The 123,001-nt window shown below is 41.3% G+C and overlaps 3 protein-coding genes and 1 pseudogene across 6 annotated transcripts; 2 read left to right on the forward strand and 2 right to left on the reverse strand.

Moving 5' to 3' along the window:
* The first annotated feature begins 16,875 nt into the window (after positions 1 to 16,875).
* RAG1 (recombination activating 1) lies at positions 16,876 to 24,257 on the forward strand. The gene is made up of 2 exons (XM_055549322.1): positions 16,876 to 17,280; positions 19,003 to 24,257. Exons 1-2 carry the CDS (start codon positions 17,233 to 17,235, stop codon positions 22,144 to 22,146), a joined length of 3,192 nt encoding a protein of 1,063 aa, XP_055405297.1. The 5' UTR covers positions 16,876 to 17,232; the 3' UTR covers positions 22,147 to 24,257.
* An 11,239-nt stretch (positions 24,258 to 35,496) lies between these two features.
* On the reverse strand, positions 35,497 to 37,957 carry RAG2 (recombination activating 2). Its single transcript, XM_055549324.1, has one exon. The coding sequence runs from the start codon at positions 37,696 to 37,698 to the stop codon at positions 36,115 to 36,117; it is 1,584 nt and encodes a 527-aa protein (XP_055405299.1). The 5' UTR covers positions 37,699 to 37,957; the 3' UTR covers positions 35,497 to 36,114.
* Positions 37,958 to 38,026: 69 nt separating this feature from the next.
* IFTAP (intraflagellar transport associated protein) lies at positions 38,027 to 103,177 on the forward strand. 4 transcript variants are annotated; one of them, XM_055549326.1, is made up of 9 exons: positions 38,097 to 38,163; positions 42,500 to 42,576; positions 43,167 to 43,224; positions 55,943 to 56,098; positions 80,796 to 80,950; positions 82,151 to 82,222; positions 83,588 to 83,654; positions 94,008 to 94,150; positions 102,934 to 103,177. In XM_055549326.1, the coding sequence occupies exons 4-9, from the start codon at positions 55,966 to 55,968 to the stop codon at positions 103,090 to 103,092; spliced, it is 729 nt and encodes a 242-aa protein (XP_055405301.1). In that variant the 5' UTR covers positions 38,097 to 38,163; positions 42,500 to 42,576; positions 43,167 to 43,224; positions 55,943 to 55,965; the 3' UTR covers positions 103,093 to 103,177. The 4 variants fall into 4 exon arrangements, with proteins under 4 accessions (XP_055405300.1, XP_055405301.1, XP_055405302.1 ...); XM_055549325.1 differs by lacking the exons at positions 42,500 to 42,576; positions 43,167 to 43,224 and having other exon boundaries at positions 38,027 to 38,163; XM_055549327.1 differs by lacking the exons at positions 38,097 to 38,163; positions 42,500 to 42,576; positions 43,167 to 43,224 and adding an exon at positions 61,017 to 61,181 and having other exon boundaries at positions 55,958 to 56,098.
* LOC129629395 (uncharacterized) lies at positions 67,844 to 67,968 on the reverse strand (annotated as a pseudogene).
* Positions 103,178 to 123,001: the final 19,824 nt, after the last annotated feature.

Below are 123,001 nucleotides of genomic sequence, written 5' to 3' on the forward strand. Positions count from 1 at the left end.
GCTTGGGATAGTAAACCATGCTGTCAACAGATGTGCTATCATCCAGGCTTTGTTCTTCAATTTATAGAACAGAGACAGAGTAGATTTAGCAGGATTTTTAAAGGCTCTAGGATTTTTGGAATGGTAAATAAGCACTTGCTTCAAATTCAAGTCACCAGCGACATTAACCCCTAACAAAAGGGAGCTCTGGTGCTTAAAGCCAAGTACTGAAGCTTTGGAGCCAAGCATTGAGTTTTCCTCTCTAGCTATGAAAGTTTCAGGTATCATCATCTTCCTCTACAAGGCTGTTTGTCTATCTTGAAAAGCTGTTGTTTAGTGTAGCCACCTTAATTATTTACTTTAGCTGCGTCTTCTGGACAACTTGCTGCAGCTTCTACATTAGCACTTTCTGCTTCACTTTGCACTTTTATGTTATGAAGATGGCTTCATTCCTTAAACCTCACCCATCAACCTGCGCTATTTCAAATTTTCCTTCTGCAGCTTTCTCACCTCTCAGCTTTCCGAGAATTGAGGAGAGTTAGGGTCTTGCTCTGGATGAGGCTTTGGCTTAAAAGGAAGTTGTGGTTGCTTTGATCTTCTATCCAGACCAGCAACACTTTCTCCAAATCAGCAGTAAGGCTGTTTTGTTTTGTGTGTTCACTGGAGTATCACCTTTCATTTTGGCCAACTGTTTCATATCAAAGGTCTAGTTTTTAGACCTATCTCAGCTCTTGTCATGCCTTCCTTACTAAGCTTAATCATTTCTAGTTTTTTATTTAGACTGAGAGACGTGTGACCCTTCCTTTCACTTGAACACTTAGAAGCCTTTCACTTGAACACTTAGAAGCCATTGCAGGGTTATTAATTGGCCTAATACAACCCTAATTGTTGTATCTCAGGGAATAAGGAGACCCAAGAATAGGGAGAGGAGTAGGAGAAGTGATGGTCAGAACACACACAGCATTTTTCAATTAAGTTCACTACCTCATTTGGGGATGGCTCATTGCAGCTCAAAAGCAATTATAGAAGTAACATCAAAGATCACTGATTGGGACTGGCCTGGAAGTCCCGGTTAGGACTCCGCGCTTCTGATGCAGGAGGGGCGAGTTCAATACCTGGTCAGGAAACTGATTACCGCATGCTACTCAGCCAAAAAAAAAAAAAAATCATAACAAATACAAAAAATCATGAGAACCACCAGATTGTGACAGGGACACAAAGTGAGTAAATGTTGCTGGCAAAATGGCACGGATTTGCTCAATGGAAGGTTACTACAAACCTTTGATTTGTAAACAAACATAGCATCTGTACAGGGCAATAAAGTGAAGCACAGTAAAAAGGAGATCTCCTTACAATAAAAACAATGCTAGCTTTCTCTCTGAACGTAAAGCTCTTCAATGCAAATGCAAAGAGAAATTGCTCTTACTTGATTCAGCAAGTTCTTTCTTATTTGATAGGGTAAGGAGGCAAATAGGGATAGGACTGTATACTCTGCAGGCTCCTTTTAGTCTCTTAGCATGAATTTAATATGGTAAAACAAACACACTGTCATTGAACTGAGAATAAATTTTATATGCCTCTGAAGCATTGGTCAGGCAAAAGAGGTTTTAGGGAGAGGCTTCTTGGGGTGTTCTTTAACCTGTCGTTTCTGCCTGACTTCCTGGCTAATGCATTGCTGCTTGCCTGAAATGGATTTTCATTTGTGCCTTTGGAATTAGCTTCTAGATACTTGGAACAGCTGCTTCTCTGTGCAGATTCTCTCGTTTCCTCTAGGCTCCAAAGCCTCTGTGCTTTGGATGATCCTGTTCATCAGGGCAGCCTCCCTTCCCAGCTCCAATTTGGAAGGTATACCTGAGGGTGTCAAGAAAGGGGTTTCAAGTCACTTCTCACTGAGCTTTCCCTGTTCTCACTTTTCCCCTTCTCTACTTCTTCCCTCTCCCCTTCTTGCCTGTTTTCCTTCCCAGGCTATTTTCTCTGCAAAAATTGAGAAGTGGATTGCAGCCCTGTTATGGACTGAATTATATCCATACCCCTACCCAGATTCATATGTTGAAGCCCTAACTGCCTGTGTGACTATATTTGGAGATAAGGCCTTTAAAGGGGTGATTAACATTAAGTTGTGGTCATTTCACATGCCAGCAAGGTCGCGCTCAAAATCCTTCAAACTAGGCTTCAGCAGTATTTGAACCAACAGCTTTGAGGTCTACAAGCTGGATGTTGAAGAGACAGAAGAACCAGAGATCAAATTGCCAATATTCATTGGATCATGGAGAAGGCAAGGGAGTTCCAGAAAAACATCTACTTTTGCTTCATGGACTACGCTAAAGTCTTCAACTGTGTAAATCACTACAAACTGTGGAACATTCTTTGCAGATGGGAGTACCAGACCACCTTACCTGTTTCCTGAGAAACGTGTATTTAGGTCAAGAAGCAACAGTTAGAACCAGACATGAAATTGACTGGTTCAATATTGGGAAAGAAGTACATCAAGGCTGTATATCGTCACCTGCTTATTTAACTTATATGCAGAGTACATCATGTGAAATGCTGGGCTAGGTGAAGCACAAGCTGGAATCAAGATTGCCTAGAGAAATATCAACAACCTCAGATATGCAGATGACACCACTCTAATGGCAGAGAGCTAAAGAACCTCTTGATGAGGGTGAAAGAAGAGAGTGAAAATTCAACATTGAATTTCAATGTTGAATTTCAACATTCAACATTGAAAATTTGAATTACCTCACTAAAATTAATGAGGTAATTAAAAGCTTGAAATTCAACATTCAAAAAACTAACATCATGGCATCTGGTCTCATCACTTCATGGCAAGTAGATGGGGAAAAAGTGAACAGTGACAGATTTTTTTTTCCTTGGGATCCAAAATCACTGCAGATAGTGACTGAAGTCATGAAATTAAAAGATGCTCCTTGGAAGAAAAGCAATAAAGAACCTAGACAGCATATGAAAAAGCAGAGACATCACTTTGCCAACAAAGGTCCATATGGTCTAAGCTATGGCTTTTCCCTTCTAGCTCAGATGGTAAAGAATCTGCCTGCAATTCAGAAGACCTGGGTTTGATCCCTGGGTCAGGAAGATCCCCTGGAGAAGGAAATGGCTACCCACTCCAGTATTCTTGCCTGGAGAATCCCATGGTCAGAGGAGCCTGATGGGCTACAGTTAATGGGATCACAAAGAGTTGGACACGACTGAGTGACTAACACACACCCCCCCACACACACACGTACAGATGTGAGAGTTGGATCATAAAGAAGATTGTGCACCAAAGAATTGATGCTTTCGAACTGTGGTGCTAGAGAAAACTCTTGAGAGTCCCTTGGACTGCAAGGAGACCAAACCAGTCAATCCTAAATGAAATCAACCCTGAATATTCGTTGGAAGGACTGATGCTGAAGCTGAAGGTCCAATGCTTTGGTCATCTGATGAAAGAGTTAACTCATTGGAAGAGACCCTGATGCTGGGAAAGATTGAAGTCAAAGGGAGAAGGGGGTGGCAGATAATGAGATGGTTAGATAGCACCACTGACTCAATGCACATGAATTTGAGCAAACTCTGGGAGACAGTGAAGGACAGAGGACCCCGGCATGCTGCAGTCCATGGAGTCACAAAGAGTCTGACATGACTTAGTGATTGAACAACTACACAGAGGTCATGGGGTCATGTGGATGGGCCCTAATCCAATAGGATGGGAGTCCTTTTCAGAAATAGAAGAGACAGCAGGAATCTGTAAGCATAGGGGAAAGACCATGTGAGGACCCAGCAGGAAGGCAGCCTCTAAGCCAAGCAGAGGGGCTCCAGGAGAAACCGATTCTGATGACACCTTGCTCTTGGGACTTCCAGCCTCCAGAACTGTCAGAAATCAATTTCTACTGGTTAAGTCCCCCAGTTTGTATTTTGTTATGTCAGCCCTAGCAAACGAATGCAACCCTATTTACCTGTCATTCTCCTAATCTATAGAGACTTCTGGGGATCTTGGCATAAGGCTAATTTTTATCACTTATATCTGGTCCTGCTGAAATTTTTCTCTCATCTGGGATGTTTTTATGGGCATCTTCAAGGGGGCATTGGAGAAGAAGGGTCTCCTTGGCCTTCCCTTAATCTCCTCTGACACTGTACATTTCTTATGGTCTCTAGCATGCAATTTAGAAGTTATGCCCTATCTGTTCCATTCATTAATAGCAACAGCTTTCATATCATCTGCCCAATTAACCTAGCTTGCAAGCAGCAGGTTATTAAATTCTGTTATCTCTGTCTAACACAATGCTCATGCTTAAAAATGCTGGAGATTTGGTCGATTGGTTTAAAACCTGGAATTGGATCCAGGGCACAGGGATCCTGTTTCCTCAGTTTAGATGGTGAAGGCAGATTCCAAGGGGACTGAGGGAACTAGGGCTTCTTCCAACAAATGTGAATATTTTGGAGTCCCGAGTCTGGTTTCCACATGAAGTGATGTGCTGGTCTGTTGTTTTCCTCAGGGACCTCCAGAAAGATGTAGACAAACAGCAGGTGAGGAGGAAGAGCCCCAGCAGAGCCGGCAGAGCGCTGTAAACAAGAGATGCTATATTAAGAAAGCTCTCCATCTGCAGCACTGCCTCAACCCTGCCCCCTACTGGGCGGATTCCTGAATTGACTTTCCACAGTCAGCTGCTTCGTGACAGGTGTGTCACGATTTTTAAGACACAAGTCGCAGTTGCTTAGAATTGGGAAGATTCTTAAATATCACATCCTTTGGTGTTCTGCAAAGTCTCATTGCGCAGCATGAAATGAGTTTAGGTAGCACATGAGATGACTTCAGGTGGAGACATTAGCTTCATGTGCAAGTTAACTGCAGAATTGCTTTTTCTGTTTTTTTTTTTTGTTTTTTTGTTTTTTTTTTTTCCAATCCTTCTAAATTTGTGAAGGAAAAAGTATCTATTTGGTAGATCTTTATACTCACTAACCTTCCTTTCTAACACAGAGAGAATTTTTTTTCCTACATTGTATTTCTGCTACAAACATTTGATAGCTTATAAAAATCCTTCTCTAAGTAAATTAATAAGTAAAGAAGGTGGCTTCCTTTAAAGACAAATATTAAACAAATTATAGTGCAGGTGGTATTTGGATGAGGCAAAAATCATGAATGTGGTCAGAGTGAAATTATGGAGATACTGCTATCCCATTCCCTCCCCTTTGCGTCTACAAATGGAGAAACCAAGGCCTCTTTGTAATGTTTCACCGAGAGGCTGAGTTGGGAGAGATGAGACAATTGAGTAGTGGCATCTGTTATGACTGGGGCTTCCCAGGTGGCGCTAGTGGTAAAGAACCCAGCTGCTGTTGCAAGAGACTTAAGAGACACAGGTTCGATCTCCGGGTCAGGAAGATCCCCTGGATGCGGGCATGATAACCCAGTCCAGTATTCATGTCTGGAGAATCCCATGGACAGAGGGGCCTAGGGGTCTACAGTCCACAGGGTCACAAAGAGACAGACATGACTAAAGCAACTTAGCACACATGCATGGATCTATTATGACTGCTGCTGCTGCTGCTAAGTCACTTCAGTCGTGTCCGGCTCTGTGTGATCCCATAGACGTCCGCCTACCAGGCTCCCCCGTCCCTGGGATTCTCCAGGCAAGAACACTGGAGTGGGTTGCCATTTCCTCCTCCAATACATGAAAGTGAAAAAGTGAAAGTGAAGTCGCTCAGTCGTGTCTGACTCTTAGCAACCCCATGGACTGCAGCCTACCAGGCTCCTCCATCCATGGGATTTTCCAGGCAAGAGTACTGGAGTGGGGTGCCATTGCCTTCTCCGCTATTATGACTAGGATGCCCCAAAGGAAGAAATGCTGCCCCAGAAGTAACCTGAGTTTGGCCTTGCATCTGCTTGGACCTTCATGATGGTAATGCCTGATACACAGGGAGGGGAAAGGAATATCCAAGATGAGAGACTGATCCCCGTTTTCTTAGTCTGTTTGGGCTGCCAGAACAAAATACCACAGACTGGGTGGCTTAAGCAGCAGAAACTAATATTCTCACAGGTCTGGAGGCTGGATGGTAGATATTAAGGAGCCCTCAGGTTGGTTTCTCCTGAGGCCTGTCTCTTTGGCTTGTAGACGGCCGTCTTCTCATTGCACCCTTACGTGGCCTTTCCTCTGTGCATGCATGTGTCCTTCTTCTCATAAGGACATCAGTCAGATTAGGTTAGGATTCACTCTACAAAATTTTTTAACATATAATTTTATTTATTTATTTTTGGCTGTGCTACGTCTTCGTGCTGTGTGAGGGCTGTCTCTAGTCGTGGCGAGCAGGGCCTATTCTTTGCTGTTGATGTGTGGGCTTCTCGGTCCAGTGGCTTCTCTTGTGAAGCATGGGCTCTGGCTTCCGTAGTTGCAGTTCCCGGGCTCTAGAGCTCAGTAGTCATGGCTCACGGGCTTAAGTTGCTCCTCCCCACGTGGGATCTTCCCGCACCAGGGATCGAACCTATGTCTCCTGCATTGGCAGGAGGATTCTTTACCACTGCGCCACCAGGGAAACCCAGGGATCACTCTGATACCTTACTTTAACTTAATTACTTCTTTTAAAACCCTATCTTGAAGTCTAGTCACATTTTGAGGTACTAGGGGTGAACATTTCAGCGCATTCACATTCACATTTCAATCTAAAGCCCACGTTTAGATTGACAGACACAAACCACAAGTTACTTCAACATTATACTATATTGTTATTGATTGCCACCTGGAGGAATAGCTTTGTTAGAAAAAGGGATTTGTGAGTCCAGGTGGCCAAAAGGCCCGGGAACCCAGGGGAGATTCCTGGAAACTTACAGCAATTTCTACGTAATGGTCTGTGGTCCATGAGAAACAGAGAAGCCACAAAGTCACTGAGGAAGTTTGAGCACTACTCTGATGTCATGCTACTGAGAACCTTTCTTTTTTTCTAGAATAACATATGTAATATGTACTTATTAGAGGTATTCATGGGTTTTGTTGTGGCTGGTAATTTTGGGGAATTGTGGGGGGCATTGGAGAGACTGGAAAAGTTGAGGGGATCCTGAGGAGAATGAAGGTAAATTCTTCTTTGACCGAAGTAAAGATCATGGCCAATCTCAATTCAAGCTGAATTCAGCTGGTCTCCCCTTATTTATCACAAAGCAAAGTTATGTTTTAGTTTTATTATTTAAAAATGTATGTTATTATTATTACTGGCTTCACTGCACACAGCTTGTGGGATCTTAGTTCCCTGACCAGGAATTAAACAACCCAAGGCAGTGGAAGCATGGAATCCTACCCACTGGACCTCCAGGGAATTCCCCAGAGTTATTTTTTAAAATTGACATGTGGATAAGAAAGAATAGAATCCAGACTTTCTAATAGAAACGTATATAATGAAATAAATAAATGAATAATAATAATAGTATCTTCAGATATAGAAATAAAGATACAATTTTTTTTTCTGTAACGATAGTGGTAAAGTGTGCTTTTATATGCATTTGAAAACAGTACTTTTTTGAGTAGGAGAAATGTCCCAGAAAAAAATTTAAAATAAGATATAGATTTAAATCACATAAAATTTCAACTTTTTAAATAAACATATTATAGACAAGTCAATGTCAGGTTTTTGTACAAATATAACTAGAAGCTGATTCTACCTATGTCTTTCCAAAAATCTATTCATAAGTTGAAAAACAATATAATTTTAATTAAAATTTATTAAAAACTTAGCAACTGTTCTCATTAGAGAAAAAGTTAAGCTGCATAGTAACTATATATAGACACACAGTTAAATTATAGTTAAATTCCCTTCATTTAAGAGTATTCCTTTCTCACGCTCCAAAAACAATTATAAAATTTTTGGAGCCCCCAAATTGTAGAGCTTAAGACAGATGCCCACTTTGGCTTTTTGTAAACATATCTGTGACTGTCCTGGAATTAGTCGTTTCAGGCCATTATGTTTATTCCAGGCTTGAGAAACTCATTCCTCAGACTTGAATTCTAACCCCTGGGCCCTTGGATAAAATTCATCCTACACTGATATTTGAACTCAGACCCTGTACAGCTGAATGAGATGAGGCAGAAAGAAATGCCTTTCTATGTTTGGGGTTGGAAGGTGGAACAGATGTCTCCAGTTTAGAAAGGATATCTAATAAAGTCTGAAACATTGGACGGCACTTCTCAGTCCTCAAACTCCCTCATGAAGACACGATCCTTAGGTCTTCACTTTCTTGAGGAAGGGGGAGAAGGCACTCATTAAATATTTTCTGGGACCAGTTAGCAGTAGCAAAGTAGGGAGTTCCATGTCAGACCTTTGACTTTGGTGGAAGACTAGAGTTAACTAGGTCAGAGGTCGTGAGCAAGTTACTTTGACCATCTCAACTTCTGATGTTGTTTCTTAGTCTATAGGAATTACGGGAGATTCCTACAGAGGCAGGAGATAGTGAAGGGGATGGGTAAGAAAGACGAAAGTCAGGATACAGGAAGAGAGAAGAGAATCAAACTTATTAACTGCTTCTGAACCAGTTCATGAACTTCCTGAGACTTTTCCTGATGGCTTTTTCTGGCTGCTCAATGATACAGCCTTTTTTTGCCCACACGATGGCACTAGTTGTTTAGAAAACAGCTTAGCTAATAATGCCAGAAAGCCCGCCAAGGCACTCCTGAATTTGTGGGGAATGAGCTGCAGCTGACGTTTATAGCAATTAATAATGCATTAGAAAATTTACTAACAGGGATAATCCACATTGAGTTAATTAGAAAGCAATTTCAAGACTGGGGAAGTGGGGGAGAAACGAGCGGGTGGGGTGCCGGCTCTCCACCACCAGCGCTGTGAGAGTCTGCGTTATCACTGAAGGCTCTAGTCTAGCAGTGGCCTGTTGTGGTTCTGCTTCATTGCCAACTGGAGTTCCTTTCCAGGCTAAGAGAAGCAAGAAGGCATCGGGGTGGGCAGGGGAGGGATGCTCCCTTTTCAATGTACTGCAAAGAATCTCTTCCTAGGACTCCAGAGACCCGTTTGTAATGCTATTTTTGCTACTAATTCTCATTCCCTCTATGACATTGAATAGGACACTTTACCTTTAGGGGACTGTTTCTCACTTTTAAGAGACATCCATTGGGTCAGATAACCTCTAAGTTCCCTTCCAGCTCTGGCATTCGATTCAGTGATGTTGGAAGACAAGAGTTTTGTGAGCTGGAGATACACAGATACATGCTTATATATGTAATCACAGTGTCGGTAAACAGCATCTGCTGGATTATGATAAGAGCAGAGAAGGCATTGTTCACACACTCAGACCACAGCTGCAGGAGTAGATTTTGATTGATATCAGCAACTTGAGCTCCTGGCAGTCTGGGAGGAAATTGCATTTGAAAAGGTCTTTTAAAAGGGCCTGCAGGGAGTCCAGGGGAATGAGTGGAGGCAACCTGCTAAGGAGGATTTGGGGCTTGGGTGGAGAGGCAGGTGAAGTGAGAGATAGTAGGCTGCCTGTGCACCATACGGAGCAGGGCCAGTGCTGGCCCCTTCGACGTTTCTAGGATTAACCACAGCTAGTCTCTCAGCCAGGAGGGCTCTACTCAGTGCTGGGACCTGCCTGGCCTTGAACTGTCTAAAGTCTAGTTTGCCTTTTTCATTCGTTTCCTCCTGCTAAACTTGGTCAAGACCTGTCGGGCATGTTTTATTTTTAATCTGCTTGGGACAACGTGGAAGTCTTGGCAGCTCTGACTTTGCTGTTTCATGATGGAAGATGGTTTGCTCCATGTGGGGGTCTGTCACATGGCAAAGACTTGAAATGGGAATAGCAGGTGGAATTTTAGTGGCCAGGAAAAGGGGGCATGGATTCATGGCTCAGCGTGTTTTCCTGGTGATCCAATGGAGGTGTCATCTCTCAGCAGAGAAGAGGGGACAGCTACAAGATTTCAACATGGATAGGAAAAAGAGGTCCCCAGGTGTGATGGGGAGGGACAGGAAAATATTGGAAATCCTCTCCCTGAAGAATCTGATGTATAAAAATCTAGATTTTCAAATATAAAAAATTAGAAGTGTTTCTTCACATGTACCCAATATCTTATTTTGCCTTGTTTTAAATTTTTAATATTTTATTTGTGTATCTTGATTTTTTCTATTTTAAAGGAGACATATGACTGATAAAAACTTAACACAGAAATCCTTGGCAAATATGATAAAAGATAAAGCTCTTGTGTAATCTGGTTTGTCTCTGGTCCCTATGGCCTGATGCATATTCTTTAATGAGTCTCTTTGAACATCTAATTTTCCTAAGAACAATTGAAAAGGATTCCATTTATGAATATATGATGTTAGAGAAATTTTCCAGCTCTGGTTTGGGGTTGAAGGATGACCCACTGACTCTGTTTGCCTTGGACTTTCAGGGCCGAACCCAGGAAAGGTCCAGGAGAGTGGAACAGAGGGGCCCTCCAGTGTTACATAACTTCTAAGTGGGTCTGTGGAATTGAAGCTGACCCTTGGAAGCTGGGACTTGCTGCTCTGTTCCAGTTCTGTGAGATATGGCTGTTTCCTTGGTTCCTTCAAGGTGAGGTAAGGTGAGGTGGCCCTCCCTTCCTCTTTCTGTGAGTCCAGTGGAGATGCAGGGTTTTACAGTGTGGGAGAGTGGAGGCGAAGGGAAACTTCCTCGGCATCAGCGATGCTCTGACTCCTCTTTACATGACCCCATAGTACAAAGAGGATATCAAGACCATAAGTCACATCCTGGAGGCCCTGCTTCCTGCTGATTTGAACTTGGGCTTCATTCTCCAAGAACTTCTCAGTTTCCACCCGCCCAGCCTCATGATGGCATTTGAAACTTGGGTATAAACACAGAAGCTCCTGCAAGACATAGGCCATCTCTCCCAATATTACTGCGATGGCTCCTGCTCGATCTTTATGAGCAGAAACTGTGTCCCCCAGGACTGTTGTGTGGTTGGACAGGCCTGAGTAAAAAACAATGGGGATATACAAGGAAGGGAGCTTCCCAGGTGGCTCAGTGGTAAAAAAACCTGCCTGATAAGCAGGAGACATGGGTTCGACCTCTGGGTTGGGAAGATCCCCAAGAGAAGGAAATGACAACCCACTCCAATATTCTTGTCTGGGAAATCTCATGGAAATCTCGTTGAGCCTGGCGGGCTACAATCCTTGGGGTTGCAAAAGGGTCAGATAAGACTGACTAAACAACAACAACAACATACTAGGAATGTCTTGGAAGACATGTCCTTCCTTGGAAGGAAAGTTATGACCAACCTAAACAGCATATTAAAAAGCAGAGACATTGCTTTGCCAACAAAGGTCCATCTAGTCAAGGCTATGGTTTTTCCAGTGGTCATGTATGTATGTGAGAGTTGGACTATAAAGAAAGCTGAGTTCTGAAGAATTGATGCTTTTGAACTGTGGTGTTGGGGAAGACTCTTGAGAGTCCCTTGGACAGCAAGGAGATCCAACCAGTCCATCCTAAAGGAGATCAGTCCTGGGTGTTCATTGGAAGGACTGATGCTGAAGGTGAAACTCCAATACTTTGGCCACCTGAAGGGAAGAGCTGACTCATTTGAAAAGACCCTGATGCTGGGAAAGATTGAGGGCAGGAGGAGAAGGGGACGACAGAGGATGAGATCGGCATCACCAGCTCGACGGACATGGGTTTGGGTGGACTCCGGGAGTTGGTGATGGACAGGGAGGCATGGCGTGCTGCAATTCATGGGGTTGCAAAGAGTCGGACACGACTGAGCGACTGAACTGAACTGAACTGAGGAATGTCTAGAGAGGGCAGCACAGCACAGGGAAATCCTCGCACCTGATGCTAACAGTTTTTGCTGAAGATGAGAACAAGGCCGCCCCTCACATATTAGCTGAGCACAGAGGTACTTGGTCTGAGAAATATAAAGGGGATTTGAAACAGAGACCTTGCTAGGTAGACTGAAGTTCGTTTTTGAGTCATCCTCACACTCTTGCTGCCGATGGCTCTCAGTATTCTCCTTTTACAGAATAGTGAAGTGGTTGAGAACATGCACTTTGAATCCCACTTCACTATTTAGTGGTGTGTGTCCATGGGTAAGCTTCTCCATTGGTTTAAACTTCTGTGGCTTCTCTTTAGAAAAAATAATATCGAATGCACAGCGTTGTGGTGACAAATAAGTGATAGTAAGTAAAGAAAAGCACTTGGAAGCCTGGCCTATTGCTCTGGATAACAGGGGGCTAATATAATCAATATTGGGATGTAGATGAGGAGATAGCATCTCATAAATCTTTTACTTGGATTTGAGTAATATAGCTAAGACCCAAAGCAATTGAAGGCACAGATCCTAGTCTGTTCCTTCAAAACTCTAGTAATGTAAATGTAGTGTTGTTTCAAGGAGCACAAACTTCCCTTACTGAGAACTGTCCAGGTAGGTCATTTCAAAATTATAATAAAAGTGATCACAGAGTTAGCATTTGATAAGTACCTATTCAGGGCAGATCTCTGGGCTTCCCAGGTGGCTCAGTGGTAAAGAATCTGCCTGTAGTGCAGGAGATGTGAGTTTGATCTCTGGGTTGGGAGGATCCCCTGGAGAAGGAAATGGCAAGCCACTCCAGTATTCTTGCCTGGGAAATCGAATGGACAGAGGAGCCTGTGGGCTACAGTCCATGGGGTTGCAGAGAGTTGGACACAACTTAGAGACTAAACAACAACAAGGGCAGATGCTGTTGCAAGTATTTTCCTATGATAACTCTCGCTGTATAAGCTCACTGACTATTTGAGGTATATGTATCTCCATCTTACAGATGAGGAAACTGAGGCACAGGTATAGAACCTTGGCAGAAGTCCAAAATTATGTTGACAAGATCACTTCCAACCAGTCTTGGGGAGTGACCTGGCGGCTCTGGCAGTGTTCCAGCACACACCAGAGTGTGGTTCTACACTCAGGTCCCCCAGCTAAGCTTCCTGAAGAACCAGGTGGCAGCTGGAGCTGGGGGCTCACGGGCTGTGATTGGCTACCATCACTTGTGGTTAGCCCTGTGTGGTGGGGGGAGGCTGGGAAAGGCAGTGGAGACTGATAAATAATGCAGCAGCCTGCCTGAAATACAGGAGAGCCCCCTCTGCCTTCTCTTTGGTATCAAGTGATATCAACTGAATTGCAGTCTTCCCAACACTTTGCCCAGGCAGCCCGCTGAGCAAGGTAACACTCATGCTTTTCATGCCTTGAGTCACAATATTTATTATATTTTTATGTTGCTAACTAGAAGTACTTGGGCTTTTTCCCTTGTGGGGAATGAGAAGAGGGATAGAGGGAAGCTGATGTATGTTTGGTTTTTCTCTCTAATGTGCTTAAAATAGGAAAGGAACAAGAGACCAAGTTGAGGAAGACACTGTAGGTTCATAGAGAAGATGCAAAATATCCGAATTACTGTAAATGAGGGCTGTAGGCAGAGGAAGGGCTTGGGGGAGTGTTTATTTATTTATTTGGCTGCAATGTGTGGCTTGTGGGGATCTTAGTTCCCTGACCCAGGGATCAAACATGTGCCCCCAGAAGTGGAAGCTCAGAGTCCTATCCAATGGACTGCCAGGAATTTCCCAAGTAGTGCCTATTGAAAGGATTTGCAAAGAGAATCAGCAGAACGAATGGAGTGAGACTCTTGGAAAAAGTACTGCGCTGATCCAGGCAAGAAAAATAATCAGGAGCAAACAAATTTCAGGGTTGGAGGAAATATGTACTTGCCCAGGTATTTGCCAAGAATTGCCAGGAATTTCCTGAGCTGCATCAGATTAAGTAGGAGACCAGTATATCCCAAAGCATGACCTGCAGGCCCCTAGTAGTAGTACCACTGAAATGCTTGTTTAAAAAATACAATTTCTGGACTCTGTCCCAGATGGAGAATCAGACTCTCTGGCACCTGATGATCTGCATCATTGTTTTAAAACACAAGCTCCCTAGAGATGCTGGCACATAGCAATTTTGAGAACTGCCACTGTAGAGACCCTACACAGAGGTTACGTTCATGAACAGGATTCCTGATCAGGGCTGTGACAGGGCACTTCTTTCTGAAGTAGTTCAAGCAAGAAGTTGCCTGGAGGAAGAGCAAGAATCCTCAGGTCATTTTGTAGATGCCTTGAGACATAAAAAGGCTTTTGATGCTGTCAGTTTTTTGATGTTGGTGTTTGGCAAAAAGCAGACAATAGTTATTTGTGGAGTGAATGAATAAATGAACGAATGAGTGCAACGGGTGTGACAACAAGGGGTCACGCTTGGGCACACAGTAGTCACTCAAGCATTGTGTGGGGGACCAAAGACGTTAAGAGGAGGGATTGTGGACCAAGTACTAACATGTACGTGTGTGCAGAGTAGGGGGCTGGGCTGGGAGTGGGGGCAGTGCTGCAGCTCTGCCTTCCGAATTAACTAATGATGCACTCACATGAATGACAGTTTCTGCCCCAGCCAAGTCACCTTAGACTGGCTGCCAAAGTGAATCCACACCCTGTAGGGAGAAGGACCGCTCCAGCTGTGATGGAAGGTCATAGCAATGCTGAGAGGGCAGAGCACGATGGGAACAGGGCTGAGCCAGCAACAACCACCCTGCCTTATAGAGTCTGATGCTGGTCCCACCACTGAGACCCTGTGTTAGAAGAGAGGAGATCAAGAGTTTGCAAGATTCCCAGGTGTCCAAAAAAAAAAAAAGACCACAGGATAACTCTTTCATGGTTCTAACTTCATGCTGTCTGCAAGTCCATATTTCAGTCCCCTTTCAACTTGTTTGGAATTCTCAGGTGGCTCAGTGGTAAAGAATCTGCCTGTCAACGCAGGAGATATGGGTTCGATCCTTGGGTTGGGAAGAGCCCCTGGAGAAGGAAATGGCAACCTGCTCCAGTATTCTTGCCTGAGAAATCCCATGGACAGAGGAGCCTGGCAGGCTACAGTCCACGGGGTCGCAAAGAGTTGGACACAGCTGAGCGACTGCGAATGCATACACAGGTTTACCAGAAAAGAAAAGCTAACAATGGTGGTCAGATTTGACACTTGGCCAAACTTTTCTGGGAGGAAATTTAGGAAGAAGTATGGGAAAATGAGGAAGGAGAAGAGGGTGTCAGAGGATGAGGTGGCTGGATGGCACCACCAATGCAATGAACATGAACTTGGGCAAACTCCGGGAGATGGTGAGGAACAGGGAGGCCTGCGTGCTGCAGCCCATGGGGTCACAAGAGTCAGACGCGACTGGGCCACTGGACAACAACAACAACAACAACAATGGGAAAATGACTATGGGTACATGGAAATCTAGCCTTAAAAATGTTTTTATCCTAAAGTGAATATATCACAAAAATTTAAAAAATAATACATATTTGTTGTGAAAAATTCTAATGATATAAAAATGAATTAAATAGAAAATTAGAGCTCTTACCGGTATCAATTCTATTTTCTTAAGAGTTGACATTGTGAAGGTTTCAGTGCATACCTACCCTTCCAGACTGTATATATTTTCAGATATATACAAATATGAACAAATATGCACGAATGAGGTCTTACTACACTTGCTATTGCTGTTCTTGTCTCTGCTTTGTCATGTGGGCATCATTTTATATCTTAATGTATACAGAAATTGCATATATGTATCAATGCATATAGAAAATTTTAATTTCTGTGCTGTTTTCCATTGTGTACCTGGTCCATAGTTTGTTTAATAATACTTGGTGATTATGCTGTTTTCTATTTTGCAAAGTAAGAAAAAAATTTTTAAACACATTTAAAATTTTTTTCTTTCTCTCTCTCCATATAAAATATCACTATGGGAATAACCTGTGGGAATGTTTTTATAGAATTTTCTAAAATCAGATTTATTTCACCAAAGATAATATATATTTCAACTTTTAAAAGACATTGCTGCATTTTCCACTAGAAATATTATACCAATTTATACTCCTCCCAAGAATGTATGAAGATACCTTCATTCCCTGTACCTTCATTAATGCTGATGAGCATCAGTCTCATGTTTTCAATCTTTGCTAATCAAATAGATAAATGATATCTGATTAGAACTAGTTATTAAAAGTTCTATCTTCTAAAAATAATAGATGCTTATTTCAGAGGCAGTAAAAATCCTCCATAAGGATAAAAAATATAAAACATCTATAGCTTTCACCTCGGAGAAGGCAATGGCACCCTACTCCAGTACTCTTGCCTGGAAAATCCCATGGACGGAGGAGCCTGGTAGGCTGCAGTCCATGGGGTCTCAGAGAGTCGGACACGACTGCGCGACTTCACTTTCCCTTTTCACGTTCATGCATTGGAGAAGGAAATGGCAACCCAGTCCAGTGTTCTTGCCTGGAGAATCCCAGGGACGGGGGAGCCTGGTGGGCTGCCGTCTATGGGGTCACACAGAGTTGGACACGACTGAAGCAACCTAGCAGCAGCAGCAGCAGCATAGCTCTCACCTGTGTGCATGCTAAGTTGCTTTACTTGTGTCCAGCTCTTTGTGACCGTATGGAATGTAGCCCTCCAGGCTCCTCTGTCCATGGGATTCTCCAGGCAAGAATGCTGGAGTGGGTTGCCAAACCCACCTCTAGGGGATCTTCCCAACCTAAGGATCAAAACTGCATCTCTTCTGTCTCCAGCATTGGCAGGCGGGTTCTTTACCACTAGCGCCACCTGGGGAAGCCTCATAGGTGCCACACATCACCACTATTAGCTTCTTGGTGTATGTTTACCAAAAAAAGAGAAGAATAACACATTTTCCCTACTCCATTCTTGCTTCTAGTTTGGATAAACTTGTAGCAGCTAAATAGAAAAACAATCTAATAAGTAAATTTGATTTGGATGTCAGTGGCTAATAATAGCGTGGTGATGGTACTTTTTCTGGGAGTACTTTCACAAATGTATTTCAGCTGATTCTGATAGACTATTTTAGGGTAGTGGGAGTCAAGGCGAGGTGTGGGTAGGGAGGGGAGACGGTTCTAGGGCTCCTTCTAACATGCCTTGACTTACTGATTGTGAAAGTTCAATATTTAACTTGAATAACTCTAGAGATGGTCATGCATGTTTTAAAAGAATTCAAAGTATTATCTTGGGATTCCAGAGAACTAGTGTGCTAGAAAAAGACAGGGAAGGGGAAGGCTAAAGAAATGAAAAAGACACTTGGGAATGAGTTCAAACCAAGGCGACAGAGGGGGCATGGGAAGGCCCCTGACCCTGACCCAGGACAGAATTTAGGAACATAATTGAACCGTATGCGACTTTGAGGTGTTGGTTGGGCTGCAGCTGAAATACTTCTGAGGTTAAGGAGGCCTTTGAAATGGTTTGGAACTGTTTGGTTCTCACACAGTCCTGCATACAGAACAAGGTAACAGGATTTCCTTTTCAACCCAGACTTGGAAGTTGGCTATTAGTTTTTACAAAAACATGAACCTCCGAAACATAATGCATGCGAGATGGAGCAGACTTCAGCGGTTTAAAGGGACGGCCTGACCGGAAACAGTCGGCAGCCATCAGGCAGCCCTGGCGGCTCCCCCTGCCCTCCCGCCCCCCACCGCCAACCCCACCTCTGGGCAAAGCGTGTTCCTCTGAGGGTTAGTCTCCATGACCATATGACTAGAAAAATATCAATTTGGTTAGTTAATTGAGGGGAAAATGTTATTTAATATAATCACCAAGTCAAGAGCATTAAACCAGAGACTTCCCTGGCAGTCCAAGTAATTAAGACTTTGCCTCCCATTGCAGAGGGTGTGGGCTGGATTCCTGATCAGGGAGCTAGGTTCCTGCATGCCTCACAGCACTGCACCTGCCCCCACCAAAAAAAAAAAGCCCAAAACATAAAACAGAAGCAATATTGTAGCAAATTAAACCAAGACTTTAAGAAAAAAGTGCATTAATCCAGCCAAATATGGGATATATAGATGACAGTTTGAATATACAGTTGCTGTTTTTTCCAGTTATGTGTACTAAAGAATTTTGAGAATATTGGGCTAATTGGGTCTAGAGATACTCAAATGGCATTTTAAGACTTTTTCTCTACAGCGCCATGATGGCTACACCACAACACAGATTTCTAGGGTTTCCTGAAATGTATAATTGCTAATGTTTTTCAAAGAAGAAAAATATTACTCCCACCTCTTCTCATTACAAACTATAGAGCTAATTAATGATCAGTGCGTGGTAATGACTTTCAGGATGGCCTGTGGAATTTTATCTGAAAAAACTCGAATTTTTCATCTTAAAAGTTCTTCAGAATCTTTGTATATGCACACTGTGGTTTGTTTCAGGTTTAGAGAGTTCTGTGGGGTTTGTTTCTAATGGAGACACAGCCTTTTAATTTACAGCAGCGTTCACTAATTAAAATTGTAAGCATAATTACTATCCATGATACTTATTATTAGCATGCATTCATAAAGCTCAAAATTCACTTCATCCTTTCAAGTACTGAGTAATTAGTTTCTTTGGATTTGTAGCTTTATCATCCTTTTATGTCCCGTTTGGAAGAAATAAACAATCAACCTCCTGGGAGACAGCTTTAAAAAGCTGGAAATACATTGTCCAGCTACTGCAAAGAGGCTGATACAATGCAGAAAATATGACTTTTCTTTGGTTTTAGTAGCCAGTTTTTTCTTGCATTTATTTGGCAAACAACTATTGAGCATGTAATGTGTACTAGGAACCTTGGGGATACAGAGGTAAATCGTTCAGAGATTTTTGTCCTCAGAGACCTTAAGGTTTTAGTAAAAGGGAAATAATATTGTATATATGGTATGTACATCAACTGTACCTCAATAAAAATAATAAACTAAAATATAAGGTTGTAGACATATATGTAAAATAAACTATGGTGGTGCACGTACTTACATACCTGGTTTAAATGACCATCTACACTGTAAGAACAGGGAATGACTCTATTCTCTGATATATGATCAGCACCTAACATAGTATATTAAAATAGGAGATTTAATAATTAACTTTCTGGATGACTTAATAAGTGAATAATTGAATGTACTAATCTGTATTCTTTCCAAGATGCATCAGTGGGATGTTGACATTTTTTCCTCATCTGACTTGTTTTTATTGTTCCCAGGTACCAGCCAGCATGGCTGTCTCTCTGCCACCTACCCTGGGACTCAGTTCTGCCCCAGATGAAATCCAGCATCCACATATTAAATTTTCAGAATGGAAATTTAAGCTGTTCAGGGTGAGATCCTTTGAAAAGGCCCCTGAAAATGCTGAAGCAGAAAAGCAAGATTCCTCCGAGGGGAAGCCCTCTCTAGAGCAATCTCCAGCAGCCCTGGACAAGGCTGGTGGTCTGAAGTCAGCCCTGACTCAACCGGCATTAAAGCCCCACCCAAAATTTCAGAAAAAATCCCATGATGATGGAAAAGCAAGAGACAAAGCAATCCACCAAGCCAACCTGAGACATCTCTGCCGCATCTGTGGGAATTCTCTCAAAGCTGATCAGCACCACAGGAGATATCCAGTCCATGGGCCCGTGGATGGCAAAACCCAAGTCCTCTTACGAAAGAAGGAAAAGAGGGCCACGTCCTGGCCAGACCTCATTGCCAAGGTCTTCCGGATCGACGTGAAGGCAGATGTGGACTCGATCCACCCCACTGAGTTCTGCCATAACTGCTGGAGCTTCATGCACAGGAAGTTCAGCAGTGCCCCGTGTGAGGTTTACTCCTCGAGGAATGCAACGATGGAGTGGCACCCCCACACACCATCCTGTGACATCTGTGATGCTGCCCGTCGAGGACTCAAGAGGAAGAGTCAGCCGCCAAACTCGCAGCTCAGCAAAAGACTCAGAACTGTGATCGACCGAGCGAGACAAGCCCGACGGTGCAAGAGAAGAACTCAGGACAGGATCAGCAGCAAGGAACTGATGAAGAAGATTGCCAACTGCAATAAGATACACCTCAGTACCAGGCTCCTGGCAGTGGACTTCCCAGCGCACTTTGTGAAATCTATATCCTGCCAGATTTGCGAACACATTCTGGCCGATCCCGTGGAGACCAACTGTAAGCACGTCTTTTGCAGGATCTGCATTCTCAGATGCCTCAAAGTCCTGGGCAGCTATTGTCCTTCTTGCCGGTATCCCTGCTTCCCCACTGATCTGGAGAGTCCGGTGAAGTCTTTTCTGAGCATCTTGAACTCCCTGATGGTGAAATGTCCAGCAGAGGAGTGCGATGAGGAGGTCAGCTTGGAAAAATACAATCACCATGTCTCAAGCCACAAGGAATCGAAAGAGACTTTTGTGCATATCAATAAAGGGGGCCGGCCCCGCCAGCATCTCCTGTCCCTGACCCGCCGGGCTCAGAAGCACCGGCTGAGGGAGCTCAAGATGCAGGTCAAGGCTTTTGCCGACAAAGAAGAAGGTGGAGATGTGAAGTCTGTGTGCCTGACCTTGTTCCTGCTGGCGCTGAGAGCGAGAAATGAGCACAGACAAGCGGATGAGCTGGAGGCCATCATGAAGGGACGTGGCTCCGGCCTGCAGCCGGCTGTCTGCTTAGCCATCCGCGTCAACACCTTCCTCAGCTGCAGCCAGTACCACAAGATGTACAGGACTGTGAAGGCCATCACCGGGAGGCAGATTTTCCAGCCTCTGCACTCCCTTCGGAGTGCTGAGAAAGTCCTTCTGCCAGGCTACCACCCCTTCGAGTGGCAGCCACCTCTGAAGAACGTGTCTTCCAGCACTGACGTGGGCATTATTGATGGACTGTCTGGACTGGCCTCCTCTGTGGACGATTACCCGGTGGACACCATCGCCAAGCGCTTTCGCTATGATGCAGCTTTGGTGTCCGCTCTGATGGACATGGAAGAAGACATTCTGGAGGGCATGAGAGCCCAAGAGCTTGACGACTACCTGAATGGCCCCTTCACCGTGGTGGTGAAGGAGTCTTGTGATGGGATGGGAGATGTGAGCGAGAAGCACGGCAGCGGACCGGCAGTTCCAGAAAAGGCGGTTCGGTTTTCTTTCACGGTCATGAAAATCAGCATTGCTCACGGGTCACAGAACGTGAAGGTGTTCGAGGAAGCCAAGCCTAACTCCGAGCTGTGCTGCAAGCCGCTGTGCCTCATGCTAGCCGATGAGTCTGACCACGAGACCCTGACGGCCATCCTGAGCCCTCTGATTGCCGAGAGGGAGGCCATGAAGAGCAGCGAATTAATGCTGGAGATGGGAGGCATCCTCCGGACTTTCAAATTCATCTTTAGGGGCACCGGCTACGATGAGAAACTGGTCCGCGAAGTGGAAGGTCTCGAGGCTTCCGGCTCAGTCTACATTTGCACCCTTTGTGATGCCACTCGCCTGGAGGCCTCTCAAAATCTGGTCTTCCATTCCATAACTAGAAGCCACGCTGAGAATCTGGAGCGCTATGAGGTCTGGCGTTCTAACCCCTACCATGAGACCGTGGAGGAACTGCGGGACCGGGTGAAGGGGGTCTCGGCCAAACCCTTCATTGAGACTGTCCCTTCCATAGATGCACTCCACTGCGACATCGGCAATGCGGCTGAGTTCTACAAGATCTTCCAGCTGGAGATCGGAGAGGTGTATAAGAACCCCAACGCCTCCAAAGAGGAAAGGAAAAGATGGCAGGCTACCCTGGACAAGCACCTCCGAAAGAAGATGAACCTGAAGCCTATCATGAGGATGAACGGCAACTTTGCCCGGAAGCTCATGACCAAAGAGACGGTTGAGGCAGTTTGTGAATTAATTCCCTCCCAGGAGAGGCACGAAGCCTTGAAGGAACTGATGGACCTTTATTTGAAGATGAAACCCGTCTGGCGATCCTCATGCCCTGCTAAAGAGTGCCCGGAATCCCTCTGCCAGTATAGCTTCAATTCACAGCGCTTTGCTGAGCTCCTCTCCACCAAGTTCAAGTATAGATATGAAGGCAAAATCACCAATTATTTTCACAAAACCTTGGCTCACGTCCCTGAAATTATTGAGAGGGATGGCTCCATTGGGGCATGGGCAAGCGAGGGAAATGAATCTGGCAACAAACTGTTCAGGCGTTTCCGGAAAATGAATGCCAGGCAGTCCAAGTACTACGAAATGGAAGACGTTTTGAAACATCACTGGTTGTATACCTCCAAATACCTGCAGAAGTTTATGAATGCTCATAATGCCCTGAAAGACTCGGGGTTTACCCTAAACTCGCAGGGAGGCTTAGGGGACTCGTTAGACCTAGAGGAATCCCCAGAATCCCAAGATTCAATGGAATTTTAAGCAGGGCAGCCGCTTATGAGTTGGTTTTGCAAATATGTTTTCCTCTGGGTGGCATGAGACCTTCTCCTGGTACCCTGCACTCCAGTGTGTGGGGCTTCACCACCCAGGCAGTGGTAGGTTGGAGAGGCCGCAGATGCCGAACCCATGTCAGGAATGGGTAACTGGTGAGCTGATTGCTTGAGCTGTTTAGGGAGTTCAGAAATGCAACAGAGGAAACCAGTTATTTGAAAGCTCAATAGCTGAGAGGAGGAGTAACTGCAGAGGAGCAGAGATGAACAAAGATAGGTATGTGTGTGACTGAGTAACGTGAAAATCAAGTCAGGGTTGCCAAAGAAGCCAGGGGAGAAATTTGACTTGTGGTCCCCATCCCCCCACCAAGTTACTCTAGTTTATATTGAGCTGTGTTTTTTATATCATTTTTGTAGAATTCTTGGTTTTATAAATTTCACATATTTTGGCTTATTCTACAAGATTCAAAACAGCTTTTCAGATATCTGTAGCAATAATATCTTCCTTGTGTATGGTACAGTGACCTTGACAAAGTGCTCTTGGTACATCCTGTCATTTGGTACACTTATGCAGAAATACCCTACATCCAGAATACTTTTGGAAAATCAGTCCTTTTCTGAATTTAAATGATGTCTCTTTTGTAATGGTTGGAGTTTAGGAGATCATCTGTACCATGGATTTTTCAATAACAAAGTTAGAAGAATAAAACTGTTAGCTGCAGTTAGTTATTAATTTTGTGGTAGTACATGTTTAGTTTGCTATCAGTAGCCAAGTATGATCTTTATTTTTATTTTTAACTAGATTCTTCAAATGATTGTCCATACAATCTCAAAGCCACATGGGCCTTTTTTATTTTGTTTTTACTTAAAAAAAATTATTTCTAATTGGAGGATAATTGCTTTGTAAAGTTGTGTTGGCTTCTGCCATATAGCAACATGAATCAGCCATAGGTATACACATGTCCCTCTTCTCTTGAACCTCCCTCTCACCTTCCAATCCACAGTGGTCTTTTAAATCTGGGTTTGTTTACTGTATAAAAACAGATTTAATGTCTTGCTGAAAATTTCTGCCAGGTTTTCTCCATATGAAACCTGGACCAATTTTACTAAATCTAGTTTTCATGGTGTCTTTCTGTCTACATTATGTTATTTTTTTTTTTTCTATTATGATCAGTTTAATTTCAGTGTATTAAGGTTTTTGTAGCAGGAAATTGTTGTACTTTTCTCACCTGCTAAGTTTAGAGGGAGGGCTTCCCAGATGGTGTCAATGGTAAAAAATCCGCCTGTCAATGCAGGAGATGAAAGAGAGATGGGTTCAATCACTGGGTTGGGAAGATCCCCTGAAGTAGAAAATGGCAACCCACTCTGGTATTCTTGCCCGGAAAATTCCATGGACAGTGGAGCCTAGTGGGCTATAGTCTGTGGGGTTGCAAAGAGTCAGACATGACTGAGCCACTGAGCACACGTGCACAAGTTTAGACGGAGCCTGCTCATGGTACAGTGGAAGAGTTAACATTTGTAGAGGTTTTTTTTTTTTTTTTTTGCCACTTTTAGAATATTTCCACATTCATCCACATTCATTTTGCCTCATTTTTCCTCACAACAACTCTGTGGGGTAGACATTGCTATGATTCTCATTTGTGGAGGGTTAAATGATTTGCCCAAATTTACGGGGATAGTAAATACCTGATCTGGAATTTGAACTCAAATCTTATGTCTTCAGATTCCATGTTGTTTCTGCCACAAAAACGAACCATTAATTTTTTTGAAATAAAGCAGTAACATAATTTGTTTAGAATCTACAACTCACCACTATAGTTCATAATCTTGAGATTGCATTCTTGGGAGCAGGGACGGGTGGGTTTTAAGTCCTTGGTGTGCTTAGGGCCTTTTGCTAGGAGGAAGAATTGTCAAAGTTCTCAAGAGCCCCCCCAAACCTCTGGTGGCTCCAGTTTCTGGAAACTCTTATCTGCATCCTTAGGAATTTGGGAATTGCCAATTGCTGGCAATTTAGAGCAGGCATGGGAGTTTATATGCTAGTGAGTCATAATGATATGTTAGTGTTAATTAGTTTTTTTTCTTCCTTTGATTTTATTGGCCTTAATTGCCACTCTTCACACACAGTATATCAAAGAGCTTTGTAATTTTGTTGTCAAATGTGCATCAGTGATATTATCCTAAATGGTATGCATTTGATGCTTTTATAGGGATTGAACCTGGTATTTTCCATTTAAACAATACAGCAGTTTTTTCTTGCTTTTTTTGTATAGAATATATAAATTACAAAGATACTTGTAATTTAGTTGTCAAAAACATATACATATTTTAATTTTATTTTTTCTAGAAAACGTTTATGTTTTACATTAGGTAAACTAATGGACTTTGAAGCCACCCCTTTCCTTCATCCCCTTTAATCCTTACAGCATGTCTCTGCCCTAATAAACAGCTAAATTCCTGTAATCTTCTTACTCCCTGAGGCATGCTTGCTCTGGTTTGTGGATTTTTTTTTCCCACTTCCTCTCTGTTACTCGATTGGTGGCAATGTAAACACTCTCCAATGTTAAATTCAACTTTTCTAGCATTGTAGGAATTCCTTTGAATGCGTGTGACTAACAGCATGATTTATAGGACAACCCTCCCAATAATCCCTTAATCAGATCACATTTTAATAAACCCCAGGAACATCTGGCTGCAGGAATTTCAATATGTAGAAATGCAGCCTATGGTTGTTTTTGTCCTCCTCACTGTTGAGTTTGTAATATCCTAGACCCTGGTTTTATATTCAAGTCTTATTTTTGACAGTGTCCATTGTAAATGCGGTCACATTCTCTAGGGAAATTCACCACACTGAACGGAGCATTTTTTTTTTTTTTCCTCTGAAGTATAGACTGAGACTTGAGAAGTGAAAAGCATCTTTTTTCCATGAAACCTGATTCTACAAGTTCTCCTGCCAACCCGCTGAGGTGCACTGCAGGGACCACTGATAATGGCTGATGAAAATGGATGAATAGTCGGTATGAGGTCAAAAAGCTCCTTGGGATTAATAAATATGTACCGAGAAGCAGGAACAGGAGCAAAAGATGTCTTTTCCTTCCAAGTGAATTAAAATTTAGTTTTGCCTCAATTTGTTATCACAAAATATAGATGAAGGTAAAGATTTTTTTTTTTTGGGTTGAGCTTTTGGAGGCAGAGTTTGTAAGCATCAGTGGTGGCTGTGAGAATGAATCATCACTTCGATGCAAATGATTTTTGATTGCGGATATGTCTGTGTCTTCAGTTATTGTATGAGAGGTGGTCTATTCTTTCGATGTTGAGAGATTTTGTGACTATATTTTGTCACTATTTGATTTTTTCCATTTAACTACAGTGACCTACATAAATATACCTCATTCATTTTTGGTGAGATTTTTCCTTTTGTGAAATTGCACTTCACTTTATTTTCATACACATAATCGTAAAGTTTGTTTAATGGCTTCTAAGACCTTTCTTCTTCTTTTTTTGTATTTGTTTTAGGAAAAGTTCAGGCACCAGGATGCAGTGGTTTTATTTGATGATTTGTTGTGGAGGAATTTCCATGTCAAATGTTTTTAATTAAAATATGTTTCAGCACTTAATTTTTATATTTTAATATTTCTATTCCTTATTAATATTATGGTTATAGTTAACAGTTGTGTGTTTAAGTAGTTGAAATAAAAGTTTAAAATTTGGAAACAGTGGGTATTGTGCTTTATATTCAAATAATAATATTGAGTACATTAAAAAAAATGAAATGACATTTTTCCTTGAGGGAGCTACAACATGAATTTGGTGCTTTTATAATAAAAAAGCAACAGAATAATGAATATAGTTTATACTAAAATAAGAAAGACAATTTGGTTCCAGGTACTTAAGGTAGATGTAGGATGTGAAATGAAAATTTAAATTCCTTTGACAATCATAAAAATATGATCCTTTGCCCATAAAATTCATGCATTCATACACTCAACATTTTGATCAGAGTGGTTGACTTGCCGGGGCCACACAGATAATGGCAGAAGCGAGCTAGCGCCCAGGTTCTCTTGCCCAGTCCTTTCCCGAGAAACAACAATGGCGACCGCAACAGTAATTATAGCTGCCACTGACCACACCGTGTGGCAAACACTTTGCCCATGGTTTCCTCATTGGGTTCTTTTGGAATCAGTACTACTATTTTCTTCACGTTACACGCGAGGTCACCGAAGCTTATCTCAGCCCGAAGTTGACAGGACTGCACCTTCACAATTTTCCCTCTAGTTCTGTCCACCTTACCTTCACACTAGTCTGTCGTTGCCACATCACCCGTGAAATTTCAAGCAACTTAGTGTCACCTTTGCTGGAGACTTCCCAGCTCACGCCTACTCAGAACAGAGATTTGGCCTGGCTAGTGAAAGGTGCTCAGTCGTGTCCGACTCTTTGTGACCCCATGGATTATACAGTCCCCATGGAATTCTCCAGGCCAGAATACTGGAGTGGGTAGCCTTTTCCTTCTCCAGGGGATCTTCCCAACCCAGGGATCAAACCCAGGTCTCCCACATTGCAGGTGCCTTCTTTACCAATTGAGCCACAAGGGAAGCCCTTGGCCTGGCTACTTCCATAAGTAGGGAGGGTACCAGGGTCTTTGGGGGTACATGCTGTTTACCTACAAGTACAAACATATTTCAATATTTAAAAACTTGGTATGTTTGGCCTGGCTACCTCCATGCAAACATACCAAGTTTTTAAATATTGAAATATGTTTGTACTTGTAGGTAAACAGCATGTACCCCAAAGACCCTGGTACCCTCCCTACTCCTGCAGCCCCAATCCATCTCCCAGGAAATCATATCCAGCGAGTAACAAGTTGACTGTGGGCACAGCAGGGGGCCTTAAGGACTGTTCCAGTGCTGCCATCTTTGATTGACTTTTAAAAAATCCTACTATCTTTATTTTGTACTATTTTTCCCCAGCTTTATTGAGGTATTATTGACACATAAAATTGTCTATATTTAAAGTGATGATTTGATATAAATGTTCATTGTAAAATATTTACCGCAATCAAGTTAATTAGCTCACCCAGTGCCTCACATACTTACCTTTTGTATATGTGTAGTTCAGTTCAGTCGCTCAGTTGTGTCCTACTCTTTCCCGCCCCAAGGACTGCAGCACACCAGGCCTCCCTGTCCATCACCAGCTCCCAGAGTTTACTCAAACCCATATCCATTGACTCGGTGATGCCATCCAGCCATCTCATCCTCTGTTGTCCCCTTCTCCTCCCGCCTTCAATCCTTCCCAGCATCAGGGTCTTTTCAAATGAGTCAGTTCACCGCATCAGGTGGCCAAAGTATTGGAGTTTCAGTTTCAGTATCAGTCCTTACAATGAATATTCAGGACTGATTTTCCTTAGGATGGACTGGTTGGATCTCCTTGCTGTCCAAGGGATTCTCAAGAGTCTTCTCCAGCACCACAGTTCAAAAACATCATTCTTCGGTACTCAGCTTTCTTTATAGTCCAACTCTCACATCCATACATGACTACTGGAAAAACCATAACCTTGGCTAGATGGGCCTTTGTTACCAAAGTAATGTCTCTGCTTTTTAGTATGCTTTCTAGGTTGGTTATAACTTTTCTTCTAAGGAGCATGTGTCTTAATTTCATGGCTGAAGTCACCATCTGCAGTGATTTTGGAGCCCTCTAAAATAAAGTCTCTCACTGTTTCTACTGTTTCCCCATCTATTTGTCATGAAATGATGGGACCAGATGCCATGATCTTAGTTTTCTGAATGTTGAATTTTAAGCCAACTTTTTCACTCTCCTCTTCCACTTTCACTAAGGGGCTCTTTAGTTCTTCACTTTCTGCCATAAGCGTGGTGTCATCTGCATATCCAAGGTTATTGATATTTCTCCTGGCAATCTTGATTCCAGCTTGTGCTTCATCCAGTCCAGCATTTCTGATGATGTACTCTGCATATAAGCTAGAACACTAAAGACTGAGTCTTTTAGCAATTTTCAAGTGTATGAGACAGTGCCATGTTGGTCATATAGTCACTCAGCTGTACAAGAGATCCTCACAACCTACTCATCTTACAACTGAAAGTTGGTACCCTTTGACCAAGGGTATTTGATATTACCCCTGCATTTGAAAATGAAGCCGCTTCTTATCCTTTAAGGCTTAGCTAAATTCTAGATATTTCTTGATATGCTTTGTAACTATTTCAGCCTATTTTAAAAGCTATTTATAGGATAACTTTTAGGAGCAGGCAATGTATACTTGGCACTGGAGACAGAGGGGTGAATTCAGACAGTTTCTGCTCACAAAGAACTGGTTAGAGGTAGACACTGAATCAACAGTAATTATATTAAATGCATGATTCCACAGTCTAGTGGGGGTTATGAATGAGAAGTACTAGGTGCAATTTCAAGTACAGTAAGACAAGGGGATTTAAATTTGGGAATCACTGAAACATCTAGGAAGAAGGAACCTTTAAGAGGATCCTGGTAGGATGAGTGGGGTGAGGGCAGGTGAGGAATGATAGACCAGGCCCAACATAACCTGTGGGAAGACCGGTGGGAGACTTGCCCACTTTTTAACCTTTAATAATTGGCCTCAGAACAGTCATGTATGGATGTGAGAGTTGGTCTGTGAAGAAGGCTGAGCACCGAAGAATTGATGCTTTTGAACTGTGGTGTTGGAGAAGACTCTTGAGAGCCCCTTGGACTGCAAGGAGATCCAACCAGTCCATCCTAAAGGAGATCAGTCCTGGGTGTTCATTTGTAGGACTGATGTTGAAGCTGAAACTTCAATACTTTGGCCACCTGATGCGAAGAGCTGACTCATTGGAAAAGACTCTGATGCTGGGAGGGATTGGGGGCAGGAGGACAAGGGGACGACAGAGGATGAAATGGCTGGATGGCATCACTGACTCGATGGACATGAGTCTGAGTGAACTCCGGGAGTTGGTGATGGACAGGGAGGCCTGGCATGCTGCGATTCATGGGGTTGCAAAGAGTCGGACACGACTGAGCGACTGAACTGAACTGAACTGAACAGAACAGTCATGGCACTTGTGGGTGTGTCATTTAGCTTGCTAATGTATTACAATGAGTGTATAACAAGGATCAAGGTCTACTGGAAGTGGAGTCTTCTGCCATCTTGGAGCTGGTTGGTTCTAACCAGTTTTTGTCATGTCCCATGACCATGCCATTCTTTTTAAAGGTTGTTCCCTGACCCCTTCCCTTTTGCTTCAACTGGAGATGTTTCAGAACTCAAGGAAGGTCTGTGTAGCAGAAGTCGACTGAGGGAGGGGCTGCTGAGTCCAGAGAATCAGGCAGAGGCCTCATCATTCAGGACCCTGTGGTTGGGTAAAGACTTTGAATCCTATCCCAAATGTAAATGGAAACCACTGAAGCGTTTGAGGCATGCAACCCATGCAAGCCAGGGGAGGGACGAGAGTGAAATGCGTTTGGAAGGTGTTAAATGTGAAGTGATTTGTCTAAGACTGAGAAGGGCTATGTACATAATTTTAAATGTTGCAGTAGCCACTTCAAACATCTTAGTGACACACTGCCTGCTAATTCTTTTGTCTTATTCCCTCAAGTGACTGTGGCTCTGTTTCCGGTTTAACAGAACTATGATAGTGCCCTTCATTATTACTTCAAGGTACTCGGGACTATTTAATCTGCATGTTTAAATGTATACTATGGCAGATATTCCAGATGTTCAAGCTGGTTTTAGAAAAGGCAGAGGAACCAGAGATCAAATTGCCAACATCCGCTGGATCATAGAGAAAGCAGGAGAGTTCCAGAAAAGCATCTATTTCCTCTTTATTGACTATGCCAAGGCCTTTGACTGTGCGGATCACAATAAACGGTGGAAAATTCTGAAAGAGATGGGAATACCGGACCACCTGACCTGCCTCTTGAGAAACCTGTATGCAGGTCAGGAAGCAACAGTTAGAACTGGACATGGAACAACAGACTGGTTCCAAATAGGAAAAGGAGTATGTCAAGGCTGTATATTGTCACCCTGCTTATTTAACTTATATGCAGAGTACATCATGAGAAATGCTGGGCTGGAAGAAGCACAAGCTGGAATCAAGATTGCAGGGAGAAATATCAATAACCTCAGATATGCAGATGACACCACCCTTATGGCAGAAAGTGAAGAAAAACTAAAGAACCTCTTGATGAAAGTGAAAGAGGAGAGTGAAAAAGTTGGCTTAAAGCTCAACATTCAGAAAACGAAGATCATGGCATCTGGTCCCATCACTTCATGGGAAATAGATGGGGAAACAGTGGAAACACTGTCAGACTATTTTTTTGGGCTCCAAAATCACTGCAGATGGTGACTTCAGCCATGAAATTAAAAGACGCTTACTCCTTGGAAGGAAAGTTATGACCAACCTAGACAGCATATTAAAAGCAGAGACATTACTTTGTCAACAAAGGTCCATCTAGCCAAGGCTATGGTTTTTCTAGTAGTCACATATGGATGTGAGAGTTGGACTATAAAGAAAGCTAAGTGCAGAAGAATTGCTGCTTTTGAACTGTGGTGTTGGAGAAGACTCTTGAGAGTCCCTTGGACTGCAAGGAGATCCAACCAGTCCATCCTAAAGGAGATCAGTCCTGGGTGTTCATTTGTAGGACTGATGTTGAAGCTGAAACTTCAATACTTTGGCCACCTGATGCGAAGAGCTGACTCATTGGAAAAGACCCTGATGCTGAGAAAGATTGAGGGCAGGAGGAGAAGGGGACGACAGAGGAGGAGATGGTTGGATGGCATCACCGACTCAATGGACATGGGTTTGGGTGGACTCCGGGAGTTGGTAAAGGACAGGGAGGCCTGGCATGCTGGGGTTCATGGGGTCACAAAGATTCGGATGCGACTGAGTGACTGAACTGAACTAAGCTGATGGCAGATATTGGGCTTCCCTGGTGGCTCGGTGGGTAAAGAATCCACCTGCAATGAAGTAGATGCAGGAGACTTGGGTTCAATTCCTGGGTTGGAAAGATCCCCTGGAGGAGGGCATGGCAACCCACTTCAGTATCCTTGCCTGGAGAATCCCATGAACAGAGGGGCCTGGGGGGTTGCAGTCCATAGGGTTGCAAAGACTGAAGCAACTGAGCATGCATGGCAGATACTGGCTTCATGCTGACCACATCCATTTCCCTTTTCTGGGCACACAGTTAAACTGTATTTCCCAGCCCCTTTGCATGTAGGTGAGGCTGTACTACTTGAGTTTTGTTTTTTTTTCTAACAGTGGAATGTCGGACGAAATGCTGTATCACTTGCAGGCTGAAACGTTTACAGGAGAGTGTGCCTTCTCAGTGTTCTTTCTTTTCCTTGTATCTGAAGTCTTGAAGATAAGATAAAGATGGCAGAGTTGCCAAATTGAAACAGCCTGATTCTCTGAGACCCATCTTGGAGGAAACCTACTCTGGTGAATAGCTTAATAAGGGAAACCTGCATTGAACTCTTCTTGAGTGGGAGAGCGACTTTGTGACAATTTACTGGTGTTTTGGAGTTTTTGTTACCGTAGCCAGTGTCACTTATCCTAAACCCATTTTCTTCTCATCTATGTAAATGTAAGCATCCAAGGGTCTGTTGGTTCCATTTATCCTTACATCTCTTGCTTATTATTATATACTAAGTTGAATATCAATTTATTCAGTTAGTGTAACTGATTCTATTTTACTTTCACTATTTATATCAGTATTAAGCTAGACAATGAGTAAGTCATTTTGGCTGCCCATACTGGAATGCAGAGGCAACTCCCTGAAGAATTGAATTCAATTCATTTCAATGAAAATTTAAGTGCCTACAGTATGCAAGGCATCATGCTAAATACTAGATATATAGACATGACAAAGTCTCCTATATCTTGGGTTGAACTGTGGACTTGGGAGAACAATACAAACTCCAGATAAGCTTGGGGAAGTCAAAAACAGAGAGAAGAAGCAACTCACTTTCCTAATAGAACCCGAAGTGAATATCTTCCTGGGGTGGTTTAGCCTGAGACAGCTGGGGAGAGGTTCTGTGACCCAGTAAAGGTGCGGGATCAGGAAGAGGTGCCCAGGAGCGGTACAGAGCATAGAGAAATCCTAGATGGTCTCGCTAAGAGAACTGTCGCCATGCTGGGAAGGGAAGGGACAGAAAAGATACAGATCCCCTCTTTATCATTTGAGCCCAGATGGACCTGAAAATGGCAGAGAGAGAGAGAGAGAGAAACTGTAGATGTCCTAATGCTTGTGGTTAAAGCTAAGGTGCCACCCACAAGTCAGGTGGGAATGTGAATGTTGTAGAAGCAGCTGGTGAGGAGGGATGATGACCCTAAATACCAAATGTTTCACCCTCCCTCACTCCCACTCCTGCACCTCAGCATTATATTTCTTCCTAGAAATTGGAGGAAAAGCTGGGTGAAGACAGAGAACTCTAAATTTATTAAACTAAATTTCCAATGCACTGTGAAAGGGATACATAGTATAATGTGAATTGATTTACAGAAAAATACAGTTTTATTTCTTGTATTTTTGAGTCTGTAAGCAGAGATTTGGGGTGATGGGGTCCAGAGGAGTTTTCCGGGAGGAGGAGCAGATATCTGAACTGGGATGTAAAGAGTGGAGAGGAATAAGCCAGATGGATTCGGGTATTGGCAGGAGTTATCAAGTGCAAGAGGGAAAGCGTACCCTGAGGAAGGAATGGGTTCCCCCAAAGCCCTGAGTACCTGTGAAGAAACAAGGAGGGGCTCACCACAATGTTATCAGTTCAGCATTTGAGGACATTGTGCATAAAGTGTGAAAGCATAAGCTCATTAGGTGAGATGTCCCCACACAGAGAATAGTAACACAGAGGTAAGCAGGAAGGAACAGCTCACATGATATGAATGAGGTTTTATGTGATTTTCTTGTACTGATGAAAAGCTGGGAGTCCCTGCCCTGGCCACCTCTCCATGCCCATGCCATTCCACGCTCCTCTTGTTTACTGTGTTCACCAGACTGATGCTGTTTCAGTTCCATAAACATGACAAGCTTCCTACCCTTTAGACTTACTACTCCTTTTCCACTATGCTTTCCACTTTCTTGATATATTGAACTTGGTTGTGTATTTTGTTCTTGTTTATATATATACGTATATGTGTGCCTATTTATATAGATATATAGATCCATGTGTAGATATCTGCATGGGGGTCTTAGTTGCAGCATGGGGATCTTTGTTAAGTCATGCAAGATCTTCCTAGTGGTGCTTGGGCTCCAAGGGCTTAGTTGCCCCATGGCATGTGGGATCTTAGTTCCTTGACCAGGGAATTGAATCCACATTCCCTGCATTCCAAGGTGAGTTCTTATGCAATAGACCATCTTTGTACTTGGAGAGGAGTAGAGTCCCTCAAAATAATCACCCTGGAAAGCCATGTACTTATTTATTGACATTATTCTGTGTAAACCGTTTGGGACTTACCCTTAAAATCTGTTTGTGAGGCATATCAGAAAACCCCCTTTGTTAGCTCAGACTTCACTTTTGGCCTAAAGTGACAATAATGCTGAAAATGACACCTTACTTGGCTTTGGATAACATTTGTCTGTTTCCAAAAACCAAATTCATCTCTGACTGTTGAGTATCTTCTAAAGAATGAAACATAGACTCTGAAAGTGATTGAAAAGTGAGTCTTAGAACTGTGTTAGGCAAAAGCATTATATCCTTGGGATAAGTGAGCACTCTTCTAATGTGGTTCATTTGAAAGTTTGCATATGCTTAGTAGAAAAGAAACTTTATTGTCTTCAAATCACATCTAGTAGACTCATTAGTGAGATGACTTAAAAAGACCTATTTTTACTCAAACTTACGGTAAGTAAAACCAAAGCACTTGCCCTCAGCTTACACACACACACATACGCACGAAAAGCAGCTTTAATTGAATCTCTCAGATTCTAATTGAATCTCTCAGATTATCGTATGTAATCTGCTTTCACTATGAAACAAATACGTGTAATTACTTTTTAGCCACTTGGTCATTGTAGACAAATAAAGATAAGAGAAGATTGTGGGAATAACTACAACGTGAGGGAAAAACATTTTGAATACCGTGGAGGCTATTTCAGCTCCCACTCATGTCATTTTCTACTGACAGATAAAAAAGAAATAAAAGTAGAGTGATCTTGAAAAAATTAAACAGTATAATTTTGCTGATAACTGGGTAACTACAAATGTTAATAATAGGAATAAATCAATGTAAACAGAAGACATTTTCATATTTTATCAGCTTTATTAGGTAATAGAAACAATAGAAAATCAAAACAATGGTACAGAAAATTATGCAAAAAGAATATTCATCAAGCAACATTACTGAAACAAAGTGAACATGCTTTAATTTTTTCAGATTTATTTCAGTATCTGAGGCATGAACTGTTAGCAGAACTTTTCAGCAGGATTTCATCTCCTGTATGGTTCATATTCCCCTAAATTTGGCAATAATACCTTACACATTGTGGACTCAGTGGAAACAAATGAATGAGAGGCTATGGTCTAAGCTCTTGGGCTAAAATGAAATACATCTCCAGAAAAATACTCCAGAGTGAAAGACATTTGTATCTAAGGTCATCTAGTTATCAATTGATGTGAAGCCTCAAAATTAACAGTTCTTTTAATTTCAATTCTAGCAAGTATCTAATTGAACCTGAGCAAGCTCACTGATTCTACAACTTTCACTGGCAGCAAACGCCATATACCAACTAGACTCATAGACACACATATATTTCTTTTTCCCTTTTAAAAATTATCTACATGTTGACTTTGTCAATCTCTAAACTTTTATTATTTGGGTAAATAATCAATATTACTTGTGGAAATAATCTCTCATGAGATCTATTTAGAGATTCTTATTGTACTCCGACTCTTCTCCCTGTTTCAGAGAGCTATCGTGGACTGAATTTTCATTAAATCTCTCAAAGACCTATTTCAATTGACTAGCTTACTTCATCATCTGTTAACCATATGACTGGGGAGGAGGGGAGGGGCGGGGGGAGGGTGGGGGTGGGGCGGAGGGGAGGGACGTGGGTGGGGGTGGGGGAGGAGTCTATGAAGAGAGTGCACGTGGATAGCTTGATAAAATGTAACAAACGATGTAGATTCATTTTGTCTTTCTTCATGTCAATGGAGATTATCTATTTTTTTTTTTTTTTCCATCTAGCTTCCCTGGTGGCTCAGACAGTAAAGAACCTGCTTGCAACACAGGAGACCTGAGTTTGATTTCTGGGTTGAGAAGATCCCCTGGAGGAGGGCATGGCAACCTACTGCAGTATTCTTGCCTGGAGAATTCCCATGGACAGATGAGTCTGGTGGGTTACAGTCCATGGGGTCCAAAGATTTGGGCACAACTGAGTGACTAAACACAACAACAGTCTATCTACCTACCTATCTCCTTATAGTTTTTTTCTGTATATGGGCATAGTCAAGTGGCCATCTTTGAGGTGTACAAAGAACATTCATGTGGGATACAGGTGATCCCAGTTTTAATTTCTGATCAATCACCAAATTGTTATAGTCCAGAAAATAATTCATTTAACTCCTTGGGGTGTTAGTTTCTTTACTGGTTAAATTTGTATTAACTCCTTGGTGGATTATTTGTTACCAAAAGTCCTATAAAGGATGTAAGCATACCTTGATTATTATTACTACTTCTGTGTTTAAGATTTCTTGAATAAAAATTCAGATCATAAATTCCATTGAACATAACTTTCAGTAAAATATTTTCAGAATACAGGTTATAGGTCCTGCATAGGTCTAAACACAATGACTGTATTCAGTATGGTATTATAAGCACTTTCCCCTGGTACTTTACTCATATAACTAAATGAAAACATTAGATATCTTCAATAAACAAAAATACAAAGATAAATTTTATCATTGTTATGATTCTTTAAAATAAGTTTAAAATTTTGATGCACTTGAATCTGAAAGGCTTTCATGGAACTAATCAAACAACCTTCTAAGAAAGGATTTCTTGGCAGGAGTAATAATTTTCCCAGAACCCTTTTTGTGGAGGGATCTCAGTGGAGGCTTTTTTAATGATTGAACTCTTTTGGGAGTTTGCAGTGCTCTTGCTATCTCCACATGCTCGTTACAGTAATATTTATTGCTTCCTTCTGATAGTTGGATGAGTGTGCGTTCTGCCAGATCCATACACTGGGCATGGACCCAATGTCCATCTCCATGAGAGCAATAGATCATGGCAGGCTTGTTGAGCTCAGTTGAATAAAATGGTACCCACGTATTGATATCCACATCACAAGTAGGGCAGCATGTAATCCAGTAGCCTGTCTCAGACTCATCTTCCTCATCATCTTCATTGTAGGTGTCAAATTCATCATCACCATCGAAACTGTTCGCTTCTGCGCTGAAGCAAAATTCTTCTGAGTCTTCGAAGGGAGTGGAGTCCCCTGGGTCATCTGTTGATGTCTGACTACTCGTCAAAGTTATCTGATCTTCGTTCACATCATCTTCAGCACATTTCAATGTATAGAAGTAAAATGCTTCTGAAACAGCCTGTTTATTGTCTCCTGGTATGCCGAGGAAAACAGTTCCATTTCCCATGTTGCTTCCAAACCATATCTTGCTGTGCTTAATATCTGGGGTCCAATCTGGGGTTTCCATATCATGAATGTCTATCTTGTTATCCTTGAAAGAGATGATGTTGCAGACCATTCTTTTTTGATTTTCAAGCTGATAGCCACCAACAATAACAAATTCATCATTGCTTATTTGAGTCAGGATTGCACTGGAGACAGAGATTCCTCCTGGCAAGACTGTGCACTCCAAAGCTGGGCTACCCAGGGGGAGATCAACCCTTATTCTGTACAGATTGGCAGGGCGGATGTTATTGGCAAGTGAATGGCCTCCTAAAATATAAACGGTATCATTTCTGGCAATGGAGACATGAAAAGATAGTCCATCTTGAAGTTCTGGAAGAATGTATGACGTAGAGCACCCAAATTCAAAATCCACCAAGAAGACATGGGGCAGGCAGTCAGCTACACTGTTCCATTTCTCTGTGGTTCTTTGGGCAGACGGTATGTATGACCGTCCTCCAAAGAGAACACCCATACTTTTCCCTCGACTATACACCACATCAATGGAATGACCATATCTGCCTTCAGGAACGTCTCCTACCAAGTCCTTCTCTGTGCAGCGAAAGGTAACTTTTTTGTTGTTCTTGCAAACAACAGACATCATATAAATCTTATCTGAAAGCTCATTGTTTGGTGTTTTTCCTCCATGGATGATGTACTGATGCTTTTCAGACTCCAAGTTGCCGCTGAATGTGCAAGTGGCCGGGTATCGAAGTGGAGGAAGGTAGCAGGAATCCTTAGAGAAAACTGCAGGCTTCAGTTTGAGATGATTATGCTTTACCTCAAAATGGAAAACTCCAGTGGGGCAAGACCTCTTGGGCCAGCCTTTTTGGCCAAAGAAGAAAACTTGCCCATCAAAATTCATTAATGAGAAGCCTGGTTGAATTAAGGCTATGCTATTACCGACTGTTACCATCTGTAGTGACATATTCTCTGATGGTGGATAGATCTTTTATCTGAAAGAATTACAAAAAAAATTTCAAACTTTCTTTACTTACTATATCTCTTCATATAAAATCATTATGTGTAGATTCCCTCACATGCAAAAAGCATGTTAAAAATAAAGAGTTGTCCCATAAGCTTGCAGTGGAAAAGCAAAAATTCAAGTGGCTAGACAAGCAAAGAGACACAGAACCTTTTTGCTTAAAACAATCGTAGCAGCTGGGAGCTGTTTTAGACATGGACTACCGTCCCTTAGATTTCTGGGAATTGTAGTCATTTTCCCTTAAAGATTCACCACTTGTCAGCAGAAAGAACTACATTTCCCAGGAATCCGTTCTCTGTGGGACGTGAGGCTCCAGTCGTTCTCCAGGAGACAAGTCTCGTTGAGTAAAGACGTCAAAAATGCGAAGTGACTAGCTGGGAGCCAAGACAGAAAACTAGGGAATGGGAGGTGAGAATGGCTGATGCACACCTAACATCCAGGTTATGGGAAAGTTGCGTACCAGGAGGGGCGTCAGGCTTCCCCCACCCGGGTGTTGTTGGAGCCTCTCCCGGGGACTCATTAACAGATGACCGGGTAGGGCGCACAGCTGCTTCTGGCCAGAGTGGGGTTGCCTGGAAACCGCAGCCTGAAGAGACTCCTGGCCGAGGTGTCCTCACGGACTCCTGCCGGGACGCTTTGGAGCTTGGACTCAAAATTGCACACGTGGGCATCCTTAGGTTGCTGGGGCGGGAGTTTGAAGGGGGCACCGAGAGTACAAAACTGTGACTGTTTTGCAGAACCAAAAGATTAATCTCTGAATACCCAGCGTGCTGGGGAGAATTTACCTGATAGTGATTTTTACCATTCCTGTATGTAGTCATGGAAATATGGTAATTAGACTTTACCGAATACCTTGCCAAAGGCTGTTTGTTTTCTCAGCTGCTCTTGCTTCGGTTTTAGACTTCTTTTAGGGAAGCAGAGAAGTTTTCCAGCACCTCTTCTCTCCCCGTCTCTTCCCCTCCCTCCCTTCCTCCCTCTTTGGATAAGAAAATGAGAGTTAGTGGCCATTATTTCAGATCCCTTTCCTGTTCCAGAACCTCGAAGTAATTCTTTAGTAATTCTGTTGTAAGCAAGCGTTAAGAAAAGAGGTACCAGAATTATACAGAAGGTAATATTTGTATGATTTTTAAAAAGAGATATTTATCAGATGAAGTAAGCTTGATTAATTAAAAAAAAATTATTACCTACCTTGAAGAGATAGCAGGAGCCTTTATGTGAAATACACTCCCTGTTTGCAGACCAAATTCCTAAATTAAAGGAAACAAAAAAGCACAGATTCCTTGACTTCTAAGAATAAACTGTTAATGTTTCAAAAACAGTGGCTACGAGGATGAACTCTGAAAGTTGACTCCCTGGATTCAAATCCTGGCTCTGTCACTTCCTGTGTTACCTTGGGCAAGTACTTTAACCTGCGTCTAGTTTCCTCATCTGTAAAATGATAATTTTACCTACCTCACTGGTTGATGTAAGTTGTGGACTAGTAAGTTAATACATGCAAAGCACTTAGAACAGGGCTTTGTACACTCTTAAGTCCTAGTTGTGATGATTATATTTGAACTTATAAAAAGTAAGGTTAATGCACAGTTAGCTGATTAGAAGGGTTTTAAGGTCTGGGAATCTGGTTAGTGGGTGTAGATTGATAATTTTTTAGACTGGTGAGAATTGAATAAACATATGCAACAGTGAGTCCTAAAGAAAATCAGTCCTGAGTATTCATTGGAAGGAATGATGCTGAAGCTGAAGCTCCAGTGCTTTGGGCACCTGATGTGAAGAACTGACTCATTGAAAAAGACCCTGATACTGAGAAAGATTGAAGGCAGGAGGAGAAGGGGACGACAGAGGATGAGATGGCTGGATGGCATCACCAACTCGATGGACATGGGTTTGAGAAAGCTCCGGGAGTTGGTGATGGACAGGGAGGCCTGGTGTGCTACAGTCCATGGGGTCACAAAGAGTCGGACATGACTGAATGACTGAACTGAACTGATGCAACAGAAGGGGCTTCCCAGGTGGCTCAGTGGTAAAGAATCTGCCTGGAATTCAGGAGACGTGGGTTTGATCCCTGGATTGAGAAGATCCACTGGAGGAGGAAATGGCAACCCACTCCATTATTCTTGCTTGGGGAATCCGTAGAGGATCCTGGTGGGCCTTTAGTCCACGGGGGCACAAAGAGCTGTACACGACGGTGCATGCATAGGACAGAGGTGTTGGTGGTGAGCTCAATTTAAGTAACAGGGAATATTTCATTCTTCTTTTTACCCTTCCACTAACTCCTGATTATGCAGACTCTAAAGTTAGATTGTCTGAGTCCAAATTTGGGCTGAAACACATATTTGCTATTTAACTCTTGGCCAAGTTTATTTCCTCTCTTTTCTTATCTGTGAAGTAGGGATAGTATTAGTATCTATTCATTGAGTTATTTTTGAGAGTAAATGGGATGACACACATAAATCACATAGGACATATGTGATTATATATGCTGGTACATAATAAGTATTGAATAAACATTAGCCTGCCAATGCAGGAGACGCAGGTTCGATCCCTGGGTCAGGAAGATCCCCTGGAGAAGGAAATGACAACCCACTCTGGCATTCTTGCCTGGAAAATTCCATGTACTGGTCCAGGAGCCTGGAGGGGCTACAGTCTGCTGCTGCTGCTGCTGGTAAGTCGCGTCAGTCATGTCCGACTCTGTGCGACCCCATAGATGGCAGCCCACCAGGCTCCCCCATCCCTGGGATTCTCCAGGCAAGAACACTGGAGTGCATTGCCATTTCCTTCTCCAATGCATGAAAGTGAAAAGTGAAAGTGAAGTCGCTCAGTCGTGTCCAACTCTTCGTGACCCCATGGACTGCAGTGCCCCAGGCTCCTCCGTCCATGGGATTTCCCAGGCAAGAGTACTGGAGTGGGGTGCCATTGCCTTCTCTGGGGCTACAGTCTATGGGGTTGCAAAGAGTTGGACAGGACTTAGTGACTGAGTGTAGCACACCACACAGCAAACATTATTTGATGCTATAATTTATTTTATTCCGCCTGCAAAGCTTCCTTGGGTCATTTGGAATCTATGGTCAGTCTAATGCAGTTTTGGTGGGGCCTTGAAGATCAGATCTAATTAATTGCTAATTATTCTCTTCTAGTTATTTTTAGCTTGGGAGATTCAAAGTGTGATATTTTAATAATCATCTTGTGGGTTATTAAAGCAAATGAGGAACTTGAATGAGAAGGATTATGCCTAAGGTTATGAAGCAAGCCTCTTTCTTCCTCAGACATGGTGGTTTGTAGGTGGTTTGTAGGTGGTTTGCTTATGAAATAACCTGGGCAAGTGTTTTATTTACTTGTGGCCTATCCAGGTATATGCGAGAGAAGGCATCTGTACAACTAAGAAAATGCTCTCCATCGGAACTAAAGGGAAATATTGTTGGCACTCAGTTTAGTAAAGGAAAACCAGCAGTGATTACAGTCAGCATGATGTGCACATGATTTTCAGAGGTGCCCGCTCTGGGGTTGAGGGAGCACCTGCACCAGCGCCTGCTTGTTGTAAACACCAGGGAAGACTGGGCTTCACCCAGTAATGACTGGGCTAGAAAGCTCGCTGTGCAGAGGTAATGGATCCCAGATCCCAAGGGGTGACCATACACCAAGAGTGCTTGCTTTTAAACAGAAAGTTTCACTGGAGCCTATTGGCTTCATTTTAAAGTTCATGGGGATTTTGAATTTTAAATTAATTTTTATTGGAGTATAATTCCTTTGCAACGTTGTATTAGTTTCTACTGTACAACAAAATGAATCAGCCACACATACACACATATCCCCTCCCTTTTGGACTTCCTTCTCGTTCAGGTCACCACGGTGCCTTAAGTAGAGTTCTCTGTGCTGTACAATGTTTTCTCATTAAAAAAAAACAAAACAGATTACTAACAAAAAATTGATAACAAATAAAGTTCATAAGGATTTTGACTTCTCATAAAGGAAAACATGGTTATTGTAGATCAAACAAACATTTTCTTAGACAAGACATGACGAATACTACCTCTTTGTGTAGCCTTTTTGGGTCCCCAAAGATTCCTGACCTGATTTCCCTTTGATGTCCTGCTCTTGGCTCACCCCATAATTACAGGGGCCTAAAAATAGTCGTAAAATTGATTACTGTTAAGATGAATTACCTCTTCTTGTAACACAAAGTATTTGTGTTTTTAATTTTTAGGTTACACATTTTAAACCATGGCCGGATGACTTATGTATTTAAAGAATGAACATTAACATTGAAAGTGTTTTCACTTTATTTTGCCATGTAGTTTAGATTTTGCAATTTTGCTTTACTAACTTAAATATGTCTTCACAGGAGTAGACTATGGTATATTTTCCACGGTTTCAATGTGACTCTATTTGTCCCATCTCAGTTTTAAAATGAGTTTTTAAAAGGTGATACTATAACTAAAATAATCTACTGAAGTGGTTCTCTTTAAATAGGCCAGATAAAAACAGGCAGGGTTTGAAAAAGAAGACACTTCTTCGATTGAAGGAACTTTCAAAGTCAACACATTAAAGATTCTTTTTAAAAGACAGAAATACGGGACCAATAAATTTATACAAGTTTCTCAACCCCATGCTAACATCCCTGAGCAGGGAGCTTTTCACTTATTCACTATGAAGCTAGGGCATAGTTGAGAATCAAAAGAGGACTAATGGTGTGAGGTCTGGGTTTGTAGTTTCCTGTGTTTGAACTGACTGTTTTTCTCTTCCAAAGAAAGCTACTGTACTCGGAAACATTAAATCTTACTGATCAGCGTGGCCCACGTTTTCCTGATTGCTCCAGAATAGCAGGTAACCTCATGTAACTGCAGTCTTTTCAGTGTGTGAATTAACCCTGTCTTGCACAGTTAATCAGGCTTGAGGCACACATTGATTTTTTTTTGCTGACAGTGGAGCCAGGACTGGGTCTTCCTTCTGACCCTTGTACCAGAGAAGCATTTATGCACTAAGATTAATATGTCAACTCGGATGTCACAGGAATAAAATCCTTGTTGCAGCCTGAGACCAGAAAGCCCCTTTCTCTCCAAATTCTACATCATCCCTTCCCTATCTGGACACCCAGTCCAACTGGAAGTAACATACTGCTGAAGGGGCATCTTTCCCTAAAAGTTGACAAGCGTAAGCTCCCAGGTTTTAGCTCCAGTAGAAATGAAGTTATTGGACCTACCTGAAGGCCAGGGGTCTGCTCAGCCCTCTCTCAATCTTTGCCGCTAAACCGGGTATTAAATGTCAGCACGTGGGGAAGATTCACTGACTGTTGGCTCTGACCGTGGCCTGCAGAAGGATGACGGTAAACAGAGCACGTATGTGTGCCTACAGATGTCCCAGTGAAAGCAGATCTAACGGGAGTAACTGACTGTGACTTTTTTTTTTTTCTTTAGATGGTTGAGGGAGATATCCACCAGGGTGTACCCTCAAGATTTAACTGTTTCCTTACTGGTGAGCAATGAAAACCTAATCTACTATTCATCTATAAAGGCAGAAAAAAAAAGCCCTGGTAGAAACCTGATTTATTCAAAACATTTTAGAAAAATGAATATAATTAATATGATTTAAATAAATACTGGGGCTTCCCATGTGGCTCTGTGGTAAAGAACCCACCTGCCAAGCCAAACAGGAGTCATGGGTTTGATCCCCTAGTTGGGAAGATCCCATGGAGAAGGAAATGGCAACCCACTCCAGTATTCTGGTCTGGGAAATCCCATGGACAAAAGAGCCTAGCGGGCTACAGTCCAAGGGTTCACAAAGAGTCAGACATGACTTAGTGACTTAACAGCAACAATGGCAACAAATAAATACTATCATAATTCAAATGGGAAATTATTTTTCCTAAAACAGAAACCACTAGTTCCAGTGTCAGTGATTTTGAGTGGTCTTGTTTTCTTTAATGCAAGGCTCAAGAGGAGTTCTGTTTATGGGAGGCCTACCACCCACTTTATATCAGGCAGCTGCTGTGTAGGATTGTTCAATGGGGTGATTAAGAAAATGGGCTTTAGAGTCAAGTGGCCCTGGTTTTCTCTGCCAACTTCGCTGTTTTCCAGGTGGAGTCATCTTAGTCCTTAAGCCTCTGTTTCCTCATCTCTGAAATGGGGATAGAAATATCTACCTCAAAAGGTTGTTGCAAAAAGATTAAATAAATGTTCCGCCAAGGAAAATATTTCACAGCGGTCTTAAAAACTGTGATAGTAGCCTCCCCCATCCCTACTCGAAATTTGCACAGTCAAAGGAGAATAAACCAAAGGGTTCAGGACAGATGTAAAAGCTGGCTTAATTTTTTAAGATAAACTTTATTTTTTAGAGCAGTTTTAGGTTTGCAGCAAAATTGTGTGAAAAGTAGAGTTTCCCGTATACCTGGTGCCCCTACTCATTCATAGCCTCTCGTTATCAGTACCTCCCACCAGAGATACATTTGTTAAAATAGATGAACCTGCATTGACACATTGTGTTGTGCTTAGTCGCTCAGTTGTGACCGACTATTTGCAACCCCATGGACTGCAGCCGGCCAGGGTCCTTTTTCCATGGGGATTCTCCAGGCAAGAATACTGGAGTGGGTTGCCATGCCCTCCTCCAGGGGATCTTCCCAACTCAGGGATCGAACCCAAATCTCCTGCCTTGCAGGTGGATTCTTCACCCACTGAGCCACCAAGGAAGCCCACACTAACACATTATTATCACTCAAAGTTCAGAGTTTAGGTTAACATTCACTCATGGTGTTGTACATTCAGGGGGTTTGGACAAATGTATAATGGTTGCTACTGCTGCTGCTAAGTCGCTTCAGTCGTGTCCGACTCTGTGTGACCCCATAGATGGCAGCCCATGTATCTATTATTATAGGAGCATGCAGAATCATTTCACTGCCCTACAAGGTCTCTGTTCTCCACCTGCTCATTGCTCCCTTTCCTCAACCCCTGAAACCACTAATCCTTTTTATTGTTTCCATACTTTTGCAGATTTCACGATGTCATATAGTTTTCAGATTGGCTTCTTTCACTTAGTAACATGCATTTAAGTTTCCTCCATGTCTTTTTATGACTTGATAGCTCATTTCTTTTAGCTCTGAATAATATTTCATTGCCTGGATATCCACAGTTCATCTGTTTTCCTACCAAAGGACACCTTGGTTGCTTTCAGATTTTGGCAGTTATGAATAAAGCTGCTATAAACATCCATGTGCAGGTTTTTGTGTGGACGTAAGTTTTCAAATCCTTTGGGTAAATACCAAGGAGCACTGTTAGTGAATCATATGGTAAGAGTAGGTTTAGTTTTGTAAGAAACCTCCAAACTGTCTTTATGATTTTGTATACCCACTAGCAATGAATGAGAGTTCATGTTGCTTACATCCTCACCAGCAGTTGGTGTTGTCAACATTCTGGATCTTGGCCATGCTGATAGGTGTGTAGTATCTCATTGTTTTAATTTTGCACTTCCCTAATGACATGATGTGAACATCTCTTCATTTGCTTGTAATCTGTACGTCTTCTTTAGTGAGGTGTCTACTAAGGTGTTTGGCCTATTTTTTAATCAGGTTATTTGTCTTCTCATTGTTGCGTCTTAAGAGTTCTTTGTATATTTTGGATAACAGTTCTTTATCAGATGTGTTCTTTGCAAGTATTTTCTCCCATCATATGGCTTTTCTTTTCATTCTCTTGTCTGTGTTTTGTGGCGAGCATAAGTCTTTAATTTTGGTGAAGTTCAGCTTATCAATTATATTTTTCATGGATAATGCCTTTAGTGTTGTATCTAAAAACCCATTGCCATACCCAACGTCATCTAGGTTTTTTTTCTGATATAAAACTTCTAGGAGTTTCATAATTTTGTGGTTTATTCTTTGTTCAGTGATCCACTTTATTAATAAGCCTAGATTCCTGTTTTTGCTTGTGGATGTCCAGTTGTTCCAGAACCCTTTGTTGAAAAGACTTTTTTCTCTGTTGTGTTGCCCTTGCTCCTCTGTCAAAGATCAGTTAGCAATACTTATAGCTCTACTTATGTGGATCTATCCTGGGTTCTCTGTTTGGTTCCATTGATCTATTTGTATATTCTTTCACCAATACCACACTGCCTTGATTACTGTAGCTGACTTAATTTTAAAACAATTCATTAAAAACAGTTACCTCAAGAAAAATATATACCACTTATTTAAGCCCATTTCCTAACCATAAAATTTTTTATTTATTTATGTTCTAATTTTTATCCAGGTGTACATACATTAATAATTATGATAAGAATGTATTTAAATTATGTTTTATCTTTTTGATGTAATGTTATTTCATATATACTATGAAATGTATATTTCCACCTTTATAATTTTTAATACTTGCCTAAAATTCCATTAGGTAAATATAATGCAATCTATCAGACCGTTCAGTTTTGTTGGTCATTTAATCAGGTTCTGTGTGGCTTAGATGATAGAATGTAGTGATTAGAGGTAGATAGATTTGGATTTGAGTCTGAGTTCTGCCACTTACTAGCTGAAAGGCCTTTTTGAGCTTCAGTCCTTTTTGAGCTTCAGTCCTTATCTCTAAAACAAGGGTGATACCTGCCTTATTGGGAGGATGGATGGATATGAAGTGTCTGTTATAGAGAGTGTACTCAATAAATCTGTTTAATGATGATGGTGCCATAAATTTATTTGTGAAAGTGAAGATGTTCATTTTTTGAAAAACTTTAGGATGCGTTTTCAGGGTTGACGTTTTAAAAACCGAACAAGTAGCTCAATTGTTTGGATGATTTTCATCATTTGAAATGTTGATCCATTCTTTAAAAAAGTATCATCATCTCTTCTGGTTACTCCCACAGTGATTTTTTTATCTCTGTTGCAAAAGAGCATTGGGTTATTTCCCTAACCTATTCATGGTGTTGTATAATGATTATAGCACTTGAAATTCCAGCATCAGTGACAACACTCATCTAATTGACATAGTGACTATCTCCACAATAAATATAAAATAATAAATGTAACACAGAAACCAGGGGTGGGTTTAGGTAAGTGGTTTAGCCTTTGCATTCTGCTAATGCCAGAAAACAGGTAGTTGGTTGCTGAGTGGGTTTGTTGGCCCCAGCCTATCAAAATCCTAGCTGCTGCTGCTGCTGCTGCTAAGTCACTTCAGTCGTGTCCGACTCTGTGCGACCCCATAGATGGCAGCCCACCAGGCTCCCCCGTCCCTGGGATTCTCCAGGCAAGAACACTGCAGTGGGTTGCCATTTCCTTCTCCAATGCATGAAAGTGAAAAGTGAAAGGGAAGTCGCTCAGTCGTGTCCGACTCTTAGCGACCCCATGGACTGCAGCCTACCAGGCTCCTCCGTCCATGGGATTTTCCAGGCAAGAGTACTGGAGTGGGGTGCCATCCCTTCTCCACAAAATCCTAGCACAAAAGCTAAATGTGAAGTCATGAACAATATTTATCCAGCATCCACTGTGTACAGAGTATCCAGCATCCACTGTGTATCTCCACTGTGGAGGATTAGGAAAAAAAAAATATCACAGACACAGGTCTTGCCTTAAGGAGCTTGCATGATAGTAGGAAGTAGTCACCCTTTCTTAAAAGTTCACCAAGAAATCACAATTATAGGGCAGAGTCAAATTCATACTGAGATATGTGTATTTCTTCTACCTTAAATCCCAAACAGTGGGCAATTAAAGAATACAAGTCAGTGTCATTACAGAGTAAAATAATAAAAGATTTAGTAATGGGATATACTGTCATAGTAATTGAATAAAAAGGAAACATAGTTGGAGAAAAATAGAATGTGAGAGATGGAAGACAACTTCAAATCCTGTCTCTTTATATCTACATTCAGACTACTTAAGGATATAAAAGTTAAATAACTTGAAAGGGTAACACAGCTACAAGAGTGTGTGTACATGGTGAGCTGAGGCGGGCAGAGGAGGAGCACAGTCTTGTGAACTCTTGGCAGTGTTTCCCAAGAAATGTAGTGGCCTGTCAAGCATTTCCATCCCCTTTTATAAATGAAGAAACAACTTAAATGACATTATTGCCCAACGGGTTATCAAGTGTTTGAAATAAGGTCGATGGCAGCTTTTCATAGCATTCAAACAGGCATAGACAATTTTTACCTTTTCAAATAAGTGGCTGATTTTTTTTTCAGGAAATAATATAAATAGTATGGGAAAGGGAAATGTCTGACTTGTTGAATGAATCCCACGATAGAAGCCACAACTGAAACCAGCAAAGAGGAGAAAAGAGGAAGGAAAGGGAAACATAGACGGAAGCAATCTACAATTAGTATGAAGGGCTGTCAAGAGAAGAACATGACAAGCGGGTTGTCATTTTTTATTTAAAGTGATGAATTAAATGCAGCCACTTGACCAGAACATTCTCTGATTTTTAAGGAGGATTCCTAATTGTAGAATAAAATGGAGCAACATTTCAGAGGTGATTTATAGTGTTGTTTCAGAAAGAAAATGCACTTAAAATTTTTATTCTTAGAGAAAGAGGGAATTTGTGTTTCTTAATTTCCATGCTGGCAAAAAGAAATTGGTTTTTACGTAGGGGTGTGTGTGTGTTATGTTGTGTACACAGAAGCAAAATTGCAAATAAAATGCTGAGGGAAATTGGAAGTTAGGGAATCACTGTATTACTCCTTAAGGCCCATTTGTTATTCCACGGTCGTAGGAATTTAGAATCAAAAATAGCTGAGAAATACAGCTTTAAAATCTTATTTCTTTTTAAGAGAATGTCAAATGAAAAGGTCGATATTATTTGCACCATCTGGCATTTTGAAACACTTTGTGAAATGAATTCCTAAAAACAGAGTTGATTTAGTCTGGTGGGCCTACACCTGCTCCTAAGTAGCTGTGCAGGTGTTGCTTTAAAGCAGGCTTTCTGGTTCTGGGGAAGCGCTGTGTGCCGTGCACGTGGCCCGCAGGCTGGGAAGCCAGACAGAGCGATGACTTTAGCTGAGATGGAGGCTTTTGTGCCGCAGTTGTCATGCAGTACGGATAAAATGAGCAAACATGGGACGTCGTGTCCCACGGGAAGGCGGCATTACAATTGAGCTAATAACTCTTTTATGATTGAAACCTTATTGCATGATTATAGAGCTCTAAAGTTGACTTAGAAACTCTACTGCCTGTTTGGATCCATAGGTTTATCAGGGGCCTTGAAAAAATGTTCACTGAAATACTCACTATTATTGTCCATAACTCATTGAGGTAGATGATCACATTTCTGAGGCTAGGAGATCAGTTTTGAGTAACGTTGAAATATGTGTATTGTACATTTTTCTGGATAAACTGTACTAGTCTAGAGGTCATGCATTGGAGAAGGAAATGGCAACCCACTCCAGTGTTCTTGCCTGGAGAATCCCAGGGATGGCGGAGCCTGGTGGGCTTGCTGTCTATGGGGTCACACAGAGTCAGACACGACTGAAGCGACTTAGCAGCAGCAGCAGATGTCAGTTAATATGTTTGTAGTTTTGTTAGGAGGTGAAGGTAGGTGATTGACTCAAATTTTTCAAAAAGGCAAATTAAGAAACAAAAATGATAGTGGAAAATAATATTTTTGCTTTAGAAAACAATGGATTTTCTAAAATTTGTCTTATGGGTACATCTTTCAGCCTCCATGTCCACAGGTAATTTGCCTTTTTTTAAAAAAATAAGGAGTAAGCAAGGTGAGGGAAGTTCTGAATGCTTAACTGTTTGCATTTTTGTTTAATGGAATTAATAACTGTGTAATTGAAAACAGTCTAATAGTTGACCCGCCTCAGTGAGTCAATGTAGACATTTCTGGATTGACTCGAGCAGCTTGGAGGAAGAGTATGTTTGGGGGAAATAAAATTGATTTTATACAATCTGTTGATGAGCAAGTCTTAATAAATGATAGCCTCAAGAAACCCCATTACGGTAACTTGGATGGATGATCAGGAAAGGGAAGCAAATTTTTCAAGAGGAAACTTTCTGCTTAAACATGTAATTTTATAGATTAGTATTATTCCCACCCTCTAGAGCTTTTTGCAGAAGGAAAACCATCCACACGCCTGAGTTCCAGCATTCTTGGTAAACTTTTACTGGATGTCTTCTCTTTATCTTTTCCCGAAGATGAGATTTTTGTCAAGGAAAAAGTATAACAAAGATATGCCAACTTCTGAGACCTCTGCACAGATGACAATATGCAGCTTTTCTCTTCTAAAGCTTTGTTGTTGTTTAGTCATTAAGCCGTGTCTGACTCTTTTGTGACCCCATGGACGTAACCTGCCAGGCTTCTCTGTCCATGGAATTTTCCAGGCAAGAATACTGGAGTGGATTGCCATTTCCTTCTCCAGGGGATCTTCCCAGCCCATGGATTGAACCTGCATCTCCTGCATTGGCACTGAACCAGCCGGGAAGCTGCTCTTGTAAAGCTTTGTAGTTAGCAGTTATCTCCAAGCCTCTCCTGCTTCCTACCAAAGGCTTCCTTTAATATTCACTGCAAAGGGTTGTACCAAGGGGAATCTATGTGGAAATCTAGAGGCTTATACTCTCAGCTTTTTTGGTGATAATGGAGAATTCCATGCTTTTTAAAGTATTAGAAAAGGCTCTTTGGGAGAAGCTTGTAACTTGAAGTGTTGTGTATTCTTTGATGCCAGAATGTACGTTTTTATCACCCAGATATAAAACTGTAAAGGAATTTAGATCCTCTTCTATTTCATAAGAAGTTTTATATTTATGTATTCCTCTTTTCCTTTGTTTTCTTGTTTGTATTGGTAAATGTCTAAAACAAATGATATATATGCGTGTGTGTGTGTGTGTTTGTGCATTTTGCCTCAAGATGTTTTGTATGTTATTGGGATAAAGAACGTAGTTGTAGTCAGACACACGAATACACCCAACCTGAGTGAGATTGCTGCTTATTGCTTAATTTCCTGATGACTTCATCTGTGCATTAAAAATCATAACCAGGAGCATCTCATTACTGTTTATGAGAACCACATAATGCTGCTCACCAGTAGAGTCCTTAGTTGACAAAAATCTCACTTACAGTTTCTTTTCCAGATTCATTTATTTGTATTCTGTGATTGAACTAGATGACCTTTAGGTTTCTCTCAACTCTGAGCATCTGTGCCAATTTCTGTCATTGAATTTCATTCTCCTTAATATTATCTAAACAACATGAAAATATTATAGGATGCAAAATAGTTGTTGTTCAGTCAAGGCAGAGGCTGTCAGTTCATACCGAGTCTCTTCTATCATGTAAATAAATCTATACCCTTACTGTGTAATTTGGTCTTTTGAGATTTGTTCATTTTCCAAAATATAAAAAGAGACCTAGCCTGTGCAGCAGCAAGGTTGACATTTTCCTTCCGCAGGCTTTGTGAATTCTTTGTAAAATATGCCATTTTACCTTTCATACATCAGGAGCTGCTTGAACAGAACTATGAGAATCTGAGACACAGTGCTTTGATAGTCCCTGCAAAACGCTTTAAAAATGTGTTATTTATTACTTTCAAGTATCAGTAGTAAGCCTCACAGTTAACAACAACAACAAACACAATTTTGCAGGCATATACCTTTCTGTACTGTTAGAAAGCAGATTATATGTTTTGAAAGCTTACTAGCTCAGGGTGACTTGTTTCTTAAGGCTTCTTGCTCTTGTCTCTGACAAATGTGTTTTAAGTAAGTCACAGGAGGCAGGGATCTGAAGATAAGTATCCAAGAAATGCTACATCAGTGGTGATAGTTCCACATACTTTATTTTATAATAATATCTGTAAAGGGGTGGGACCCTTTACAGGGACCTTCCCAGGACAGATCACCCCCAATCCCCACTCTTCCTCTGCTTGCCTCTTGTTTATAAAAAGGCTTTAGTCTCCTAAACCTTCCCTGAGCTCCAAAGAGCAGATTCAAACAGGTACTGTCTGGAAAGGTGAGGGAATGTACAAACAAAGGAAAAAAGAGCCCAACATAATTTTTTTCTATTGTTAGCTTAAACCAGTGTCTTGATGTATGACCCCGAACTGTTGAGATAATGTCCTGTGGGTTCAACCAACTGGCTCCAAGTGGACCTGAAATTGATGACACAGGGAGAGTCAATTAAAAACCGAAACTCCTAAACCATCATGAAGGCTCTAAGTATATAACAAAATGTCCCAACCATTGCTTTTGCTTTCTCCTAGAAAGAAAGAAAGACCTTTGCCCCAATTCCATAGAAATGGAATGAAGGATTGACAGTGGGGTCTTATACCCAGGGCATGAGCTGATCCATCTTGAACAGCGCAAATTTTCAAGTTCACGGGCATTTTCCTTTCCTGCTGGCCCTGGCATGCCTCAGAGCTGCCTAGATAATGACAAGCTGACGAGGAGAGAATGAGAACTAATCTCGCTTGCCTAAGAATTTCAGAAACCAACCTCAAGGACACGGGAATGGAATGACCCTGAGTAGAAAATTAATGAACACCTAATGAAGATGACATTAACTGGACCAGTTTGGAGATGATTATCGGAGCTGACTGCTGTTGTGCATGTCGACCCCTGCTTGTACATCCCTGAAACTCCCCTTGAAAACCTTGGTCTCCTAGCCAGCAACTTGGAGATGATCTTGGGACATTAGCCACCATCTCCCCAGGTCACTGGCCTCCTGAATAAAGCAGCTTTTCCTTTTTTTCCAATACTTGTCTCTCAAGTATTAGTCTTTCTGGCAGTGAGCAAACTTGGGTTCAGAACTAGCCTGGAGGTGTTACGTTTTCTTTCAGAGCAGGTGACACTACCTGGCTTGCGTGGTCGTTAGTTTTGTTATTTGAAAGGAAGAAAGCAGGACTCCAGGAAGATGGTGTGGTTCTTTTGCTAGCTCCCAGGGACTCAGTAAGCAGAGAATCCTGTTCCTAAGAAAGCTTGTGGTCTTTTGTGGAGTTTAGTAGTCCAAGCAGAGCGACACATCCTCCCAGTGGTTCCTTCTGGAGGCTGTGATTGTGAAAGTGTATGTTGTTACACATTTACTTATTATCACAATATGTTCTGGGTCTTTTTTATGTGGAGCTTTAAGCTTTAAGACAAAAAAACCAAATCAAAGAATCCTGTTATCCAGGCAAGTATATCTCTGTCTCTTCCTTTTTCTCTTTTAGAAAAACACTTCATGGTAAAAACACAAACTAATGTGAATGGTAACTGAAAAAGCAATGCTTCCTTCTAGAAAACCACTAGGATTTGCATAAACCACTTGATTGTCTGGTAAAAGATTATCTTCTCTGTCAGTCTCTGAGGACTTCTAACATGAGGTTATTTGTATTTTCATAGATAAGGAAAGTGCTAAGTTTGAAGGTGGGTTAAACTCTTTAAATCATGACAGCTTGTAAAGCTGGATTTTGCAAAAGTCTTTAAAATGTCTGTATAGTTACTGTATTGTGATAACCACAGGAATAAAATTAAAGACATTGAAAGATGTTGAATTTGTGCTGTGCACAGCCTGTTAATTGTCTGCCTTTAGTAAAACTGAGATGTGTTAAGGCTAAATACTCAAAATATACCAATTTGAGAATTGCAAAGCATGTTCAAAGGAATTCCTATTATAACTCTCAAAGCATCCACGGGAAGGCATTTACAGCAATATAAAGTACAACCTGGCTGCTTCTGTTTGATATTTGTCCGCAGAAGTAGATTACCTGAGATGGCTTGAGGAAGAGGTTGCTATAATACAGTGCTGGAATTTTGCTGGGGTCCACTTCTGGAAAAGCAGATTGACATTAACATTTTGGTAATTAAGTATTTGTCCTACTGATAGTTAAATAATAACCACCTTTGAATTTATCATTATTTATTAGCTAGCAATTGCAAGCATAATTAAACTATGGGTTGCTGAAGCCTGGCAGTATTATAGGCGAATTTGCATAAACTGTAACTGGGGCTTTTTCTTATACCTAATTTTCAGGTCCAAATTATTTCTTTCATTTTGGGTTGGTGTATAGCTAGACTTTTTATTTTCACTAGGACTGCTACAATATCATGTTTTATCTAGGGTTGTAATGCATCACGAATTCTCTTGATTGATCTTTGGGTAATATTAGTACCTTCAAAGTCAAAGGGGTCACGGCCAACACAGGTCTTCATGTAAACAAAGCACAGAGTACCAAGGCTGATACGTTGTCGTCATCCTCATGGCTGACACTTCTTGAGGCCCCCTGTATATTCATCTAATCCTTACAGCAATCTTGAGAGGTACCTGTAGCTTCATACTTCGTATTTAAAACTCTTGGGGTCAGTTGTCTTTCAGAATTCAAAAGTTTTTTGGAGTTTAGAAAGGTAATCAGGGCAAATGCCACATATTATTAATACCTAAAATCTCCAGTGGGGTCTGGAAAAGCACCTCAAAAGCAAGCCCATTAGTTTTTTTTTTCAGGGAAACATAAATAGTAATACTGTTTATACAGAATAAATAAAAGCCACAAACACTTTCATGTTAATTCAGGTTTGGTTTTGCCACTAAGTGAGTTTGGGTATCACCTTGTGAATATACTTTTGGTTTGTTTTTCCTGAACTTTATTGGTAAATGTCAAATAATAAAGTTAATAACAGACACCAGATGTTCACTTTTATTCAGGAAAAACAGAAGAACCACGGAATTTATATAGTATCGGAGAACCCCTCCCGTGAATCACACTGGCTGTTTAGGCTGTCATTGTTCTTCTGCTTTTTGTAGATAGTCATTTTTCTCAAAGCTGTGTAAGAATCATATTTCACACAGAATGAACGAAATTTAACAAGGTGAAATATCACAACTAAAAACAAAGTTCAAACTCCTCAAGGACTGAGGTACTGTCTCAGCTGACAAGCATTTAGTTACGAAGTAGTCAATGCTCTGACAATGTGAGGGGGCCACTAGCTTGTGAACGGGATCTTTGCATGAAGTAGGAGTAAGGCATTTAGAATATGAGCGTTAATCAAATATCACTGTTTCCAGACTGTTCCTGGAATCTTGTCTTCATTTTTGGAGGACACATTTTAAAGGGATGCAGACAGTGTGAAATCTTTTCCAGGTAGATTGATCAGAAGGGTGAAAGGATTCAAAGCCATGTCACATAAGGTACAGATACAGTGACTAGGTAGGCTTAGCAGAGTTTTTGGCCAACTTCTAACAATATTTGACTGTAGTACCTGCTCAAATGAGTAACTTTAGTTTGAGATCAATGGACCGCCAACTCTGCGCCACATCCTGAGCTATGAAAAGATATGGACCCTTTCTCTCACAGGCTTCAGGTCTCATAGAAGACACAGAAATGTATACAACTATTTACAATACAATGGGATAAGTGGAACACAGCATAGAGAAGCAGCACAGAAATTATGATGTGCTCTTGTGGTGATGGGAGATGGAAAGCCAAAGCCTTCAGAGACAAACTGAATTCTGAACTGAATTTTGAAAAAGAAATTTGTGTAAGTGGGTGAAATAAGAAGATTGAGAAAGGACAGGACAGGCTTGCCCAAATATTTGAAAGGATATTGTATATGAAAAGAATTGAAATGGTTCAGTCCCATCCAGGGGCCCAGGACCAGTTTGGGGTAGGGAACACAAAGACACATTTAGGCTGTTTTAGAAGGAGGCTTGAATAGAGCTGTCCAAAGGCTTCTTTGGAACGTAAAGGGTTTCCACTATCTGGATGTGTTGAAGCACAGACAGGCCAACTGTTTGGCAGCACAAGTACCAGAGTATGGAGGGTGTGTGTGTATGTCATGCAATGAATAGAGAAACATAGTGAAGTACTTAGGGGCATGGGTTCTAGGGTCACACTTCTAGAACTGACATTTCTGCTTACTGGCTCTGTAATCGGAGCTAGAATTGTTATGAAGTTAAAGAACAGTACCTGGTACCTAATAGGTGCTCAATAAGTAACAAATGTTAGCAACTGTTGCTGTTGTCTTTGGATGGGTGGTTGGTTTATCTCACCTTGAAAGATTTTGAGTTTCTAGTTATGTAACTGTGTGATGATATTCCTGTGAATTAAGAAGATGGTAACCAGGAAACAGGCAAAAATAAAATTGGGATAGTTCAATTCTACAATTGAGATATGAATATAACTCTGGTCTCTTAAATCAGGGTATATCGCTCTAATAACTATCTCGATTTGTCCTTTTGGAGTGTTGGAATTCTTCCACCTACCCGTCCAGAGTAGTTTCAAGAGGCTGGTACTGCACAACTCACCGTAGCTCATGTTTTTCTTGGTCTCGTAGATAAAGTGGCCTTATGAATAGGAATGCCTGCCCAGACACCAGAATTGGAGATGATGGATGAAGATCGGCTAATTGAAGAAGTCTTGGATAAGTTTGTTAATTGTCATGAGCAAACATATGAAGAATTTCTGAGAACGTTCACTCATCTTTCACAAGGTAAGATGGAAAAGTAAACTTTCTATGACAGTAGTGAAGTGAGGGTTGCTTAGTGCTGTCTGACTCTTGGCGACCCGGTGGACTGCAGTCCCCCAGGCTCCTCTGTCCCTGGGGGTTCTCCAGGCAAGGGTACTGGAGTGTATCCTCCCCATGTCCTCCTCCAGGGGATCTTCCTAACCCAGGGATCGAACCCTGGTCTCTCTCATTGCAGGTGGATTCTTTATCAATGGAGCCACCAGGGAAGCCCAGTAGAGATAACGAATTTTATTATGATTTTATGTCTTTGCTGTCTTTTCAAAAGACTATTGAATGAGCATTCATTCATTCCATTGTTTTGATCAGGTTATTCTCATCAAGGCATTTGCAACTGATGCATATAAATGCTAACTTTTTTATCCAGCCAAGAGTTGTATTATGGAATCTGAGCCATTGAATTTGAGAACTAAAAGGACCCGAGAAATCATTTAGTATAATCCCTTTGTTTTAGTTTTGAAAAAAATACAAGTGCAAAGGCTTTTAAGAGAGTACTGAAAACATTGAAGAAATCTAGCACCATGTAGGATATGGAGTCACACCATACACGTTTGGATTCTGGCATCGCCTCTTTCTGGCTTGAGGGGAAGTCACTTGAGTAGAGGGGGGTTATTCATAGTACCATAAAGGTTGATGAAGGCTAATTGAGATAATCCATGTAAACCTCTTAGCATAATGGCTAGCTTGTAAATGCTTAATGAAGGTTAGGTATTATTATTGTTTATTGTGGTGATATCATGCTGTGGTTTCTATAGAATGGAAACCATCCTTTAGACCAGAAGTGATAACTGAAGCCCTAAAGGCCAAACACGTGCTCTTTGTTTTGTAATGTGTTTGGTTACCTCATGCAGTATTGTTGTCCTTTTATTGAGCCAACATTTAAAAGTTGGAAATGTTACACAAAAATCTTGATTTTCTATTTTTTCTTTTTTCTGATTAAGTGAGAAGATGGTTGCCTCTTATTTCCCTGATGGCAGTATCAGCAGCTAGAGTTCAGGAGCCTTACACTTACCCTGTGACCTTACTAGTGTGATACGCTCTCTGGCTCTCACACACCCTAAAACTGTGTGCATATCCTGCCTGCTTCCTTCACGCCACTGGCTCCTGTAGGCATTGAGTTCTGTTTCGACTGCCATTGGCTTGCTCTCAACCTTGGTCCTTTTTGGGTCATGACTCCACATTTGGGAGACTGTTGACTTACATGTATCTTGGACTCAACTCCAGGGCCCTAATGGGGCCTGGGAATACAGACTTTTTAAAAGTTCCTGTGGTGATTCTAATGTGTACCCAGGATTGAAAATAGGGAGTTCCATAATTTCTTAGGTTATAACAATCTCAGGATCCTCAGCTCCATGATTTGAAGCCATAATTCATGTGTCCTTAACAAATGTAAAAGAAGTGAAGTTATAATGAAGAAAAGGAAAAGAGATTCTAACCTGTTTCTTTTATTGTACAAGGTAGTGGGAATATCTATCTGTTTTGTTTACTCTTAAGGGAAATATGGCAACCTACTCCAGTGTTCTTGCCTGGAGAATCCCAGGGACGGCGGAGCCTGGTGGGGTGCCGTCTATGGGGACACGCAGAGTCGGACACGACTGAAGCGACTTAGCAGCAGCAGCAGCAAGGGAAATAGGGTTAGGGCTCCAAAATCACTGCAGATGGTGATTGTAGCCATGAAATTAAAAGACACTTACTCCTTGGAAGGAAAGTTATGACCGACCTAGTTAGCACATTAAAAAGCAGAGATATTACTTTGCCAACAAAGGTCCGTCTAGTCAAGGCTATGCTTTTTCCAGTGGTCATGTATGGATGTGAGAGTTGGACTGTGAAGAAAGCTTAGCACCGAAGAATTGATGCTTTTGAACTGTGGTGTTGGAGAAGACTCTTGAGAGTCCCTTGGACTGCAAGGAGATCCAACCAGTCCATCCTAAAGGAGACCAGTCCTGGGTGTTTATTGGAAGGACTAATGTTGAAGCTGAAACTCCAATACTTTGGCCACCTCATGTGAAGAGTTGACTCATTGGAAAAGACTCTGATGCTGGGAGGGATTGGGGGCAGGAGGAGAAGGGGATGACAGAGGATGAGATGGCTGGATGGTATCACCAACTCGATGGAGATGAGTTTGAGTGAACTCCGGGAGTTGGTGATGGACAGGGAGGCCTGACGTGCTGCGATCTATGGGGTCGCAGAGTTGGACATGACTGAGCGACTGAACTGAACTGAACTGAAAGGGAAATAGAGAATTTAGGAAATACTTTGTTAGTTGGGGCTGAGAATGATCTATTTTGGTATCATATGCGGATCAAATTAATCTTGATAATGGCCAAATTCACTATTTGTCTTATGCACATGGATTTAGGAAGATGCTTGCCTTCTCTGAGTCTAATGATTTAGTTTCATGTTTTCCAGACCCACTCATGCATGGTTGTGTGAATGGCTGGGGTAGGCTGTGGAAACAAGGATAAAACTGGCAGAATTCATGTATTTTGGTATGCCAGTGGCATTTTGATAACCCAGATTATTTTGGAACTTACTTGTAAGGCTGACTTTATTTTTGTATTCTGAAAGTGTAAGAACTTCTTGCAAGGACTTGGATATTTTAAGGAGGTTACACTGTTTTTGTTTTTCCGGGTAAGGAGTCTGTTCTGTTTGCAGATTTTTGTGTGCTCATTCCATGCCCAGAGAATCTGTTGCAGATGTGGTGACTTCATTTTGAGTTCAGTTTAGGCCCCAAATTGAGCTGAAATAAATGATGATGCAAGTTACATAAACTGCATCTCCAAGCACACTAGTTTTTTCCCTTTGAAAATATCCTTAGGCGCCAGTTCACATTATAAACTAATGACCTGAAAAATTCCTCCTAGAGCACAAGAGCTGTGAGTGCAAAAATATGTCTTAAATCACTAAATGTCCTTTCTTACCCTGAAACTTTTAAATACCTCTGAAAACCACATAGGACTTAGGGTCGGGCCTGAGAGTTGGATGATAGCCAACAGAGTTGAGCACAGTCAATGCACTTAGCTCTGTTTGAAGGAAGATCTGAAAGCTTTTTCTTCAGTTGTCTCCTCCTTTCCAGCCCTTCATTTGTCTTGGTATTTGGTTGTCTTGCTCATATGAAGTGGAATCTTGTCTGTATTAAAGTAGTTATGTATAGTTATGTACGTTTCTTTAGTTTCTCAAGTATGCTTTCACTGATTGACTCTTCCATTTATTTTTGTAATAGTTACCTGCCAGAATGCGTATGAGATTCATTTTCTTTCCAAGAGTGTTAAAAGGGTCAGTAATCCTATTAAAAATATTTCCCTGGAAAAAATTAAACTAGAGCCTTTTTGAAGAAATTCATGTTACTGCTTCAGGTGCTTGGAAAACAGTTGGAAACTGTTAATATTGTAGCATAATTCTCACTCCAGTACATTTATATTGACTATGTTTTGCAGTTGTTTTTTTTTTAAGCAGCTCTGGTTTATATAATCATGGTGCATATTTGATGATAAATACTGTGTTTTACCAAAATGTTTAAAGAGATATATTGCTTATTAATGTTAAGCAGACATTTATAATTAAATTCTTCAGTTCAAGAAAGTTAAGACTGAGTTTAAGATTTGTATTAGAAAATTAGTGTGCAGATTTTGAGTTTGTTCATTATCAGTGAAGACATTATATTTTTGACATTATTGTAGATAAAAATAAGAGGCTGACTTTCAGTCTTTGATATTTCAGCTTCTTTGTGAATATAATTAATTGATACCAGACTGTGTGTCTAAAGGGAAAAAAATGCTTCTTCCTCCTTGTTATGTTTCTATCATTGTTTAGGTTACAAAAACACAGATATAAATAATTACATTTGATTTTCTGTTAATGCATTCATTCATTTATTCATTCAACAGTCCTCTGAGTGTCTTCTTGTCTGAATTTCTTGTTTTAGACGCTAAGGATTTGAAAACATTTAAGGCATAGTTTGTGTTCACCAACACTCATTGTCTCCCACACATACACACACACACTCACACCATTATTGTCTTTTTTGTGTGTGCTTCAGAGTAAATGATTAATTTCCATTAAGGCTGCCAGTTTTTACCAATTTCAGCTTAAAATGCTTTGGAAATTGAGACGAATCTACTGTAATTTTATGATTAACTCTTAAATAAGACTTTGCTTTTCATTCTCTCATTTCATTCTTTAAATACCTGGGATCCAGATTCCCAAGTGATTTTATCAGTTTCTATATTATCATATAATAACAGCTTTCTACTCACTGCCATATTTATACACTTAAACCAGTTGAGATCAAAGATTTTGTTTCTGATTTTGATGTGTTCTTGTTTTCTTTATGCCATTCTCATTTCCCTTCTAACACTTCATGCTTTTAGCCTTTTATTGTTCTTTCAACATATATTTGAAAAAAAAAAAAAACAAAAACCCTGTCAACTCAACCTGCCTTTTTCCCTTCATACTTGTTAATATTTGAACGAAATTCCCCCTTAGGTAGAATACTATGTGTCTGAATGTTCTGGACAAATGGCCACACCTGTGACTTTATAATCAGGTTGTGGTCTAGTCTTTTGATTGTCTCAAAATTTTAGTCTCAAAATCTCTAAATATGTTTCAGTCTTTCTTAGGTTCTAATACTCTTAATAATCACAAGAGGGTTTGACCTTCCCTTATTGATAAGCAGCTAACATTTATTAAGTACTAGGAATTATGCTTGGCACTTTTCCTGGATCATCTCAAACTTTGTAATAACCTAGTAAAAATTTCTTTTTTTCCATTGTAATTTCTAAAATTTTTATTATTCTCCATTTACAGATGAGAAAACCAAGGCTTAAGTTTAAGTAAATTGCTGTTGTGGACTAAATTGTGCCCCTTCAAAATTTATCTGTTGCAGCCCTAACCGGCAAGGTGACTGTGTTTGGAGACAGGGCCTTTTAAGAAGTAATGAAGACTAAATGAGGTCGTAAGGTGGGGTCCTAGTTCAGTATGACTGGTGTCCTCCTGGAGAGAGATGCGCCAGGGTTGCATGCACACAGAGGAAAGACCACGGGAGGCCGCGGCAAGGAGGCAGCCTTTTGCAAGCTAAGGGGAGGGACCTCAGGAGAAAAGCAAACCGGTGCACGCCTTGATCTTGGACTTCTAGATTCTAGAAGTGTGGGAAAATAAATTTGTGTTGTTTCACGCCACCTAGTCTGTGGTGAATTGCTATGACAGCCCTAACAGAATTACCTAAGGTCCTGTAACTGTTTAGTGATGGCATTGGAATATGGGCCTAGTCATCGTAGCGCTAAAGCCCATACCCTGAGCTGTTTCAGTTTTCTGCCTTCCACATTGCAGCTGGGCAGTTCTCGAGACCTGGGGAGTCCCTGGCATGTGGGTAAAGCACATCATAGGAATGGATGTGCTTCCTCAAAACATAATTACTCTGTCTTCTCCAGAGTATAAGCTCCATGAGGTCTAGTTGCTTGAGGGTTTTGTTCATTATTATTATTTTCGTGTCTAAAGCAGTGACTGGTAATGTAGAATAAATTGATGCTTAATAAATATTTGTTGAATAAATGAAATAAGAGAACACAGGATGGCAGAAAGATGGACAGGAGGTCCTCAGACCAGATCCTAAAGGACATCCACATGTAATGGCTAGGCACAGAAAGAAGAGCCTGCAAAAGATGCCCTGATGTCATGGTGCCCTGAGTTTGGAGTTGATATACTAGCTAATTGGGAGCCATAGTGGAATTTGAGCATGTGTGTGCACACACACACAAAGTGATTTTGAAAAACAGAAGCAAAGAAGGAGAGAAGCACCTAGAGTCAGGGAGACTAGCTTAGCCAGGAGGCTGAGCAGAAACATATAAGGTGGTACAGACTCCATTGGGGCCATGGAGGAGGAAATAGAAAGGAAATAGGGCCAGTGAGACTCTGCAAGTGAGGAAGTGCAGCCCTTGGTAACGGGTGACTGACAGAGGATTAGGGAGAAGAAACAGCCAAAGATGGGTCACAAGTGTCCTGCCTGGAGATCCCAAGGCCCACCGAGGCCAACTTGTTCACAGTTCTCCTTTCAGGAGCCTTTTATTTTTTTTCCTTACTGAGTGTATGTTCTGTCAAAGAGCTTAGAATCTTGGGCTGGGATTTGGTTTACACTTCTGGACTGATAAACTTCGAGTTGTCATTTCAGCCAAAGGGATATGTATCACCACTCACCCTTGACAACTTCTAAAAAAGGTAATTAAAAATGAAACTGGTGGCAGCACATAAAGCAACATGTTTCCAAAGCTGACATTTCATTTTGGTCCCCAAAGCTATCTTGAATTTGATCGTTAGCAATGCATCTTTAAGACTTCCCCAGGGAGACGAAGCATCTTTTCTCCATCTGAAGAATGAATTTAAAACCTGCCATTGACAAATACCACAGAGAAAAAGAGAGAAAGCAGCTGGCCCTCTTACCAATTTCAGAGCAAGAAAGGAATTTCAGTAAAGCAAAAAAAAAAACAGCTTTCTCTCATAAAAGAAAGCATGACAACAAAACATAATCCTTGCTGCATAGCCTTTTGCAGTTGTTTTCTGTTGAGTATTAGAAACCAGCGGGCTTAGCACTGTTTTGACACCCTCCCCACTGGCAGATTGCCTGCCAGTGGGAGTTGGAAACGAACTGACCAGCTTTATACTTCCAGGTGGATCTTAAGCCACTTTTTCTCTGCTGTTATCAGTCATTTAATTCCCTGCTGAATATTGAGTGGTGTTTATAGTTCACAGGCCATTTGTAGTGTCTTTCTGTTTCCTTTTTTACATAAGCCACATTAAAAAAAAAAAAAGGCAACTCGGGAAGCACTTTTACAAATGTGAATTTAACAGTAAAGTGCACTGTTGAAAATAGCACAGCAAGTAGTAATAAACTTGCTCTAAATCAGGATGTAGACCATGGGGATGTTAACTTCAGGGAAATTTGTAGAAGGCATCAAATGAGGATTTGCTAATAAAAGCAAGTAGGCAATTAAAAAAAATCCACCTAATTAATCTGGCATCCAAACGGAGAGAATAAGGATTGATTGATTGATTGATTTTTTTTTTTGAGGTGGGGTTATTGGTCTGTCTAGTCAAGGCTATGGTTTTTCCAGTGGTCATGTATGAATGTGAGAGTTGGACTATAAAGAAAGCTGAGCGCCAAAGAATTGATGCTTTTGAAATGTGGTGTTGGAGAAGACTCTTGAGAGCCCCTTGGACTGCAAGGAGAGCCAGCCAGTCCATCCTAAAGGAGATCAGTCCTGGGTGTTCATTGGAAGGACTGATATTGAAGCTGAAACTCCAATACTTTGGCCCCCTGATGCGAAAAGCTGACTCATTTGAAAAGACCTTGATGCTGGGAAAGATTGAGGGCAGGAGGAGAAGGGGATGACAGAGGATGAGAGGGTTGGATGGCATCACCAACTCAATGGACTTGGGTTTGGGTGGACTCTGGGAGTTGGTGATGGACAGGGAGGCCTGGCGTGCTGCGGTTCATGGGGTCGCAAAGAGTCGGACATGACTGAGCGACTGAACTGAACTGATTGCTGAAAAGACTAAAAGGAAAAGAAAAAACTCATGATTTTATATCGGTCATACATTTAGTGACTGCCTGTATGTGACATATTTATCACAGCATAGCATCAAATATCAGATAAACACCGAAGGAGAAAAGAAGTATTGGATGAACTGAGCTACTTTATAGCAGAGTCCAGTGGAAGAAATAGCATCAGCTGTTTAACCTGTTCTTTCTCTTTGGGGGAACATCTGCAAATGGTAATTAAGCAATTTTCATTTGTTTCTCTATTTCTTTTGTCATCACTAAATCACTACACTTGGGGAAAAATTGACAAATTATGAAACACAGAAAACTGCTGGTTCAGTTGCAGAAGGAAATCCACCCCCCACCAAACTATGATGGATTTTGAGCTGATCAAGCCATTTTGCCTTAGATATATTAGCATAAATCTTCAGCTGCAGTTGTTACAATTCATATTCATTCTGCACAGGAATATTTGGTCCTTAGATAGTCATTTGTTTTCTGTGTCTGCTGTAGTTTAGGTGTAATTGGATAAGGAAAGAAAATGTATTTAAGTATTTACAACATTTTGAATTACAATCATTAAATTATTTTTGGCAGTGTTTTTGCAATGTATTTTCTTACAGTAAATGTCTTTTCTGGTGTGTTTTCTCAGTAAAACACACAAAAGATATTTTGTGAAGTTTTAAATCTGGTTTATGTCCTAATAAATGAGTCATTTTCTTTCTCTTTTTATAACTTCTCAACACACACATACATATATATTATTTAGCATATTTTATATGTATGCATAAGTTAGAGGGGTGTACTTTCTTGGACAATTGAATTTTGAACTTTTCAAAACACAAGCAAAGAATTACTGGTAGCCAAAGAACTCTTTTTTTTTTTTTTGTGAGGGGTTGCACTGGGTCTTTGCTGCTGCACGTGGGTTTTCTCTAGTTGTGGAATTGGGGTGCGAGGGCTTCTCATTATGGGGGCTTCTCTTGTCGCATATCATTGGCTCTAGATGTGTGGGCTCAGAAGTTGTGGCACATGGGCTTAGTCACTTTGCAGCATGTGGAATATTCCCAGACCAGGGATCGAACCCATCTCCCCTGCATTGGCAAGCGGATTCTTAACCACTGGACCACCCGGGAAGTCCCCAAAGAAACTTTTAAGATGGTCACCATCATCCTTTAAGTAGTCAATTTAAACAATATAAAGTGCATGCACATTTGTTTAGAATGCTGAGGAAGACTTGGCAACCCCCTCCAGTATTCTTGCCTGGGAAGTCCCATGGACAGAGAAGCCTGGCAGGCTACGGTCCATAGGGTCGCAAAGAGTCGGACACGCTGAAGTGACTTAGCGCACATGCACGCATTTCTTAAAAATCATTGTTGTCAATGTATTGTTATACTTGATGGAAAAAAACTAAATTACTGGACTTGAAACTGAGGTGGTCACGAGACTGTGTCCTTTCACTCCGTGAGTGGGTACATATTCACATCTGGACGGTTTTAGCAATGTTCTTTCAGGCATGGAACAATAATATTTTCTTTGAAATGGTCCACTAAACCCAAAGGGATACAAACAGGAAACCGTGTTTTAACCAAACTCTTATCTTTCTTATATGAAAATCAAACCTCATCTGTCTAGTATGACACTTGTCTTTTTTTCCTTCCTGTTTGGATGTGTCCCAGATGGGGTAGGTTGAAGTGACGCTAGTTAGCTCACTCTTTTTGCAGCCCCTTGCTCCCTTAGCACATTGAGGAACCGCTGGACCATTTTTACGTGCTTTCCGGACTTAGCTTCTTTTATTCTAGTTTCTGTGGTGTGCCAATCACTGATTAGAAAAAAAGGGTTGTGAGCCAAGTACCATTTTTTTCCCCACCTTTTCCAAATCATGCTTTGTGTGACTTGTAGCCACTCATCTAATTTCTGAGTACTGATTCTAGTTCCTAATTGTGGTGTCAATCCAGTTTTTCTTGCTAATGTTGAGGCCATTTCTGTATTGAGTATGTTCCTGCTGTAATTCAGGCATTGAGTTGGAATCTGGGAATACAAGATAAATGAGACAGAAATATGTCATTCTTACTAATTTCTGTGTACTGGGTGTTCCAAATGCTCTAGATGTATGAAAAAGCAATAGCAATCTGTATATTTGTAGACATTATAGTTATAGATTGATTGAGGAGCTGATACTCACTACTCTTTACATAGTGCTGATTAAACAGTATCCAGAATATTGCATTTTGTTTTGGAGTCTCAATTTTCGGTTGAATAAACACAATATGAGTTAAGAAAAGAGCAATAAGAATGTTTAGAAACAGTGGATTTTCAGACTTTTCTTTTGTTTTTTGCTTCAAGTTTTTATTTTTTTATTTTATTTTATTTTATTTTTTTACATTCAAGGATGTCTTGGAGTACTCTGAAAAAAATCGAGAGTGTGAAAGACATGTATAATTTATCTCTGTGTTTGCATTGCTCTCACACACCACTGTATGAGTCCTATGTTACTACAGATTTGTACAGAAGAGGTTATTCTACCTCATAAAGTTTGAAAACTTGTAGGAAGCCTTTATTAATGAAGGAGACAGAAAAAAAATTACTCCAGCTTTCTCCAACCTGTGTGAGTGAAAGAGATTGTCTTAAGTAGATGCATCTTTGTGTAGGCAGGCAGAAGGGCATGATCTCAGAGTGAAGGGAAGTTTCTTGGGTTGGCAGGATTTAGTTTTATGGGGAACTTAGTATACTGCCCTTGTATTTCTTATTTTGTCATAGGTAGGATGATTGTAATGGAAAGGATGTTATTCTAGTATAGGATTCAGAAGACTGGGTCCTGACATTCATGAATTCTCTGAGATTGTAGACCTGCCACTTAACTCTGTCTGAATCTGTAAATCAGGGGTAATCCTGTCTGCGTGGTGTCTCATATGGTTGTGGAGATAATCAGATGAAATATACATGAAGATACTCGCTAAATTTTAAAGATTTACTCTGAAGTATTATGATTATGCGGACTAGTTATAATTTAAAAGAGGAACATCAAGGTTAAGTATAAAGAAATCTTGACTTTACAATATAGAAAATGTAAAATACTACCTATAGTATTTTATATTTTTGTAAGATGTTATATACTTCGGTATAGTTTTCCACACTTCTTCACTGAAGTAGCTAAAACCAGCTATGTGTAGTGCGTATTGTGTAGTGTCCATAGCATGTATTATGTAGTGTGACACTGTACAGCGCAGGGAATAGTCCTACACTGGCCTCTGGTGGAGGGACTAAATAATATGTCTACATGGATCCTTCAGGCAAAGGCATTTATGTGCTTTGACAAAGATGAGGCATAAGAAACCTCTAATTATAAATTTTTTAGATACTGCTCCATGGAATCTTTACTTGGGACTCTCACCCAAGGTATATGTAAAGATCACCTGGGAGAGGCTTATTAAAATGCAGGTTCCTGGGGACCAATCTCCCAACTCTGATTTCCAGTTCTTATGTGCAGCCCAGGAACTTTGACTTTCAGACCAGCTTTGATAAACACCCTAAATGAGATTAAGGAAGGGTGTGGGAAGATGGATGAATTCCTCAGGATTCTGGGCTTTTGTATATATAGAATTTCTCTAGGAATAGTTGCAGAGCTTTCATGAAATTATCTACACTTTACCCAAAGGGTAAGGACAATTATTGTACTTTAAATATAACTTTTAATTTAATGCCACCATTTTACAGTATTTAAAAGATACTTTGACAGTGAAAAAGCATGGCAGGTTGCAGGAATGATAAAAAAAATTTTTTTAAATTGTTTTAAACTGAAATATAGTTGATTTATAATGCATTAATTTCGGCTGTGTAGCAGAGTGACTCAGTTATACACATATACATGTTCTTTTCCATTATGGTTTATCTCAGGATGTTGGAATAAAGTTCCCTGTGCTATACAGTAAGACCTTGTTGTTTATCCATTCTATATATAATCCTTTGCATCTACTAACTCCAGACTCCCAGTCCATCCCTCACCCGTCCCACTCTCCTCGGCAACCATAAGTCTGTTCTCGGTGTTTGTGAGTCTGTTTCTGTTCTATAGGTGGGTTCATTTGTGCCACATTTCAGATTCTACATACAAATTATATCATATGGTATTTGTCTTTCTCTTTCTGACTTGCTTCACTTTGTATGATAATGTCTAGTTGCAAAAATATATGGAACAATTCACTAATTTGTATGACATCTTTGCTCCAGGGCCATGCTGATCTTCTCTTATTTAATAGCTGATCTTCTATTATTTCAATTTTAGTATATGTGCTACCAAAGCAAGCACTATAGGAATGGTTTTACTTTGATCTTGCTAATCTGATACAGAGGCAAAGATACAATCGCTTACAGAATTTTAGGGTGGTTTTGGCTCAGCATAAATTCTGTCCCAAGTCTGAAGGATTATAGTGCTTGTATCTGTAGGCCAAAGTTCCCCAATCACAGAGAAATCTCCTGTCTGCTTCTGTTGCTACCAGAAGAGTGTTTGAGCGTTTTATCAATAACAAGTGCACAGGCAGGAGACTTGGGAGGCCACCCGGGCTACGAAGGCATCTTGTTATGTGTATTTCTAGGAAATGCCCCACCAATAATTTTGTACTTTTGGTAACTTTTCTGGTCTATGTTTCATACATGAAGCTTCTTGGTAAGCTTTAAAAATTTAGTCAAGCATAACATTTTGTGATTGGGGTAACTGATTTATAAGAGGGCCCATCCATAAAGAACAGACCTGTGGATGCAGTGTGGGAAGGAGAGGGTGGGATGAGTTGAGAGAGCAGCACTGAAACATAGACGCTATGCTATACTAAGTCGCTTCAGTCGTGTCTGACTCTGTGCGACCCCATATACGGCAGCCCACCAGGCTCCTCCGTCCCTGGGATTCTCCAGGCAAAAGCACTGGAGTGGGTTGCCATTTCCTTCTCCAGTACATGAAAGTGAAAAGTGAAAGTGAAGTCACTCAGTCGTGCCGGACTCTTAGCAACCCCATGTACTGCATGCATGCAGCCTACCAGGCTCCTCCATCCATGGGATTTTCCAGGCAAGAGTACTGGAGTGGGGTGCCATTCCCTTCTCCGAACATAGACAGTACATATGTTAAATAGACAGTCAGTGGCAATTGCTGCATGGTGCAGGGAGCTCAAATCTAGTGCTCTGTGGCAACCTAGAGGGGTGTGATTGGTGGGAGGTTTAAGACAGAGGGGACATATGTGTACTTATGGCTGATTCATGTTGATGTATGGCAGAAGCCAACACAATATTGTAAAGTAATTATTCTCCAGTTAAGAATAAATAAAGACACTGATGTATAGAACAGTCTTATGGACTCTGTTGCAGAGGGAGAGGGTGGGAAGATTTGGGAGAATGGCATTGAAACATGTATAATATCATGTATGAAATGAGTTGCCAGTCCAGGTTCAATGCACGATACTGGATGCTTGGGGCTAGTGCACTGGGATGACCCAGAGGGATGGTGTGGGGAGGGAGGAGGGAGGAGGGTTCAGGATGGGGAACACATGTATACCTGTGGCGGATTCATTTTGATAGTTGGCAAAACTAATACAATTTGTAAAGTTTAAAAATAAAATAAAATTTAAAAAAAAGAATAAATAAATTAAAAAAATTAAAGAGGGACCACAAAGTTAAATGCTAAAGGAAACTTTTGTCCAAAATATTAAAACATGTAAATGTAAAATACCATATATGTATGTTTTTCTCCAGTATTTTTAGGAAAGTCTTAAGAAGGAAGGAGATGCATGTAGGTATTCTCTCTGAATTGAGGGTTTGAAAACAAAATGCTTTTCACCTCTATAAATGAATGTTTATTTATTTATTTTTTTTGTTCATGGTAGGAAATTAGAAAATACAGAGAGGCATCAAACATATTCACACGCACAACAAAACAAAAAACATACTCTTTCTCCAGCAGTAAAGTCTTTACCTACTCTGTGGTCATTCAGAATGAAAGTTATATTTCTCCTTCTCCCTTGCAATTGGGTATAGCCATTTGACTAAGTATGTGCCTGTAAGAAGTGAGGGGAACTGATGTGTGTAACTTTGAAGTCACATCCTCAGGAAACATGCCCTGGACTCTTTTTGTTTCATTTCCCCTGGCTCGAACTAGGCAATCATTGGAGCAATTCCATAGACCCAGAGGTGGAAGCCCTATGCTGAGGATGGCAGGGCACCCCACCAGCTTGGATCCCTGCATTGTCTCATGGAACAGGGCCTGCCCACCTGCCCCATGAGGAATAAAATGAGAGAGAAATAAAATTCTTGTTTCAGCTGCTCTGTTTTGGTGCTTCCTCCATTTAGTAGCTTAAACCAAACCTTGGCGAGTAACAGAGGGAGGCAGACATCCATGCTTTCTTCTTCTCTTTTCTTCATCCTCTTGCTTGGAGCAAGGGTGCTTCCTCCTGGATCATGTGGAGAAGGGTGGTTCCTTAAAAACAGCAGAGCAGAAAGATAGAAGGAGCCTGGGTTCTAGGATGACTTTGTGGAGCAGAACAACCATATTAGCCCTGAATTATCTCTACCTGTACTATTACATGAACGAGAAATAAACTTCTGTCTAGTTTAACCAGTTGTTACTTTGGGTATCTGTTTCACATAGGCAAACCTATATCCAATTAATAAAACCACAATCCTGTGTCTTAAGAGATAAATCATGGACATATTATATATCCTTCTTGAATTTTTCTCTTGGTTAATTTGTATATATGAAAGGCAATGTGAAAGAATGCTCAAACTACCACACAATTGCACTCATCTCACACGCTAGTAAAGTGATGCTCAAAATTCTCCAAGCCAGGCTTCAGCAGTACGTGAACCGTGAAAACATCCAGATGTTCAGGCTGGTTTTAGAAAAGGCAGAGGAACCAGAGATCAAATTGCCAACATCCGCTGGATCATCAAAAAAGCAAGAGTTTCAGAAAAACATCTATTTCTGCTTTATTGACTCTGCCAAAGCCTTTGACTGTGTGGATCACAACAAACTGTGGAAAATTCTTCAAGAGATGGGAATACCAGACCACCTGACTTGCCTCTTGAGAAATCTGTATGCAGGTCAGGAAGCAACAGTTAGAACTGGAAATGGAACAAAAGACTGGTTCCAAATTGGGAAAGGAATACGTCAAGGCTGTATATTGTCACTCTGCTTATTTAACTTATATGCAGAGTACATCATGAGAAATGCTGGGCTGGAAGAAGCACAAGCTGGAATCAAGATTGGTGGGAGAAATATCAATAACCTCAGATATGCAGATGACACCACCCTTATGGCAGAAAGTGAAGAAGAACTAAAGAGCCTTTTGATGAAAGTGAAAGAGGAGAGTGAAAAAGTTGGCTCAAAGCTCAACATTCAGAAAACGAAGATCATGGCATCCGGTCCCATTACTTCATGGGAAATAAATGGGGAAACAGTGGAAACAGTGGCAGACTTTATTTTTTGGGGCTCCAAAATCACTGTGGATGGTGATTGCAGCCATGAAATTAAAAGATGCTTACTCCTTGGAAGGAAAGTTATGACCAACCTAGACAGCATATGAAAAAGCAGAGACATTGCTTTGCCAACACAGGTCCATCTAGTCAAGGCTCTGGTTTTTCCAGTAGTCATGTATGGATGTGAGAGTTGGACTATAAGGAAAGCTGAGCACCAAAGAATTGATGCTTTTGAACTGTGGTGTTGAAGAAGACTCTTGAGAGTCCCTTGGACTGCAAGGAGTTCCAACCAGTCCATCCTAAAGGAGATCAGTCCTGGGTGTTCATTGGAGGGACTGATGTTGAAGCTGAAACTCCAATACTTTGGCCATCTGATGTGAAGAGCTGACTCATTTGAAAAGACCCTGATGCTGGGAAAGATTGGGAGCAGGAGGAGAAGGCGATGACAGAGGATGAGATGATTGGATGGCATCACCGACTCAATGGACATGAGTTTGGGTAAACTCCAGGAGTTGGTGATGGACAGGGAGGCCTGGTGTGCTGCGGTCCATGGCGTTGCAAAGAGTCGGACACGACTAGGCGACTGAACTGAACTGAACACAATGATTGGATTTCCCAGGTGGTGCAGTGGTAGAGAATCTGTATGCCAGTGCAGGAGCTGCAGGAGATGTGGTTGGATCCCTGGGTTGGGAAGATGCCCTGGAGGAGGGCATGACAACCTCTCCAGTATTCTTGCCTAAAGAATCCTGTGGACAGAGGAGCCTGGTGGGCTACAGTCCATAGAGTCGCAAAGAGTCGGACACGACTAAAGCAAGTGAGCACACACAGGAAGGTCAAATCTGAATGAAGATTGGAAGGAAGTGAGGAAGTTAAACCTGCAGAGACTTGAGGGAAGAGCGCTCAAGGCCAGTGGAACAGTGCAGAGGCCTAGTGAGAGCAGTACCCAGCCTGGCTGAGGAACAGTGCGGAGGCCAGAACGGCCAGAGTCGTATGATCAGGGGAGAGAGGAGGAGAAGCTGACATCAAAGGCTATGGAGGTGGGGGTGGACGAGGCATGGTAGCTTTGTAGGTCCTTGAATGACTTCGGTCATATTGTATTATTATTATTTTTTTAGTAGCTACATTTTTGCACCCTTATTTACGGTCTTTGAATAAATTTTTGCACATGGAAATGCTGGTTCAAAGATATGCAAAAATGTAAGGCCTTGATTAAGTAAAAAAATTTCAAGGGAATAGATCAGACATTTTTGGCTTTGTAGTGAAATCTTTGCCCACATAATTATTTTTTTGGATAAATTCTTAGACATAGAAATGCTGCTGAAAGATATGCAAAGTGTTATGCCTTTGAGTGAGTAAAAGTTTTAAGGAGATAAATTCTGTTTCTCTTAGGCAGAGGTCATGTCCTTTAACTTTCTCAATTCCTAGTTTTCCAGCCTAGCATGGTACAGAACACACAGAGATCTCACTGGGTGAAGGGTAGTGCGTCAGTCCACCTTCCAGTCTTAATCGTTACATGTCCTTAGGAATGGGGAAAGGATATTTCCCTTTCAGGAACTGTGAGTAAGTTTCTGATAGAAAGGTCCCTATTCTCCTTAGGCTTACAGTTTAGTAGGAAGAGATAACCATAGAAAATTAAAGAAAGGCAATTGCAGATGATTTCAGTATATTTGGAGAAGAGAATGGGATCGTGTTTCTAAGTCTGTGACTATATGAGATGGTAAAATGATCAGAGAGTTATGTAGCTTCAATTGATATACATATTTCTTCCCTTGTTGGGGTGTGAAGGGAAGCTGGAACTCTGTGGTTGGCTTTTGTTTTGATTTCAACATGTCTTGGCGCCACAAAGGAATTGGATTAGTGATGGTGGTCTTTGGATCAAACTCAGTATTTGAATCAAGGGGGTGCCAAATGTGGAAACAATCCAACTGTCCGTTAACTGGTGAATGGAAAAAAAAGTCTATGAAGATAATGGAATAGTTCTTGACTATAAAAAGAAATTAAATACAAATATATACTACAATGTGAAAGACCCTCAAAGATGTCATATTAAGTGAGGAAGCCAACTACAAAAGAGAATAGGTATCATTTATATGCAATATCTAGGAAAGGCAACTCTGTAGCTTTAAAAAGTAGATTAGTGGTTGCCTATGTTTGGCAGTAGGAATGGAGTGTGACTACAGATGAGTATCTGAGACTTTTGGGGATGATGGACATGATCTAAAATGTAATTGTGGCGATGGTTGGACAATTCCATATATTTATTAAAAATTATTGAATTGTACACCTAAGTGACTGCTTGCTCCTTGGAAGGAAAGCAGGACAAACCTAGACAGCATATTAAAAAGAACAGACATCTCTTTGCAGCAAGGGTCTGTATAGTCAAAGCTATGGTTTTTCCAGTAGTCATGTATGGCTGTGAGAGCTGGACCATAAAGAAGGCTAAGTAATGAAGAATTGATGCTGTCAAACTGTGGTGTTGGAGAAGACTCTTGAGAGTCCCTTGGACTGCAAGGAGATCAAACCAATCAATCCTAAAGGAAATCAACCCTGAATTTTCATTAGAAGGACTGCTGTAGAAGCTGAAGCTCCATTACTTTGGCCACCTGATGCAAAGAGCTGACCCATTGGAAAAGACCCTGATGCTGGGAAATTTGAAGGCAAAAGGAGAAAGAGGTTGGCAAAGGACGAAATGGTTAGGTAGCATCACTGACTCAATGAACATGAGTTTGTGCAAACTCCAGGAGATAGTGGAGGATAGGGAAGCCTGGTATGCTGCAGTCCATGGGATCACAAAGAGTCAGGCATGACTTAGTGACTGAATAACAACAAGGCTATGGTTTTTCCTGTGGTCATGTATGGATGTGAGAGTTGGACTGTGAAGAAAGCTGAGCGCCGAAGAATTGATGCTTTTGAACTGTGGTGTTGGAGAAGACTCTTGAGAGTCCCTTGGACTGCAAGGAGATCCAACCAGTCCATCCTAAAGGAGATCAGCCCTGGGTATTCTTTGGAAGGAATGATGCTAAAGCTGAAGCTCCAGTTCTTTGGCCACCTCATGCGAAGAGTTGACTCATTGGAAAAGACTCTGATGCTGGGAGGGATTGGGGGCAGGAGGAGAAGGGGACGACAGAGGATGAGATGGCTGGATGGCATCACTGACTCGATGGACGTGAGTCTGAATGAACTCCGGGAGTTGGTGATGGACAGGGAGGCCTGGTGTGCTGCGATTTATGGGGTCGCAAAGAGTCGGACATGACTGAGCGACTGAACTGAACTGGACAACAACAAGACACTTATGTGAATTCTACAGATATACCTCAATGAAGCTATGGAGAGGTAGAGTTACTGTTCACGGACACCTAGATGCTTACCTGAGTTATAGACACCTAGATGCTTACCTGAGTTATAGACACCTAGATGCTTACCTGAGTTCTTCACTGGATGAGCATAGAGCCTTGTGACTCTGGATCTGGCTGAAGAACTCGGAGGGTCCTGCTTGTCATAATTATTTCCTACCAAGAAAATAAACCATATGTGCATAGACTTGACCTGGAGGAGGGCATGGCCACCCACTCCAGTACTCCTGCCTGGAGAATCCCAGGGACAGAGGAGCCTGGCAGGCTGTAGTCTATACGTTCACACAGTCAGACATGACTGAAGTGACTCAGCAGCAGCAGCAGCATAAACTTGAAAATTTTAGGTAGATAAAGACTGTGATACAAAAAAGAAACAAACTTCCCAGATGCCACAGTATCCTACCTTGTGTAGACAGTGTGATTAACGGGTCAGCCTGTTAGGGGTTCTGGGAGCTCAGGGAAGCTGTGCTCACGTATGCTGCATCTGTACCCACGCTGGGCCAGCTCCCTTCTGCAGCCTCGAATGAAGCTGTTGGCAAGGTGAACTCATCGTATCGGCTGATATATGCAGCCTCTTTGCACCACAGTGTGATCCATTTGACAGATTGCAAGTGTTCTGTAATACCTACCACCACCACCACCACCACCACAGAGATTGTTTTCTTGCTTTTGTTTTTTATTTATCTAGGGCATGCCAAATGAAATTAAGAGAAGAGTACAAGATTGCCGTGGAAAGATCAGGTGAACCTTCTTAGATATCTCGAGGGAGAAACATAACTGCTTGGAGACAGTGTCTTCATTTCCGTTCTAGAAACACAAGAAGAGCCCACTTTGTGAACTCTTTTCTCCTTTCTAAACTCCTGTTACTGAGGCTCCCTTTACTCCTCTCTTGGATTGTTGGAGTAACGTCGTACTTTTTACCTCCAGTACCTAAAGCACTCTGCTGCATTCCATCCAGTTCGTTTCCTTAGAGCTTGGTCTAATGATGACTCCCTAGGGCCTTGGCACAGTGCAGAGTTTTTGTTAGGCCCGGTAAGTAGCAGGCCTTCCATGCATCGTGCAGTGTATTCTCCTGCCTTCCTGGAGGTGTGGTGGTTCTTCCTCATGCTGTTCTTCTGTGGGATAGCTCTGCAGAGGGCTCACCTGCTGAAATCGTGGCCAGTTTTCAGAGTCTAGCTCAGACTCCGCCTTCCTTATGAAGTCTTTTGTGATTCTCCTAAACCAACCGTGACTTCACCGTTCTCTAACTCTGCATCCCCTTACAACCTCTCCTTTTTTTGTTGTTTAGTTGCTAAGTCATGTCCGACTCTTCTTGTGACCCCATGACTGTAGCCCTCCAGGCTCCTCTGTCCATGGGATTTCCCAGGCAAGAATACTGAAGTGGGTTGCCATTTCCTTCTCCAGAGGATCTTCCCCACTCAGGCATCCATCCTGCATCTCCTGCATTGGCAGGTGGGTTCTTTACCCCTGAGCCTCCAGGGAAGTCCATCCTCTGCCTTAGTTGTGTTCTAGCTGAGTGGTTTGCATACCTGGCTTGACCTCTTAGTCTGTAGACTCTGTAAGGGCAGGGACTGGGTCTTCCCCATCTTGATCACGTTGCACATATTCAATGCTCAAAATATAACGTCTGGGTTGAATGAACTGCATAATTCAACTACCACTCAGCTTTTCTCCCTGAAAATAAACTTACAGCAACTTTACATTCTCTTCACACTTTTTTTTTCTCCCTGAAAGCACCTAACACTGAACACTGCAAAAATGTCAACTTGACTGCTATTGTGTCCCTCATCTTGGACTTCTGACACACTTTTTTTTTTTTTTTTTTTCCTGAGCGAGGGTTGTGCGTTTGTGTCCTGGTAGCTTGAGAGCTCTGACTGTGAATAATGAGTCAGTTACCGTCCAGCCTTGGGGAAAGCACAGGGATCTCTGGCTAGCCAGTCTGAGGCAAGTCCCTCTTCCCCGCGCCCTTTCCAGTGAAGAACATGAAACAGTTGGAATTCAGAGCTCTGCAAAGGGAATTTAGGCAAAACTGTTGTCTGCTGAATTTAGCTTCTTTGGATTTATTCTGATTTGTGATTGGCTTTTAAATTGCTTATTTAATCCTAATGAATCGCTCCAGGGGAGGCCAGATACCAAGGAACATGTGATCAGGAAGCAGTGGAGTGAAGTAGTTTGTCTGGGCAAAAGAAGGGCAGATGTTGTCCAGAGAAACATTGCTCTAGGCTAGGAATGTGATGTGAAAATCACCCCCTGATTTTCAAAGTACCCAACCTTGTTATAAGCATGAATGCTTATCCCCTACGCTCTTGGCAGAAGGCTTTTTGCAGCTACCTGGTGTTGTACAGAATTTTGCACCACCCCCCCCCCCCGCCATGAATTTTTCTTTCCTTATAGCAACGTATTCAATATCACTTCATGACTGGGAACATGCTTTTGATTTATATCGCTGTTGACCGTGGTGCAGAAAAACAGACTCTTAGGGGTTGCCAGGAGGATTAGATCATGAATTCTGATGTTGGTTGGGTTGATTTCTGAAAACTTTCCCAGAAGCCTAAACTTTCTTCTCAGCTCATGGACACTAGTCCAGCCTTTGAATGGGGGAATTTGAATTTTTTAAAATTTCTTTCAAAACTGAGTTCTCTGAAACAGATCGCTTTCATCTGGAAGATATAGAGTCAGTTTATGATAGGTGTTTAATTTATCAAGGTATCAGTAGTTTCAACCCTTTTCCAGGAGAGTAAACTTTTATTTGGCCTGAAAATAGACACAATAGGTATAGTTGGTAGCCTTGTAAGGAAAGTCTGTTGGAAGCTTGTCTGTTTGGTATCAAAAGAAAATTGAAATTCCACTGCTTCAGAATAATGAAACTTTTAGCGGGGGAAAAAAAATACAACCTTTGTTTCATGTATATTGAAGTTTTGACTCAGAAATACCCAAAAGAAACGCTCTTTCAGGTCTCAAAAACCTACTTGTTCTCTGAATTATTACTGTTGTATTTCTTAAGTGTATTATGTCTGACACTTATTTCAAAGCAAGAAACGTTGGGGATCAGATGAAAGGGTGGAAAAAGACTCTGATGAAAAACAGAAACAGCAGAATGTGAGACACACACTCAGATGGGATGTGCGGATCGCCAGCAGAATCACCCTGGGAGGCAGCATCTGCACTCGAATCAGGCTTGAGGCCACGCTGGATTCTGGGCTGTGCCACCCTCTGCCATTGTGTCATTGTCATATTGAAAAGGAACTTTTTCCCTATCTTATTCTGCCCAGAGATTAATTTTTCTTTGCTTTTGGTTTTTAAAATGATGAAAGCCTTTGTAAGAAGCACTTTGGGGTCTTTGGAGTAAAGCAGTATGTACTCTTGTGAGACTGCTTTCAAGGTTTAGGAAGGAGTCTTCAAGTGTAGGTTGAGTCAGAGAACAATTTTTTTTTTCTGCATCTTTCGGTATTTTAAAAATGAAAGCTCTATGTGTACAATAGGAAGAAGTTTTAAAAGAGTGAATGAGAAGTTTTGTTCAGTCTGAGACCTGAACAGTCGTTCCACATCAGCATCAGAAGCCAGGACTTCTTTATATTTTGCTCTTTATTTCGAAGGAGTTTCATCTGGTTATCTGTCAAATAACCTGGTATTTTATTGGAAATGGCAGAGGAGTACACTGAGTGATTACAAGAACAAATAGAACTTGTCCTTAGAGAGCATCTGTTCTTCCCAGACATCACTGTGCTTTTCAAATACGTAAGTCAATAGATTATTACAGTAGTGTTGTGCTGGGTACACAGTATTTTCTCTGGAAATACTAGACTTTAGGTTGTACTAAACTTAAAGGATGGGCTTTCTATGTGCCAAGTGTAAAGAATCTGTCTGCCAGTGCAGGAGACAGAAGAGATGCTCGTTCCATTCCTGGATGGGGGAAGATCCTCTGGAGAAGGAAGTGGCAACCCACTCCAGTATTCCTTCCTGGAAAATTCCATGGACAGAGGAAGTTGGTGCGCTACAGTCCATGGGGTCTCAAAGAGTTGGACGCGACTGAAGTGACTTAGCATGCACGCGTGCACCTTACCTCTGCTCCCTGATAGTACTTCTGTGTTAAATGTCCTGCAGACAGCCCTACAAGTCTTAATTCTACCAAAGATAAGGTATCCAGAAACAGACAAAGGACTCTGGCTACCTTGCACCAGGCTGAGGTTATTAGAACACAAATCCCACTGATTTCAGTGGGCCTCCTCTTGCCCACACTTCCCATCCCATCGCTCCAGGCCACAGAGCACTGAGCTGCTTGCTGTTACACCGCAGCGTCCCGCTAGCTATCTGTTTCACACACGGCAGTGTATCTGTGCCAATGCTGCTCTCCCAGTTAAGTTGCATAGCAAAGTCAGTGGTTAGGAAGGACTGGGTTCAAATCCCCACTTGGCTACTTACCAGCTGTGTCACTTTGAACAGGGTCCTTAGGCTCCCTGTAGGCCTTGATTTCTTCCTTTGAAAAATGGGGATACTAACAGTACCTACCTCTACGCTAGTGGCGAGGTTTAAATGAGATTTATGAGATGCATATAAAAGACTGTCTGACACTCAAGTAAGCGTTAACCCTTATTTATTTTAATATTACTGCTAATATTAAAAATCATTTTATGGCTTAAGCCCTGCCTCAGGGTAGTTGGCTCACTAGCCCTTTCGCCTGTCCCTGTGATCTCTCTCATCCTCATTTTAGCCTACGTTTGCAGCTGCCTCGGGTACGTTTCCCTCAGTCTCCTCCGGTGCCTCAAATGCAACTTGGGACAAAGGTTAATTTGTCCTCTCTCATCTGAATTTATCCCCCACGTTTCTGTTAATGGCACCATGTTATCATAATTTTCTCTTAATTTAGGATGAAATCTTAGACTCTTTGCTTATCCTAAGGACATAATCATGAATGTGCAAAGATTTAGTACAAAGGTATTTACTGTTTACAGTTTTAAATAATTGAGAATAGGAATTGGTTAAACTATGTTAAATATATACAATGGAATTCTCTACAGTCATTAAAATTACACAGAAGAATATGCAATAATATGGAAAAAATATTCTCAAGTTGCCTTATAATATGATATGTATCATACAGTTCCATTTTTGTTTTAGAAGTTTATGGATGCATAGATAAAAGATGAGAAAAATAGTCACTGAAAAAATTGTTTTGTAGCATTTCTGTCTTGTAGGATTATGTGTGATATTCTAATTTTTTTCTCTTACAAATTTTCTAAAATCATCTGTACATTGCTTCCATATTTTTATTTTTATTTTTTAATTTATTTATTTTAATTGGAGGCTAATTACTTTACAATATTGTATTGGTTTTGCCATACATTGACATGAATCAGCCATGGGTGTACATGTGTTCCCCATCCTGAACCCCCCTCCCACCTCCCTCCCCATCCCATCCCTCAGGGTCATCCCAGTGTTCCAGCCCTGAGCACCCTGTCTCGTGCATCGAACCTAGACTGCGATCTGTTTCACATATGATAATATACATGTTTCAATGCTAGTCTCTCAAATCATCCCACCCTCGCCTTCTCCCACAGAGTCCAAAAGACTGTTCTATACATCTGTGTCTCTTTTGCTGTCTCGCATAGGGGGTCATCGTTACCATCGTTCTAAATTCCATATATATGCGTTAGTATACTGTATTGGTGTTTTTCTTTCTGGAAAAAACAAAACAAAACAAAACAAAACCTCAAATTTAGGGTAAAAAAAAAGAGATGGGTAATGTCTACTGCTGCCAAGTCGCTTCAGTCGTGTCCGACTCTGTGCAACCCCAGAGATGGCAGCCCACCAGGCTCCCCCGTCCCTGGGATTCTCCAGGCAAGAACACTAGAGTGGATTGCCATTTCCTTCTCCAATGCATGAAAGTGAAAAGTGAAAGTGAAGTCACTCAGTCGTGTCCTACTCTTAGCGACCCCATGGACTGCAGCCTACCAGGCTCCTCCATCCATGGTATTTTCCAGGCAAGAGTACTGGAGTGGGGTGCCATTGCCTTCTCCAGGTAATGTCTAAGAGTCTTGCAAATACTGTATTTTACTGACCTTTTAACACAGGCTGAGAACAATGCTGGATACATAGTAAGCCCTTATAAATGTTTGTTGAATAGTGAATGAAATAATGTTGTCTTTTATGCATTTTTAGAAATAACTTTATAGGTTAAGAGTACTTAATGCTTCAAGCATTCAGTTTGTAGATGTCCTTGAAAAGTTTTCTGTTGCTGTTTGGAAGAAAAATTCTCAATAAACACAAAATAAACTAGACTGGATGTGGTGGGTGTTTTCTAATATTATGTAATTTATCATTTCAGATAATATGACCAAAAGAGAAGCCTTTGGAACTAATTCTTCAGAAAACAATTTTACTTCAAAAAAATTTACTCAGAGAAATGAACCAAATGATTGCCGTCTTAGCAATAAAGCCATCTTTCTTCGTACTTCATCACAGTGTTCGGAAGAGGAGCAGGTAATACCATAGCACCTTTATGGAAGCAGAGAAAAACATTCATCATGAATTTTAAACAAGAGACTGTAAGAACATAAAAAACACTGGACAGTTGTTGGATCAGTAACTCACACTCCTGATTTTAGAAGGAGAGCCCCTGGATTACTTTACTGAAAATCGTCATTACATTTCATGATTTCAACAGCCAACTTTTATGATAATATCAGGATCTGCCATCTACAGATTTTTCTTGTAATTATTTCTATATTTTAGCTTATCTTCTGTTTGGGATAAAAGAGTTCCTTTTTATAATTCTCTGTGTAAATGGAGTTTCTTTTACTGTCCTGGATTCAGTCCTTCAGACTTAAAGTGGAATGTGTTATCTTGGTTTTTCTAAGAGTTGGTCAATAAATAAATGTTAGATGCTCTCTTCCTAGTCTTCAAGATTTCATAGACTATATTCACATTCTTTCTAGCTATGTTTTTTTAACAATTAAGGAATCCTAGTGGAAACTGTTCTATTTTTTTAAGCCATTTGAGTTTCTACTTTATATCTCACACGTCTTCCCTGTGATATGGTGGATAGAATGTATATGAGACTGTGGTTTTATGCAAGGGAGAAACAGCTCCACGTTAGAAGTGTGTTTATATACAGTGAAGGCCTATAATTCTTTACTTCTATAATTTATTCCAGAGAGACAATTAAGGGACAAAACTTTTTTTTTTTCCCTAGATTTCCTGTCTGTTGGCAATCACTGGCAGTTGGAATTACATTTTCTGTTGAATCTTTAACCTGCGTGTGAGAGGCAAAGAATTGTTTCACAATATTTTTTCCTAATAATTTGAAAATGTTGTACTAGCGTTCTCTGATTTGTACTGCAGAGGTTCGTTGGGATGGCATGAGAACTGGGGTAATGAGGTGGGGAGTGTTCCTGTTTTACGCATGAGAAAACCGAGGTGAAGTATGTTACTCTAAGTTGCACTGTGGATGGGTCTAGAGGACAGAAGTAGAAGTCAGACCTCCTGAAACCTGTTCCCTGACTACCACTGTGACCTAGTGAATCTGCCGTCACTAAGGTGTGACGGTCTGTCAAGCATAGCTAATGAACAGAAACCGGAAGGGGAGTTTTGTGCCTGAAGGGCTACAGATCAGCTCCTTTATTTTCAGTTATTTCAAGTTCCCATCAATATGTCTTCAATGGTTTTTGTCTTGTTTTTCAGATAATGATAGATGATGGCCAAAAAGCTGGCAGTTCCTTTCAAGGTGATCTGAATCGAGCAGGGGAGGTGAAGGTGAGGCATGATTCAATTTTGTTCCATGGCCAAAATCCAAAAAAAGCACAAGAACCTCACAGGACTCATTTGCTATCTTCCATACAAATTTGGAAAATTCAGCAGATTTTGTCCATATGATTTTTTTTTAAATGGTGTTTGATTAAAAAAAAATGATGTTTGATTATCTTCAACTGTCTTGGTTGGCTGGGTTCTGGATCTTTTTTCCTCAAAGCTTTAGAAATGGAAGTGGTGCTTCAATAGAGAAACATGACTCTCATTCCCCTGAACTTATACCATTAAGAGAAATGACAATGTAACAGATTCTCAAGTTTTAGCACTAAACCATCATTTGGAAGATAAGTTTTTGCTGTCACTTGGATGTCAAAAAATAGCTGCAGTTATGTACTTACAAGCCATGGAAGCTACCATTTTTAATTCCTGTGTAAAAGCCATGGTCTGATAAGTAGAGTGGGGAAGAAAGACCTAGGCTGTGTTTTGAATCCAATGATGAAATCTAAATTTATAATTTTATGGTATTTTGCTATGCACATGTTTTAAATCATAAGCATAAAAGGCATTTCGACATCCTGCCTTTGCTAGGTCTGCCAGTGGTGAAATCATTGTTTTAATTTACGCTCTTTGATATTCACCTGAGATGAATCAGTTCATGTATGAAGTGTTAACATTTTGTTAATCTAAAATGTCTCATTGTCAGCTTGCTGTGGAAAGCAGTATTCCATGTGGAATAGTTTTTCATTAAAATGCTGCTATTGTGTCTGTAAAGGTCATTTGCTCTGCTTTTTACCTTTGAAGTAATCTTCAGTTTTATTTGGTCGAAAGAGAACACTTGATTTTTTGTCCTGCTCACCTTTCTTGTGGTTACCTGGGGCAGGATGATTTTGTCTCGAATGAACCTTCTCTCCTGCTTTCTTTAGTTTCTTCTGTCTCTTTGGAGTTTAAAGCACACCATTATGAGAATAGTCAGACCCACCACCATCACTGGCCAGAGAAACACAAGCAATAAAACAAAAACAAAAGACGGAGACACTGCTTTGGACTGTCTTGATGGTGGTATATATTCTGGGATAGAATCAGGAACAAAAACTTTTCAAAAACTCCCCAGACTGTATTTTTTCTTTCAGTCTAGAGATCTTATTATGGTGCCTACAGTATCCAGGCCAACTTCTAAATTTACTGCTTCTTTCAGATGTCTCTGGGAAAGCACAGTGAACACAAAAGCCTCTAGCTGGGACTCAAAAGTTAATGAGAAAATTGGATTCAGTTGCTCACTTGAGTGTTGTAGAAATGGGTTCATTGGTTCTTAACTGCATTTTTTTTTCCTCTAGGTCAGATTTGCATAAAATGATATTAATCCTTTTCTAGGTAGACAATTTCCTTGATATAGAAGATTTAGACCTGGCTGAAGAGATTAATCCCCAACTGAGCAAGGGTATGTTTTCTGTTTCCTTCCTACACTGCTTGATCTCTTTCTAAGAACTACACGTAAGACTTTAGACAGCTTTTCTTTTTTTTTTTTTCTGGGTGGGTGGGCGAGGGGTGCAATTCTTACCTCTCCTTTCCCTGAGATACAGAAAACTGGAGTCCTGCAGTCTCTTTTTTTATTAATAAAGATTTCAGCTGAAAGGTCAAACAAAGCTTGTTGAAGGTTGTAAAGTCTTTGATCTTAAAAGAAATAAAGATTTTCTTCCTCCCATCTCCCATTTACCATATGATTGATTTTTGGATAATTGTCTCAAGTAGAACCATTTAAGTCAAGCTCTTATTTCTTAGAATTTCTGCATCATGCTGTAAATTGAGATTAGTTTTGAATGCTCCATAAAGTACCAGTTGATCATAAACATTATGAGAGTTGGTCATAAAATAAACACAAAAGAAAATAAAATCCAGATCTTTGCTTTTATAAATATTTATTGATATGTAAGCCAAACACTTAAAACTAAAGCTGTGTTGTGAATGTTTTTTTCTGGGCTGTTCTACATAGGCTGGGCTGAGAGAGCCTGCTGTCCGCTGACATGTATGTAGTCCATGACTTTTATGAGGCCTTTTTCCTCTCCTGGTTAACATTTCTGTGTAAGCATAGGTACCCTTTGTTGCTCCAAGGAGCTTTGAAATATGTTCAAAATTTGAGTTGTTTTGAAAACTCTCATTCCTAATTTAATATGCAAGAATATCTCAATGTTAATGTTGAATGTTTCCATGGGGCAGTTTCCACCGGGGAGTTGGTTGTTGGTGTTTGTTGTTTACAGTCATTAGGTGGTCATAAACAGCCATTGTGGTCATTATTGTTGGGGAGGAGGGCTTCTTTGTAATCACGCAGGAGTTAAAGTGCAGGCTCTAGCTGGTTTGTGGACTGCTGTCTGTAAATTGTCTATATAAGCCTCTGCTTTGGCTTCTCTGGTTCCCCCTGAATTTGAGAGGCTTTGGTAATTGGAAGCAATTAACATTTTTATTCTGCTTCCAAACATAACACTACTCCACTGAAGGGATTGTTTCTCAAGCAGTCTATTAACCAGCAAACTGCAGATTTTTTCCCCCTTGCTTACTTGGTTTAAGGGAGATGAGGGATCTAAGGGAATCACAGACTCTTGGGAGAGGTTCTCTTAACTTCCGTGAGTTAGGCGGCTCTGAATTTCTTTATAAGAGCAATTTAGGGGTTCCGATTGGATTAGAAGGTATTGCTAAGGATTTATGAGGGAGCCAAATTTGTAGAGCAAGCACACTGTTTCTGGGTTTTGGGTAGTTTGGGGGAAAGGAGCAGATTCCTGGGTCTTGTTCCCAAAAAAGAGTTTAATTCAGAAGGTCTTTTGTGACACCTAGTGATCTGTGTTATTAACCACTCCCCCAGGGGATTCTGATCTAGTTCTTCTGTGGGTAGTACTTGGAGTAGGCACTTGGAGTTGGCACTTGGAATTGGCATGTATATATTTGCAACATAAAGTTAATTTCACAGGAGGGCACAACAGTGTACAGGTGGAACGTTTCTGTGATGGTTACTTTTCTTGCCAGTATTTAGATAGTCTTTATACCAACATAATCCTGCATAGCCAGTGAATTTGATTATGGTTGTATCAATATTTTAAATTAAGTCTTTACTTTTCCCACTACTTTTGTATTGTTTCCTTTAAACATTTTTTAAATTATTTTTTATTACCATTAGGTCTGTTTCTTTTGTTTAAAGGATTGCATAAAAACGTCTCATTAGTATGATTTTTCCAGAAATTTGAGAACAGGTAGTTTTTCATTTGTGTATAAAAGCTTCCTGAGGCTGAACCAAATCTCAGTGAACTTGCATTAGCTAGTCAAGACCTTCTGAGGTGTAAAATAATGTGAAAAGTCAAGGCTAAAAAGCAACCAAGGCTTCAGTGATCTATTCCAATTACTGAAAAGACCACCAAGCTTCACCGTTTTTATAATGTACAGTCTGGGTCATCTGAAAGAAAAAAAACACACACACACAAGAAATTTGCCAAAGTGGGTTTTATCTTTGGGTCTAATTTGTATTACACTTCAGGAATGTGAGCAGAGGGTAAATATATCCGATGGGAAATGTGACATTTTAAATAAGCAAGTTGCTTGTATAATTTTGGCAGTTGAGAGGCTTACTGATTAGATTCTGTCATTATTGTTTAAACAACAGATTTGCCTGGGGCAACAAGGAAGTGAGTTGCCTATTGTTTTTCTACCATTGACTTTATTTGTTCACCTTCTTCATTTTCATAAATGTTCTCCAAGATTCAGGCCTTTGGTGCCGCCCTGGGATTTAGCTTGTTGTTTCAGCAGCCCAGGTGGACACACTTTTTCCAAGAAGCCAACCCAGTGATGTGCTATTGACCAGTTGTCCAAGGAAACCTTGGTCACAAAATGTGGTGCCCTGTGTTTATTTGACATTAAATTAACTTTCTTTTTTCCCTCCTTTGAGACAAGATAATTACCCTGGTTACTTACTGTCATGCATATCCAGAAAGATTATTATTTGGAATAGGTATTAATTATTATAGGGGCCTCCCTGGTGGCTTAGTGGTAAAGAATCCACCTGCCAATGCAGGAAACTCCGGTTTGGTTTGAGTTGAGAAGATTCCCTGGAGAAGGAAATGGCAACCCACTCCAGTATTCTTGCCTGGGAAATCCCATGGACAGAGGAGCCTGGCAGGCTAAATAGTCCATGGGATCACAGAAGACTCAACAATTGGTTTGCCCTTTAGAGTAGAAAGAATCTTCTGATTGTCTATGTTTCATTTACTTTATACTTGAGACTGTTAAAAATCATCCTTTCATTGCTTAGAAGATCACTAAAAACGTTGAGAAGGAAAAAAATCCTAGCTTCAAAATGTTTCTGTCTCTATTCCTCCAATTATTTTTTATGTGCAGACTTATCCATCTATTAAACTCCAGTTTGAAAGCAATGTCAACCACAAAGATAAATGCTTCCACTCCATTCCTGAGAACAGAATTGGCATGATAATTACCCCCTTTCAACAGTTCCTATGTTTATTTCTCCCGTAGGCAAAAAGAAAGGTTTTATCTAATTGGAGAGATCAGGGGAAAACACTGGATGTGCATGGATGAGGCCTTTGCTTCCTTTGGGTCATGCTGTTTGGAAGGTGTACGTCCTCTCTTCTGTGCTCACACCGCCTTTCTTATTGCAGACATACTTTACATGGGTCCCAGGTCTGCCTCACCCAGTGGTTTTCAATCTGAGATACATTAGAATCACTTGAGGAGCTTTCAAAAAAAAAAGACAATACCTGCATCCTGCCTTTGGGGATCCTTTCCCAGTAGCCTGGTGTGTGTCCTGGGCACTGGCAGGGTTTAAAGCTCCCCAGGTGACTCCAATATGCTATTGAAGTTGAGAACCAGCTCTAGACAGTTCTTGAGGTATCACTCTTGAGCGCCTACTCCAAGAGCTACAGGGATGTGAAGAGGTTCTCCTTTTACCTGGCTGGATTCCTGTCATCTGTGTGGACTTCCTCTCAGGTGGGATAGTCTGAGGTCTAGACTTGGGAGGAAAGCTCGATAAATAAGAGGTCCAATTGTGACTGCAAGACAAGCTCCATTTTCAAAATCAGCTTCATTATTTATAAAGCTCATATTTTGATCCCCATTATTTTGACTCCTGAATGTATTTTCCTCTATTTCTGTATTTAAAGGGAGAGGGATATGATTTATTATCACTGTCAAATGCCAGCTCCAGCCATAACTAAGTCTTCCCTGATCTTACCCAGCTTCTTCCCCAGCGTCTTGGATGGCAGTAGTAGTCTTCTGCCTCCTTTTATATTTCCACTTTTACTTTGCAGTTTTTTTCTTGAAGTGGGTGTTGGTTAATGTGTCTCTTGAAAGTGGCATATGATTTATTCATGTGCGTCTAGACACACACACACACACAGCTTTGTCTTTTAGAGTGTCTAATCCATTTATATTTAATATAGTTGCTGATATATTTGACTTTAAATCTCTTATCTTACTGTTTTGTTTTCCACTTGTTCTGCCAGTTATATGTTCTTTTCTTCACTCATTTTTTGCCTATTTTTGGATCAATCAAATATTATTGTTTCATGGCCTCCTATTTTTTCTGGGTAGAGAATTCTACCCAGAATATATATAATTATTTTCTTCAGCATTTTAAAGGTGTTATTCTGTTTTGTTGTGGTGTTAATTGTTCCTCTATTGAAAACTGTAGAAAAACCAAATGTCAATCTGATTGTTGTACATTTGAAGGTAATATCAATATGTTTTTTACCTCATTTGCTTACTTCTATGATTTTATCTTTGTTTTTCAGTAATTTCATTGTGCCTTGGCATTGTTTACTTTGTATTTATTCTGCTTGGGGTTTGTAGATTCTTGTAAATGTTGGGAAAGTCTCAGCTATTATGTCTTCAAATAATACCTGTGTCCAGACCTTTTCACCATGTCCCACATCTCTCCAAGTTCTTTCCTGCATTTCCATCATTTTCTATTTCCTTTCTTTCTTCAGCTAGAATATTTTCTACTGTGTTCCAATTCAGTAATCTTGTACCAAATATGATGTTAAAGCCATCAGTATTTCTGTTATAGTTGTCAAGAGATCTGGAGTGTCTATTTTTAAAAAATTCAGTTCCCTGCCAAAATTCTCCATCTTGTAATATATTTATTGGAATGTATTAATTGGTTATTGTAAAGTTCTTGTCTCATAATTCCAATAACTGAGATGTTCCGTGGGTCCGTGTGTATCATTAATTTTCTCTTTTGATCCAGTGTCTTTGTATACCTGGTAATTTTTGTTTGAGTGCTGAATACTGTATATAAAATATTACAGAGGCTCTGGATGATGTTACCTTAATCTGTGTTTAGAGAAACTTCAACATTCTCTGTTAGCATTTAGGTCATCTTAACCCAATATGGGATTGAGCTGATTTGGTGACTGAGTTTCAGGTTTTATGAAAGAAAGTAAAAGTGTTAGTCACTAATTCATGCCTGACTCTTTGCAACCCCATGGACTGTAGCCCTTCAGGCTCCTCTGTTCATGGCATTCTCTGGGCAAGGACACTGGAGTGGCAAGAATACTGGAGAATACATGTCATTCTCTGGGCAAGAATACTGGAGTGCCATTTCCTGCGGTAGAGGATCTTCCCAACCCAGGGATTGAACCTGGATCTACATTGCGGGCATATTCTTTACCATCTTGAACCTGGATCTACATTGCGGGCATATTCTTTACCCCGAGCCACCACCTCAGGCTTTATGAGGGCTGCTCTACTTCTAGTTCTCGCTGACTTCTAGGCTGTAGCCCTTCAGGGTAAATTACAGCCCTTTCTTTTTGGAAGTCCTGAGCTGTTTTTTGTCTTCATAGCACTGTGAATCTGTTGGTAGTTCTGCTAAGCTTCTCAGCCTCTTAGCCTATTTCTTCTTCTTGGTTTTTTAGCCTCTGCTTACAAATCACTAGATGCCATATGTTGAAAAACAGCTTAGAATCTTAGACTCCCATTCAGTACTTTCCTTTTCTCCAGGATCTTAGCCCCTCAAGTTTTGGGCTTCCCTGGTAGCATTCCAGTGCCTTTAACTAGTTAATTTTTATCATTTTTCCAGCTGTGCTGGTGTTCTTGGTGTGAGGTTCAGACTCTCTGATGAGGGTCAGATATTAAATGTGGTCTGGGAGCTCCTTTGGAAACCCCAGGGTCTGAAGGTCAAATATGTTGACATTTGCACTGATGTTGCAAAAGCAATGATGGGTAAAGATACTAGTACCTTAGTGTGAATCAAGGTAGAAGCACCAAACTACGCTAGTCGTCACTGTTATCTTCACTGTCATGAATTTGTAGTTAAAACAAATGCCAGTTTCCATCGAAAATGTCTTTGATGAAATGGTGTTTGTGTGGGGTGTGCTCAGTCACATCCAATTCTCTGTGACCCAGTGGACTGTAGCCCCCCAGGCTCCTCTGTCCGTGAAATTCTCCAGGCAGGAATACTGGAATGGGTTGCCATTGCCTTCTCCAGAGGATCGTCCTGACCCAGGGATCTAACCCATGTCTTCCACATTGCAGGCAGATTCTTTACCATCTGAGCCACCAGGGAAGTAGTAAAAGTTATTAATTTTATTGAATCTTGGTCCCTGAGTATACCTCTTTTTAATATTTTGTGTGTGTAAAGCACTTCTGCTGCATACTGAAGGACAACAGTTGTATTTCACATGTACATGAAGTACATGAGCATTTTTTCATGGAAAAAATGAAACACACTTTTTCATGAAAAATGCTTGTGCCGTTGAGTGGTGTGCTGAGTTACTCTTTTTTTTCTTTCATGGATCAACATTTTTACTTGAAAGAATGACTGACAAAGTGTAGTTCTCGAAAGTGAAGGAAGTGAATCTGTCTTTTCAAGACAAACAACTGATACTGTTCATTGCCAGTGATAAAGTTGGCAATGGATCAAGTGAAAATTGGATTTTTGGAAAACTTATATCCAGTACTGTGAGCTTGACAGCTTCTCAATGTTTAAAGGCTTTTTTGACAAAATTGGTAATGTTAACTAATGTGACTTTTATATTACATAATGAAATATGTCAACATTTGAAAGATCTGCATAACAGAGTGAACCACCAGTTTCCAAATAACCGATTTATGGTGTTCTAAAATCATGCACAGGAGAACAATTCATTTATGATAAAGGGCAGACCAATGAATTTTATACATAAGAGCATGAAAACTTCACTGAAAGGGTTTCACGTTGCACATTGAAAATATTTTTAAAACCAATAGCATTTGTCAAGATCCAGTGTATATCAAAGACTATCCCCGACTGTATAAAAGGAGTATTAGAGTCCTCTTCCCCTTTCCAACGTACATATTGTGTGAGACGAGAATGTCTTCATTTTCATCATGTGAAACAGCATGTTCCAAAAATTGAATGCAGAAGTAAATATAGAGTCCAGCTTTCTTCTACTTGAGACAAGAACTTAAAAGATTCAGAAAATGTAAAACAATGCTTCTCTTCTATTATCTTGGCTTTTGGAAAATATCTTTTTAAAATAAAAGTATTTATTTTAATAATGATTGTATTATTTTAATAATTTGAAGTCAAATATTTGAAAATTCAGTTTCTAATACAGTGAATATTGTTAGATATAACTCCCACAAAAAAAGCTCTGTGCGTCTTCAAAAATTTTTAATAACAAGAAACTCTGACATAAACTATCATAGCTGGAATCCATATGCATAAGAGGCCTCAGTCCATTTCTTATGTTGTATCCTTTTTGGTCTTGAGGAGTGCCCAAAATTTCAGGAAATTTTGGCTATTTCTACATGTCAACAAAGGAATGAATTGGTTGATCTTATAAATATGATAGGCAGATTAACTATTATTGTTGTCTAGATTATCAGACGTCAGATTACCTATTTATTTTTTTTGATTGCTTACTTTTAAATGTATTACCTTTGACTTGCTGGTCATCAGTTAAATATAGGAAGGCAGATGGCAGAAACAGATAATTTATAAACATTGGACATTCTTATTATGTAGTTGAGAAAGAGATTGAAATGCTTTCAACCAGGCTTGCCATCCAACATGAAGGTTCCTTTTTGAGAGTTGCCTTAACTCGACAAAGCCCATCAGTCAAGATGGTGGTATTTATCCATAGTTAAGAAAAAACTAGTTGTTTTAGAAACAATAAGCCTAGATTGAGTAAGCTGTGGGAAATAGTAAAGGATAAGGAAGCCTGGTGTGCTGCAGTCCATAGGTTGCAAAGAGTGGACATGAGTCAGTGACTAAACAACAGCAGCAAAAGTGTCTTAGAGATCAGATTTCAGTCTAAAAAGCTTTAGAGATCTCCAGAAATTCCATTCCTCATCATCAATGAATACAATAATCTTCCCTCTCAGAGAATGAATATATAAATGACCCATCAGTGACTATAAAATGGGTAAAGGACAAGGTAGCTTTCTTTATAACTTACTTATTATCAGACTGTTCGTGTCCATAATGGTTTCACCGTTTTATAAATCTGTCCTATTTAGAGGTAAAGCAGTTCAGGTTTTGTGTTGACTGTTCTGTGATTTTATGTGTAAAAATCATATCCTGTAAAAAAACTTAGCTTGTGAGGATAAGGACTTTACATATTTTGTATCATTCACAATGTTCTATGGATAGGTAGACTTATACGTGCTGTTCAATTTAAAAGTTGAGATACAGGAAATCCATTCCCTTTCTGCAAGTATGTGTTGAATTTACTACACATAAGGTGCTGTGTTAGACTCCAACAACTATGCAAGTTTGTGCGTTTTCCTTTTACCCTGGAGAAACAAATGACAGGAATGTGGAATGTGGTGGATACTGAGTTGTCTTGTTTTGAAAGAACTGTTCCCATGGCAGTGGGCTTTTTAGGAAGGAAACCATTATTGCTGAAAACCCGACCTTCTTTGCAAATATATGAGGGACGTGAAGAATTTCAGCAAAGGAATGGCAGAGTTGTCCTCCTTGGTGCACAATATTGTCAGTCGGATCTTAAATAGCTCGGAAAGCAGAATTGGTTTTGATTTCACATTTGAAGTGATGTTTGCTCTGGCAGCCAGTGGGTCTGGTAGATATTGGTTTTCATATTAAGAGGCTTGACCCTTACTCTCCTTGCCTCTCTTGTTGGCTGGCCCCTAACCAGTGAAGGAGTTTAGCTTTGGACTCATAAAGGGAAAGCCAGTCTTTCCACCAACCTTATTGAGTATTTAAAAGTATTACTTCTCTGGTTATAAAACACTTGAACACACTGACTGCTGACTAATCATGTTAACATGCTTATCATAGTGACATTTCTTGGCCCTGAGTTTGGAGATACGAATCTGGTAGATATAAATAACATAAGTGATGAGACTGCTTTCTTAAAAATCAGTTTCTGATGTGACGTCTTGGGTTCAGAACAGGGCTCTGCAGCCAGGCTGCCGCTGTGGCGCCTTGAGCGCGGTGATTCAGGGTGTTAGAGCTCCTTGCCTGTAAAACAGGAAATAATAGAGTTGTTGAGAGGATTAGCTGAGTTAATGCATGTAAAAGGCTGGCTAGTATTATTGTTTTTATTTCCTCTAATTAATCAGGTCACATTCTACGATTTCAGTAATTAATCATAGTCATGCATGCATGTTCAGTCCCTAACTTGTGTCCGACTCTGTGCAACCCCATGGACTATAGCCTGCCAGGCTCCTCTGTCCCTGGGATTTTCCAGGCAAAAGTACTGGAGTGGGTTGCCATTTCCTCCTCCAGGGGATCTTCCTCCCTCAGGGATCAAAAAAGACATGATTACAAAATTCTTAAGCTTCCAGGTGGTATCTGCAGTGGAGAGAGATATATTTCAAATCTGTTTCCATTTTTGAATAGCAGTACCTGCTCAGTTATCTCCTCATATATGCTGCCATTGGCAACAGCCAAGGCATGCCTGTTGTTAATTAATCACTTCCACTGAGAACTTAATTAGTGTCTTAATTAGGATCATCATTGAGTAGCAGGCCGCAGCATCCTGCGCCAGCTGCAAGTTACTGGCTGGCTCCAGCAGCCCTTCTGGTCCTGCAGAAACAGGCCGAGGAGCTATCCTTTTGGGCTTCTGTTTGTTTCTCTGTCTTCAAAGAGAGCTGTGGAAGATCATCGTTTGTCCATGATGCATCAGTGATTCTGCCACACGTGCAAAAAAAAAAAAGGAACACATCTACTTCTAATGGATTGATCAGAAAACCAGGATTGGCTTTTGAATTCTTGCTGTTGTGCTAAACAAGCTGGAAACACAGAACACATTGTTGTTTGCAAGTGTTGGAAATGAGGCCCTGCATTCTGAGTATGACGGATTATTTCATTTTTCTGCTGCAAGTGAAAGTGCCTTCCTTCTGGCATCATTGTTTTTTAATATGTTGTTTTGAAATATTGCCATATTGTTACAGGATGAAATCAGCACTCCATTTTCTTTCTCTTTCCCCCCTTAGGAAAATATGGCAAAATGAGACAAAAGTAGCATCTTCTGGACTTAGTTTCCTATAGAAGTAGAAGTTGGGTTGAAAGACATGATCAAGCTGTTCCCCAGACTACATTTCTCCCAGACCTTTTGGATGGGTTGTTAACATAGCAACAATCAGAGAAAAACTAATGCACCAGCAGCTTTTATTTTCTAGAAGGGAGACACCCTTGAGTCAAGTTCCCCAGTGAGAACAGGTGTTGTGAAACGGGCCTACTTTACTTGAGTATATTTGCTCATTCTTTTGACTATCGTAGGCTTCTTGATGATTTAGGTCAATTGTGGACTTGGTGAAGGGATTGAGTGATGTATTTTGTGTTCAACAGACGTGCTGCTGCTTCCAGGAGAAGTGGAGCAAGAAGTGAGCTTGAGTGTTCCCTCTTACATTCCTTCTGTGGCTGTCCAGCCTGTCACCCCTGGAACGAAGCCCCGACCCACCGTGAAAGCAGCAGATAAACAAAGCGAAGAGGTACTTCTCAGGGAATTCAGGCCTCTTGAAATTGCCTCAATTCTGTAACTGGTCCTTTCAGAGAAATGCCACCATACCCGTGTGCGCCTGTATTTTTCTCAGGTTTGGGAAAATGTAGAATTCAGGTTGCTTAATTGGGTCCCTCTCCCTGTCATCTCTCTCTAATGTGTATAATCCCTTTTGAACACACAGAGAGCAATTATGTTTTTACTCAGAAGCTATTTTTATGTCATGATGTTTGCCGTGCTGCAGGATGGTGCTACCTGGGGACTAATCCACAGATAGGATGGACAGATTTCTTACCTCTTTTTGTCTGTACCAGCCTCTTTTCTTTTTATTATTGTTTCCAAGTTTCTATAAACATTTTGCATTAGTTAAGGTAAGGCCAGGCTGCTATAGTAGGGAACCCTAACAATAATTCAATGGCTGAAAGGGGAGAGAGGTTTATTTCTCTCCTGTAACAGTCTATAGAGAGCCTTTAAAGTGGGCAAGTGGTGGTTCTGTTTTCAGTCATTGGGGCCCACCAGGTTCCTTCTCTCTGGATCTCACTGCACCTCAGGACATTGTCTTCATGTGCATGTTTCAAGTCAGGTCACTGTCCTACCTGGAGGGGCAGGGGATGAGAGGATGGGGACAGCACATTTCCCCAAGGCTGAGGACGTAGGTGCTTCATTTCTGCTTGCTCTCCGTTGGCAACCCCCTAGTCCCGTGTTCCTCTCTGGTCACCGGGGAAGTTGAGAAATGTCATCTAGCCATGTGCTTCTCCAGCGTGGGAGAATGGAGTCTGCCACATGGTAATTCTCCCTAATACACAACAGGGAGACTCATCTTTTACTATCCTTTCCAGCTCATCTTCATCTACTTAATCGACACGCACCAACCGAGGCCGCTGATGGCGCTGGCTAGTGACCTTTATCACCTTTTTTACGCTAGCATAAAAGGGGATCAGGTACAAGAAGTTGTTAAGGGCTCTTTTTATTATTGATTCCAAATAAAAATACTAGAGTGTTTCCTGATTATGTAATTGTTCAGGTACTAGTCTTGTCACCTGAAGATACTCTGTTATGGAAGCAGTCATTCAGTCAGAAGTAATCCACGAATTTCCATTTTTGCCCTTTGCTAATAGAACTTTTGTTCACTAACATCAGAAAAGTCTATCTAGGAGGCTTGCAGACTTATATTGAACCCCCAAATAGGTTACTTGGAGAAGGAAATGGCAACCCACTCCAGTATTCTTGCCTGGAGAATCCCATGGACAAAGGAGCCTGGTGGGCTACAGTCTATGGGGTTGAGACAGCCACTTTTCAGTGTCTTTTTGAATTACGGAGCTTTCTCTGAGTATTAAGAAGCTAAAATTGCAAGGTGATTGCTAGCAAAAATCAGCTTCTTTTAAAGACTTGTTCATGTTCTTGACTTCAGTTGTGACCATACAAATTATTGGGCCAGCCAGTGGTCAGTGGCACCTCATGCCATTATAGAAATTGTTACAAAATTGCTTTAGTTGATGGGTTTAAAAAAATGAATGACTTCTATGATCTCTCATATAGCCAGCAAAATGCTAGTTAAAAGCCTGTATATGATTGTATCTTTAAAACAAGTATACGTTTCTTCTCAGAAAATGTGAAAATTTTTAAATGTTCAAATCAAAATGATAGGAACAATTTTTGTGCTGACAAACTAATGACACATCAGTCAGTTCAGTTCAGTTCAGTTGCTCAGTCGTGTCCGACTCTCTGCGACCCCATGAATCGCAGCACCCCAGGCCTCCCTGTCCATCACCAACTTCTGGAGTTCACTGAGACTCATATCCATCGAGTCAGTGATGCCATCCAGCCATCTCATCCTCTGTCATCCCCTTCTCCTGCTGCCCCCAATCCATCCCAGCATCAGAGTCTTTTCCAATGAGTCAGCTCTTTGCATGAGGTGGCCAAAGTACTGGAGTTTCAGCTTTAGCATCATTCCCTCCAAAGAAATCCCAGGGCCGATCTCCTTCAGAATGGACTGGTTGGATCTCCTTGCAGTCCAAGGGGCTCTCAAGAGTCTTCTCCAACACCACAGTTCAAAAGCATCAATTCGTCAGCGCTAAGCCTTCTTCACAGTCCAACTCTCACATCCATACATGACCACTGGAAAAACCATAGCCTTGACTTTGTTGGCAAAGTAATGTCTCTGCTTTTCAATATGCTATCTAGGTTGGTCATAACTTTTCTTCCAAGGAGTAGGCGTCTTTTAATTTCATGGCTGCAGTCACCATCTGCAGTGATTTTGGAGCCCAAAAAAATAAAGTCTGACAATGAGACATAGATGAATAATTTTTGGTGTTTCTTTAAATATTCAGAGTAATATTGTGGGTGGAATTTTAATTTCTAGACACTATTTGTTAGAGAAACATTTCAGGACTGTCTAGAATCACAGTACCGCACCACCTCTGCCTTGGTTTAATAGTATTAATATTATTCTAAAGTATGCAGTGCAAGAAAAAGAACATAATCACCAAATTCCAGCACATGTGTCCTGTGAGGACCTACCAAGGGGCCATTTTGGGCTAGAGACGGTGGTTACTTTCTGTGATGTCAGAGTCAAAAGATGAAAATGTATCCTGGATGTCCTGACTTCCTCTTAATTGCCTAATAAGAATCTATAACTTCTTGATATGAACTGAACCCATTTAATTTTTTTCGCTAATTTTATCACTGCTTTTATACATGTGCATTTCCCCTTTAGCAGTCAAACCTTTTTCAAGAACCTTCCACTTTCCCTTTGTGAATAATTTCTTGCCGTGGTCACTCTATTTTGATGAATTTTGGAAGTTCTGAATAGCTTTATAGAGCAAAAAAGAATTCACATTAAGAAGATGAAAAATTACGAGTTCCTTTCCTACTTCCCAAAGTACAGAAGAGGTCATTGAAGAAACTTTTGTAATATTTTAATGGGAGATGGCCTGTTTTTCCAATTTAAAATGGGACTCTCAACTTTTTCACCTGTAGAGACAGTTTAGTTACCATATTACTGTGCAAGACAGCCTATAGCTAAATGCTGCTATTATTGATTTGAGCATTAGTTTTATTTTCTTTAATTTGCCTGTGTGGTTCTGTGAATGAAAAGGATTCTTCCTGTAACAGTGCCCCTCTTAGAATAAGTCACAGAAACAATTTTAAGAAAACCAGCAGTTTTCTAATAGTGTAAAAATTCTATTCCCTGGGAGGCTACAAAAAGATTTCAATTAGATTTGAAATTAGACACCTGAAATCCGTATATTTCTCTCAGCTCCTTAGGCAAAAATAACAAGTTAATAACTTAATTCACAGTTGTTTTCTGTTTAGTAGCAGGGGATTTGGTGTCCCATTGCACAAATTCTGCTCTTTGAAATAAATCAGAAGTTCAGTTTTCAATCTAAAAACCTCGGCGCCTTAGAGCTTAGAACCCGAAAATGAAGCCAACTTTAAAGAAGAGATTCCGAAAGTGTGGCACAGTAGCCAGCGGCGGAAACGCAGAGATAGAACTGCAGCTTTGCTGTGGCTGAAAGGCTGCCATTTTGAAGATCGTAGCAAAGTCTTCTGAACTGCAGGGTACATCAGGGTACACTTTGAATTACATGTATGCCCCTTGTCTTAGAAGACTCTACATTCACTCGTGTGTGTCTCTATAAGGTTACTTAATTAAAATGCAGAAAAGTCAGAACTAGTGCTGAGTTCAGTGCTGTGCCTATAGAAGACGTAGTAAATACTGAATGAGCAAATAAAAAAAAAAACAAAAAAACTTTACTAGCTACCAGGAGTGACTTTCTGGTATAATAAGATGGTGAGGGTCATTCTCTTTTTCCTTTTCTATTGGTTCATTCCCCTCAACATGTAAACACGTCTAAGTCTCTCCCATTCTTAACAAAATGAAAGAAAACTAAGGAAAAATATCCTCCCCTTTACCTTGGACCCCTCTTGGCTATTGTCCTTTTTTCTCACTTTCCATGTAGACTTCAGAAACCGTTAGATCTAGCTCCCCTGGTCGTCTCTGCTTCCTTTCCCCTCATTCCTCATTCAGTTCATTGCAAAATGTCCTTGTGCTGATCACCTGCCTGGATAGATTCAGAATAAAGGTACCGAGCACTTTATTATTGCCAAATGCCGGTGGACACTTTTCTGTCTTTAATGGGTCTCTCTACTGCAGTTTCACCACTGATCTTGCCTGACACTCACAGTCCACTGGTTTTCTCTTCCTGGCTCTCCCTGTGTGTATTTCTCTGGGTGTTCTTGCCCTGCTTCCTTTGGGGGTTTCCTGCCATGCTCCCCTTAGGAGCTGGTGTTTCTCAGGGTTCCATGCTAAACCTACAGCTCTTCCCACTTGTACATGGATCCGTTTTCGTCTCTAGGTGACTCCCCTTTGTACTTCTGTCTCCAAATCTGTATTTCTATAGGTTCAGACCTTTTGCTGAGCTCCAGGTTTGTGTGTTCAGCTGCCTGTTGACAATTCTATCTGGATTCCTTAAGGTACATTCGAATCAACATGTTAAATACTGAGCTTATCTTTACCTGCTTCCATTCCTGCATTCTGTCCTTCGTCCCTTCCCATATCCAAATTAGCCAGCAAGTGCTGCCAGCTTTTCTAAAATTTTCAACTCTTCTCAGTGCCCTGTGCTCATTGTCTCTTGTCTGGACTGCTTCAGCCGACTCCTGACTCCAAGCCTACTATTTGTTCCATCTTCAAAGTGACTTATCTCGATGTACCCTCAAGGAGGGCAGGGCATCCTGTTCTCTGCACCACACCTGCGTCCCCAGCACTTGTCTCAGTTAGCATTTGAATGAAGGAAGGAATTTATTTGAAATGCATAGATGACCAAGTATCTACCTGCTTTCAAAAAAAATCCTTCAGCGACTTTTCATCGTCCCTGGGAAAAGCAGCACACAAGACCTGCCGTGATCTGACACTGTCCTCGCCTCCTGCTGCTCTCTACCTGGCGTTTTCTGCTTTGACAGCACTGCCTACTTGTAGATCTGCATACATGAAATTCTGTGTCTTTCTTACTTGGCCTCTTCTGCTCATGAGACCTGCGTTTGTCCTCAGCTCATTTTCCCTCACCTTGTTAAATAAGATTACCTTTGAAGATTCTGCTTAGATAGCACCTCTTCCAGGAAGCCTCCCCTGATTCCCTCCCAATGCCTTCTAATCTAGGCTGGGTTAGGCTTTCTTTCTCTTGCCTATTCCCTCCTAACTATACCATGTATACTTACTACATTTTACTATGATTGTTCATATATGTATCTAAATCATTTCTCTGTGATTTCATACAAGTCTGCAGCTTTGTATCCTCAGCACCCAGTGCAGCACCTAGATTTTAATAAACATCCATGGAAAGAATTGAATATATCAGAATGATTGCAGGAGACTGTTCCTCTGATATTTTGATCCAGAGATGTACTGGCCACCTTGCAGTACAGAGTGACAGTGATACACCCAAACAGTTTTAAAATGTCTTGAGTATCATATTTTGGCATTGTAAATAAGAAATTATTATCACCCTTGGTTTCTTTCTTTTATTATATACGTCAGCATTTAGGAATTGCCTAAAGGAATTAATCTAACAATAAGAGCTGCTGTTAATAACTGAGTTTCTAATGAAGACATTTATATTTTTAAGTATACTGTTATGTTTTTAAGTGTACTATAAATGAATAATTCTTGCATTGGCATTGTATATTTATTGGCTAGCTAAAAACTTGGCATCATTTAAGTTAATACCAAATAGCTGATGAAGGAAATTGTGCTCTATAATAGAGAAAAATTTAAGTGTATGAAAAATAACTTATGGAAAATAAAAACTTTCCACTTAAAGATTAATTTCTATATCTCCAGTTCCATAATGTTGGATATTGTGGCCAAAAGGTGTCTTGGGTCCCTTGGGAAGGGAGAGTGGTAAGAAGGTGATGGGTTGGGCCGTACCTGGGAGAAAGGACTAACTTTGACTGTGGGAGTCAGCCCTTGTCAAGAGAGTCTAGAAATTCAACACACCAGCCTTGCTCTGTCTGGGTTGCTGGTACAGGGTGGGTCATGACTAGGGTGTTGAGTGGGGAGTCGAGTAGGATTTTCTGGAGAGTGGCCATGCTCAGTTGGAAGTAAGCTAAGCTTCAGCACTTTGCCCTCCATGCTTGTGTAGCCCTTTTGCATCCTTCTGTTGGGGAGCATGGAGCATGATCAGGAAGTCATTCCCTTACTTCTCTCTTCTCCTTGAAGTTACAAAACCTCGTGGACACAGATTTTCCTTTTCTTCATCTTTATGTGTTCTCAGTATCCAGTTCACATTTAACGCTCAATAGCTGTTTATGGAGTGGACACGTAGATGGGAGGGAGGTGGGCAAGTGAGGGCTGTTCATGTGGTGTGAACGAGTTCGAGAAGGATGATCTTGCTGAGATTTTAGCTCAGCAAAGAGATTTGTTGAATTTGCACCCGCTTTCCAGGTAGGTGAAGGCAGAGTGACTGTATCTATTGAGAGTGGCTAGTGAAGTCTGGGCAGGTCTTAGGGGCCTCAGGACAGGGTTCAAAGTCCTAGTGCAGTGGGGCAGCTGGAATCTTGGTGGACATGTGGATGGCAGGCCTTTAACCAGGCTACAGGGCAGCAAGAATCCCATCAGACAGAAGCTGGCAGAGAGGGGACTCCTCCTCGTTGTCTGCCAGGACCAGGCTTGCAGGCCTCAGTGCTCACTGCTGGAGTTGGAGATGGTAAGGCTGCTTCTGTTCAGGAAATGAGCGTTTTATGTCATTGTATACACGTTTCTTCACTTGAGCTGGTCTTAGCCCTATTACCCCACTGGTGATGAGAAATTTAATTTTCAGAAAGTGACCAGAATGGACAGATCAGCCACTCAGCAGACTGATTTGATTCCTGTATACACTTGCTCCTTTAAAGACAGTCACGGTATTATGTGGATCCTTGAGTACATTTTTTATGGTAGACTGGGAGAATTTTTTAGCTTATTTAGAAAAGATCTTTTCTCCCAAAGAGATGTGATTGGCTTAGTGAAACTTCAAGGTTGATCTTTGCTGGTGTTTTTTGTTGAGAAGGTGGCAGCTTTATCTACAGATCACCTGGGATTCAAATCTTGTTTCTCTACCTTACTAACTGTACAGCCTTGATAAGTTACTTAACCTCTTAGAGCTTTGTAAAATGGGTTGTTTGAAGATTACTGCTAATTCCCACAAAGTTCCTAGTACTGGGGCTGGCGTGCGGTGGGAACTCATTCAATGACAGGTCCCATCATTACCATTGTCAGGAAAGCACAGACACTGTCTAATAAAGAAGAAATGAACAAGTCTCTGAAATTTGTTCTCTTGCTGGTTTTACTAAGAAAGGATGATAGATCGCTGGGTGTTTGCTATTAGCACCGCATACCCAACTACAGAATGCAACTTGCTAAACAGATAGGTGATACCTACTTTTCATGTTTTTTTTTTCTTCGCATCTTTGAAAACAGCACACAGCTTCTGAGTGAGATGCTCCATTTTCAAGAACATTGCAAAAGCCACTCGATGAGATCATTTTCCATGCAAGAATATTTAAAGCTGATTATAGCTTAGGGCATTTTTTTTTACTCTTGCATAAGCCATAGTTTTCAATTATTTCAGCATCATCATACATAATATAGAGCTACAAAGAAGTACTGGGTGATCTCATAGTATCACACGCCATTTGATTTTGGAGAGGCTTTCTAACGGGTAATACAATGAGATTTAAAGCATTCTCTTTTGTTTATTGGAAAATACACTTTTTAAACTACCTTCCTTTAGGAAGTCTTTAAAATTCACAGATTATGAATAAGCAGGTACAAAATTATTATTTCTCTTTGCAGCTACTCTGAGTTGCAGATAAATTCTGTAATATTTTAAAATTCTTGGTGGGAAGAAAGGATCCTAGACTTTTTAATTTAAGGGGGACACTGTGTTTTAATTCCTGCTGTTATTGGCCCAAGTACTATCTGAAGAAGTATGTTAAGCATAGAGTATTTTTATCTTCAAAAATGAATATTTTTTTGATACAAGTCTTTTTTAGTAAATACTAAAAATAAAAATGTCTTTAAGATTGAACAAAATCTTATTTTCTCACATTTGAATATAACTCTTAAAAAGCAGGGACGTCATTTTGCCAACAAAGGTCTGTATAGAGTCAAAGCTATGGTTTTTCCAGTAGTTATGTATGGATGTGAGAGTTGGACCATACATTGAAGAACACTGAAGAACTGAGGCTTTCAAATTGTGGTGTTGGAGAAAACTCTTGAGATTCCCTTGGACTGCAAGGATATCAAACCCGTCCGTCCTAAGGGAAATCAACCCTGAATATTCATTGGAAGGACTTATGCTGAAACTGAAGCTCAGATACTTTGGCCACCTGATGTGAAGAGCCGACTCATTGGAAAAGACCCTGAGTCAGATAGGACTTAGCCTCTGAACAACAGCAAACTTAGTTTTTTTTCCATATGTTTGTAGCCCTTATGCTACAAATGGTAAAAATGTATTAAATGTGTGCAGGAGAGACTTTCTGATTCTTGCCGTGGGTAGAATTAGCTAATGATGTTCATTCCGATGCAGGATGGTACAAATGGAGCATATTAAAAGGCCTAAATTAGGTCAAATTGAATAATTGAATTTATTCCTTTACTTAAAAACAGCTTAATCAGCTGAGAGTGCTGAAGTCTAAAAAAAGTTTAATTAAATATTAATAGGGAGTTTATGTTTTCAGCTTTATCTTCATTTACAATGATTATATATGATTTTCCTCCTTCATTACCTTTTATAGATCGTTGGAGACGAAGTTCAGCCCTTCTCGCTTGATGAAGAATTCGATTACGATGCGGTGGTACTAACCCCCAAGTTCACTCCTGCAGAGATGAATGCCATCAAAGAGCTATCCAAGCAGAAGACAAAGAGCGCAGACTTAGAGGACCCCCATGACTGATCCACCCAGACCTCTTTACATTTATTTTTATTTTGTTCTTATTCAAGCAACATGAAATTAAAAGAGAAACCTGTTGTAATCCCCTTTATGTAAATGTATGTGTGTGCATTGATTTATAGGGTTATTTGTCAGTGGACTTCCCCAGTGGTGCAGTGGTAAAGAATTTGCCTATCAATGCAAGTAGATGCAGCAGATGTGGGTTCAATCCCTGGGTCGGGAAAATGCCCTAGACAAGGGAATGGCACTCGAGTATTCTGGTCTGGGAAATCCTATGGATAGAGGAGTCTGGGGTGCTAAAGTCCATGGGGTTACAAAGAATCAGATACAACTGAGCATGCCCATACCACCAATCTTTTCAGTAGGGTGATGCGTCTGAAACAGTGAGAATAGCTCAGTTGTGTCCAACTCTTTGTGACCCATGGGCTATACAGTCCATGGAATTCTCCAGGCCAGAATACTGGAGTGGGTAGCAACCGTTCCCTTCTCCAGGGAATCTTCCCAACCCAGGGATTGAACCCAGGTCTCTCACATTGCAGGCAGATTCATTACCATCTGAGCCACCAGGGAAGCCCAAGAATACTAGAGTGTGTAACCTATCCCTTCTCCAGCGGATCATCCTGATCCAGGAATGGAACTGGGGTTTTCTGCATTGCAGGTGGATTCTCTACCAGGTGAGCTACCACGGAAGCCCAGGCCATGCGTCTAACAAAACCAAACTGCTGTCTATGGTTTATGTGGTTTAGTGGCTCAGTCGTGTCCAACTCTTGCAATCGCATGGATGCCAGACTCCTCCGTCCATGGAATTTTCCAGGCAGGAATACTGGAGTGGGTTGCCATTTCCTTCTCCAGGGGATCTTCCCGATCCAGGGATGAAACCCAATCCCCTGCATTGCAGGCAGTCTACCGCATTGCAGACAGATTCTTTACCAGTTGAGCCACCAGGGGAGCCTCTATCCTTACAGAATTCTCTTCTGTCACTTGGCTGTATCCATGGCTGATAGGGGGAGATGGAGGTGGCAAACGGGAACAGGAAGCAGCACCTACAGAAGGGTCGGTCTATCTGGTGAGAGCACTGCAAGAAGGTAATGAGGGTTTTGTGACATAGACTGGAAATTTCACCCTACCTACTTGGGGATGAAGGGCAATTGAGCATGCAAAGCCCAGAGAAGAACTGGTCATGTGGTAGGTCCCAGGTGCCAGGTATCCAGAGACAGTGATATGAATGTGAGTGCCGAGACGCTGGGCTTCGAGGATTGACTGGGAAAGATTTTACTAAAAAGGAAAGCATCTGAAAATTGATTATATGTCATATATTAAATTCTTGTACTTTGTTACTGCTATTCAACCATGTATAAGGATAGTTACAAACTACAAGGAATGATCTCTATCTCCAGAAGTTTGGAATATAATTTGAGAAGGCAAGATGGTCAACACCGAAATCAGATTGATTATATTCTTTGCAGCCAAAGATGGAGAAGCTCTATACAGTCAGCAAAAACAAGACCAGGAGCTGACTGTGGCTCAGACCATGAACTCCTTATTGCCAAATTCAGACTTAAATTGAAGAAAGTAGGGAAAACCACTAGACCATTCAGGTATGACCTAAATCAAATCCCTTATGATTATACAGTGGAAGTGAGAAATAGATTTAAGGGCCTAGATCTGATAGAGTGCCTGATGAACTATGGAATGAGGTTCGTGACACTGTACAGGAGACAGGGATTAAGACCATCCCCACGGAAAGGAAATGCAAAAAAGCAAAATGGCTGTCTGGGGAGGCCTTACAAATAGCTGTGAAAAGAAGAGAAGCGAAAAGCAAAGGAGAAAAGGAAAGATATAAACATCTGAATGCAGAGTTCCAAAGAATAGCAAGAAGAGATAAGAAAGCCTTCTTCAGTGATCAATGCAAAGAAATAGAGGAAAACAACAGAATGGGAAAGACTAGGGATCCCTTCAAGAAAATCAGAGATAGCAAAGGAACATTTCAGGCAAAGATGAGCTCGATAAAGGACAGAAATGGTATGGACCTAACAGAAGCAGAAGATATTAAGAAGAGATGGCAAGAATACACAGAAGAACTGTACAAAAAAGATCTTCATGACCCAGATAATCACGATGATGTGATCACTGACCTAGACCCAGACATCCTGGATGTGAAGTCAAGTGGGCCTTGGAGAGCATCACTACAAACAAAGCTAGTGGAGGTGATGGAATTCCAGTTGAGCTATTCCAAATCCTGAAAGATGATGCTGTGAAAGTGCTGCACTCAATATGCCAGCAAAGTTGGAAAACTCAGCAGTGGCCAGAGGACTGGAAAAGGTCAGTTTTCATTCCAATCCCAAAGAAAGGCAATGCCAAAGAATGCTCAAACTACCGCACAATTGCACTCATCTCACACGCTAGTAAAGTAATGCTCAAAATTCTCCAAGCCAGGCTTCAGCAATATGTGAACCGTGAACTTCCTGATGTTCAAGCTGGATTTAGAAAAGGCAGAGGAACCAGAGATCAAATTGCCAACATCCGCTGGATCATGGAAAAAGCAAGAGAGTTCCAGAAAAACATCTATTTCTGCTTTATTGACTATGCCAAAGCCTTTGACTGTGTGGATCACAATAAACTGTGGAAAATTCTTCACGAGATGGGAATACCAGACCACCTGATCTGCCTCTTGAGAAACCTATATGCAGGTCAGGAAGCAATAGTTAGAACTGGACATGGAACAACAGACTGGTTCCAAATAGGAAAAGGAGTCCATTAAGGCTTTATATTGTCACCCTGTTTATTTAACTTATATGCAGAGTACATCATGAGAAATGCTGGACTGGAAGAAGCACAAGCTGGAATCAAGATTGCCGGGAGAAATATCAATAACCTCAGATATGCAGATGATACCAGCCTTATGGCAGAAAGTGAAGAGGAACTCAAAAGCCTCTTGATGAAAGTGAAAGTGGAGAGTGAAAAAGTTGGCTTAAAGCTCAACATTCAGAAAACGAAGATCATGGCATCCGGTCCCATCACTTCATGGGCAATAGATGGGGAAACAGTGGCTGACTTTATTTTTCTGGGCTCCAAAATCACTGCAGATGGTGACTGCAGCCATGAAATTAAAAGACGCTTACTCCTTTGAAGGAAAGTTATGACCAACCTAGATAGCATGTTCAAAAGCAGAGACATTACTTTGCCAACAAAGGTCCGTCTAGTCAAGGCTATGGTTTTTCCTGTGGTCATGTATGGATGTGAGAGTTGGACTGTGAAGAAGGCTGAGCGCCGAAGAACTGATGCTTTTGAACTGTGGTGTTGGAGAAGACTCTTGAGAGTCCCTTGGACTGCAAGGAGATCCAACCAGTCCATTCTGAAGGAGGTCAGTCCTGGAATTTCTTTGGAGGGAATGATGCTAAAGCTGAAACTCCAGTACTTTGGCACCTCATGCGAAGAGTTGACTCATTGGAAAAGACTCTGATGCTGGGAGGGATTGAGGGCAGGAGGAGAAGGGGACAACAGAGAATGAGATGGCTGGATGGCATCACTGACTCGATGGATGTGAGTCTGAGTGAACTCCGGGAGTTGGTGATGGACAGGGAGGCCTGGCGTGCTGTGATTCATGGGGTCACGAAGAGTTGGACATGACTGAGCGACTGATCTCATCTGAATTGTGTACAATACCCATGAATGCTTTAAAGGGTGGAGAGAAAGGGGTGAGGGCACAGAGGGGGAATAGTACATATGAAGTGATTTTTGTTTTTGAAGGAATCAGTAACAAATCAAATGTACTTAGCCTTTTTTCCTTTGTATGTATTTTATTCCTATTTTTTTCCATTATGGTTTATTATAGGGTATTGAATATAGTTCCCTGTGCTGTATGGTGGGACCTTAGTTATCCATTCTGTATATAACAGTTTGCACCTGCTAATCCCAAACTCCTTATCCATTGCTCCTTCCCTCCCCACCCCTGTGCCTGGCAACCACAAGCCTGTTTTCCAGACAGCCTTTCTGAGTCTTTCTATTTCATAGATAAATGCTGTCAGTCTTTCTGTTTCACAGATAAGTTCATTTGTGTCATATTTTAGATTCCACATATAAGTGCTATCATATATTTTATCTTTCTCTTTCTGACTTGCTTCAGTTAATATGATAATCTCTAGGTCTGTCCATGTTGCCAGGAGAAATATCAGTAACCTCAGATATGCAGATGACACCACCCTTATGGCAGAAAGTGAAGAGGAACTAAAAAGCCTCTTGATGAAAGTGAAAGAGGAGAGTGAAAAAGTTGGCTTCAAGCTCAACAGTCTGAAAACGAAGATCATGGCATCCGGTCCCATCACTTCATGGGAAATAGATGGGGAAACAGTGGAAACAGTGTCAGATTTTATTTTGGGGGGCTCCAAAATCACTGTAAATGGTGATTGCAGCCATGAAATTAAAAGACGCTTACTCCTTGGAAGGAAAGTTATGACCAACCTAGACAGCATATTAAAAAGCAGAGACATTGCCAACAAAGGTCCGTCTAGTCAAGGCTGTGGTTTTTCCAGTAGTCATGTATGGATGTGAGAGTTGGACTATAAAGAAAGCTGAGCACAGAAGAATTGATGCTTTTGAACTGTGGTGTTGGAGAAGACTCTTGAGAGTCCCTTGGACTGCAAGGAGATCCAACCAGTCCATCCTAAAGATCAGTCCTGGGTGTTCATTGGAAGGACTGATGTTGAAGCTGAAACTCCAATACTTTGGCCACCTGATGCAAAGAGCTGACTCATTTGAAAAGACCCTGATGCTGGGAAAAATTGAGGGCAGGAGGAGAAAGGGATGACAGAAGATGAGATGGTTGGATGGCATCACCAACTCAATGCACGTGCGTTTGAGTAAACGGGAGTTGGTGATGGACAGGGAGGCCTGGTGTGCTGCAGTCCATGGGGTCGCAGAGTTGGACACGACTGAGTGACTGAACTGAAGTAATAAGCAGAAGAGAAATCCATTCGCCTTACCGTGGCCTACCCAGCCCGTATATCCTATGGCCCCTCCATAGGGGCCTCTCTAATCTCGTTTTGTACCTCCTTCGTCTTTTTTTTTATTATGTTCTAACCAGTTTGCATTCTTTTTGTTTTTCAAATACTCTACCTTGTTTCCACCTTTGTGCTCTTCTCTTGCTCTTCTTTCTGCCTGGTTTTCCCTGCTCTTGGTGTGGTTCCTCTTTCTCTTTATTCAGGTCTCAGGTGAAGTGTGTCTCCCAGAGTCTCTTTCTGACCAGCATATCTAATCCTGTTCTCACAGCCTTCACCCTGTCACTGTGCATCCCTTTACCCTACCTTATCTATATCTTACCGAACTCTCCCATTAGATCATGAACTGCAAGAGGTTACAGCGCTCCTCTGTCTTTTTGCTGCCACGTCCCCAACACCTGAAAAGGGCCTGCAATACAGTAGTTGTTCAATAAGTATTTACTGAATGAATCTAACCTCTAAAGTTTGAAGAAGAACCGAGAGGTCCATTTCATCAATTCAGTTTGGTTAGACATTTATTGAGCACTTTTATATTCAAGACATAATACATATGTGTATGTATTATATAAATATATTACTTCTTAGACTCATGATGATTATCCAATGGCCAATGCGAATATGGGCTAGAACTGTTCCATTTACCCTGTTCCTTCTTTGCCTTGCCTAACCCCATGGAGAATTGTGGCTCACATGGGAACTTGACTGACTTCTCAGTTGTTCTTTTAAAACCTTGTTATGACTTCTTTCATTGAAAACCCTATTTGGGAGCCATTCATGAGATATAATACCAGTATTCCCAACATTCTGCATTAAAAAGTGTGGACTGCTGACTGGAAAAGAAAAGACTGAAAGGGAAAAAAACTGGAAGGGAAAAGAAAACAGAACTTAAAGAGTGAGTTAGGAAGAAGGAAATTTCATTTTGGTAGCTGACTGTAAAGCAGAATCTTTTATCCATTAATTCAAAAATGTTAATGCTCCCAGAGTCATCAAATTTTAGAGGAGGTCTTAAAGCCTAACTCCCTTGTTTTCATTACATTTTTATTTTAGTGTCATGTAAGTCACAAGAGATTTGTAAACAGAGGAGGGACATAATCTGATTAATATTTGAGGGGAGGCAGGTGGAGAGGGGCCAGGGCTGTACTATGTTGGGGAGAGGCTCTGTTGGAGGGGTGTGCCAGGCTGTACTGTAAAGGGCTTTTCTACTGTTCTCTGTCTCTGGAAGTTACTGTGATTTCATTATCCCCTGTTTTCTGACAATTTACAGCAATCTTTGCTGACACAGGTCTGTTTTCATTTTTGGTACTGGGCACTCAGTAGCCTTTTAGTCTGGAAAGCTACATCCTTGGTTCTGGGAAATTGTCTTGAATTATTTTTTGATGACCTTCTTCTTTCCATTTCCTCTTTGTTTTCCTAGAATGTTTGCTTTTTGGATATCGAACTTCTTAGATGCTACTCTAATATTTTTGTACTCACTTGTTTTCTTTCTTTTTGCTCTATTTTCTGAGACTTTCCTCAACTTTATTTTCCATGTTTTTTATTGCAAGATGCATAATACTTTTATTTTTTGCATTTTATTTTAAAATCCACTAAATAGTAAAGCCATTTTCATGAAAAGGAAAATAAGGACAGATGCCACAAAACCACATCTAGACTGATCAGGACAGCATGCCAGAGCTGCTTCAGGACTGGACCATTAGAACTGTGTGAATGAAGGTAGCATCTCATCCTTGGTAAGGCTGAACATGGTGCCCCTCGAGGGGAAGCGCTTGTGTTTATGACACTGAATGAGCAGAGGTGATGGAGATGTCAGGAGGGTCATGGGTATTCCTAGCATGTTGTAGAAAGCCTCAGGGGTGACCAAGTGGAGGCTGAGTAAGTTCTAGGTTCCCTGACACTGAGAGAGGGAAGTAATACACTAAGTGCTGGGTCTCTGGCTGGGTCTCTGGAATGTGTGTCTTTTCAGTGTTAGGCATTCCATCCTCTGAAGCACCTCCCTTTCCTATTCCTGATGTTCCTATTTCTGTTTATGGCACCACATTGGTTGCCTGAGTATCGTTTTGACCTCTATACTTCCTTTTGGTTCCAATCTCTCCTTTGTATCCTCCTGGCCTTTATTCAAGACTTCGTTGTTACTGATCTCCTTCTGGAATCCTTCCTACTTCCCAATTAGTCCCTAAATGCCTCTATTCTTTCACTGTAGCTTGTTTTGCACATTGCTTTCATATTCATCTTTGTGTTGCAATCTTTTCAAAACCACTACTAGCTGCTCTTTGTCTGCTGCAGCTGCCAAGTCACTTCAGTCGTGTCCGACTCTGCGACCCCATAGACGGCAGCCCACCAGGCCCCGCCATCCCTGGGATTCTCCAGGCAAGAACACTGGAGTGGGTTGCCATTTCCTCCTCCAATGCATGAAAGTGAAAAATGAAAGTGAAGTCGCTCAGTCGTGTCCGACTCTTAGCGACCCCATGGATTGCAGCCTACCAGGCTCCTCCATCCATGGGATTTTCCAGGCAAGAGTACTGGAGTGGGGTGCCAGCTCATTGTGTACTGATTGTTAAAAAACTTTTCAGTTTAACGTACAAGGCCCTATTCCCTAGTCCGGCCATGATACAGACAAAACTCAGTACACATGGTTCCCAGATGTTCCTTTCCACCTTCTTGATTTTCTTCTTCTTGTTCATTCTTTCTGGATGGTCACCCTTCATTTCTGCCCAGTGAATTTCTACTCATCCTTTAAGATTCACCCCAGGGGTCACTTCCTCTGTGAAATTTTCTGATCCTTCCAACCAGGTATAATTTCATCTTCCCTGAAACCTCCCTGATGCTGGGAGGAATTGGGGGCAGGAGGAGAAGAGGACGACAGAGGATGAGATGGCTGGATGGCATCACCGACTCGATGGACATGAGTTTGAGTGAACTCCAGGAGTTGGTGATGGACAGGGAGGCCTGGGGTGCTGCGATTCATGGGGTCGCAGAGTCAGACAGGACTGAGCGACTGAACTGAAACCTCTATAGCATTTTGTAACACTGTTGCTACTTGTCACATTCTGCCTTGTGAACACTGTTTCCCTGCCCAAACACTAAATCTCATTCATTCATGCCTATTTAGGAAGCAGGTTTCTTAAATATTATGGTTCTCATCACTGGCTTCCTTTAATTACAAAATCTAGGATGTGTGCCACAAAAGTGGGTCACATCAAGATTTTTTCATTCAACTAATGTTTCTTTATAATCTACTTCCTTTGTTACATTTTGTTATAGAAATAAATAATGTCATGATTTGTTAGCCCACTGAACTTATGATAAAAAAGGAACCCAAAATGTCTGCACAAGCTGCACCAGAATGTTGATTTATTGAGCGAACAATTAGAAAAAGTAATTCCATCCAGTACAAAAGTGGGAGGAAAGACCCAACAATATGATTTTAATGTAAGTAAAGTTTGTAAGAAGAAATAAAGGAAGTCATTTTAGTATCCAAATAATGGCAAGTCAGTAATAAAGGTTATGGTACATGATATGTAATTATAATACTTTTCAGGTCTATACAAATGCTCTTTTTAAAGAGTTTTTCTCTTGTTCATTACACTTCAGATGATAATAGATTATCTCCATTGTATATGCTTAGAATATGGACATCCCTGTTAAGATTAGAAAAGTAAATCTAATAACTTTTCAAATTGTGTTAATATTGGCTAAATTCTCAGAAGAAATTAGCATGAATTTTAGTTTAGATTGAACAGGATTTTCAAAGGCAGTAATGGTGCTTGAAGTAATTAGGGTGTTTAACAACCAGGCAGAAACAAACCACTAATTATTCTTATCTTCTCCCCCCGCCCCCCCCCAAAGATGGGAAAATCCGGAAAGTATTTGTATCACAAGCATTGGGTCATTTAGAAAAAACATGGTATATCTTTGCAAAAATGATTTCCTCAGTCCTTTGGGTTTCAAAATGTTGTTGTCTTGAACTTATGGAGGATTTAGCTTGGAAGCAGAGATCTGTTTAGAAGACTTTAGTTTTTGGAGAATAGTTTATGATTTTCTTTAAATGCTTTGGTTATAGTATTATCCTGTTGTTGACATATTGACTGTAATGACTTTTGATGACTCGATGTTTTTATATCCATATATATATCCTTGGGGCTTCCTTGGTGGCTTAATGGTAAAGAACCCATCTGCTGATGCAGGAGAAGTGGGTTTGATCCCTGGGTCAGAAAGATCCCTTGGAAAAGGAAATGGCAATCCACTCCAGTATTCTTGCCTGGGAAACCCTGTGGACAGAGGAGTCGTGTGGGCTACAGTCCATGGTTGGCAAAAGAGTCAGACACGACTTAGCCACTAAACAACAGTATATGCATGATGTATATTCTGTGTGCAAATAAATTTATATTACTTTGCATTGAATCCAACTTATTTTCAAATGTGAAAGAAATTCACAGATTAGTTGGTCTGTGTCGCCTTTTTGTTTTGCTAAAATTGAGTTTGCTAACTTTCTCTGGGGAAAACGCCCTGCAGTTTCTTTCTTCAGCTTATTCCTTGTTACTGCTCTGTCCCGAGGCTTCGCCTATAGCACCGCTTTCTGCTTCCCCTCAGCGCGGCAAGTGTAAGTGTGACAGAGGGAGCTGCGTGTCGCTGGTCGTTGGGTGTCGAACAGCTGAACACCTGGCTGCCTGTGTGCAGGTGCACAGGACTCTGGAGACGGGGCTTTCATCCAAGACAAACAAAGGAGAGTATGTGCAGCTTGCAGGTGAGGGCTTGTGTGTTGGACTTGAGAGGCTTCTGTTTTCAAAACAATAAGGAAACAAACAAAAAGCAGTAAGGAAACGTGAGTCCCTTACATGTCAGGAACTGTGTAAAGGGCTGGTCAGAGTATTTCTGGAAAATTTCTTCACTTATGTAATGGCTTCTGTATTTGTTGGCCTAAGTGAGTGTATTATGTCCTGTCATTAGGGTCCTCGATTTGTCAGGATCCCAGATGGTACTCACAATGATCACTTCACATTGTGGTGAAATTAAGCTCTAGTATGCTATATATCAAATAAATAAACCATCCAATGCCACCCACCATAATTTAGAATGAGAAATGAAATATATTTTGCTACAAGTGTGCTCCCGTCTTCAGTTCCCCCTAATTTGACAGTCATGACATTTTAAGCAATTAATTAATCAAAATAGAAAGCATTAAGAAAACACTAAGTGTCAATTGAGTGTTCACCACATGTTCACCTTCAGTTTAGATGAGATGTGGGAGAAGGAAAAAAGAGTGGCTAATTACTCAGTAACATCACAGAGAGGCCAATTTTGATACAGGAAAGAGAAATCAATGCAATATCCAGAGAACCCACCGGTGAACTAGTACTACATTAGCTAGACTAGACGCAGTGTTTCAAACAAACTGACCTTCCATAGCTAAAGTGTTAGTTGTTCAGGCATGTCTGACTCTTGGCAGCCCCATGGACTATAGCTTGTCAGGTTCCTCTGTCCATGGGATTCTCCCTAACCCTAACCCTCCAGGCAAGACTACTGGAGTGGGTAGCCATTCCCTTCTCCAGGGAATCTTTCTAACCCAGGGATTGAACCCAGGTCTCTTGCATTGCAGGCAGATTCTTTACCATGTGCGCCATCAGGGAAGCCCTTAGATAAGGGGAGAAGTAAACAGAACTTGCTTTCTAGAAGTTGAGCTCAGTGTTCCTTTGGGAAGAGACGGCTCATCCTGATGACATGACATCCATGGTACATACCTGCATCTGTATGTATTTGCCTGCCCGTCCCCTCCCCCTCACACACTACCCTACAGATGGCACATATTCATCTTGCGATGCTGGAGGGTTGACATCAGAAGCAAAGAAACCCTTGAAACCCCATCCCTCTCAGCCCACAAGAGCAGCTTCTCTCCACCACAGCGATGCAAGCCGGAGATAAGAGGGGCATTCCCACCACTGTACTCTCTTGTGGGTAGCTGACAGTTAACACAGGTGGGCGTCAGTGGCTGCCCATCTTTTGAAGGTCGTCTGTTGAAGTGGAAGCCCACCTCCCTGGGATCAGTGCCCTGCTTTGGCCCAGGAGCTGCTCTGAGAGTAACCAGGTGTTGAGGACCTGCCTGGATTTTCAGAAAATTAGAGGTAGTTGTCAAGAAACCCTCTTTCGCTCAAAGGCAAGCTGGTGAGCCTTTGGGTTGAGTGCCCGTTTGAGGGGCCACCTTGATTCTTGTTTTTGTAGAGGTCAGATTAGATTGCTTTGCAACTGGCTCATCCACCTCCTCTCATCAGCTGGGTGGGAGAGAGGCTGAGTCTGTGCAGCTCTGGGGTGTGCACAGCTAAAGTGCAGAAGAGAAGCAAGTGTTAAATGAGTCAGCCATTCACTGAGCAAACATCATTTCGTTTAAATTACACTGTGCTATTTTATCTTGACCCACAACCCAATGCAACTCATTGTAATACATTATCACATACAAGATAGTTGGCTCATTAATAATACCCCAGGAAGGAGATGGGGGTAAACAATGAAAACTCCCACACATTAGCACCATAATGTACTACAGTAGTTTTCTTTCCTTTCATCAGAATCCTCCATGTAATTAAATCCCAAGTAAGTCAGCAAACAAATCCCTCAGCTTCTTTTATTGTCCTTTTTTTTCCCCTGAAGTGAATTAGTTATTTTTCATACTAAGTAGCAACTAAGCACAAGTCTTAGATGGAGATAAACATTTTCCTACAGACAATAAATATTCATTGAGTGCTTGTGATAAGCAAGGCATCAGCACTCTGGAGTTGCAGCAGTAAAGACACATTGCTGATAAATGCTGCGATGAATGCCAACCTGGATGAAGGAATAGAGAGCATTTGGATGAAAGTGAAAGCCTCATTAAGGAAGATACAGGTAAGCTGAGATGGGGCAAGATGGGGCCAGGCTTGTGATGACCTGGAGAAAGTGTGTTCCTGGTTGAATCAATAGCTAGGTTAAGACCCTAAAGTGAACCAAACTTGTTGACCAGAGAAATGTAAGGAATGACCGTGTGTCTGGAGTGTAACGAGGGAAAGCCAAGATTCTTGGGGCAGCTAGTGGGGTTCACTATCTGTCTGACGTTGGAGGTCATGGTGGGGGTTGGATTCTAATCTCGGTGCTATGAGAAGTCATGGAATTTTGAAATCTTTGATGTGCTTTGTATTTTAAGAGATCCACTCTGCTTGATGGGGTTGAGATGGGATCAGGAGAAGAAGCGGGGTGACTGGCCATGTGGCTGGTACTGCAGTCATCCAGGTGGGGGTGATGGTGGCTTGGGCGGTAGTGGTGGAGGTGGAGAAACGTGGGTGGATTTAGGACCCATTCTGGAGATGGGGTTGATGGGGCTTTAGTGAGGGTTACATAGAGCGAGGTTGAGTGAATGAGAGAGTTGAGGCTGAGTCCTAAATTTTTGCCTCACAGTTTTCTCTTCCAACCTCTGAAGGGTAAAGCTGGGATAAAGAAAAACAGGTTGACCAGGAGGTTGAGATCTGTCTGGAACTTCCAAACACAACACTATGATATTTATTATAGGAGGTTTTATTCTTTACGAAACATCGTCTCTTCTGACTTGTGATACTTCTCAAGACACATGCTAGTTGCCCTCTTTTCAAGTTAAAACCTATGGATTACTTAATTCCACTATCACTTTGCAATAGCCCAGACTCATTCTATCTCAGCATGTGAGAGAGGTTTTAAGCCAGTCATCTAAATATCAGTGGTGCCCATGTCACCTAGTATAGACCTAGAAATTGCCTAATAAATATCTGGAATTGAAAAAGGATTTAGGGCAAAGCCTCTCTTGTGTGGTCTGCAGTCCCACATGGTTCTGTGAACTGTTAACAAGTCCATGGTAAGATAAGTCTGCAACTGAAGAGTAAACATTTTGAAACTTTTATGGCAAAGTGAAATTGCTGGGACACCCAAGCAGCCTGTCATTTTCCCATTAATTTACTTTTATTCTATTTTATAATGTAGCCGTCTAAGATAGATTGGAAATCATCAGACAAAAAGGACTGATTTTTCACCCCCGACCGTTCAAGAAGCACTGGTCGAGGACACTAAACAGTACCATTGCCTTTCCAAGCGAGAAAAGTGTGGTGGCTGCACTCAGTAGGTCGGGTGTCAGGAGGCAGCAGAGCCAGTTCTTGCTCTTTGTTGCTTTGGCTTCTTCCAGTCACAAGTGGGTTCTGGGTGGTCCAGGACATGCCTGATACGTGTCACCCCGGAAAAGCTGAAACAGGAAATGAGTGAAGGAATACCAGGAGTGTGCATTGTGGGGAAGCATGAAACTGTGCTTAGTCATGTCCGACTCTTTGCGACCCTGTGAACCTCAGCCTGCCAGGCCTCCCTGTCCATAACCGACTCTCGGAGTCCACCCAAACTCACATCCATTGAGTCGGTGATGCCATCCAACCATCTCATCCTCTGTCGTCCCTTTCTCCTCCTGCCTTCAATCTTTCCCAGCATCAGGGTCTTTTCTAATGAGTCAGCTCTTCACATCAGATGGCCAAAATATTGGAGTTTCAGCTTCAACATCAGTCCTACAAATGAACACCCAGGACTGATCTCCTTTAGGATGGACTGGTTGGATCTCCTTGCAGTCCAAGGGACTCTCAAGAGTCTTCTCCAACACCACAGTTCAAAAGCATCAATTCTTTGGCGCTCAGCTTTCTTTATGGTTCAACTCTCACATCCATACATGACTACTGGGAAAACCATAGCCTTGACTAGATGGACTTTGTTGACAAAGTAACATCTCTGCTTCTTAATATGCTGTCTAGGTTGGTCATAACTTTCCTTCCAAGGAGTAAGCATCTTTTAATTTCATGGCTGCAGTCACCATCTGCAGTGATTTTGGAGCTTGCATAAATGATTGAAAATTGTGTGTGGACAAGACCAATTTCATCTATTTCTTCTCTATGAGCCGCTCCCAGGGGGATATTTGAAATTGGTTTTGCAATTCAGAAAGCCGTCAAATGTGGAGTCGAGACGTACTTTCTGATACTGTTTAGTTCCATTCCTTCATTTTCCAGATGAAGTGACTCATATCCTAAGGATATGTTTTGAGAGGAAACAGTCTTTAAGGTCCAGGAGCCAAGGATAAAGGGCACTGACTGATCTTTTCCACCCCAAACCAAGCTGAGTGTGTGGGTGGTTTTGCACAAGGCTCATTTTTCAGTGTTGTGATTTGGATCAACTTTCTTCACAAATCCACATCTCTGTGGAGCCTAGGAATCTATTTTCAGCCTCTTGTTTTGACATAAACCGAAGTTCTCTTTAGTTGTAAATTTGGATTGGAAACATACGATCACGTGCTCTAGCAGCTTTCCTCAGTTTGCACATCTGTCGTTGGAAATATTTGCCAAGAAAACTTCACGAGGTGTCTTTTATGAGGAAACCAAGGAAACCAAGCAACCCACATGGTTTGTCTGCCTCCCCTCTGTATCTATTTCTCATAGGATTTTATGAGCCTTTAATTGTTATACTGAGAGTCATCAGGGCTTGGTGGATAAAAGGGTGAGTTTTGGGGTCAGGAAGAACAGGTTTGTGTTTAGCACACATTAGTTGGATGATCATGTGAATAACGTCTACTATATTGGTTTAATGCATGCGTCGTCCAATGGGGGTAATATTACTTACTTCACAGTGTTGTGAGGTTAAAAAGGTGGTGGTGGTGGTTTAGTTGCTAAGTTGTGTCTGACTCTTCGTGAGCCCATGAGCTGTAGCCTGCCAGGCTCCTCTGTCCATGGAATTTTCCAGGCAAGAATACTGGAGTGGGTTGTCGTTTCCTTCTCCAGGGAATCTTCCTGACCCGGGGATTGAATCCATGTCTCCTGCACCACAAGCAAATTCTTTACTGCTGAGCCACCAGGGAAGCCCGAGGTTAAAAAGAAATGAAGCATATAAGCCCTTAGCATGGTATGTGCATACTTAGTTGTGTCCAACTCTTTGTGACCCCATGGACTGCCAGGCTCCCCTGTCCATGGGATTTCTCAGGCCAGAATACTAGGATGGGGTGCCATGCCCTCCTCCAGTGGATCTTCCTGACACAGGGATCCTGCCTCTCCTGCACTGCAGGTGGATTCTTTACCGCTGAGCGACCAGGGAAGCATTTAGCATGGGGCCGGGCCTAAAATCACCACTCTGTAGTGGGCTGCTGTTGTAGGCAGATGCCATACCTGATGCAGGGAGGGAGTAATGCATGCAGAGGATCAAGTGAGGTGGGCTGTTCAGTCAAGTCCAGTGTGAAGACCACCTGTTATTCCAACGTGACAGCAGAGGCCAGCTCTCCAGAGCTTACTAGATATTGCATGGGAAAGGAGAACCCCAGACAGGAGCTGTTGGTTCATGAGTGGCTTCATTTGCTGGGTGAGCTTCCTCCCAAGCAGGGAATTAGAAGTGGTGACGTAATGCTTCCAGGGAGATCTGAGGGATCCTGAGCTCCACGTTGGGGGTCTCCAACCCAGGGGCTCATCTATGGGAAAGGTGGGTGAGTCTGTGAAAGTCGGTCACTGCTGAGGACTCTGAGTTGAACAGAAATGTTAAAGGCAAGCAGACGAGGGTGACGGAGATGTGAGTGAGAGATCGAGACAGAGGCTAAGCCAGTTACTAGCAAAAAGGCAGTCAGGTCTCCAAGGAGAACAGATGTCTGTGGTCAGGATTTGAATCTAATCCCCCTGTCAGGGAAGACGATGTTTCATTAAGTGGATCTGGGTGAGCTCACCAGCCTTCACCAGCAGGCATAGTTTGGGGCAAATTTCTCAGCTTCTCTGTCTCATTTCCTTAAGGTATAAATTAAGTTCATTCCCACCTTGTCAGCTTGTTATGAGAATCAGAGAAAATGCATGTCACGTGTCTAGCACAGTGCCTGGTATGGCAAGATGGTTAAAATGATACCTGCTCTTCTTATTTATTAGTGCCTATTCTGGTTCCTGGGCTTCCCCGGAGGCTTAGACAGTAAAGAATCCACTTGCAATGCAGAAGACCCAGGTTCAATCCCTGGGTCAGGAAGATCCCCTTCGAGAAGGAAATGGCAACCCACTCTAGTATTCTTGCCTGGAAAATTCCATGGACAGAGGAGCCTGGTAGGCTACAGTCCATGGGGTTGCAGAGTCAGGCACGAGTGAGTGACTAACACACAAACACACACACACATTCTGGCTCCTAAGGATACAAAGTAGAGGTTGAGTGGTCTGGAAAGATGTACGCATGACAGTCCTTTTAAAGGTCCAGGAAAGAAAATGGTTTACTGACACCAACATTTCCAAAGCTGAGTTCCTTAGCATATGAAGGCCTTGGAAGCTCTATAATAAAAAGCTTCTATAGTCACATGTCAAAAATATCTCCCTTTGGAATTTCAAATTGCACATGAGAACATTAAAGGCTCTGATAAGTCCTGCAGTAAAGAAATCATTTTGCTTAAAGTTGTACAAAGCATTTTTTAAATCTCAATGTCTCTTTTTCTTTTCTTCCTCCTTCCTTCTTTCTTTCCTTTTTTCCTCTCTACATCATTACATTCTATTTCTTTCCTTCCTTCCTCCTTCTCTTATTCTTTCCCTCATTTCCTCCTCCCTCCCTTCTTCCTCTTCTCCCTTCCCTTCCTCCCTCTTTCCCATCCATCCCTCCTCTGCTCTCCCCTGCCCTTCCTGTTTTTCAGAACACCTTTAAGCTGTGAGAGGTTTTGACTGAGGAACAGTAAGACCTACTTGGAATGTCTGAATTTTCCAATAATTATAAAAATTATTCTTTATAATTATTAATTATAAATATTTTAATATAAAATTATTATAATAATTTTATATAAAATTTTATATAAAATTATTATAAAATTAATGTAAAAATTAATATTAATAAAATTTAATAAAGTAATCTAATAAAATCCTTGCAGTTTTCTCATCATATTTAAATACAAAAATTGCCTAGAAAATAATGTCCAGTCTTACTCTTTGTCAATAGGTTTGAAAAATAGCTTTCTCTTTTGTGGATTAGCACAAACCTGATTTGTGACGCAGGAAACATGGGCTCAATCCTTGGGTCAGAAAGATCCCCTGGAGGAGGAAATGGCAAGCTAATCCAGTATTCTTGCCTGGAAAATCCCATGGACAGAGGAGCCTGCCAGGCTACAGTCCTTGGGATGGCAAAGAGTAGGACACAACTGAGCATGTAAAAGACAGACAAAGCTGACTGGATTTTCTAAAGCAATGTTTCTCAACCTTTGCATGTAAATCCCTCAGGGAACTTGTTAAAATACAGATTATGATCCAACAGTCCTGGGATGGAGGCTGAAATGATTCTAACAAACTCCCCAGTGATGTTTATTAGAGAAGCAGAGTCTCAGGCCTCACCTTTAGATTTACTGAGTCAAGACACACACTTTTTTTTTAAATTAATTTATTTTTATTGGAGGCTAATTTCTTTACAATATTGTAGTGGTTTTTGCTGTACATTGACATGAATCAGCCATGGGTGTACATGTGTCCCCATCCTGACCCTCCCTCTCACCTCCCTCCCCATCCCACCCCTCAGGGTCATCCCAGTGCACTGGCCCTGAGCGCCCTGTCTCATGCATCGAACCTGGACTGGCGATCTGTTTCACATATGGTAATACACACGTTTCAATGCTATTCTCTCAAATCATCCAACCCTTGCCTTCTCCCACAGAGTCCAGAAGTCTGTTCTTTACATCTGAAGATACACACTTTCACAAGATCCCCCGGTGATTCGTAAGCACATAAAAGTTTGGGAAGCACCGATCCATCAGGGTTTCTCAATATTAACTCTATTGACATTTTGGACCTGATAAATCTTCATCCTGGGGGCTGGCTTCTGCATTGTAGGATGTTTAGCAGCATGTCTGGCCTCTCCGCACTGGATACCAGTAGCATTTCCTTACCAGTTGGTATAAGCAAAAACTTCTGCATGAATTGATGAGCATACTCTGGGATGGGAGGCAGTAAGAACTCACCCCAGTTGAGAACAGCTGGTCTAAATCCAACAGATTGTCTCATATTTCTGTTCCGGGCACTTAAAAAATTTTTTTTTGCTTTTTCTGGTAAGTGCCTCGTGGACTTTTTTTTTTTGGCCACACCACTTGTCTTGTGGGATCCTGCTTCCCCAACCTGGGATTGAACTGAGGCCCCAGCAATGAAAGCGTTGAGTCCTATTTGACCACCAGGGAATTCCCTTGGGTTTTGGTTTTATAATTTTTTCTTAATGAAATATTATTGACATATAACAGTATATTAGTTTCAGGTATATAACATAGTAATTCAATATTAGTATGTATTGTGAAATAATCACAAGTTAATATCTATCACCATATACTGCCAGGATTTTTTTTCCTTGTAATGTGAACTTTTAAGATCTACTGTCTTAGCAACTGTGAGATATACAATAAAATATTAGTTTTACACATGATTAGTAATATAGTCCAGAGAAGGCAATGGCACCCCACTCCAGTGCTCTTGTCTGGAAAATCCCATGGACGGAGGAGCCTGGTGGGTTGCAGTCCATGGGGTCGCACAGAATCGGACACGACTGAGCGACTTCACTTTCTCTTTTCACTTTCATGCATTGGAGAAGGAAATGTCAACCCACTGCAGTGTTCTTGCCTGGAGAATCCCAGGGACGGGGGAGCCTGGTGGGCTGCCGTCTATGGGGTCGCACAGAGTCGCACAGAGTCGGACACGACTGAAGTGACTTAGCAGCAGCAGCAGTAATACAGTCACTATGCTGTACACTATATTCTCGTAACTTCTTTATTTTATAGGTGGAAGTTTGTACCTTTTGACCCATTTAGAGATATTTTAAATATGATAACTAAGTGATAATCTCACTTAAAATAATAAAGTGCCCATCCATAGTTCCCAAAGCTGTCTCATATGAGAATCACCTAGGGGAAGGTTTGCAGAGTCTGACTCATTACGATTGGGGAGAAGTTTAGGAGCCAGTTTTTTTAAAATAAAAATAATATTTTAGACTTAGGTGACACTTAATGTGTGCCAGTCACAGTTATAGGAGCTCTATATGCATTAACTCGTTTAATCTTTATAAAACCCTATAGGGACTTTCCTGATGGTCCAGTGGTTAAGTCTCTGCATTTCCATTGCAAAGAGTGTGGGTTCAGTCCCTGGTCAGGGAACTGAGGTCCCACTGGTCCCTCGGCACAGCCAAAAAATAAAGAGAAACTACAAGCCAACACTGTAAGGTGGGCCCAGATATTATCTCTATTTTACAAATGAGGAAATCAAGCCACAGGGTAATTTCAAAGACCACAGAGTCGGTATTAGAAACTGCTTGGCAGTGGAGGCGGGGGCGTGTCTGCCTAGAGGTCTGTGCTTGGGAGAAGTGCCCGAAGTGCTGGTGTTCCTGAGGATGGCAGGGTGGGGACTGGGCAGCCTGATGCTCAGTCTCTGGATAGTTTTCCATTTCAGCACTTGGAAAGATTGGGCCACTGACATTTTCAGACCTATTTCCTTATGCCGAGATTTTGGAATCCTTCACTTTTTCTGGGAATAGTAATATAGTTGTCCATTTAGGGTATTTTGACAGATTTCCCTCAGTTGACTTCTCTTGCCCTTCTATTTTCTATTTCTTTTTCCTTAGGCTTCCCAGGTGGCACAGGGGTAAAGAATCCACCTACCAATGCAGGAGAAGCAAGAGATGTGGGTTCAATCCCTGGATCAGGAAGATCCCCTGGAGGAGGGCACGGCAACACACCCCAGTATTCCTACCTGGAGAATCCCATGGACAGAGGAGCCTGGCAGGTTACAGTCCACGGGATCGCAAGAGTCAGACCTGCCTGCGTGACTGAGCCCACCTCTTCACCGCCCCTGCAAAGTGCTTGCTTTTATCCAACAATTGCTTGTATCTTGAGTGAAGGAAATGGAGATAGCATTTATGTCCTAGTGATA

This window comes from Bubalus kerabau, chromosome 15 (genome assembly GCF_029407905.1).
Source record: "Bubalus kerabau isolate K-KA32 ecotype Philippines breed swamp buffalo chromosome 15, PCC_UOA_SB_1v2, whole genome shotgun sequence".
Lineage (NCBI taxonomy): Eukaryota > Metazoa > Chordata > Mammalia > Artiodactyla > Bovidae > Bubalus > Bubalus kerabau.

What these genes read in the sequence shown, in the direction of transcription:
- RAG1 (XM_055549322.1), top strand. Translation starts at nt 17,233, where the DNA reads ATGGTTTGGAACTGTTTGGTTCTCACACAGTCCTGCATACAGAACAAG. An exon ending in AGTCCTGCATACAGAACAAG is followed by an intron (nt 17,281 to 19,002) that starts GTAACAGGATTT and finishes TATTGTTCCCAG; the next exon opens with GTACCAGCCAGCATGGCTGT.
- RAG2 (XM_055549324.1), bottom strand. Translation starts at nt 37,698, where the DNA reads ATGTCACTACAGATGGTAACAGTCGGTAATAGCATAGCCTTAATTCAA.
- IFTAP (XM_055549325.1), top strand. Translation starts at nt 55,966, where the DNA reads ATGCCTGCCCAGACACCAGAATTGGAGATGATGGATGAAGATCGGCTA. An exon ending in ATCGAGCAGGGGAGGTGAAG is followed by an intron (nt 82,223 to 83,587) that starts GTGAGGCATGAT and finishes ATCCTTTTCTAG; the next exon opens with GTAGACAATTTCCTTGATAT. An exon ending in CAGATAAACAAAGCGAAGAG is followed by an intron (nt 94,151 to 102,933) that starts GTACTTCTCAGG and finishes TACCTTTTATAG; the next exon opens with ATCGTTGGAGACGAAGTTCA.